The 144,179-nt window shown below is 39.1% G+C and overlaps 9 protein-coding genes and 1 pseudogene across 9 annotated transcripts; 1 reads left to right on the forward strand and 9 right to left on the reverse strand.

Annotated features, from left to right (window-relative positions):
- Window positions 1-10,857: 10,857 nt before the first annotated feature.
- LOC105086548 (olfactory receptor 10X1-like) lies at window positions 10,858-11,828 on the reverse strand (annotated as a pseudogene).
- Window positions 11,829-18,480: 6,652 nt separating this feature from the next.
- LOC105086551 (olfactory receptor 10X1) lies at window positions 18,481-19,434 on the reverse strand. The gene has a single exon (XM_010977072.3). It carries the CDS (start codon window positions 19,411-19,413, stop codon window positions 18,481-18,483), a length of 933 nt encoding a protein of 310 aa, XP_010975374.2. The 5' UTR covers window positions 19,414-19,434.
- A 6,519-nt stretch (window positions 19,435-25,953) lies between these two features.
- On the reverse strand, window positions 25,954-26,919 carry LOC105086552 (olfactory receptor 10X1-like). Its single transcript, XM_010977073.3, has one exon. The coding sequence runs from the start codon at window positions 26,890-26,892 to the stop codon at window positions 25,954-25,956; it is 939 nt and encodes a 312-aa protein (XP_010975375.3). The 5' UTR covers window positions 26,893-26,919.
- A 9,492-nt stretch (window positions 26,920-36,411) lies between these two features.
- Window positions 36,412-37,405, forward strand: LOC105086515 (olfactory receptor 10Z1). The gene has a single exon (XM_010977037.2). It carries the CDS (start codon window positions 36,464-36,466, stop codon window positions 37,403-37,405), a length of 942 nt encoding a protein of 313 aa, XP_010975339.1. The 5' UTR covers window positions 36,412-36,463.
- Window positions 37,406-40,627: 3,222 nt separating this feature from the next.
- SPTA1 (spectrin alpha, erythrocytic 1) lies at window positions 40,628-96,111 on the reverse strand. Its single transcript, XM_010977038.3, has 51 exons — window positions 95,875-96,111; window positions 94,674-94,799; window positions 92,748-92,888; window positions 91,831-91,974; window positions 89,849-89,982; window positions 89,153-89,297; window positions 86,840-86,994; window positions 85,734-85,869; window positions 85,551-85,652; window positions 83,563-83,700; window positions 82,848-82,958; window positions 81,471-81,548; window positions 81,166-81,324; window positions 79,596-79,800; window positions 78,033-78,214; window positions 75,352-75,595; window positions 73,926-74,048; window positions 71,702-71,919; window positions 70,793-70,885; window positions 68,986-69,123; window positions 67,575-67,726; window positions 66,775-66,961; window positions 65,574-65,675; window positions 64,497-64,588; window positions 63,453-63,597; window positions 62,497-62,678; window positions 61,861-61,960; window positions 61,549-61,746; window positions 60,619-60,762; window positions 59,972-60,075; window positions 59,357-59,519; window positions 58,957-59,088; window positions 58,164-58,301; window positions 57,876-57,980; window positions 56,643-56,851; window positions 55,327-55,447; window positions 54,591-54,712; window positions 53,145-53,277; window positions 52,497-52,599; window positions 51,601-51,768; window positions 50,934-51,010; window positions 50,339-50,548; window positions 48,060-48,356; window positions 47,130-47,242; window positions 45,934-45,951; window positions 45,406-45,457; window positions 44,057-44,244; window positions 43,117-43,170; window positions 42,580-42,726; window positions 41,659-41,803; window positions 40,628-40,859 (listed from the first exon to the last, which is right to left on the reverse strand). The coding sequence occupies exons 1-51, from the start codon at window positions 96,109-96,111 to the stop codon at window positions 40,734-40,736; spliced, it is 7,236 nt and encodes a 2,411-aa protein (XP_010975340.3). The 3' UTR covers window positions 40,628-40,733.
- Window positions 96,112-101,442: 5,331 nt separating this feature from the next.
- LOC105086517 (olfactory receptor 6K2) lies at window positions 101,443-102,411 on the reverse strand. Its single transcript, XM_010977039.3, has one exon. The coding sequence runs from the start codon at window positions 102,409-102,411 to the stop codon at window positions 101,443-101,445; it is 969 nt and encodes a 322-aa protein (XP_010975341.1).
- Window positions 102,412-107,263: 4,852 nt separating this feature from the next.
- LOC105086553 (olfactory receptor 6K3) lies at window positions 107,264-108,228 on the reverse strand. The gene has a single exon (XM_010977074.3). The coding sequence runs from the start codon at window positions 108,209-108,211 to the stop codon at window positions 107,264-107,266; it is 948 nt and encodes a 315-aa protein (XP_010975376.3). The 5' UTR covers window positions 108,212-108,228.
- An 8,891-nt stretch (window positions 108,229-117,119) lies between these two features.
- On the reverse strand, window positions 117,120-118,070 carry LOC105086554 (olfactory receptor 6K3). The gene has a single exon (XM_010977076.3). It carries the CDS (start codon window positions 118,068-118,070, stop codon window positions 117,120-117,122), a length of 951 nt encoding a protein of 316 aa, XP_010975378.1.
- A 9,733-nt stretch (window positions 118,071-127,803) lies between these two features.
- LOC105086555 (olfactory receptor 6N1) lies at window positions 127,804-128,897 on the reverse strand. Its single transcript, XM_010977077.3, has one exon. The coding sequence runs from the start codon at window positions 128,740-128,742 to the stop codon at window positions 127,804-127,806; it is 939 nt and encodes a 312-aa protein (XP_010975379.2). The 5' UTR covers window positions 128,743-128,897.
- An 8,424-nt stretch (window positions 128,898-137,321) lies between these two features.
- LOC105086518 (olfactory receptor 6N2) lies at window positions 137,322-141,184 on the reverse strand. The gene is made up of 2 exons (XM_010977040.1): window positions 141,134-141,184; window positions 137,322-138,281 (listed from the first exon to the last, which is right to left on the reverse strand). The coding sequence occupies exon 2, from the start codon at window positions 138,273-138,275 to the stop codon at window positions 137,322-137,324; it is 954 nt and encodes a 317-aa protein (XP_010975342.1). The 5' UTR covers window positions 138,276-138,281; window positions 141,134-141,184.
- Between the last annotated feature and the right edge of the window lie 2,995 nt (window positions 141,185-144,179).

A 144,179-nucleotide genomic window follows, 5' to 3' on the forward strand; every position in this document is an offset into this window, starting at 1 on the left:
TTGAATTTGGCCAAGTGATACTGATTTCAGACTTCTGGTCTCCAGAACTGTAGGAGAATAAATCTCTACTGTTTCCAGCCATCAAATTTGTGATAACTTGTTACAGAAAACCGATACTGTTGGCAAGGCATTCAAGTGGAAGAGGCAGTCATATGCCCCCCAATCATCCTTCTGTGACTTCCCAGTCTCCTATCAATAGTGCCATTGGCCAGGCATCTCCAGAGGGCATCTGGCAAAATTATAAATCTGATTTGAAATTGGATCACATGTTAGATATCACCAAGCATTTTCATTTTTGGTAGAACTTAGGCTCTTGTCTTCACACTTTTTTTTTTTACCCTTTCAGCAACTTAAAAATATATATATCAGCTTGCCTATTTTAAACTTGACATCTATTTTTTATCATACATTTAAATAGTTGCAAGGAATTTAATTTCCTCTACATTGTAAGTGTTGACGTTTTAAATGAAACTCTTAACATCACTCCTTTATATGTACAGTGAAATCTAAATGTTGATGCTATGATAACCCACTAATACTTATTTTAAAAATTTGGTGATGCTTGTTTCTTTTAAAACGGAAATTTTATATTATTTTTCTTACTGAACTCATAATTCATGGTATTATATTTTTATAATTGCAAGCCTTTTATTGATTTTTCCATCTCTATCTATCTACCTACCTATCTGCATAGGTTTTGTTTCTTTGTTTCCTGTACTCTTGGGGCTATAAATATTTTTTAAAAGATTTTCTTCTAGACATTGTTATTATAATTAGCATACATTTCACCAAAGCAACAGAAATATAATAATAAATTTTTAAAAATACATTAGATAACATTAAAAAATTTATTAGAATATCATTTTGTAATAATGTTGAGTGTACTTTTTTCAATTCTTGTGTGCATTCATAAAGACTACTTATTACCATAATGAGAAAGCTTTCAGCATCAATTTCATTCTTACTTTTCATTTTGGAGATATAGACACTGAGGAAACTAGTTCATATAAATAAATGACATTGATATACCAAAGCTCAGGGAATGGAATTTGTTTTGTTATAGTAATAACACTAAATTATTTGAACTTTCTATTAGTTATATGCCAGAAATTACACGGCGATATATCATCAAAATGGCTTTTATTGATCTATTAGCTGACAACTCAATTAGCTTCCATTTCAATTACGTTGAAAGAAAAAGATTGGAAACCACTGACTTGCAAAAGGATGTGTTAGCCAGTTTTCAGTCATTCACTTTCTCAGCACCGACAGTGGTACTGTCTCTAACTTACACTCTGGGGCACTTCCACACAGTAAGATTCAGTTATGCCTTCCCTTGGAAGGGGCTAAAAAGTTTTGACAAGGAAAGTGGAAAAGGAGAAGAAGTACTTTCTCAAGCAGATCAGTTTTAAGAAGAGCCGGTAAGGGAGTTGAAGATCAGGGAATGAATCGTTTGGAACAATTCATACCTGAATCTTGGAAAGCCTTTTGCACCTTCCAGTGCACGTAAGCCCAGGTTTGGAAAACTGATTTAATGTATCAGGTACTTTTCTGAGAGAGAGTTTGGGGAGGAGGGTGGGGTGGTAAGGTTGGGGGCAGGAGAGGAAGGAAGCACAACATGCCTTGGGGCTAGGTAATTTCCTACAAGATAGGAAAACATTCAAAAAATGGTGGCTAGAAACCCACCATCTATGGTAAGGGAATTCTGATGCCTGAAGTAAACCGAGCAATAACAAAGTTTGAAGAGGGAACCTGTCTTCATCCCTCTATTCTCAGTAGACAGAGCCGTGCTTAGAACACAGTAGAGACTCAAAAAATATTAGTGGAATGAATTTCAGTCTTGACTTGTATAATTTTGAATAATTTACTTCCTTCAGATACTTGCTTTTTTTAAATCATACAAACTGAAAACAAACTAGAGTTCTTTCTACTTGCAGCACTGCTTGGAATTTGGTTGAAATTCCAACTTGGTCCAGGAACAGTCCTGAGGGACAGAGGAGAGAAATTGTTAGAAAATGGGGTGGAGAGAGAGAAGCACCCTGGGAAGCTCATTGTCTGGTTCACAAGTTTTTTTGAAGCTAGTCTTGCTCTGCAGCCCATAAGCAGCTTAGCTAGCCTGCTGATTCCAATGCAAGCCTGTAAGTAGGGTTCCTTATGCCCAGCGGTGCCCCTGACCCCAACTCCTGCCCAGTCCTCAGTATCACTTCACATCATTATCTTCATAGGTTTTGAGCTCAGTTATTAAAAACAGAATACTATTTGTCATTCAGGCTGGACTGCTATTGCCAAAGACTTTCTTTTCTAGTCACAGCAACTCTGGCCCCTATTCCCTGCCAGATATTATCTCTCTCCATTTTCTAAACCCTGCTCCAAATCTGCCTTCCCTCCTCGCAGTACTCAGATCTCAGGTATCTCCAGATATATCAGGGAACACAGAGCACTGAACTCTTGTATTATTTGTTCCTTTTTTTTTTTTTTCCTGTTTGCTCTCACTTCTGGTCTACGTCTTTTCTCCTCTGTCAGTCCTAGAACAACAGTCCTCTTCTACAGGCACTTGAAGATGTTTGTGATATCAAGGTAGCATCCTACCGTCAGCCTAGCACAGGGCAGATGGGCCTAAAGTTTCAACATTCATACAGAGATAAGCTCTTTAATCACACCCTCCTCATTTCACAGCTTAAGTTCCAAAAAATAATTAATAAGGAAGATCGCAAGAACTTCTCCCATTGCACTTCGCTTTAGCGCCAAGAGCGGCGTTCTATCCACAGATCTTCTCAGGACTAAATGATACTGATGGTGTTGTACAATTTATCTTTGGCTTGCTCTCAAATGCTCCCTTTCATGGTCACTCTCCCTTCCATGTCTATCACCCATCACTCTTGTTTAACCCTCCAGTCACATCAAAGTTCTTTAAGACACCACTCTGGTTCCTGCCTCTGGTCTTTTGCACATGATAAACATCATAAACATTAGTTCTCCTGTGAAGACTTTGCCCAGTGGCTCCCTTACACCTGCTGTTATGATTATGACTCTATTAACAGACCTAGGAGGTAATTATGTATTTACCAGGATTTTTCCTCCTCAAGAGTGGAAAAAAACAGTCATTTCTCTACCCTTACTAAGTGCTTTGCACATTAATAGGTAACCAGTAAGTATTTATTGAATGAGTTAATAAATAAATGAAGTAATAATTTAGGATTTAGGGAAATTAAGTTTCCTTCTTACAGAGGTAGAAAGTTGAACCTGTTTTGTTTTGGGTTTTGTTTTTAATCTATAACCTAGGGGTGCTGCTACTTCTGATGATGTTGGTCACTCTTACTTCATTAGGCTGTGTGACAATCAAAGAGACCATTTAGGTGAGAATGACTTGCCCAGAGTGTGAAGCATCCTCAATATTTTCAAATACAAGGACGATTCCATAGCCTTGTGGGCCTGAAACCCACACTTCTCCCCAACTGGATGGGGTGATTTGCGTCACCTCAGATGTCTATTTATACCAGCAAAATTGCCTTGATTTCTGTCCAGCCTCTACCTCCTAGATGTTACAAAAAATTGAAGCAGAACAGTGCATGGCCTCACTCCCAATGACCTGTTTCCGGAAGCCATACACACCTTTGTCCAGAGACATACTGGGAGGGGCTCTATACACAGGCATATCCCATTATCAGAGAAAATTAAGTTCTTTTTTTCCCTTGAATTCTTCATTTGATCATCACAAATTGAATACTCATAACTCATTAAGCAAAGAACTTGGTAACTCAACAACTGAAGATTGTCTGGAATCATTATAATGACTAATGTGGTCTGTGTCCATATGGCATTTAGAGAAGACACAATAAAAAAACGGATCATTATATTCAAGGCACTGAGTACTTTGTATGTGCTGGCTTAATCCTCATAAGAGCCCAATGAGTTTAAGCATTTTTTCTCTATAAATGACACAGAAGGCTGAGTGATTTTTTTTCCCCAAGATCATATATGCAGGAAATTTGGAGTTGGGGTAAAGTCAGATAATTTAGTCCTGCTGGTATCGGAACAAGCTTAATCATTATCCCATATGTCCTCCATGGAAATAAGTAGATGTTCATGAGTATAGCTGGACGAACTCACTCGTTCACATAAAAACAAAAGGTTTTTTGTTCTGTTTTGTTGTGCTGTGTTCCAGCTCATCTGTGAAGAGCAGTCCAATTCAATCCATAGCTCTTTAAAATCTCATTTAAATCTGAGCTGTATGGAGATGGACTACATATGGTAGGTATGGCTTTGGGCCCGGTCTGAGGGCAGAGGGGGGGCCGCCTCTCTAAACATACCGAGGGTGGCCTCTGATGCTCCTACCGTCAACCTCTGCTCTTTGATCCCCCTTCCTGTACATAATTTCCTGTCCTTTCCATCATGTTCACAATCTCTAGCCCCTCACCGCAGTGTAGCTTAGCAACATTCTTACACTTGTGAACATTTCAAATGTTTTTCTCAGGTTCCAAATTGATAATTATAGACCCTTGTATATGAGTTAAAGAGCAGGGTGCTCAGTATGAGATGTTGGAATAAATGAGCTTTTTGAGATTTTAAGCCAATTGGCCATCTGAAGAAATTCAATATATTTTGAGAGTTCAGGAAACTGAAAAGAATGAATGAAGGATCTGAGGGTATTGAACCTGAATAAGGAAAACATTTTCATAGAGGTTCCTCTAGAATTTTTGCTTGCCAGTCTTCTGTATTCACTCACGTATCCATCTTTGGATGTTTGCCAATAGGCTGGTTACCTTTTGCTTCTGGGCAGGTGTGCTCAGTCCCAGCCACTCTTCAACACAGCTGGATGTTCCATACTTGTCTCTGAGTAATTTGTGGAATGGCAGGGAAAGGGTTTTGCAGATGGTGCCCTTAAGCAAGCAAGAGCAGCCTAGCCAGCCCTTATCCCTTAATCATTAAGACACAGCCCCTTAGGACACATTGTCATGGTGACCTACCTCTCCCCAACAAGACTGTGTCCAAGTCACCTCAGGGACCATTTGTTCTAGGGCATACATGATACAATGAAAGAACAAAGCCTGGAGGGACATAGCCCTGGAGGGAAGTAGAATAAAGTCCTTGCCTTGAGTACATTGCCAGAGTGTCATCCATGTGGTGCTTCTGCAAACTCCATTTTCAGAGGTGAAGCTGTTAGTCTGCATTAGTACATAGATATAAAGATAATTCAAGTCTAAAATTCTGTTAAGGAAATAAAAAAATAAAGCAACAGAGTTATGGACAAATTAATTCTGGCAGACTCTTTAGATTATTAAATATCATGGAGAAAATATTATTTGTCAAACTCCACTCACCTTTGCATTTATATCACTTATCTGTGTATATGTGTGAGGAAGAGATTCTTTATTTCCCATCCATAAGTCTACAGGCTTCAATGAGGAAAGCATCCTCTCTTGTTCGCCGCTTTTTACATCATCTCAGGGAGCATACAGAAAAGACCTCAGGATAATTGGATGAGGATAGGCAGAGGAGTAATTTCAGATTCCTGATTCCTGATGCAAATCTGAATCCATTTTTGAAAATGACATCCGTCATTTTTCCTCATAAACCTGTGTTTCCTGACTGCAATTTATGTACAGTTAGCCCCTTTATTTCTCAATCTACTAGAGTTGTCATAAATGGAGTAGGTTGTCTCCCAGGGTATGTGTTAATATCCTTATCATGGGACGTGTTGAAGAGGCCAACAGCATCCTGCTCAGGATGCAATACAGGGCAGGTAGCACACTGCAACAGAAGTAAGTTTCACTCCTCTCTGCGATAACATTCAGTGTTCCCACGGTATAATCGGGTTAGAAACAATCGTCTTTACAACAGATTAAATGATGCTATAAGCAGTAGGAGAATTACAGTGATCTTTGAAATTTTAGCCTGAAGCAGTGAGCAGATGCTAACCCACAAGGAGGGACAACATGAGAACACCAGTGATGAGTTTAGTCCTGACATACTAAGCCCAAAGAGGGAGATATATGCAGCAATAAATTTTAAATGTTGCCCTGGGTTTTACGTCTGTCTTGAGATTGTCAACCTTGAAGTAATACAAATTAGTAAATATAACCAGAACAGATTTTATAGACTTAACCAGAGGAACAGAATCTATGAAAAGGGAGGAAGATGAACAAGGACGTTAGAAATGGCCATTGGTGACCAAAGAAGGGAAAATAAGATTGCTTATTTGAAATCTTTCTTCTTTTTAAATATAGGTATTTTTATCTATAAATTTCCTCCTAAGGACTGCTTTAGCTAAATCACATAAATATTATTATGCTGTGTCCTTATTTTTATTCCTCTCAAACTGTTTTCTAATTTCTCCTATCATTTTTTTTTAGACATTGATCATTTAGAAGTGTGTCGTCTAATATCCACATACTTGTGAATTTCCCTACTTCCTTCTATTATTGATTTCTAATTTCATTCTATTGTGAACATATATACTTTATAGGATTTGTAGCTTATTAATTTTAGACAAGAATGTCTACTCTGATGTTGCTGGATGTCTGTTTATACATACTTACATTTACTTTTCTTGAGTTTGTTGAGCTTCCTGATGGGTAGATTTTTTTTTTCAGTAAATCTGGGCAATTTTCAGCCATTATTTGCTCAAGTAATTTTTTCTTCTCCTTTCTCTTGCTTTCTTTTTCTGATACTCTCATCATACCTATACTGGTATGTTTACCAGTGTCCCACATTTCTCTGAGAGTCCCTACATATGTCTTCATCCTTTTTTCTCTCTAATCTTTGGATTGCATAATCTCTATCAGTCTAACTTCAGGTTCACTAAATTTTTCTTCAACCAGTTCAAATCTATTGTTGAGCATGTATAAATATACATGTATTTTTAATTTCAGTCATTGTACTTTTCAAGTCCGGCATTTCCATTTGGTTCTTTTTGGTTCTTTTTGTTTCTTTATTGATATTCTATATTTAATCAATATTGTCATGATATTTTGCTTGCTTCTCTAATTATGTGGGGTTTGGTTATTTAAATATATTTACAATGTCTACTTGGAATTTTTTTTAATATAGTCACACTCACAGGCAGTTTATGTTGCCTGATACTTTTTCTGGTAATGGGTAATATCTTCCTGTTTCTTTACATTCTCATTTTTTTGTTGTTGTTGGTGATGAAAACTGTATATTTTAGATAATATATCAAAGAAACTCTGGTTATTAATCCTCACCCTTCAAGCACACACACTTGGCCTTTTTTCTCTTATTTGCTTTTATATTGGTTTAGTGATTGACTTGATTATTTTATTGAACTCTATTCTTCCCACCCTCCTACAGTGTAAGGTCTCTGATGTTTCTCAGGGACAAATATTGGACATGCACACAAATGCCTGGGATGACAGTTGTTTTGATAAGACTCACTTTGGATGTTCTTTTTCTAACCACATCTACCTACTAGCCTGCTGACTGCTCTATGTTTTTCAACCCTACCCCAGAGTATAAATTGCTCCCTAGAAGAATAAATGAAACAAAATTCAGGCTCCTTTGAAAGAATATTTCCAGATATCAGTATTTAAGATTTGTTCTGACCCAGGGAGGACTTCTGGCTATCTCTTTCTTCTGTGTAGAGATCTTTTTTTTAAATTGAAGTATAGTCAGTTTACAGTGTTGTGTTAATTTCTGGTGTTAATTTCTGAATCATAGTGATTCAGTTATGCTTCTGTATGTATACATTCCTTTTCATATTCTTTTTTCATTATAGTCTATTACAAGATATTGAATATAGCTTTCTGTGCTGTACACTGGGACTTTGTTGTTTATCTGTAGAAGCAACCTAAATGTTGATTGACTGATGATTGGATAAAGAAGTTGTGGAAATAAACACACACACACACACATATAATGAAATATTATTCAGCTACAAAAAAAGAATTAAATAATGCCATCTGCAGCAACATAGATGAACCTGGAGATTGTCATACTAAATGACATAAGCCAAAAAAAGAGAGAAAAATACCATATGATACCACTTACATGTGGAATCTAAAAAAGATGACAAAATGAATATTTACAAAACAAAAACAAACTCACAGACATAGAAATCTTCTAAAATGAGGCTGACACATTGAGGTAGAGCAATCTTATCTGAGGACACTGACAAACAATATTACTGAAACTTCAAGCAATATTTTATGTGTCCTTTGTCTCCTGAGTGCTCCCATAAAGCTCTGTGAAAACCATAATGTATGTTATATCATAATTGTCTCTACACAAGAAGAAAGTGTGTTTCTTGAGAATATGAAATAGATATTTTATATTTTTGTTTTTACCATGGTGTAGCACATTCTTGAAGAGAGTATATTCTAAATATATAGGAGGAAAGAGATGGACACATTTCACATTTAGGTGAACAGAAGCCCCAGTCTCTTATTTTATATCTTCCTTGATTCCTTATTTAAATTATTGACAGAAGAATATGTCTAACTTCTTTCCATTAAGGGACTTTCCCGGTAAGAAAATTTTGAAAAATCTAATTAGAAATCAGTCCAGAGACAAAACCCTTCAATGGTAAACTATCTCTTAGATGGATGAAGAAACATACGGTCCAAAGGGGAAAAAAGGAGTTTATCATGTACACCGAGGTATGTAGCTGTAGTTAATCACTTTCTCTGCGTGCTAATACACTGTATGAATATGCTACAATTTACTGTCTATTTTACTATTTGTGCATATTTGAGTAATTCTCAGCTTTGATCTATTGCAAATACAGCTTCTGTGAACACTATTATATATGTCTCATGGTGCACATGTGCATAAAATTATCTAGATTGTATACCTAAGAGCAGAGAAGCTGAACCATGAGGTTTGAGTAAGTGTATAACTAAACTATTTTCTAAAGTGACTGAATCAACATACACTCTCACTAGGAGCACACAAGAGTTCTTGTTACTCAACACTTTCATCAATACTTGTTAACCTATCCTTTTAATTTAACCATGTGGTAAATGTGTTGTGGTATCTAATTGGGGCTTCAATGTTCCTTATCAAGCTTACTGATTAGATCAAGCACCTTTTCACAGGTTTATTGGACATTTGAATATTTCCTTTTATGGAAGATCTGTTCATATCTCTTGAACATTTTTGCTATTGATTGGATTGTCTACTTTTTTAGGTTTTTCTTTTAATTTTTGGAAGAGATTTTGTGTATACTATATAAATCTTTTGCCAATGACAGATGTGGCGTATATTTCCTCTCACTCCTCATTTAATTTTTGTGTTGTAAAACAAAATATAGATACAGAAAATCAGCCACCCAAATGCATAGCTTAGTGAATTTCTGTGTGTGTGTGAAGCAAACACCCCCATAAATACAATTTACGATGAAGAAAAAGAGCTTTCCCAGCCAGGTATCCCTCCACGTGTCAGTGTATCAGCCTCCAGCCTCCAAATGTGATCAGTATCATACATTTTATATTAAACAGTTTCTTAAATTTCCTTTTAGTTTTATGTGGCTTACCTATCCATTTACTGACTAATGCTTTTTAGATGGGCAGCATTTCTTAAATTCAATTAAATAGATATTTTTATTTCTACTTAAGACTTTTTGGTCCAGTTTAAGCAATCTTTTCTTAACCTAATGACATTGGTAAGATTTTTTTTTATGTCACCATGTAAAAGTTTTATTGTTTTGCCTTTCAAATTTAGGTTTTGATATCCAGAATTTGATTTTTTGTTGTTGTTGCTTACAGAGGTAGGTTGTTTTTCCTATGTCAATATGCAGTATTTCCCAGGATGAGTTTTTGAAAAATCTGTTGTGTTCTCACTTCTCTTCAAAGCCATATCTGTTCAAAGCAAGTGCCCACGTGTGCACGAGAATGTGGGGGCTCTGTGTTCTACTCTCTTGCTGTATTTGTCACCTGTGTCAATGCTGTACTGTAGTTTCATTATGAGTCTTGATATTTGGTAAGACAAACCATGTTAAATTGTTCTTCAAAAATGTCTTAGTAATTGTAAAGCTATATAGAATTTAAATAACCTCATAATTCTTCTGGGTAACATAGAGATTTGACATGCTCATCTAGTTTCCTTGATCACACATTGTATGGTTGCCAAAATTATTCCAAAACATCTTTTATTTTCAAGCCACTCAATACTGTGGGATTTTGTTAAATGTTAGCTATTTAATGCCTTCGTCTTAAAGAAAACAGAGGTTATAGTCAGCCTTCATCCAAAGATTCCCCCAGGCATGGAACATGTAAGCTCTACTGTCCTATTTACTTATTTATTCAATGTTCCAAAATATCCTGAGCATTCAGAAGCAAGCATGTGACAGGCACTGGAAGGACACCATCATGTACGATGCTATTAAAAAACATTAATAATCAGCATGGCATGGACCTTAACAAATGTAAATATCAATCGAGATATAAACAGACAGACAGTTGATGATTTCTACATAGTTTATTTCCTCTTGGAAATGACTCATCTCCTGGTGGGCACAGCACAGTACCTCACAATACTAACTAGAAAAATTCTTCAATTTTTACCTCAACAGGTATTTTTGAATATTTCTTAGTATAGTGGTCATAGGCGGTGTTTTTCCTCCCATAATTTTTCTTTTCCCACTTCATCAAAAGTGCAGAACCCAGAAGCTGACTGGTAGAAGACTAAAATCTTCAGGGACAAATAGCAGTAGAAGTAGGCACACAATTTCTTTAACACGCTAAGTAAATATCTGTCAGGGCTTAGGGCCAAGACTCGGTCAGCTGATCCCCATATGCCAACCGCTGGGAAAAGACAAATAGTGCTGAATTCTCCAGATACCACAGGGTAAATGCCTCTCTGATTTTTGGAGATGTTCAATCATGCAGCAACAATCCAAGATTATTTATTCAACAAAATTGTCTTTCCAAGTACCTTTCTAAAAGCACCCTTCATGTCCTTATTCCTGAGGCTGAATATGAGAGGGCTGAGGAAAGGAGTAATGACAGTGTAAGGGACTGCTATGAGTGTGTCATCTCCCCCCGATGCTTCTGGCTTCAGATAAACAATAGATGCAAAGCCAAAGTGGACGATGACCACCGTGAGGTGGGAGGCACAGGTAGAAAATGCCTACTGCTCGCCCTCAGCTGAAGGGATCCTCAAGACAGTGGAAAGAATGAAGACGTAAGTGAGGATGATGAGCAGGAAGGTGCCCATCAGGCCTGACACTGAGATCAGTGTAACAGTGAATTCTGTGAGGTCACTGTGTAGACAGGACAGCCTCACAACTGCCCGCATATGACAGAAGTGTTTGACCAGGTTGGGGCTGCAGAAAGAGCCCCTGAATATCAGTGCAGTCTCTGTCACAGAGATAAAGAAACCCACAGCCCAAGCAGAGGCCACCAGTTGTCCACATACCATGTTGGTCATAAGCAATGGATACCTGAGGGGGTTGCAGATGGCCAGGAAGCGGTCATATCCCATCACAGTGAGAATGATTGTATGAGTGCCACCAAGTGCCAAGAAGAAATACATCTGCAAGCCACAACCTATGATTGAAATGCTTCTGTTCTTGGCCAGGAGATCTGTCAGCATCCTGGGGATAATGGTGAGTGTGTAGCAGGTCTCAGAGAAAGAGAGTGCACTAAGGAAGAGGTACATGGGGGTGTGGAGGGATCTGTCTACCCAAGTTAGACCCATGATGGCCAGGTTACCTGTGAGGGTGAGAAGGTAGAGGCCAAAGAAAACCACAAAGAGGAATGTCTGTACATGTGGGTAAACAGAAAAGCCAACAAGAGTGAATTCCTTCAGGATTGTCTGGTTGATCTTCATTGTTGGAATATTTGAAATCTAAAAGAAATAGCAAATGAAGATTCAACTTTCTATTATCTTTGCAATTTTGATGTGAATAAGGCAAATCATCAAATTTATAATTACCAATTGATTCTTCATTTAAGTTAATTTGGCAAAACACCAGGTGTCAGAGATGACATTTTTTCTAGTGCACTGTTCATTTGTTTCTGTAACCAAGTACTGATTACTCACTATGGCTTTTTCTGGCCTGTTTTGTAAAGGAATTTACTGTCTGTAATACAAAAGACAGAAAACACTCAATTTGTATCCAGATGAAGGAAATTCAGATGAATTTTATGATTTAGATTTGGATACACTCCTGAACCCTGAAAAAAACTACCAAGTAGTTAATTAACAGAGTAATGGTTTGACACAGCAACTTCTACGTATAACATTGTCTGTAAATATCTAATGAAAGTTGACAGTTGACTTCCTAGGAATTTGGGGACTATATATGGACTATGGTTCACAATTATAAGAGAAGCCCAATGTCATTGTGTCTTCTTGGGGAAGATGGTTAGGACCTGAAATATGAAGGTAGAGAACATGTCCCTCTGTTTATCCCTGAGCCATTGTGAAAAACTCCTGCCAACAGTAGAGCAATTTATACACTTAAGGTTCTTAAATTCTCATGATTTGTCACAGTAACTCTATAAGAAAGTCAATTATATGGATTTTGTAACTAAAAAGTTAACTAAGTTCTCCAAAGTAAAAAAAAAAAAATGTATTGGCAAAATAAGAACTTGTTTTAGTAGCTGGTTCCTGGTGCAAAAATCTCGGCCCTTTCTAACATATTACCTGCAGAACAGCCCAATTTCACACAATAGGCCATATCCCCTCCAAGGCAGCCCAGAAAGGTTGTTTTCAAAGCCATAGTTAAATTCAGAAGCATTTTTTAAAATTCAAACTATCAGTTAATACAAATTCCAAGGCAGGTCCTTCCTTATCTAGTTCTTACCCAATTGTATACTAAATACCTACTTTTGAATCATCAGTACTAGTTATGAGTATCAGGCTCTCCCCAGTCTTCTGACACATTCTGAATGTGTGTGTGTGTGTGTGTGTGTGTAGAGGGGATGAGGGTACTATGCCCCACCCTACTCTCAGCTGTCTCCAAAGTTGTCTCTACATCAATTAGTCTCCAATTTAATGTGCGATATGGATCCACTGACAAAAGAAATACACACCCTTTCCACAAAGAGAAATGATAATTTGGAGAAAGTTGTAGTGACAATTAGTCACGAAGAAAGGAGGGTCAGACCATCAAGAATGGTTTCCTACCTTGAGAATTTTATCAAGGCTCCAACGTCAATTCAATGTTACAGTTCTGCTCTTTCAAGATAGTCTTCACATTGTTGGACGCAGGCTTCTTCTTCACTCAAAAGAGGTAATGAGCGACTTAACACGAGAATCACTTGTCAAAGTGTGTGGATTCTTAATTTTATCACTGCTAGTTTAGTAACCTTGGGAAAACCCCTGTTCCTTCTAGGTCCAAGTTTCCGCAGCTGGGAAGTGAGGAAAGATTTTTGTGCAGTTCAGATTTCTATGGCTCTAAAATTTTTTTGACCTGAGTTGTGAGACTAGACCGTGTGTGCCATGATCAGTCCCAACACTTACTAAATTACAGTGGCTTAGAGTCTTCCCTTCTACCGTGTTAGAGATGCTGTCTGATTATTGTCAGGGCTTGAAGTTCCTCAGCTCTAGAGGTTTGGTTCTGGCTAGGAGACCCTCAGGGATTTCTCTCTTCTTTCATCAGAGGAGGAAGAGAACTTTCTCACTCAACTTTGGAATTTGCTCTCATTAGTTACAGAGCTTTGTGTAACATGTGACTCATAAAAATCATCTGGGGATCTCTGGAGATTTAAAACTTGCAGAGGTCATATTTTGCCCACAAACAAGGCTTCAAGCTACTTCATAAGTTTTATTTTGGCAGAAAAGGGAGTGAATTGCATCCCTAATGCCCTTTTGATTCACTTTTCCACACACCATAGACAGGCTCTTTCCCTCTGCTCCCCAACAGCCTTCCTGGTATAGACAAAAACTGTTGCCTGCCTTTTCAGTAAATAAAGAATATTGTCAGCCATTCCAATAAACAAGGAATGTTGCCCACCTTCAAACCATAAAGGCATCAGCCATTGATCCCCATCTCCCCAGTGGTGTGCACGGAAAGGGAATTCAAAACGGAGAAACACAGGACCCTAGCCCTAGACAGCTAAGATGAATACCAAAAGAATATTTTCAGTGACCCCAGACTCTTGCATCTTCCCACAGATAGAAAGGCACTAAAATCACCAATTTGTGATGTTTGGGGTTTTTTGTGATTAGCAGTATTCTTTTATGTTTGACTACTTTTTTTTTTCCTAGCAAAAGCTCCTATAAATCGTGGCTCCTCCCTTCCCACTTCAGAACAGTATCTCAGAGCTATCTGAGTGAGACGCTGTATCCCCGGCTATGTTCCTAGGAAAGGCCACCAAATAAAAGATAATTCTCAGCTCTTCAGTTCTGCTTTTTGTTTGTTTGTTTGTTTTCAGTCAACGCTGGGTATTTAAGAAGGGCTTAAAGATTGTACTATGAGAGGACACAGAAAAGTATGAGGAATAGTAGATTCTCTCAGGGATTTGTATTCTGGTGGAGGAGAGAAGACAGTGTTTATAAAAAGTGAATTTACACTGTAGTGTGCTGAGGACCCAAACATTGAACAGGCAAGATAGAGGAACTGGACCAGGGAGGTCAGAGAAGTTTCCACGGAAGAGAGGTGTCCAACCATCTAAGTGGACGTGTTGTGGTATCTAACTGGGGTTTTAATGCTCAGTATCCTGCTTACTAATGAAACTAAGCACCTTTTCACATATTTATTGGATTTTTGGATATTTTCTTTTGTGAAGGATCTGTTCGTATCTCCTGAACATTTTTACTATTGGTTAGATTATCTATCTTTTTATTTGTATGTTTGGAAGAGATTTTATTTGTACTATGGAAGAGCTTTTTGCCAATGACAGATGTGGCATATATCTTCTTCCACTCTGTGGATTTCCTTGTTTAATCTTTATGTTATAGAATAAAATACAGATAGAGAAAATCAGCCAAACAAATGCATAGCTTAGTGAATACTTTTGTGAGGCAAACACCTCCATAATTACTACTCAAAATTAAAAAAAAAAAAAAAAAAAGAAAGAAAAGAGCTTTCCCAGCCAGGTATCCCTTCACATATCAGTGTGTATCAGCTCCCAGCCTCCAAAAGTGATCACCAGCCTAGACTTTAAATTAATCGGTTTCTTTTATTTCTTTGTTCAAAGCAAGTGCCCATGTGTGCATGGGAACTTGGGGCTCTCTCTTCTACTCTCCTGCTGTGTTTGTCACCTCGGCCAATACTGTCCTGCAGTTGCATTATGAGTCTTGATATTTGGTAAAACAAATCATGTTAAGTTGTTCTTCAGGAATGTCTTGGCAATTGTAAAACCATATAAATTTTATATTACTTCATAATTTTCACATACGAAAAAGAAAATACTGGAATTTCCATTGAGATTTCTTTGAAATACGTATTTGTATGGGAAGAATGGACATCTGTACAACAGAGTCTTCTAACCCTGAAATTACATATCTCATCATTTACATAGTTCTTTAAAATATAGTTTAGTGCTGCTTTAGAGTTTTTCACTGTAGAGGCTTTGCATGTCTTTTATTAATTTTATTCCTAGGTTCTGATATTTTTGAAACTTCTCTCTCTATACATATTTTTAATTGTATTCATTTTTGCTAATTTAATGTCCTGCATTTGTTTATGTTCATGTATCCAGCAATATATTGATTATTAAATCTAATAATTTATATGAATTTTATATTTTGTAACCCACTATATTATATAACTGATGAAAAATGCCATTTGTCTTTCTTTATAATCTCTATGTCTTTTTCTTTTTTTCTCTTCTTACTATACTGCCTAGAAGAATATGGAATAGAATTGATGACAGAAGGTTTTCTTGTCTTGTTCCTGATTCAACCTGGGAAGATTTAAATGTTTCACCATAAAGAAGTTTGATAACCTTCATTAGTTTAAGAAACTTCTTTTTCATTCCTGTTATACTGTAAATGCTTTATTTATTATTTAAATGGATGCTAAATTTTATCAAAATATTTTTCTTCGTTGATTAATAAATCACATCATTAATATTTCCTCTTCTGTTAATGACGTAAATTACACTGAATGATTTCAAATGTGTCAATGTGAGTTTATGAACTAAATCAAACCTTAGTATATATATTTGGCTTGGTAATATGTTACTTGAGAGTTTTACCTTTATGTTCCTGAGAGAGATTTCAAGATTTAGTTTATTCCAACTGAAAAAAAAATGAGTTGGGGAATGTTTACTTTTTTCTATTCCCTGGAATATTTTGTGCAGCTTTGAAATAATTCCCACTTTAAAAGTTTGGCAGAATCTAAATGTGAAGCTAAAGGATCCAGATGTTTTTTAATGTGAAGTATATTAATTTAAATTAAATTTCTTGAGAATTAAATAACTGTTTCTCCTTTATGTCAGTTTTGGTATATGTTTTATAGGAATTTTCCCACTTTGTTTAAATTCTCAAATTTATGTTCATGAAGTCATTTACAGGATTCTCTCGTCTTTAATGTCTGAATGGCCTCAGAAACTTTCAGATTTCCATTCCCAAGATGTTTGTGTTTTGGGTCTTTATTTCTTCATCAATCTTATCAAAGAATAACATTATTTATTAATATTTTCAATATTCCAGCCTTTGACTTTTTTGAATTACTCTATTGCACACTATTATTTAATTTCTGCTCGTACCTTTTTTATTTTTTTCACAATCTTTTTGTGTTTAGTTATTCCTTTACTAAATTCTTGTGATGAATGATTATTTTATAAATTTGTAACTGATGAACTTCTCAAATATGTTTTCAAAGCTATATACTTCCATCCAAACACTGAAAAGCTGTATCCACAAGCTTTGACCTATAGTGTTTTCGTTTCCTCCAGTTCAAATGATTGTCTTTTAAATCCACGAGGTATCTTATTGACACATTGTTTATTTAGAAGCATGTTTCTTGACTTCTGAACACTTGGATATTTCCAGCTTTCATTTACTCCCAGTACTTATTTCTAGTTTAACGGTGGACATTAAGTAGGCAACAAGCAGTCCTTGCCTCAACCATCCTATCAGATATATGCAAGTTTATTGGTCCAAATTCAAGTTGAGGAACTTGAGTCTAGAATTCACATCTTCTACCCTCACAAGAGTGAGTAAATTGTTAATATTTATGTCCAGGATCTTATGGCTTCCCTGGATTGAATGGCCAGTTCTCAGGGTGGAACAAAAGTGGAAGAAACACGCTTGTCACTAAGGCAGTGACCACAGATGTGGTGGGTAGAGATTTTGCCTGTACATGTGCCACCAAAATGGTCCCAGAGAAGAAAATAGAGTCATGGTCAGAGGTAACTTTAATCAGGGTAAGTACATATTAATTTTCAACCATTAACTTACTCATTTTATAACATCCCCATAAATTATGGAGTTCAGAAATTATTCCAACCCTCTTCATGTATTTTGTATATACCAACCCTCAGTACTGTAGTTGTGTCCTTCGTGGGAAAACATGTTGGCAGCAGAACTGAGAAAAGGATTCAGGAAAGTCCCTAGGCTTGTATGTGGGAACTTTCAGTAAGATGACTTGCGGTGTATCTGTGATATACAACCTCCACAGTATCTCTTATTTTCTTCTGAGTAACATAGAGATTTAATGCTATGCTTATCTGGTTTCCTTGATTGCATGTTGTATAGCTGCCAAAATTATTCCAAAACAACTTTTATTTTCAAACCACTCCATCCTGGGGGACTTTTTAAAACTGTTTAGTGCCTTCATCTTAAAGAAAACAGAGGTTATATTCGGCCCTCATTCACAGATTTCCTCAAGTCATGGAACATGTAAGCTCTACTGGCCTCTTTCCTTATTTGAATCAATTTTCTAAAATATCCTATATATTCAGAAACTAGCATCTGACTGTCATTGAAGAACACCATCATGAGTAGTGTTATTAAAAAATTTTTAAATCACTATTTCATGAGACTTAACAAATACAGATATCAGTTCAAATATGCACAAATAAACAGTTGTGTGTATCATTACTACATAGTGAACCTCCTATTGAAATGTCTTATCTCCTGGGAGGCACAACCCAGTGCCTCACAACGTTTTCCAGTAAATTTTTCAACCTTCACCTCTCTAGATGTTTTACAACATTTCATGGTATAGTGGTCACAGGTGGTTTTGCTTCCACAATCTTTCTTATCCTACTTAATCAAAGGTGCAGGAAACCCAGAGATTTATTGCTAGAAGCCTAATATTTGCAGGGGCTGATACAGAAGCAGATGTAGTTTTAAAACTGACAGTACTAGTAAGAGTAGATAGAGTTGGACAGTAGTGGAAGCAGAAGAAGTAGAATTAGAAGAGATGGACAGCATGTTTAACATGCTTACTTACTTACTTTTAACCTTACTTACTAATACCTTACGTAGGTCAAAGACTCAGTCACTTGATCCCCATATGCCAATCGCTGGGAAAAGACAAACGGTGCAGGATTCTCCAGATACCACAGGGTAAATTCCTCTCTGATTTTTGGAGATGTTCAATCATGCAGCAATAATCCAAGATTATTTATTCAACAAAATTGTCTTTCCAAGTACCTTTCTAAAAGCACCCTTCATGTCCTTATTCCTGAGGCTGAATATGAGAGGGCTGAGGAAAGGAGTAATGACAGTATAAGGGACTGCTATGAGTGTGTCATCTCCCCCCGATGCTTCTGGCTTCAGATAAACAATAGATGCAAAGCCAAAGTGGACGATGACCACCGTGAGGTGGGAGGCACAGGTAGAAAATGCCTTCTGCTTGCCCTCAGCTGAAGGGATCCTCAAGACGGTGGAAAGAATGAAGACGTAAGTGAGGACGATGAACAGGAAGGTGCCCATCAGGCCTGACACTGAGATCGCCATTACAATGAATTCTGTGAGGTCACTGTCTAGACAGGACAGCCTCACAACTGCCCGCATATGACAGAAGAAGTGTTTGACCAGGTTGGGGCTGCAGAAAGAGCCCCTGAATATCAGTGCAGTCTCTGTCACAGAGATAAAGAAACCCACAGCCCAAGCAGAGGCCACCAGTTGTCCACATACCATGTTGGTCATAAGCAATGGATACCTGAGGGGGTTGCAGATGGCCAGGAAGCGGTCATATCCCATCATAGTGAGAAGGAAACAATTAGTGGCACCAAGTGCCAAGAAGAAACACATCTGCAAGCTACATCCTATGACTGAAATGCTTCTGTTCTTGGCCAGGAGATCTGTCAGCATCCTGGGGATAATGGTCAATGTGTAGCAGGTCTCAGAGAAAGAGAGTGCGCTCAGGAAGAGGTACATGGGGGTGTGGAGGGATCTGTCTACCCAAGTTAGACCCATGATGGCTAGGTTACCTGTGAGGGTGAGAAGGTAGAGGCCAAAGAAAACCACAAAGAGGAATGTCTGTAGATGTGGGTAAACAGAAAAGCCCACAAGAATGAATTCCTTCAGGATTGTCTGGTTGATTTTCATTGTTGGAACATCTGAAATCTAAAAGAATATATTAGAATGTATTAGAATATATTCTTTTCATTTATCCATGTTGTCTCCTTGAGGAAAGTGACTGTAAGTCATATATGTCTGTATTTCTCAGGGTGAAAATATAGCGCATTTTAGGAAGATAATAATTTACAGTAATCATTGAGTGAATAGGTGATTTTTTTTTAAGTGCCTGAATCTATGCAAAGTTCTATTCTACTTTGTTACTCAGCAATGTGTAGAATGTGATTTGGGGCATGGTAATGAACAGGCTTTTCACTGTCTGTTATATTTGGTTCAGGCTAAGATTAAGCATTCTCAGGGTAGAATCTAGTTGGTCCCTGAGAGTCAGAAGAGGCAGTAGAAAAATGGTCTAAATTACAAATGGTTCCAGAAATAATTCACAACCTATGGAGCCTCCTCTATAGTTCCCTTTGATTCTTTTGTCCTCTTAGACCTGACAAGTCCTTTATTCTTTCATGTTTACACATGGATTATGTGACCTAATCTTTCTTATCAACTCTTTCTCCTTTTCTGTTTCCAACTCTCACTTTATCCACACCTTCTTATCTGTGAGTAATTATCTCCCAAAGAGAATAAAGTATTCCTCTGACTTCTTTCCTAACCATATATTACATAGGACAGTGTCGAACTGATTCTCGGGGTTCATCAATAAGGTCTTGTAGGTCAGCCTCCCAATATCCAAATTTAGCATGAGTCTCCTTGGTATTTAAATCCACACTTGCAGATTATTGTTTCACTTTCACCTATAAACAACTTTCTGAAGCATTCTGGACTGCTTCAAAAGACTAGATCCCAATATGCCCCTGTGTTTATCCCTAAGCCCTTGCGAAAAATTCCATCAGTAGAGCAATTTACACACTAAGGTTCCTGAATTCTCGTGACTCCTCATAGTAAATCTGTAAGAGTGTGATCATATGGATTATGACACTAAAGAATTAACTAAGTACCCCAAAGTAGGAAAATATGTGCATTTTACATATTTGTATTTATTACATATGAATATAGACAATATTTATATTTATTATATTATTTATATATTATCTCTAATGTATATTATGTACATATATATAATATATATTAACTATATGTTTGCATATATGCAGACAATACCTAGCATCCTGGATGAAAAAATGCAAGCTCTTTCTAATATACTACTTACAGAGCAAGGCAACCCAGAAAGGTTGTTTTCAAAGTCATAGCTAAATTCAGAAGCATTTTGAAATTCAAAGAATCAGCTATACAATTTTCAATTCAGGTTCAAGCTAAAGAGCCATTTCCTCCCTAAATCATTAGCAGTAGAATATGAATGTCAGAATCTCCTTCTGCTTCCAGCATATTCTGAATGTGTGTTTGTTTGTAGCGGGCGGGGATGAGGGTACTATACCCCACCCTGGTCTCAGCTGTCTCCAAAGTTGTCTCTATGTCAATTAGTCTCCAATTTAATTTGAGATATGGATCCATTGACAAAAGAAACACACACCCTTTCCACGGTCAAAGAGAAATGGTAATTTGGAGAAAATGTAGCGACATTAATCATGAAGAAAAGAGACTCAAGCCATCAAGAATAATTTCCTACCTTGAGAATTTTATCGCGGCTTCAATGCCAATTCAATGTTACAGTTATATTCTTCCAAGGTAGTCTTCACATTGTTGAAAGCATGCTTTGTTCTTCACTCAAAACAGACAAAGATCGATTTCATATGAAAATCACTTGTCGAAGTATCTGAATTCTTAACCTTCTCACTGCTAGTTTAGTAACCTTGGGAAAGTCCGTGTTCCTTCTAGGTCCAAGTTCCCCTAGCTGAGAAGTAAGGAAGGAGGTTCTGATTTTGTGCACCTCAGATTTCTGTGGCTCTAGAGTTTTTGATCTGAATTGTAAGGCTAGGTCGTATGTGCTAAGTTCCCAACATTAAGTAAATTGCAATGGTTTGGAGACTTTCTACTACTTTAGAGACATGGTCTGATTATCATCAGGGTTTGGTTCTGGTTAGGAGACCCTCTGGGATTTCTCTCCTTTTTCATCAGAGGGAGCAAGAGAACTTTCTCGCTCAACTTTGTAATTTGCTCTCATTAGTTACAGGGCTTTGTGTAGCAATAACTTGTAAAGCTCTATGAAAATCTCTGGAGATTTAAAACTTGCAGTTCATATTCTGTCCATAATCAAAGCTTCCTGCTATTTCATGAGTTTTCTTTTGGCAGGGAGGGGAGTGAATCACATCACTAATCCAATTGAGTTTACTCTTCCACTCATTATAAATACTTGCCCTGTAATCACTGGCTCCTTCCCTGAGTATGGTCTAAGGGCTTACAGTGTTTAAAGACTGCACTATGGGAGAACTCATAAGAAGCAATGGTATTCTAGTTCATGGTGGGTTAAAATACCTTGCTGAAGTCCAATAAGTCCAATAAAGTAATGACTGTATAAAACTCATTAAATAAATATATTTCAAAAGTGGTATAGATACACAGATAGTTACAATGACATTAAATGTTTAAAACACTTAAAAATATATATGGTTGGGTAATAAGCACCTTGATAGATGCTAAACATTTTAAGTAACTGGGAAGTACAATTTAAAAATACAATGTGAAGGGCAAGGAGGGATAAATGAGGATTTGGGGATTAACAGACACACATTACTATATATAAAATACATAAACACAAGGACCTCCTGTACGGCACAGGGTACTATATTCAATTTCTTATCATAACATATCTAATAAATGATCTAAATTCCAACTCAAGAAACTAGAAAAAGAACAAAATTGATCCCCAACTTTATTTGATATACAGGTTTAATGCAATGCCTTTCAAAGTTCCAGAAAGATTTTGTTTGTTTTTGTAGAGAAAGGCAAGATTATTTTATAATTTATATGGAAAATCACAAGCCCCTGAATATCTACAATAATCTTGAAAAAGAAAAAGAAAGTGAAAGTAATCACTCTGTACAATATTAACACCGACTATTTAGCTACATTAATCAAGACAGTGTCATATTAGCAGAATTTTTTAAAAATATTTTGATTTTCTGACAGTTTATAAACTTTTACATTCCTTCCTCTTTCCCTTCTGCCACACTTCTGGGCAACCTGATAAAAAAAAAGTCCAGTCCAACCATGAAAGCTTCTGCATGAGAAATCTCACTCTGTGTTTACTCTCTAATCATCATAAAAATGCCAAGCTAGTCTCCTTTTCTGACTGTCTCAAGTCATTTAAGATCTGTTTGGGAAATGCCCTTTATATTAGGAGCTGCCCAATATTTCCATACATTGCATATATTGATATTTTAACATAGTCCGGTAGCTCATTTTTAAAAAATGTACTTAATGGAATTTAAATGCAACAGAAATTTGCTGTCTTATATCTGTCATTTAAAATATATCTTTTATTTTCTCTATGAACTTTGATGATATATGTACATGTATTTATTTATTTATAACTTTTCAAGTGACCATCTTATCAAACTTCTCTGCAAAAATATTTATACTTTAATTTTTTAATATATTTTTGCAAAATTGTTAAAAGAGAAAATCTGAATAAATGAAAAAGTTAAAATTTTGATGTAAAATTATCCTTAGTGAAAGTGATGCTTTAAAAAATTACTTAATATATTGATGAACAATGTTTCCTTTTGTTCATACAAGATTGATCTTGATCATTTTTATTCCAATTTTTAAAAATAAATGCAACTCATTTATTTGAATTCCTTCTAAGTGTATTTCATTAGTAATCTAATGGTCTATCATTAAATGTCACTTTTAATAAGTTGTTGGAGAGTAATCTTATTACTTTCTTTTAATGCTTTTTCCAAAAAAAAATGATGTGAGGCCGGTGGGAATAGTTCAGTGGTAGAGCATATGCTTAGCATGTGCGAGGTACTCGATTCAATCCCCAGTACCTCCATCAAAAACAAACAAACAAAAACAACAAAAACAACAGCAACCAGAAAAACAAAAACAAAAAACAAACAAAATGATGTGAAATTTACTGGACTTGCAAAAAAAATCATTGCCTATCAATATCAAACTTTTCAGTTTTTAAAAAGTTAATCATGATAGGATTTTCCAGTTATTATCAAATAATTGTCAGTTATGATTGCTTATCTATTACTTATAAACAGTTTTTAACAACTTCATATATTCAGAAGTTGAGGGGAAAGAAAAATACTATGGATTTTAATCACCTTGTTCAGTAGATTTTTTATTAAAATCCTCTTAGCCTATAGCATGCTTTAGCTACCTGTATATCAATCCTTATATATCTCTAATTTTGAAAAGTTTTCAGTTACAGATTTCACTCATTCTGTTTGTGAAATTCTCTGTGATAAAATCAATCTGACAAAAATGGACGTCTGCTTTCAGAAGACAAAGTAGAAATCTTTCTCTATTCCTCTCACTTAGCGCAACTGAAAACTGAGCATTGTGCATAAAACACACAGAAGAAGTCTCTGAAATCAGCACAGACCCTCTCCCGACAAAAACCAAGCAAGAACCAAAAGCCCTATTCCCTCTCATCAAAGGACCAGAAAGGGGCAGCCTATCAGGGCAGCAGAAGAACTACCGTTGGAGAATTACCACTTTACTAGAGCCAAACACTGTAGCGAGTACTCTGAACCCACGGGCACTTTTACTTAAAAGGGCCAAGTGTGGAGCTTGGACTCCCACCCTTATGAGGCTGCAGCAAGGTACCCTAACGTCTTTTCTAGGACGATGTCAGAGAAGGGTGAGTCGCGAGCTAGGATCCCTAACGGCTGGTAATGAGCTCCTGTCTTTGCTGACTCAACACTGAACAGGAAAAACCCAAGGAAATCCACACCAATGCACAAACAGTCAAAATTCTGAAAATGGAAGACAGAGAAAAATCTTGAAATCGCTGAGGGAAAAAAATGACATTTTACCTAGGCAGGGGAAACAACTTGGACAACAATGTTTGTGTTCTTTTTGATGATAGCCATTCTGATAGGTGTGAGGTGACATCTCACTGTGGCTTTGATTTGCATTTCCATGATGATTAGTCATTGAGCATCCTTTCATGTGCCTGTTGCCCATCTGTTATGACCTCTTTGGAGAACTGGACAGCTATATGTAAAAGAACGAAATTAGAACAGTGTCTGACACCGTATAAAAAATAAACTCAAAATGGATTAAAGACCTAAATGTAAGACTGGAAACCATTAAACTCCTTGGAGAAAACATAGGCAGAATACACATAAATTACAGCAATATTTCCTAGGATCTGTCTCCTTAAGCAAAAGATATAAAAGCAAAAATTAACAAATGGGCCCTAATTAAACTTAAAAACTTTTGCACATCGATGGAAACCACTGACCAAATGAAAAGAGAACCTAATGAATGGGAGAAAATATTTGCAAATGAGATAACTGATAAGGGATTGATATCAAAATATAGAAATGGCTCATACAACTCAACATCAAAAAAGCAAACAACCCGATTAAAAAATGGGCAGAAAACTTTTAATGTATTTTATATAACCAAACCCCAGTACAGTAATGTCCTTCATAAGAGGACATATTAACAGCAAAACTAGAAAAAGATTCAGAAAGGTCCCTAGGCTTGTATGTTGAAATTCTCAGAAAGATCACTTGCTGCTTGTGATATATAACTTCCACAGTACATCTTATTTTCTTCATGGCAACATAAAGATTTGATGCTATATTTATCCAGTTTTCTTCTTTATGCATTGTTAAGTTTGCCAAAATTATTCCAAAACACTTTCTATTCTCAAACCACTCAATACTGTGACTTCTTAAAAAAATTAGGTGTTTAATGCCTTCATGATAAAGAAAATGGAAGTTATTAACAGCCCTCATCCTCAGATTCCCTCAGTCATAGAATATGTAGTCTCTACTGTCCTGTTTACTTATTTGATTCAGTATTCCAGAATATCCTGTGTATTCAGAAGCGAGCATCTGACAGTCATTGAAAAGACACCATCATATACAGTGTTATGAAAAGTCTTTAATAGTCGGTATAGCATTAGAGTCAACAACAACATCCATCTATCTATATATAGATCTATATATATAGATACATTCAATCCAGAAACATACAAATAGACAGTTGGTGATTTCTACATAGTGTATCTCCTACCCCAAATGGTTTATCTTCTTGGTGCCACAACCCAGTGCCTCACAAAATTACCTAGAAAAATTCTTCAACCCCTCTAGATATTTTAAACATCTTACTGTAGTGGTCACAGGTGTTACTTTTTCCTTCCACAGTCTTTCTTTTCCCACTTTATCAAAGGTGCAAAACACCCAGAGGTTGATGGGCAGAAGCCTAGAACATGCAGGGGAAGATAACAGAAGTAGAAGCAGTTGGATAACTTCCTTTACAAGCTAAGCAAATGCTTGTCAAGCCTTAGGTCCAAGAGTCAGTCACTTGATTTACATATGTCAAACTCTGGAAAAAAAGAAACTGATACAGTCTTCTCCAGATGTCACAGTGTAGATGCCTGACATTGGGGATATTCAATCATGCACTAATAATTCAAGATGTTTTATCCAAGGAACTTGTCTTTCCAAGTACCTTTCTAAAAGCACCCTTCATGTCCTTATTCCTGAGGCTGAATATGAGAGGGCTGAGGAAAGGAGTAATGACAGTGTAAGGGACTGCTATGAGTGTGTCATCTCCCCCCGATGCTTCTGGCTTCAGATAAACAATAGATGCAAAGCCGAAGTGGACGATGACCACCGTGAGGTGGGAGGCACAGGTAGAAAATGCCTTCTGCTTGCCCTCAGCTGAAGGGATCCTCAAGACAGTGGAAAGAATGAAGACGTAAGTGAGGACGATGAGCAGGAAGGTGCCCATCAGGCCTGACACTGAGATCAGTGTAACAGTGAATTCTGTGAGGTCACTGTGTAGACAGGACAGCCTCACAACTGCCCGCATATGACAGAAGAAGTGTTTGACCAGGTTGGGGCTGCAGAAAGAGCCCCTGAATATCAGTGCGGTCTCTATTACAGATATGAAAAATCCTACAGCCCAAGCAGAGGCCACCAGTTGTCCACATACCATGCTGGTCATAAGCAATGGATACCTGAGGGGGTTGCAGATGGCCAGGAAGCGGTCATATCCCATCACAGTGAGTATGACACAATTAGTGGCACCAAGTGCCAAGAAGAAACACATCTGCAAGCTACATCCTATGACTGAAATGCTTCTGTTCTTGGCCAGGAGATCTGTCAGCATCCTGGGGATAATGGACAATGTGTAGCAGGTCTCAGAGAAAGAGAGTGCACTAAGGAAGAGGTACATGGGGGTGTGGAGGGATCTGTCTACCCAAGTTAGACCCATGATGGCTAGGTTACCTGTGAGGGTGAGAAGGTAGAGGCCAAAGAAAACCACAAAGAGGAACGTCTGTACCTGTGGGTAAACAGAAAAGCCAACAAGAGTGAATTCCTTCAGGATTGTCTGGTTGATCTTCATTGTTTGAACATCTAAAATCCAAAAGAAACAACAAATAAATAGTAAATTCTCCATTTTTCTCTGTGATTTAGGTGTAAATAATACAAATGATCAAAGTTACAATCACCAATGAATTATTTATTTAGTTTGGCAAAACACCATGTGTATGTTGGTTATGTGTCCCCGAATTTTTCATTTATGTCTTGTTTATTGAACAACCAGTTACTGGTTACTAATTATAGCTTTTTTCTGTCCTATTATTTAAAGGAATTTATGGGCTGGTAATACAGAGAGAACAGAAAATACTTTAATTCATGTCCAGATGAAGAAATTCAAGTATAGAAGATGATTTAGATTTGAATCTGATTCTGCACCCTGAAAAAAAAAAACTACCATGTAGTTAGTTAATAGACAGAATCATGGCCTGACATAGTAACTTCCACTTATAATATTATCTGTAAATATCTAATGAGTAGAGCTCAATAGGTGACTGACTCCATAGGAATTGGGGACCATATTTGAACAATGGCTTACAAGTATAAAGGAAGCTCAAAGTCATTGTCTCTTCTTGGAGAAGACAATCAGGTCTTGAAATATTAAAGGAAAGTAGAGAACATGCTCCCTTCCCTCAACTCTGAAGAGAGGGAGGGAAGTTAGGACCCTTAGGAGAAATCGTGATTAATTAGCATTTGTGGATAGTGTTAAAAAGCAGACGTTGTATGCAAGTACACATGAGGTGACATCTGAAATTTTGCCCATTTCTTCAGTGCCACGCTCAGCACATATAAAAGATAAATGCTTGTGACTGTATGTATTCTTCGATAATTCTACATATGATTTAATCTCATCCTCCTCTGACTTCCACAATATGTTGATTTTCCTTATATTTAAAACTTTCCCTCATTGTGTATTTCACTGAGCTAAGACTTACCTAAAATCTAAGTCTTAGCCACATATCAATATATTTAATAATTCATTTATAGAGCCTACATTTTGCCAAATTCTTTCAAATGTTTATTCACAGCATAAAAGTGAAGTCCACAGGACAACAATGAAAAGTGTAGGACAGTAGTGACTATTTTACTTATTTTAGAAATAAGATAATTATATCTTTGAGTGTCATATTTGAAACTCGAATCAAACTGTTTTGACTACTTTAATCTTACATTCTTTTCATTTATCAATGTTTTTCCCTTGATGAACGAGACTATGAGTCATATATGTCTATAGTCCTCAGGGTGATAATATGGAGCATTTTAAGAAATTATAAAACCTGACTATACTTCAATAAAAAAAAAAGAAGAAATGATGAATAGTAATTGTTGGATGGATAGGTTAATTATCAAAAAAGTGCTAAATCTATAAGCGATTTTTGTTTTACTTTATTATTCAGCAGTGTACAGCATGTGATCTGGGGCAGACGGATGAACAGACTTTTTACTATTCCTTAGATTTAATTCAGGCTAAGATTAAGCATTCTTGGGGCAGATTCTTGCTGGTCACAGACTATCAGAAAAAGCAGTAGGTAAAAGGTCTAAATTATAAATGGTTCCAGAAATAATTCACAGCCCTATTGACTCCAACTTTAAGGTCCTTTTCATCCTTTTGTCTTCTTAGACCTAACAAGACCTTTAGTCTTTCTTAGAATCGAACACAAATCTTATGACCTAATTTTTTCTATGAACCCTTTCTCATTCCTGTTTCCTTCTCTCACTGTATCCATACCTTCTTATCTGTGAGTAACTATCTCCAAAAGAAGACTAGAATATTCTTCTGTCTCCTTGCTTAAGGATATGCTACAAGGGACAGTGTCTAAATGACCACTGGTATTCCTCATGAGGCCTTTCGGTAAGCCTCCTAGTATCCAAACTCAGTGTGAATCTCCTGGGTGTCCAGTTTCACACTTGCAGATTTTTTTTTTTTTCTTTTCCCTCTATATAGAGCTTTCTGAAGCTTTCTGGACTGTTTCAAAGACTTTCTCTCCCTGTAAGAGAATGCTAGGTTCCAATATGCCCCTCTGTTTATCCCTAAGCCAATTTGAAAAATTCCTTCCATCAGAAGAGTTATTTACACACTAGGGTTCTTAAATTTCCATTATCTACAGTAACTCTATGGGAAAGGCAATTATATGGATTGTGGAACTAAAAGATTAAGTTCCCCAAAGAGAAAAAAAGAATATATTAGCAAAATAAGAAGTTGTTTTAGTAGCTGGTCTGCTTGGTGCAAAACCCAAGCTCATTCCAGGACACTATCTGCAGAATAGCCTGATTTCACTCAACAGGCCATGTTCCGTCAAAGACAGCCCAGAAAGATTGTTTTCAAAGCCTTAGTTAAATTTTCTGATCTCAGAAGCTAAGCAGGGTCGGGCCTGGTTAGTACTTGGATGGGAGAAGCATTTTTAAAATGCAAAGAATCAGTAATACAAATCCCACGGTAGGTCCTTCCTTATCTAGTTCTCACCTTGTTGTGTGCTAAATACCTACTTGGTGAATTGTCAGCAGTAGAATATGAACGTCAGAATCTCCTTCTATTTTCTGTATGTTCTGAATGTGTATGTGTGTGGAAGGACTGAAGGTACCTCACCCTACCCTCAGTTCTCTCTAAAGTTGTTGCTAAATCAACTTGTATCAAATTTAATTTGAGATGTAGATCCACTGAGAGAAGAAATACACACCATTTCCATACTCAAAGAGCAACGGTAGATTGGAGAAAATGGAGTGGTCATTAATCACAAAGAAAAGAGTCAAGCCGTCAAGAATAATCTCCTACCTTGTGTGTCAGGGCTCCACGGCCAATTCAGTGCTACAGGTATATTCTTCCAAGATAGTCTTCACATCGTTGGCAGTTTGCTTTGCTCTTCACTCAAAAAAGACAAAGATCAGCTTAGTATGAAAATCACTGGCCAAAGAGACTGGATTAACTTTATCACTGCTAGTTCAGTGACCTTGGGAAACTCCCTGTACTTTCTGGGTCTAAATTTCCTCAGGTGGAAAGTGAGGTTAAAAGGTTCTGATTTAGTGCACTTCAGCTTTCTATGGCTCTAGAGTTTTTGACATGAGATGCGAGGCCAGGCCATAGGTGCTATGATCAGTCTTTAACACTCAATAATTGTAGTGGTTTAGAGTCTTTCCTTCTACCCCTTTAGAGATGCTGTCTGATAACCGTCAGAGTTCAAAGTTCCTCAGCTCTAGAGGTTTCCTTCTAGTTAGGAGACCCTCAGGGATTTCTCTGTTCTTTCATCAGAGGGAGCGAGAGAACTTTCTCATTCAACCTTGGAATTTGCTCTCATTAGTAACAGGGCTTTGTGTAACCTGTGACTTGTAAAACTCTTCTGGGGATCTCTGGGGATATAAAACTTGTATAGTTCACATTCTGCCAGACAAGCCTTCCTGCTACTTCATAAATTTTGTTTTTGCGGAGAGGGGAGTGACTTGCATCCCTAATGCTCATTCGGTTTACTTTCCCTCACACCATAATAAACAGGCTCTTCCCCTCTAGTAACCGAGTTCCTTCCTGGTGTGGACAAAAACTGTTGCCTGCCATTTCAGTAGACAAAGAATGTTGCTTTCCATTCCAATAAACAAGGAATGTTGCCCACCTTCAAACCATCAAGGCATCAGCCACTGAACCCCCCTTCCCCAATGGTGCTCGCTGACAGAGAATTCAAAAAGTAGAAAAACAGGATACTGGCCCTAGATAGTTAAGAAGAATACGAAAGGAATAATTTCAATGATCCCAGACTCTTGCATCTTCCCACAGATAGAAAGGCACTAAAATCATTAACTTGAGATGTCTGGAATTTTTGTGATTGGCTGTAATCTTTTGATGTTTGACTATATGTTTTTTTTCTGTGGAAACTCCTATGTATCTTGGCTCCTCCCTGACCTCCTGGGAACATTTCCACAGAGCCGTCTGAGAAGCTGTACCCTGGGCTATCATTTTCAGAAAGGCCACTGAATTAAAAAATGAAAGTATTTAAATTAGACAGACTTTATTTCTCTCTCAGATAACAGTACTGTGATAAGTGATACAGGATTGGCAGGGCTGGAACGGTGGCTTAGCTTCATAAGGTTATATAAGCCACAAGTGGGTGAACTCATTCTGCCATGCTCAAGATAAAGCTTCCTTTGCTGTGTCCAAAATACCTGGTCTTGCATTCCCAACTGTCTGAAAATCAGAAAAGAGAGACGTTCTTAAAAGATGAACATAGAGGTTTCACCCATCATTTAAGCTTACATCTCATTGATAAGAACTTAGTTATTTTGCCAAACTTGGATGCAGAGGAAGCTAAAGAAATATAGTAACTACTGTAATTAGCCATCTGTATGCCCTGCTAAAATTCCAGAAGGTTCTGTTACTAAAAATATTCAGAGATAAGATACTCTCAGTCACTTGCTGTCCATATGACTGTTTTTGTGCCAGGACCATGATTACTGTGGCTCTGTAGTGTATTTGTTCACTTTTGATGAACAGCTGTCCTGAGAGGTGTGAGGTAACATCTCACTGTGGTTTTGATTTGTATTTCCCTGTTGATTAGTGATGCTGATCATCCTTTCATATTTGTTGGCCATTTGTGTCTTCTTTGGAAAAATGTCAAGTCTTTTTTGCCCATTTAAAAAATTGGATTCTTCTTTTTATTTTGTTTTGCTTTTGCTATAAGTCTATTATATATTTTGGATATTAATTCCTTATCAGATATAAGGTTTGCAAATATTTTCTTTTCATATACCTGTTCTCTTCTTTGGAAAAATGTCTATTCAGATTCCTTGGCCATCTTAATATCAGATTATTTGGTTATTTTTGCTGCTGAGTTCTGTAAGTTCCTTATATATTTTGGATATTAAGCCCTTAGCAAATGTATGATCTGCAAATATTATCTCCCAGTTTTTCAGTTGCCTTTTAATTATTTTGCTCTTTTATTTACTATGTAGAAGTTTTTAGTTTGATGTCATCACACTTGTTTGTTTTTCAATTTGTTGCTTGTTTTTTTGGTGTCATATCCAAAAAAATCATCGTCAGGCACATTGTGAAGGAACTTTTCCTCATGTTCTCTTCTAGAAGTTTTACGGTTTCAGTTCTTAAAGTTAAGTCTTTAGTTCATTTAGAGTTCATTTTTGTGAGTGGTGGGGTTCCAGTCTATTTCTTTCTTTCCAATTCTTATACCTTTTATATCTTTTTCTTGCCTGATTGCTCTGGCTAGAACTCCTGTTCTGTGCTGAAAAGGAGTGATGAGAGTGGGCACCTTTGTTTTATTCCTAATCTTAGAGCAGAAGCTTTCAGTCTTTCATCATTGAGTATGATGTTAACTGTTGGCTTATCATATATGGCCTTCATTATGTTGAAGTACATATTTTCTAACCAAATTTATTGTTGAATTTTATCAAATAGTTTTCTGTATCTATTCAGATTATCATATTATTTTTATCTTTCATTTCATTAATATGATGTATCATATTTATTGATTTGCATATGTTAAGTTATTCTTACATCTCAGGAATAAACTCCACTTGATCATGGTATGTGATTCTTTGAAAAAAAATTTTTATAATACTTTATTGAGGATTTTTGCTTCCAAAATAATCAGGGATATTGGCCTGTGGTTTTCTTTCTTGTAGTGTCTTTATCTGACTTGGTATCAAGGTAATGCTGGTCTCATAAATGAGCTTGGGAGTGTTCCCTCCTTTTCAATGTTCCAGGAGACTTTGACAAGGATTGGCATCAATTCCTCTTTAAATTTTGGTAGAATTCACTTGTGAAACCATCTGGTCCTTGGTTTTTCTTTGTGGAGAGATTTTTGATTACTGATTAAGTCTCTACATGTTTGTCTATTCATATTTTTTTCATTTCTTATGATTCAGTATTGGTAGGTGTCAATGATCTTGAGATGAGTTAAGGCCTTGGGACCCAAGGCCATGATTACAGCATGTCTGTAGTATGCAGTAAATAATGATTGTACACACGTGTCAATTATATAAGATTTAGAACAAAGGAAATAGAAGTATGCATGCGCTAGAGATACTCTGTAAGCCTCGCGAACAAGAAATTCACTGTACTGGCAGAAACTAGATAAAAAGCAGGGCGCACGCCCCACCTTGTGGAAATAGAACAAAGTGCCGTAAACTCCATGTTCGCTCCGGGCGAAGTCTGTTTTGCTGCGTGGCAGCTCCTCGTGCATTTGTTCGGTTGGGCTGCTCACCTCCTAGAATCACACTTCAGCCTCCCTCAGCTGACAGTAGGTTGTGTATTTAACTCCAAGTGAACCCACAATTTGGATTTTGCAGTAGTATTTACATCCATTACTGTAAGTATATTCAAAAAATGAAAGAGAAGTATTGTATTAAATTGTGAATTGATGGAAAACATTAGTGGGAAAAGGGAAGTTATAAAAAGGAAATAACTGGAAATCTAAGATTTAAAGACATAACAGTTGCAATGAAAAATTCATGAAATAGGCTTAACAGTGTTTTGGGGTTTATATAATAAAGGATCATTGAATTCGAAAATAAATCAGTAGAAATTATTTGACCTGAAGAGGAAAAAATAAAGATGAAATGAACAAATTCTTTGAGATTTTTGAGACAGTATCACGTGGTCTAAGATATGTGCCATTGGAATGTCAGAAGGAAACAAAAAGATAAAGAGGAAGAATATATTTGAAAAAATGATAGTTAAAAACTTCCTGAATTTGATAGAAGACGATAACTTACAAACTAAAAATGTTCAACAAACCACAAGTAAGAAAGACACAAAAAGCACACAGAGGTACCTCATAATCACATTGCTGATAGCTGAAGGTAAAGAGCAAATATTGAAACAGCAAGAGAAATTCTGACACATTACTTAGTGCAAAATGATGAGGCAGCTAATTGTAACATTTTCATCAGAAATTAGGGGGGACAGATACATTAAATGGCATATGGAAACATCAAAAAAAAAAAGACCCTGTTGATCAAGAATTTTTTATAATCCAGCAAAACTACATTTCATGAATAAAGACAAAATGAAGACCTTTTCAGATGAGAATGTAAATAATTTGTTGCTAGCAAACACGCAGTATAAGAGTACTTCAGAATGAGGAAAAGTGAAACCCATGATACCTTAGTTACACAGAAAAGAAGGAAAAAAACTGAAAGTGGAAAATGTACGGTTAAATATAAAGGATTATAAACAGAAGCATATGCCTATTTTAAAATTATAACAATGTGTTGGGATTTAAGTAAATGGAAGTATGCTATTGCAAATTTTCTATATTTTACTGGAGGTAATTCATTATTAAATTTACGTAGATTATGGTGAGTTAAAGATGCATGCTATAATCTTTAGACCAACAAATAAAATTTAGTGCAGTGGAAATTGCTTTAAAGTCAGTAGTTTTATCCTAGTTTCCTCAACTTACTACTCTTTTGGATCCTTCTAATCAATGAAGAGTACCAGGGATTATATGGTAGTTAAGAGAATGGTTTCTTGAGTCTACTTGCCACTGGGTTACCAAAAGGCAGACTTATATTCAGTAAATTATTTAATTTTTCCATGTCTCAGTTTTTTAATGTGAAAAAATGAGGGCATTAGTAATTAGTTAATTTAGTAATTAGTAATTAATTAAATTATTAATTTAAATACTGAGAGTGTTAAACTCATATAATGAGGTTAGTAAAAAGCCTGGCATGGAATATATGTTAACGCTTATCATTATTGTTTCTGTTGAATCAGTGAATGGGTGACAATGTATATTGGAGGGGCCAATATTCACAGCATTAGCATACTAGAGAAAAATGCATGTTGAGAGTGAAAGGTTAGATAAAACGACTAATCTGGGTAGACTTTCTGGACATTTTCAGGTTTCAGAATGATCTGAGTGATAGATTGGAAATCTGGGTGCAGATGTTGCAGTGTTGTGGAAAGAAAGAAAAAGAAGATGCAAATAAGGTAAAGTTACCTTTAAAAATGTGTCTGAAGGAAGTGGGATAGACAGTTGAGGACACAAGAAGAAATAGAACTAGGGGAGTTTGGAGTATTCTCGGTACGTGAGTGCGAGTGTGTATATAACTTCAAAACTAGAAGAGCATCAGGAGTGATCATCTCAAGCTCTTGAGATGACAGTGAGAGAAGATTAATACCTGTTTTCTTTCTGCACCACTTACAGTAAATTTAAAAGTATGAACTTTAAGTTTTGTGATCTTGGACTGATCGCTTAAAGTCTGTCAGGTTCGTTTTCTTTTTCCATAAAATGCAACTATTAACACTTTCTTACTAAGTCCTTGTAAATTTTAAAATAGATTTAACATGTGAAAATGATACAAAATTTAGCACAAAATAGATATATAAATTATTGTTTGAGTCACATCCTAGCATCCCTTTCTTCACATTTCCTTGTCTGCTATTCCCAGAAGAGTATTTCTAGTTAATGACAAGCACAAGTAGATCGCTTCCTGAAACAGCGCCCACTGGGACTGGGGAACCTTCAGAGAGAGGAGCTGTTAGGGTGAAAACAGATATGATTCACCACCTGGGGACAGGGGTAGGGGTGTTTCCCTGATACCACTTGGAACGTCAGTCTTTGCTCAGAATAGGAGTTTCTGAGATGCATCTCAGGTCCTATCTCCTACAGGCAGGCCTGCTGTGGGTCAGTCTAGTACACAGCTGCTGAAAGGCAGGGCTTGCCCACTGTGAGCCTTTTCAGGTGAGTGGAGAATCCTCCCTTGGCTAACCTCCAAAAGACAGTGGAGCCTGACAGCTGATCTTTGGGCTGAGGGATATGCAACTTGCCCTGAGCCCTGATTCTTCCTTCAGTGTTCTGCATAGACTCACATGAAAAAGGGCCGTGGGAAGGATGTTACAGACACAAGGGCTATTGTTGCGCAAACCATTTCTTATTCCTATTCATGTTAGTGAGTGTCCCACAATGTCTAAAAAGAGTCATCCTTGTTTGGGTAAAACGTTAGATTAGAACTCAAAGCACTTTTTCTCTTGCCTTGGCTTTTTGTGACTTCAAGAAAGTCACTTCACCCTCTTGGTTCTGTTGCTTGATCTATAAAATAATATCCATCAAGGCACCCAACGTCAAGTTTTGACAGGTACTGTGTATGTGTCCACATGTGTATTGTGCGGCAGTGTATGTATGATGTTGATATAAATATATGCGGTGTACATATCTACATATGTGTGTGCTATCTAAATATATATATGCATTTATAATGTACCTGCATGCCTGATATATTTGTGGATTTGGTTGTTAATGGGCATACTTTTGAACATGTAAAATGTGCATAATTATGAGTGAGTGCTTTGCATGTGGTGTGTATATACATCTGTGCCTGCATATGTATAGTAATGTATGTGTGTGCACATACGTGCATATTGTGTATCTTTGTATTTGTGAATGCACATAACGCATGTGAGAATGGATCCATACGTCTGTATGTCTAAGGTAGTAAGTATTTTTCTGAAGTTTGTTGCTTCCTAAATCAGAGCTTTCTTTTTGAGTTACAACAGGTACAAAGAAACAAGAACCCGCATCATCCTGCCTTCTAAAGAAGCTAGGCGTCCGCAGGCAAGGGAGAAGGAATCGAACCCATCAGGGGTACCACTCAGAATGGGGCAGACCAATGCAACCTCCTGGAGAGGCTTTGTCTTTACCGGCTTCTCTCGCTTTGGGGAATTGCAACTCCTGCTCTTTGCATTGTTCCTCTCCCTGTATCTTGTCACCCTGACCAGCAATGTCTTCATTATTGTACTCATCAGGTTGGACAGCCATCTGCACACCCCCATGTACCTCTTCCTTTCTTTCTTATCTTTCTCTGAGACCTGCTATACCTTGGGCATCATCCCTAGGATGCTCTCCAGCCTGGTCAGAGGTGGGCAGGACATCTCCTTCATGGGCTGTGCTGTTCAAATGTTCTTCTCTGCTTCGTGGGCCTGTACCAACTGCTTCCTCCTGGCTGTCATGGGTTTTGACAGGTATGTGGCCATCTGCACCCCACTGCGCTATGCCAGCCGCATGGTTCCTACCCTCTGTGCCCAGCTGGTTGGCACCTCCTTTTTGAGTGGGTACCTCTTTGGGCTGGGAATGACCCTGGTCATTTTCCGCCTCCCATTCTGCAGCTCCCATGAGATCCAGCACTTTTTTTGTGACACGCCGCCAGTGCTGAGCCTGGCCTGTGGAGATATAGGCCTGAGTGAGCTGGGGGTCCTCATCCTCAGCCTGCTGGTCCTCGTGGTCTCCTTCTCCTTCATCATTGTCTCCTACACCTGCATCCTGGCAGCAATTCTGAGGATCCCCTCCACTGAGGGGCAGAAGAAGGCCTTCCCCACCTGCGCCTCACGCCTCGCGGCGGTCGTCGTTCACTATGGCTGTGCCTCTTCCATGAACTTGAGGCCCAAAGCCAGTTACTCTCTTGAGCGGGACCAGCTTATTGCTGTCACCGACACTGTGGTGACACCTCTCCTTAATCCCATCATTTATAGCCTAAGAAATCGGGCTGTGCAGACAGCCCTGAGAAATGCTTTCCGAGGGCAACTGCTGGGTAAAGGGTGAAAACTGCCCTAATGGGACAGTCTCCTCTACATAGGCTAGACACAGCAGAAGCCAAGGTCAACCGGCCCGATCTTCAGGGTCTTAGGCCACAGCTGCCCCATCCCCTGTTCCCTGCGAGCGCCTCATCCTGTCTTTGCGTTCCTCCCAGGGCTGCTCTGGAGCGCGCAGGCAGAGCTTCCTGCTCTGTTCACTGTGCTGAACTCACACTGAGCTCAGAATCTGAATTTTCACCTTCAGCCTCACACAGGCCACACCCCTAGTGCCTGAAACCCAATTCATTAAGAATTTTCTAACTGAGCTGAAGAAGATGAGAGGAGCTTGGAGTGCCCAAGTTCAAAGCAGGGCTGGCTGGGGCCCTGCCAGGAATACTGTGGACATTTCTAAAATCATTACATAATTAGGCTATCTCACCAAAAATGTTCTTCCAAGATCTGAAGCTCAGTGACTATCAGGTTGGCAAATCAGTTGGAGTGCTTTGCTAAATGGAAAGGTCAGTTGTTCTGTTCTTCCTCCCACTGAGTATCTTTCATCTTTTGATGCTGTTGTCTTCTTTGTCTCTGGCTCATTTTCACTTCTCCCTCTTCTTTTTAATTGGCTCTCCCAGTTGGGTGGATTCTATCTCAGAAGAGATGTTTGTTTCCTATTTTCCTTGACAATTGGCATTGCTCTCCAACGGCCCCCTCATCTTGGGCGCCCAGGACCTCAGCACTTGGGTCACTCTCTAGCATGGACACCATTCTTCGGGTTCTGTGGTGGGGACACTCTATCCTGCCTATTTCACTTCCCACCTACAGTATGTCATGTGTGGTACCAGGAATTCTTAGGGATCCGTGAAGGTGGAATGTATTCTCACAGCCTTCAGGTAGGAGTTTGAATACACGTTTTTGCCACTTACAGTGTGACTCTGGGTAATTTATTTAACCTTTCTCAGCTTCAAAGTCCTCATCTGTGAAATGGTTGTAACTTCACAGTTTTGCACTGTTGACTAAACAGGGTCATGCATGTAAAGAATTTAGTGCAATACGTGGATCATAATGACCTTCCAATAAATGTCAGCTGCTACTATTGAGAATGTGTTATGCAAAGAGACCTTGGCTCTTGTTTAGGGAGATGTCATTCTCCATGGACATTCAGAGGAGGCTTCATGGCTAAGGTAGTACTTGAACTTGTTCCTAAAGAATGGGTGAATTTTGAATGCAGTAAGCAGAAGGAAAGTAAGTATATTCTAAGAAGACAGAACAGAATAACTAAATTCTCAGTGGCAAGAGAACATAGGCCTATTACAGAGTTTGGTGAGTTGTCCAGAGGGACTGAAAATGTCTCACAGATGATGAGGGAAGCTAACTTGCATTAAGACTTCTTTGTGGACAGCATGGTGAATACCTTACTTCAGACTTGATGCTTTTGGCAGTGAAAGATAGGACACGGTAAACCTTTGAGCAGAGAGTGGAGTCAAATCCAGGAAGTGATTTAAGAAGATTGACCCAGTAACAAAGAGGATGCTAAATCTCAGCAGGAAGAAGACAGAGACAAGGAGAACGATAAGGAATCCATTGTCATTATCCTAAAGAAAGGCAAAGAGACCTGAACATGGATAGAGGCATTGGAAACTGAAGGAAATTGCAAACATGAGAAATCTTGAAAATGTAGCATTCATGTCATTCATCAATGAATTAGAAGTGGAACAAGACTTAAGAGAGAGGGAAGAACTTATATTGGGGGGGATATTTTTTCAGATAGGAATCAATATTATTCCATGTTCTCAGGGAAGAAACACATCCTTTAGTTAGAATTTGGTGGAAATCAAATTTGGAGGGAAGAAAGCAAGTACAAGAGAAAAGACTGGGTTGTAGAGAAGTAGAAGTTAGTCAGATTACAGAAAGGACTAGAATTATGGGAGAAAAGCTATTTACTCTAGGATCCTTTTCACTAAGTCTGAAGGTAATCCCCTCATTGCACTGAGGCTTTTTGAGCAAATTCAATTCCAAAATTCATGCAGTTCTTCTAGATAAGCAATACTCAAAGTTCTAGCTACCTTCCAAACATAGTAATCTTAAGTCTGAACTGGTATAAAAATCACACGGGGATCTTTCAGAATATGTTCCTGGGAGCCATCTCTATAGACCTTGACACAGTTGGTCTGGGGTAGGGGCAGGCAGAAATCATTTACAAAGTCTCCCTCGGTGATTCAAATCTCCTCCCTTGGTTAAGAATGTGACTGTGTGTTTAAAAAGAACAAATCCTCCTCCCAGGTACCTACACACATATACCCATAACAAACCAGGGGTCCCTCTGATGTCAACATGACCGCATAAGCCCGACTCAATGTCCTTTAAAGAGCCGAGACGCTCTGGAGTCACACTTGCTGGGTTTAAAGCCTAGCTTTGCCATGTTTTAGATGTGTGAACTAGAGGAAGTTCCTCAACACTTCTGTGCCTCTATTTTCTCAATTGCAAAATGGAATTTTAGTAGTGTCTATTTAATAGTGCCTGTTTTTGTGATGACTAAGATAAAGTTTTTAGATCCTGCCATACAAGAAATACACAATATAACCATCTATTATTTGGAGTTTCTAGGCAGTATCACTTCAACCTACCATATTTGTTACCTAGTGCATGGTGGCACGCACTCTAATGGGAATGGGTGAAGAATGGACAGATTAAGAAGAAAATGGGTGTTATGCTGGGCTTCTCTGTGTGGTTTCATTTTACAGAAGAAAATACTGGGGTTTCCCAAAATATCAAATATCTTCATTTTTAAATGTAAGAATTTAAATACATTCCAAGCTCAGGGAACACTGTTTGTAAATTATCTTGGATCGTATATGTGTAGTCTACCATGGCTTGTATTTACAGTATATTTAGCTGCCTGTATTTAGATGACGGTATATTTCTCAGAAATATAGAAACCCAATTGAGTCAGTAACATTTGACTTCACATTGCCCTATTAAAAAAGAAGAATGTCAAAAATTCGTTTTTAAAAAAGGAAATACTTTATTCTACAATCAGAACAAAACAAAATAATAAAGATGTGTAGAACCCAACAAATAAAAATCAAGACCTTGCTTAACACTCCTCAGCAGTGATGAGTTACATACAAAGTAAACCCATCTTCTCCAACTCTGTTAATGCCTTTATCTCCCAAGCTTGCAATTTTTTCAGGTCCTGCAATAAATGCAACACACACACACACACACACACACACACACACACTCACACACACACACACACAAGACTGTCTTCCCACCCTCCATACTTGCCTGTCTCCTTCATCCCCCGGTACTTCCCACAACACCAAGATTCTCTACGACCCAAGAAAAGCTGCTTATCAGTTGCCAAAATAAGAATTGGTGAAGCCAATATAATCGTAGCCATCAGGGTAGCTTTGGCCCTGTGGGTCCACATACTGCTGCATATGTGAGGTACAGAATGACACTTGTTCTGGGGTTAGGGCCTGAAACATGAAAAAAAAAAAAAAAAGATGCAGTAAAAAGATGTAGTAATAGGGATTCAAGATAGCTGGCTCCAACAGGGGCTTCCAATATGCCCTAAACCCAGGAAGTGGAGAGACTCTGGAAGAAGAAGACAGCCCTGGTCCTATCATGTGTTTTTCTCATGAATCTATAATAATGTCTTTTTGCAGGGAGGGGGAGAGGATTAGCAGATACAAACTGCCATACATAAAATAGATAAACAACAAGATCCTACTATATAGCACAGGGAACCATATTCAATACCCTGTAATAAACTGTAATGGAAAAGAAAAGAATATCTATATGTATGTATAATTGAATCGCTTTGCTGTACACTAGAAACTAACACAGCATTGTGAATCAACTATACTTCAATAAAATTTTTTTCTAAATCTACCATTTCTAATGTATAAGACCGACTCATCTCTTCAACTCAGTTCTTACTGAAGAGTCCCCTCTTACACTGACTGCACAATTTATCCCATCCCCTAAATTTGGTTTATTAAATAAACAGGATAAAATAATGGCCTTAAAACCCAAGTAGCATGTGTGGGGTTAACACTGATAGTCATCAGAGATTGACTGCGGATTTTAGCGCTGGGTCCAGACAACATGAGGTAGCGACCAAAACAAATGATATCTAGTGCATGACAACATCTGAGGGACACAAAAAATGGTGGCGGGGAGGATAGTTGCCTGCAGGAGGCAGCCAGGCCTGAGATGAGCAAAATCTAGATTGCGATGAGAGCATAATGAGGTTGGAGGCAACGGGGATCTGACCTGCTCCATGTCCTCTTCGGTGATATAGGCCTTGTCCTCTGCCAGGGCTTGGAAAGCATCCTCTATTTCATCCCTGGACTTGATGTTCTCTGACTCCTTGTTGATCAGGAAGTCTCTGTAGTCCTTCCAGAAGACATAGCCCTTCCTGTAGGAGAAATAGATCAGGAACTGTGTCCTCTTGAGACAAAGAGGAAGGCAGGCTTCTTTCCCACCCTACTCAGTATCTCAGAGACAGAGGGAAGCTGGGTTCTCCAAGTGCTCTTCTGTCTCAGCTCTCTGAGCCTACGGGCTGTGAGCTCTCTTTGGCCCTCCTCCTCATGCCCTCACAGCCAAATAAAAGGTTTCTTAAGTTCCAGTTTCTGTTTCCACACGGGTCATCCAGCCTGACTCTCTGCGTAGGATTTGGGAATTTCCCACTAGCCGCAGTCTCTAGGTATCTCAAGCTCTTCAAACCGAACTGAAGACCTCTGTTTCTGGTCGTCTTTGGTCCCTGGTACTAGAGAAGATTAGTGCCTTATAGTAACCTAGTCCCTCTATGACTGCTGCAGCCTCACAGGCGCACAGCGGCCCCATCCGGGGAGCTGGCCTCCGAATGATCCACGTCTCCTTAGGACCTCCCACAAGGGAAGGAGTTCTTCTCTCAAGTTCCATTCTCAGAACCAGCTGAAATTCACAGGTCAAAATAAAACAGGAATTGAACAAAAGGCAGAGCTGGTGCCTGAGTTGGAGTTAGTGCCATGGACTTCTGAGCTAATCCTAAAAGGGCACCAGAAGCTGCCCGATTCATTTGCGGTAGTCTGTATCTTCCCACTCTCCAGATGAGTTAATTTCATGTTCTATGCATCATTTTACTTCCTGTGCTTGTCGCCGCCACCCAAGCCCCATTCCCTGCTGTGGTCTGGCTCTTGGTCTTCCTCCTACCTCCAAGGATCAACGGCATCCAGAAATTTCTCAAACTGGGGCTCAGGTTCACCCTCCTCCACCATGGGCAAGAAGTAATTGAGCCCTCTCAGGCAGGACCGGAAATCTTTGTGGCTCAAGCGACCTGTCAGATTCTCATCAAAGTGCCTAAAGAGAAAACAACATTTTCCCAAGTTCGATAGGAATCAGATTAAAAAGGAAGAGAATAGCTTTTGTTGTATCAGCTGGGGCTTTAGTAACATGTCATAACATTATCAGAGGACAGAGTGGGGAGGTGGCCTGTGTTTCTGCACCTTTTTTTTTAACCTAACGATTGGAGGGAAAAGCATAAAATGTAGAATATGAAATAAATGTATTTCTTAAGGTTCAGGAATCTCATAGACCTACTAAAAGCCATAGCTTGAAGCTAAATAACATATTTAGATCTTTATTTAAGATCCTACTAAGCCACATTGAGGGAAAAAATGTGGTTATTTGGAGATTCCTTCTGAATTGTCTTGAAAACAAACACCTGATCAATTATGAAGTTATACTCACTCAAAGGTTGTTCTAAACTCCTCTAGTGTCTCCTCACTCACACCACTGGTGTATCTGAAAGGAAAAACAAAAATTAACCAATGAAATAAAACAGAGAAATAGCAGAAGATATGCCACTTGAAGCAGAAATTTTAGTGACTATTATGCTAGTCAAGTCATCTAAATCAGGGGTTGGCAAACTGTGGCCCATGGGCCAAAACCAGTCAATCACTCACTTTTTTATAAGCAACAAACTGAGAATGGTTTTTACATTTTTAGATGATTGAAAATAATAATAAGAATGTTTCCTTAAATATTAAAAATTACATGAAATTCAAATTTCCATGCCCATAAATACATTTGGGGGGATATGTCTGTGCTCATTCATTTATAAATTATCAATAGCTGCTTTCTCTTCACAACAGCAGAGCTGGGTAGTGAAACCAGAGGCTCCATGGCTCACAAAGTCTACAATATTTACCACAAGGATCTTTACATTAAAAAATTTGCCAATCTCTGATCTAGATAATTAAGGATGCCAAAAACTATGGCTACCAAGGCTACTTTTGATGTAATTAATTTACTTAGGAAAAAAAGAAGTCTTCTCTTCTGCTCTATATTGAATATTTCTTGCATTCTAGACATCTCAGAGGGAATTTGACAAAAGGGAATGCTTTCTGAAGAGATCACATAAGATGATGAATAGACTGAGAAATGGGAGATGAGTAGACTCAGGGATGGGAGCACTGTCTCTCAGTTTACAATAGACTCCCAAATAAAGAGAAATAGTCATTCTGAGGGTCAGTAAAGAGAGAGAATGTTGGTTCTGGAGATGGAGAGATACTCTATCATTGAAGCAACTCTTGTATCCAGTGCCCCAAACTTTAGCCCTTGGAGTCACGTTCCTAACGCCTGACACCACCCACACCTTTCCCCAGCCCTGGCTGCAGATTCTCAATACTTGGCTTGGATCTGTTCTTCCAGATTGTGTTGCATTTGCATTCCGAGCTGGTAGAGCTGTTCCCATTGCTGAGCTAGCTCAATGGTGCTGTATTTAATGTCCAAGACCAGAGCCTCTTCTAAGTTGTCCCTCAGTTCCTCAATCGTGGTCAGCTGATGCTTCCTTGCCTCGATCTCCTCCTGCTTCCTCTGAAAAAGGACAGAGAAGAGAGGCAGTCACCCAGAGTCCCAGAGCCAAGCCTAGGGATGATACAGAAGATGAGAAGCTGATGGGTTCATATTTCCTTTAATTGCTCCTTTTCAATTACTTTCAGGAATTTTCCTGCCCTCTATAAAAAATGAACTACTCAGGAAAACAGGAGCGGAAGAAGAAGTGTCATCTCTGTGTTCCTCATTTACGAAGTGGTGGGAAGGTTAAGTGATACGGCCTCTGCCACTCTGGTAACCTGCAACATGTGAATCTAAGGGTTAGCAGTTATATGCAGCAAATGGGGAGGATCCATGCATCATCAGCTCCCAGTGATCTACATCGTGAATTAGCTACACTATTGATTGTGGGTGAGTTTCTCAGGCCCACTTAAATCTCCCAGCATTCCCTCTTTGGTCTCCTTCATCGGGTTGGACAGACTTCCACAAGAAGCTTCTGTCACCCAGGCACACTGTACGCCGAACGCCAGCATTTAGGCCGTGCTTTTTCAACGGGGGAGTATTTTTCCTTAGAAAGGGGAGCAGTGAATTGGTTGTGATGATGGAGGTGGGTGTGAAAACATATTAGATACCACAACGGCTTATGGCCCTTCAAAAATCAATCCTACCTGACAACATCTTTTTAGCGTTCAGTTCTCTCACTTGGAAGAAATTAAATTGAATTAATTAAATTTTTCTCCTGGGTGGTGGTGGTGGGGGGGGGGCGACAATGAAAATAAGGTGAAGAAAACTTGTTTGAGCCCACTGCTTCACTCAATTGTTAAGAGACAATCTAAATTCAGTTTTATTATCTTACTGCATCAAACAACAGAAATCTGACAATGTTGCATGTGGTGCGTCAGGAGCTTTTGCGTTTGTTCCCTGACTTAATCATTACAATAACTCTATAATGTAGATATTATTGATTCCATTGTAAAGATACAGAAATTGAAGTTGAGATTTAAGCAATCACCCATGTCCATGAAGTCGTGGCCGATGGTTAGAATGCAAACTGTTGCCAGGGCTGGCACCAAAACCTGAGGTTTTTTAATTTCAGGCCAGAGAATTTACCTAAATGTATCACCAGAGTTTCTGTGAGGTGGCTTTTCTTGCATTCCTTGTAATTCTGGCAATATTCAGAGCTAATGAGGAAACATTACTTACTATATTTTCTTCCAGTTGGGATTCCAGAGTTTCTGTTTCTTTCAGCAAAGATCTACTTAAGAACCAGAGGAAAACATTACTCATAGTATCAGAGGTCGATATTCTACACTCACAGACCAGCTCAAAGCCTGACCAGCTCAAAGCCTCTACACTTCTAAGTTCTTCTTCCAAGTTATACGGCCTTTCAGAAATGAATTTTCACAACATCCAATTTTCACAAAACCAAACCCTTCTGTTTACTGGCAGCCTTGCTGGACAGATGAGAAAGAAAGTAAGGCTGCCCGGTTCTTTTCCACCTACAAGAAGATTTCCATACTCCCCTCAAATATACCCTTAACCTAATGTAGGCAAGACTCCGCCTAGCGGGCAGAGAGCCAGAATGATACACACATTGCTTCCCCTCCTACCCCACATTTTATTTAGGCACCATCAGATTGCAATGGGATACAGATGCTCAGTGCTAAGTCCCCCTTAACTAAATCTTCCAGAATGTATAACAAAACAAACAGGACAACACAAAATACTGACCTATCCAGAAAATAAGCCCTGAACATGGACATCCGACACATGAAGCAGAAGAGAAAAGGGAAATCACGTGTTAGGATGGATTACTTCAATGATCTTCTTTTGTTAGATTTATGATACATTCTAAATTCTCTATAGCCAGAAAGTATGAACCTGTTCCACCCACTGTTCCCAAAGTGACCCCCACACCGTGAAGCGCAGAGTCTTCTGTGCAGCTCTTTGCTTTAAGATGAAGAGTTCAGGGGTTGGGTGATAAGCTCAGTGTTGGGCACCTGCTGCCAGTGGATGAGGGACCAACACCAGAGGCAGAGGACAATGAACTGTGTGTCCTCCACCTTCTGCCAGATGGGCTTTTATTTTAAGCCATGATACAAGGTTTCCTTTTGTTCATTGTCTGATTTATCCTTGTCAATGGGTTTGTAGGAACAATATGGATCATGGATTGTCTAAACCAACACTGTAACTCTCAAAACTCCATCATTTTGACTGACCTGCTGAATAGTCTCCCAACTTTAACCATTTATTCATTTATTACACCCTCTAAGTCTCTTCTTTTCCAGGTCATTTGCCCCAGAAGATGTGACAATGTGATTTTCAGGTATAGAATATTTTGCACTTAATAAAAGCAATTAGCATACATTATCTCACTTGATTCTCATCACAGCTTTAGGAGTCAGGAAACATAATAGTCTGCTGTGAGGTATTCACAGAGTACTCTGCCCTGGTTGTGCCAATAAATACACATGTGACCTTGAGCAATTCAATTTATGTACTGAATTTCTTTCCACGCCTGGAAACAGAGGTAATAAGATCAGCTCTGTGCACTTTTCAAGGTTGCTTTGAAAGTTAAGTGAGGTAATGGATATAGAACTACTTTGTAAAGGACAAAGGGGAATGCGAACATAAGGGGTTGTTATTTGGGGGCTGTAATTATGGACTAGAGGAAAAGAAACTGAGAGTATCAAGGAGAGAATACAGAATGGGCAATGGGATGAAATTCTCATTTTTCAATTTGCAATGATTGATTTAGAGTACAGTCAATTCCAAATGTAGGGCACAGGCAGGATATGGTGATTTCAGGAGAGCACAAATACCGTGAGTTCTCCCCGCTCCCCTCGGATATGTATCTCTTCCCTATAGTGAAAGGGATGTGGGGTTGTGGGGCTTAGGAATCAGAGTTTGGGGGCATCACAGCACACCTGGTCTCCAAGATCCAATCATGGAAGGCACTGGCATTCTGTTCAAATTCCTGGCACATCTCAAAGTTCTTGACCTGTCTTTCCTCTTCCTTTTGCAGCTCCTGCTCCCTTTCCTAAAATCCCAAATCACAGATAGTAGGGTGCACACTGAAGATCTTTCTTTGCAGAAAAACAACTAGTTCCTAAGGTCACCTGCACATCTCCCCTCTCCCAAATCTAACGTATCTTCCAGAAGTATTGCCTGTGTGTTCATGTTTCTTCCAGCCCACCTCTCCTCATCTCCCAAAGGTGAAGGAAGCTCATGCAACCTGCCTTAAGTACTTGCAGGTATTACCAAGCCCCGTACCAAACAAGCTAGCAATAAAGACAAACCGTTCCTCTTCTCAATTATTTTTCCAGGTGAAATTTCATTTAAATGAACATAAAAGTAGCTTTAAAGGAAAAGGTAATAAGAGTTGCTATCTAAAACTGGTGATTTTATAGTGAAATTTTTCTTTGTAAACTTTTTAATATTTTCCATGAGCATTATTATAGACAGATAGAAATTAAATACACACACATTAAAAGGCACTTTTGGAGGTGTGTATAAAATAGAGAATGCCTTGGAGTATACAGACTGTAAAGATTTGTACAAGCTTCATGAACTTTTCATAATCCATTTTTAGAGCCACCTCCTGGAGCTTGTGTTCGAGTCCCTGAATCACACTCAACATCCAGAAGCATCAGACTGTCTAAACGATGGGGCTGGGGGGTATACCTATTATGAAAATACTTTCAAATTTTTCTTAGATTGTCCTGGTTCATGACTGCTGTCGCAATATAATTATTAATAGAGATGCTTTACTTCTGAAAAGCCCCCAAACTTGGGTAATAAATGACATGATCATGCTCACTATAGCCAAAGGAAATCTCTGCTCTGCCCCGAGTTACCTTGACAACATCAGATAGGCGCTTCCAGATCCTTTCTAGCACCTCCATCCTTAACCAGGTATAGGGGCTGGAGGGCACATTTAAGGCCTTAATCTGCTGGTCTAGATCGAGTAAATAGTTGAAGTCTGCTTGGGCCCTTGCCAAGGAGTCCAAGAAGGCCTCATGGTCCATCTGCAGCTGCCGAATCTCAATCAGGGAGACACAGTGCACAGGCTCCGACAGGTCCTCTTCGGCGTTCTCGCACCAGTTGTTGAAAGCTGAAGCCTTGTTTGCAAATTCCATGAATAGATCCTCCACCTATAGATTTGGGGGAAAAAAAAGGCACCTCCATCTTTCTTGATAAAGCTTATCAGCAGAAAGAAAGACTGAGGATTAAAAAAATGACTGTCTTCAAATATTTTCAGGGTCAACACTCCAGGAAAGCAGAACTAAAATAAATGGAGATGGATACACATGTGAGTTCAAGGTACGGTGTGATCCTAGCATTTTCTCTTTTTGTACCATTGGTCAAGGCTCCCATCATCCTACAAATGAGGAGGTGGGACGGCGTCTAGGATTATTTTAGCTGTAAGATTCTAAACACGGCAGGGGTAGTTTTCAATGATACGATTTCAAGACTTCTTGTTCTGTAGTCTGCGCTCCAAGTCTACTTGGCACATGTTATACATGTAAGAAAAAGTTTCAAATGAATGAATGGATAAACGATTGAATAAAAAAAAATCATTTGTAGGACAGGCATTTTTTTCTATCTCTCCTGTGATTTTCTGCAGACCACACCTCTCTGATGTCTCTTTGTATATACTGAGTTCGCTTCCTACCCTCCTTCTAAACCTCGATCAGGGCTCATCTCATGCTTGAAGCTCCTGCTTAAACCCATTTCTTCCCCTCTAACCTGTACCCTTATCCCTGCGATACTCCCCGGAGTTATTCATATGCTCTGAATGGCTCTGAATGTTTGAATGAGAGAAACAGCATGGATGGCTCCAAACAGTAGGTAGTGAAAAACTGGTTTGGATTTAAAACACATCATACATTTTGGGTCAGCAGATTTTATTTTCAAAGACATTTACATTATACAAATATGAAGATCGGCTTTCCTCACCAAACATAAGGGCTACAGAGGAGAAAACTGACCCAAATGAAAGGGAGATTACAAAGGCAGCACACCATTACATCGTCCCTGCACTCACACCAGCGATCTATACACTCAAATAGACCAGCACAGAGGAAGCTAATAGGGAAGGCATGAAAACTGATAAATCACTTCATATTATTTTCATAATATTATGGATCGACTGAATAGTTTCTGAAGATTTCATAATCAGAAAATAAAGTGAAATTCTTTGCAGTTTGAAAGTTAAGCAAAATAAAATCAGAAAGTGTAGTATCTTCCTATGGAGAATGTGTGTGTATATGTGCATATAAAGTTGCCCATTAATTGCTCTAATTTTTCACTTAAGGTTCATTTTCTGTAGGTTCCATGTCTTCCAGTAGAGTAGAAATTAATTAAGGGTCCAGACTGGTTTTCATTTGTGTGTTTCCTAGTTCACCTAACTCCCTACCTTAACCTGTTGCCAGGCACGACACTTCCAATAGTCTTAAAAGTATTCAGTAATTTCACTGACTATCCTGACTTCCTTTATTTTTAATATTTTCATCATCAATATCATAGCAGCCACCACTAGAAAGAACCTTTTAATAACTTATATCCATATAGAACATAGTGGTTTATATTCCATTTTCAGATCCATTATCTTTTAATAGTAATAAGATAGAGCAAGAGATGGTGGTGATATTCCCCTATTTCATGAATGGAGAAAGCAAGGTTCAGAGATGTGAAGTTTCATATACAAGCTCTCCCAATGAGGAAAGATGAGAACATCAGTTATACTTGTCTAATGTTCCCTTTACTGGGTTAGAAAAAAAAAAAAAAAAAACCAACACAAGGTCATCCTTGACTCCTAATGCCAGTACTAGTTCTTCCAAACTCTAAGACCATCTATCCCTCATCTCACCTGCCTCTCTCCATTATATATGCCTGGCTTCCATCATCAGTCAGCAGGATTACTGACAAATCAGTCAAAAGAGAAAAAAAAACCAAACACTTCCTATCAATCTAAAAAATGAATTATTTCATGCTTAAGAATGTCTTCCTGATCCTTTGCAATGTCCTCACTCAAATGTCTACAGCTAAACACGGTTTCTAGTATCTATTTCTGGATTTCATGGCTGAGGTACAGATAATTGAGAGCTGATTGTGGTTCATTTTTTTTTTTTACCTTCTGTAGGAGCCGCTGTTTCTCCAGCAATTTCTGCCTGTGGGCTGCACAGGCTTCCAGCAGCTGTTCCCAGCGCCTCTGCAGGGCAGCATGACGCTCCTCGATGGCTTTGGCCTGGCTGTGCTCAGCAGCCACCAGCTGGTCCTTTAGGTCAGTTATCTCAGAAAGTCTCTCTTGCTGGAAACTCTGCAGACTGGCATGCAGTGTGTCCTGAGAAAGACCCACAGAGAAGCTGTGAACAGAAACATAGCGCAGATTCCAAGGGCTCCTTCACACCTGGGTTCCACTAGTCTTTCATCATGGACAAGGTAAGATCTCGGTAAGAGTTTAGAATGATGACCAAGGAAAAGGAAATAAGACTTAGAGACTTCAGTGAACATTTGGGATTGGGATTATGGTTAAATTCCAGTGAGTGTATGTTTTAAAATTGGATTTTAGACTAGGTGCAAAATTAATGTTAAGGGAATACTAGAGCATGACATGATATTCCAAATCAAAACTAAATCCTTCTTACAGTTCACATCCTTTCTAAGACTCTTTTACATCACTTATTAGACCCCACAGGTGCCTATCAACAAGGCAACCCTGCTCTCACCTGCTTTGCCAGGAGCTTGAGGAAGGCAGCGAGGTCTTCACCATTACCATTGGTCTTCAGGCTTGTTTCTTTCTCAGCTGGAGAGCAAAGATAATTAATAAGAAGGAGAAGATAGTTGGTCTTGCATCAGGCTTGGTAAGGAGAAAAGGAATATATACTAGAGGACGCAAGAGAGCCTCCTGACTCACAAAGTCGGTGATTCATTGGAAAACAGGGGCAGTGGGGACCAATGAATTGTCTTCCTAGATTTATGCAGGATAAAACTGACTGAAACAGATCTGGAGCCAAGAGGACTTCTGAGTGCTTCACAGAGCGAAGAAAAACTTCAGATTGGACGTAAATTATAAGTAAATCAAACACACAGCTTATGTCCTAGAATGTTTTGCCATCATGGCCCAATCTTTCTGAATAACACATGTAAAATCACCAATCCGCTCTCTACCCCAGAAGATGTCTTCTGGAATTACAGTACTTAGACATCCCCTCAGCATGTTTGCACACGCATGGGTGTAATTATAATTGTGTCCAGACAGGGGTACAGTGCATGATGAAGGGATGTCTTTTCCTCCCATGGTAAGCGACAGAGCCCCAGGATCCATTCTAAAAATGGAATTTACCAGCATTTCTCAAACTCAAAGACCAAGACACTGGCCCTCCCATGTCATACCTATCCATGCCTCAACCAGGTCAGCCTTCCAGTTGAACTGCTGAAAGTCATAATCATCTTTCAGTTGTAACTTCCAAGCAGCTATTGCCTTGGCCAGAGAAGCGATCTTGTCATTCAGAGCCTCTATCTTAGTTGAAATCTCCTCCTTGTGCTGACTTTCCTCCTGCGACACCACGGTTGAAAGGAGGAGAGAGAAAGATACACTAAGGAGGGTCCAGAGCCAGAAATGTAAATTTTTAAGTACTATTAAAAAGCTCTCATCTCTCTCATTCCAAAAAAATAGCTACTCCCTTCTATGTCTAGTGAAATTATTCTATTATTCATCTATGCCTCAGATGACTATTTCCACCCCAGCGTTTGGACAATCTTCTCATGTTTGTCCACATAAGTGTGATCTTCTTGGTTGGCATAAGATATAAAAGGTAGAGTCATCTCTGGTTAGGGTTCCTTGTATAGCATTTAGATCACTGAGGCTTTGTTAAAACAAGCATTTATTTTTTAAAAAAAGAATGATTCTCAAATTACAAAGAGGTTTCCTTGTGGTCTTCATCTCTAGAGGCTTACAAAGAAATTTCTTCACATTCTTACAATACTCTAGGACCAAAGCAAGTCATTTATAAGATATTTTAAAATCCCATATTATTCATAGGATGAGATTTAGTGTCAATAAATGATTTTTTAATCTGAAAAGTGTACCTATAAGAATTTGAACAAAACACTTCCAGAAAACAGCAATTAAATAGATAATTATTTGCTGAGAATGATAACAATAACCAAAAGACAGCTGAGAAGAGGTTATTAAAGTTCCATGTATGATTTTAGCACTACCCATGATTCTATATTCAGGCTAATCCCTTTATGAAAATACTTTTTTGACCTGGAGTTCCTAGAGAAGCTCACCTTACTCAAGATGTCTCTTCCTTGAGCACAGACATTTTGCACTCGGATCTCATGGACAGCAAAGTCATTTTCCAAAGCTTGGAGCTTCTTTAGAGAGCTCTGTGTAAATGAGTCAAGCTCTGTGTAAATGAATCAAAAGATTCAAGACAAGACAACCTGTCCCACACACATTCTGATTCCCTTTGATGCCATTCACTAGGGATGATTCAAAGAAATGGGCAGACTCGATGAGTGTTCATTTCTCCCTGCACAGCTCTACCAAATTCCTCCCCCCAAACTGGCCACTTGCCAGAAAGGCAAAATCACCAGAAAAAGAACCAAAGGAAGACAAGTGACATTGTTTGTAACTTATCATGTGACTTTAAACTTTTCTGGATTTTGGAATGAGTATTGATCAAGGTAATACATAAGAATTTCTCCATATTGAAATTTATATAATTCTAGGAAACATTCCATCTAGCAGAAAAATATTAAGTATCAAGAACATTTTATACTAAGAACTGACCTGAACATCTTTTTCCACCAGGAAAAAGATTCTAATTCTAATTTTACAGGTGAAAATGCTGAGAAACATTTCTCTACTTCAGAAAAGATTTCAAAGTTAAAGAGAAAAAAAAAGTTGATCCATTCAGCCTGTGACTCACCTGAACAGCAGCCAAAGTGTCTACAGAATCCCCTCGGGCAACCATAGCTTCCTTTTCACTGATCCAAGCTTCCTCCTCCTCAGCAGTCACCATAAATTCCAAGTACTCTAAGGACTCTCCCAACCGAAGTCCTCTGTAACAGGAAAGTAAACCCCAAAAAAGATAGCAGTGGGAGTGTGGGAGGGTAGCACAGCCTTACAAGGCAGCCACAGTTCATCTGGACCAGAGAACAATCTGATATGTGCCTACTGGTCAGCAAGGATAATCTCCTGTGAAAAGGAAAAGAGCTTGAAACCAAGCAGGACCCCGTGGGGCCTTCCCAGGGACAGATGCCTTCACCCTCACCCCGTGTCCCCTGCCTGTTGATAGTAGAGAAAATTTAGCCTCCTAAGCCTTCCCCAAGTTCCAAAGGGCAAATTTCACCAGAGAAGTGAGAAAATGCAGAGACAAAGGAAAGCAATCAAGCAAGACAAAATAATAATAGTTTACCCATAAAATTAAGTCAAGAATCTTAGTTCCTGCTCAAGGGCTACAGATAACATCCTAAGCCACATCCTTGAGTTGTTTTTACAGAGACCAGACTCCCAGACTGGTTGGAGGCAGAAAACGGATCATTCCAAAATGCCACCCTCTTAGCTCACTATCAACCAATCAGAAGAATGTCCACGAGCTGATCAGGCACCCTGCCACACTCTCCCTCACCTCGCCTTGGCCCTGTCATAAACACTGTGCTTTCCTTCACCAGAACCTGATGTGAATAGAATGACTTTGCCACACATCAGGTGACTGGAAACCAAAGTTTGGTTCAGTAACAACATTTGCCCCAGAAGTTCAGTTTTGTGGCATCATCTGCTGTTTGGAAGGGGAGGGGAAACTTGTGCAAACAGAAGTACCAAGACCTCAGAGATGGAGGATAACAGCCAGGAAGCAGAGTCTCTTTCTGCTCTGAGCATTGCAGAGTGCTCCACCACACCACAAAGTGCTAAAGTTCCCTGGAATAAAGTCCCAGGAGGAAATGCCTTCCTTCTGCCACCAAGTACGGAATTATAGGCAGAAATTATTCTATTCCTTATATTACTATATGGTTTTAATTGGATACGTGGCTATATAGGAAAAATATTTCTTCATTCTTTTATTACTAAACGATGCACATAATGTTAAAACTGGGGAGATGTATAAAGTAAAACATGTGGGGAACAAGCTAGTTTAAAGGATAACATATGTAGGGCAACCATGATAGAAGACAGCTGCAAGTAAATGCCAGACTAGAAGTGTACTCGGAACACAGAGGCAGTGGTCATTTCTGCCTGGGGCAAGTGGTTTCCCCATGGAAAGTCTTCATGGAAGACTTGAGAGAAATGCTAAGAAAGCACTTAAGTATCTTCTCAATACCAACCCAATACCTGCAATCCAAGAAGAGAATTGGATCTCTTATCCCCAACTCACCGAGCCTTGGCCAACTCTTTGAGCTGCTTCCAGTGTTGAATCAACTGATCCTGCCGCTCCTGGATCTCCTCTCGCCCCACAACATCCTTGTCTCTCAGCCTCTCTGCCATATCCAGCACATTCTGAAGAACACACCCACTCTGTATCACATTACCCCACAATCTCTCCCCAATTATCCATAGCTCCCTTGCAAAGCATCTATCCCTTCCCAGCCTCCAGATCATTTGTAAACTCCATGGTACTTGAGGTGGTCCTGACACTCCTGGGAGAATGAAGAAAGCTGCAACAAGACCTAGCATGCTAAACTTCCCCAAGTATTTGAACAAATACCTCGGCACTTGCATAAGGCTACACTCCGTGACCCGCATTATGCATTATTCATGGTCACAGGGTGACTCTATTCCCAAGCCAGGCTCAGGGTTGTCATCTTTCCATATGGCTCAGCTCACGTGCAGCTTTTCCAGATGTCCCAACCTGCATCCTAACTGTCAACGACTGGGCCTTGGACTGTTAAAAGTGCTCCTTCCAGGGAAGTGCCTGGGTTTCTATGCAGAATTCTTCTATTCATAGGGAACAAAGTGTGGAGGAGAACACTAGTGAACTCTGTGACAAACTCTCCATGCGATCTTGGCGTGACACCTTCACATCTTGTAGCCCCCACCTGTTTATCCATAACATGAAAGAGTGCTATTAGATGATCTCTGTCTCTTCAGGTTTCATGTTCTACTGTTCCCACCTGGATGGCAGGTTCATGTGCCACCAACTCCCCTTCTACGTGTTTGTGCTTCTTCAGTAAATTCTGAGCCCGCTGTAGATCGCTCCCATAGTCCTGGGATCCCGCTTGTAACAACTTCTCCCTGCGACCAAGGAGGAGAGCAGAAAATTTAGACTTTAGACATCTGAAGTCATCCTAAAACAATGTTTTTTTTAAAGAGTGTACGTGTGGCTGGGGGTGGGGTGGTGGTAAATTCTGGAACACTCTGTGTCAGTAATCACAAAGTTAATTAGCGGGAGAGGATTCCAGCAAAATACTTGACTTATGCCAATGTAAATGAAAATAACATACTGAGCTCCACCATACACACAGCTGTAACAACCTCCCCATTAGTCCCTTTGCCTGTCTCCCTGTGTATCTTCACTTTGCTCAAGAACTTACAATAAATGTGAACTTTCAAAAAATGTGAAAATTACACACACACACACACACATACATATACAAACATATATACATATACAACCTTCACGGCTTTTGTTATTTTTGCCTGTGAACGTCAGTAGTGAATTTAGGTAGCATGGGTAAAAAGAGCTGATATTACAGGAGTCATGGCAGTTGGATTGGCTCTGCGCGTAAAATGTTTAAACATCACCACGAGGCGTGGTAAGGGACTGTGCAGACAAGATTACATCATCTTGCTATTTCTAAAAAAGTCATACTTGTTGCCCTTTGCACATTTCTTTCCTGAAATTCATTAATTACTAGTAAGAATCAGCAGGTTTGTAGAAGAGGACCATGATGAGGCAGGGTAAATAGGAAACAGGACGAATCATTTAATTTGCTAAGATTTTCCTAATCATATTTTTTACAACAAAAGTAGAATTAGTAATAATACCATAGCAGGTACTGTGTAACATTTCCGGCCAGTGTCAAGGTCAGTGGCATGTTAGAAACACTGGTTACAGAAAGAATCATGGCAACGATCTCATCAGTCCAGAAGCTGTAAGCGCTCGGCTGTCTTATTCAGAATGAGTATTAACACATTCTGCGCACTATCTAAAACAAACATACATGGTTTCTTGATTTTCTTTCCAGAGTGTATGTGAACTCCTCCCCACTCCCCCCATGCCTGTCTCCCTCTGTCTGCATACAGTGGAAAAATTGGGGAAAAAAATAAAACCCATGTTCATTTTAGGATAAGGCAGATATGATTAAGAAGAAATACAAACTGCAAGAAACAGATACATATTGAACTTCAGCATCAAATGAGAACATGTTTGGTGGTGTTCTGTCTGTTTTCCTGGATTATCCATGTGCGGCGAGCTGGCAGCACGTACTCTATCCAGGCTTTCTCATCGTCTAGGTCCTGGAAGAGCTGAGACAAGGCTTGGGCCTCTTTCAGTTTCTCATGGTGTCCCGCTGCCAATTTCTGGACCGCCAGGAAGCGCTCGTTGACATTGTCCCTTTTCTCCACAATCTGGTCAGTATTGAAAGTCCCGCTAGAGATCAGATCAGCAGCCAACGCGTTCAGGTCCTCCAGTGCATCCTGGAAAGCCCAAGTGTTCTCCGTGAATATCACAGTACAGGTGTTAAGTAGACCCTGGACTTTAACCACCACTGGTTTAGGTTCAAAGATGGGGTTTTGAAGACAATGAATTTGACTTTTAACTGAGTTTGGATAAGAGCAAGACCGGAGGCAATCTGGACAGCATGGCTATATTATTCCAACTATACATTTAGCCTTCTGATGGTTTTGCCTATATTTTCTTTTCCTTCCCATCTAGAAAATAAGACCTTGGTGAACAAACACTGTGCCTCTAAACAGAACTATCTTCTTCACCGTGCTGAACTTGACACAGTTTGACTGATACTGAAATATTCAAGAGAAGCTACTCTATTGGTCACGTTCTTCGGCTGGTCACATCCAGAACACATCCAGCCTCTTCTGTGTCTATTTTCATTCTAACTCTGCCCCCTAGTGATGTGACAGGGAATACCATCAAGTCCTGAAACTGAATTTAGAAAGCCTTTGACTTCTTACTCTTTCTGAGGGTATCTATGTTGCCAAATAAAAGTGACAATATAAAATTCTCCAGTGTGGAGTTAACACCTGTCTGAATGTCTATCACAGTTTCCGGGACACATCTGCTTGATACTAGGATACAGCAGGAATTCTCCATAGAATTGTCAGCGTGTATATATAATTCAATTCCATTGCACGTGTCCTCATTTGATTTTTTTTTCAGTAGTTCTGTAAAATAAACTTCCATGTTCTTTCAAAGACCGGATCAAATATTTATATGCATATATGCATGGATCATAAGAAAGTTGTTAAGTCAGTTTTTAGGATCCACTTCCTGGAGTCTTAGAATCTATAGTTTAATGCTAATTGGTTAACAATGACTGTTGTAACAACTCTGCAGCCAGCGCATTTGACCTGGTTATGATGCCTTCTGGCTGAGAACGCTACGTTCAGTTCTGCAACGCTGTGTTCTCAAATGGAGTCCTAAGACAGGAGAGAGACAAGTCACAGACATTTCCATCCATCCTGGGAGTCCAGCGCCGCTTACCTTTCGGGCCGACATCTCTGTTTCCAATAGCTGGTGCTGATTGAGTAAGTTTCCTACCAAAGCCAAATCCCTAACCTGATCCCTCAGGGACAGCAGTCTCTCTACCTGAAAATGGGAGGGATAAACAATAAAACTGCAGGTGAAAACTGTCTTTAAGGAGAACAAGATTAGCAACTATGCCCCCAAACTTTTCCAAAGAAGAGTCAGGAAATTGTTGATGCAAAACTATCTTTATCTGATAAGTATGTATTAGTGTCCCCCTCCTCCACCATTTCCAGGTGTAATTACCTCTGAGAGCCAGAACTCAAGGTCCCGCACGCCTGTGTTAAACCTCTGCTGGCGACTAGCTTCACCGAGCTTCTGTCCTTTGTCCGCTGTCTTCTCAAGCAAATCATTCCAGTGTTTCTTCAACTCTTCTACTTGACCCTAACCCCCCCCAAATCGAGGGACTGTTATGGTGTTTAGGGTCCTGTGACAACTTAAAAAGATAACGTAAGGAGGCTCTGGAGTCAGGAACTAGTAGTCAAAATCCGCCAGTACTCGAACGTCATACATTTAATTTTTATTTTTTATCGGAGGAGGTGATTAGGTTCATTTATTTATTTATTTTAATGGAGGTGCTGGGATCAAACCCAGGACCTCACGTATGCTAAGCATGTGCTCTACCACTATGCCCTCCCCCACCCCTGAATGCCATACATTTTAAACTAGTTATGCTTAATCTGGGAAAGCAGCAGGAGGTGTTAGAAGAAAAGTGTGACAAAAGGACCCTGGGCTGATTCCAGAAGCTGATGCCTAAATGCCAAAACTGCTGGCAGCAGGGATAGAAAATATAAAGCAATGCTGATAACACATAAGGATTAAGTCTAAAGTTTTCTGGGAGTTCTAGGCGCTGAGTATGATGGGAGTGATGAGGTCTGAGCATCACTGGTTTCCTCCTCCTTTGTGCAAAAATCAAGGGGAAGACTATTAACCACAGAGCACAGTCCACATCCCTTTACATGGAAACACTGAAAGAGGGTAAAAGATTTCTTTTCATGTGCCTCTGTAGCCCGAAGCCCATCCTAAGCAGAACCCCTACCTTCACGGTCTCTTCATTGCCATCGCATGCCCTCCTCTCAATCAGAGCGTTCCCCGAGTTGATGACTCTTTCCACCTGTTCTTCTTGGCCGTGGACCTCTTTTTCAAAGGTCTGGTGCTTCAGATATTTTATCTGAAGGGAAAGCAGAAACTAAATTACCACCTAATTTAGGAAGCCAGATAAGATAAATTCTACTTAAAAGGAAGAATTACTGTTTCTGTCATAACCAAGTGACGATGACTTCTGAAGAACCCTACTCCTTCACAGACTCAGAAGTCCCTGAAGGCAGGGACAGTGGTCTGAACGGTAAGGGAGTGTTCCGTGTTGCGAGACAACCATTCACCCAACAATCTGGGTACGCTGCAGCTGCAGTTTCCCAACATTCTTGTTTTGAGCTTGCCTGAATGTTGGTGGGGTCTTTGTAGGATTCATCACAGGCTATGGGCAGCATCTCCTGGATCCATTCTTCCTGGTCCTCAAGGTCACAGTAGAATTGTTTTAGGTCAGCACAGTCTTTAAGTTTCATTTGCTCAGCAATCAGCAGTTCTTTCAGAGCCTTCCATCTGGAAAATGGGGCTAGATCACTCTCTGCACTCTACCCTTCCACCAACCCCTGACGCCATCTCCCCAAATCTTCCCATCTGCCAACTTGAGATTTCTCCTCAAATTATTTATGTATTTATAAGTCATATATACAAACATAGTTATATATTATTTAGTTATGTATTTTATTATATATTACATATTGTATATTATTATATATTTATATGTTTTATAACATTGTCTCATTATTTTCAGATATGAAAATACAGTGATTAAGCCAGATCATGGGTAAGGTACCTTACAAGTGTTTCATTCTGTGAATCTAGATCAGAACATTTCCCAAGTTGTCAAGATAGTTTTAAGCATTTAGAAATGAGAAGAACTCAGAATGTTACCCCCACCCTCAATGCTAGCAAAGAGGTCACTTTGCTATGTCTTCCTAGAGCTCCCCAAATGATTGCTCAGGCCTGACCTGTCCAGTACGCGCTGGAGTCGAGCAGCAATCTCTTCCTTGGCATAGTGGTCATTATCTAGGAGCCGTTCAGCAAAAAGTTCTAGTCCAGTGATCTTGTTTTCCTAGACAAAGGAAAGAGGAGAAGCCCAGATGCCCGGGAAATTAGCCCCTTGGTGCCATCCCAGACTCCCTCCTAGAAAAGGACAGTGGTATCCTTTGTGACTTCAAAAGGAGAACAAAACCAAGGCCAAAAGGTAAATGCCTTAAAGGAAGGTGGGTCTTAACCCGACAAGAGGAGAAACGCCAATGGCGATATGAGGATGGTCTACTTGGGTGGTACCGAGCTTCCGGTGGAACGGACACTTCCCACGGCCACTGTAGAGAGTGATTCCCGCATCGGATGGGACGTTGGACAGGATATAAAATAGTTTCTATTTCTAAAAGTCAGGTTTTAAAAGCTGGATTTAAGGTAAAAAAGCCCAGTGTCACGTGTGACTTGGCTAAGACTGAGCCACAGTCCTACCTCAGAGTTTTCTGTAAAAAGCAAATGGAAATTAAAATACTTACATATCACAAAACCACATACATGTGTAGAATTTCTGTTAATAGTATTAATAATCAGTATTAATAGTTATTGTTGGAACTGTTGTATTAGTTGTTATTACCTGGGTAGTAACTGCTTTGTCCAAATCATCACGTTTCTTTATCAACGCCTCCAAAGTGTCTAAGGAACTGTTGTCACCTGACCTCAGGTCATCCTCACGTGCCGCCATCCAGCTCTCAGCCTGATCACAGCTCCTTCGGAACAACTATGGGGAATAAAGTTCAATGTATGTGGTGTACTCATTCCAGGTAAACAGGGGGAAGCTCTCACCCCGTCCTATGACATTGCTGTAAGGGATCCTATCAAGGGTGCTAATATTCTTCCAAGAAACATCCATGCCATGAATCTTAGCTATGCTGGAACGTCTACTCTCCCTTGAAAACACGTTTTACATTTTCATATAAGCTATACTCCATTCTTTGGGCACCGTTTACCATATCCTTTACATGGTGAATACTGACCAGTTATTTCTTTAATACTCTGGTAAACACTGCCTTTCAGAGTAGCCTGTGATCCTCATTCCCTTCCCTCAAAAGCATTAATCACTCCCTTTTCTATAGCCTCAAAACACTTGTACGTTTCATTTTATTAATAATCATCTTATTGTACTAGAATGATCTGCCTACATGTCTAATTTCACTACAGGAAAAAGGACACTATCATATTAACTTCTGTTTTCCCAGGGCTGTGCACCCAAGTAGCTTCTCAATAAACAATCGGTCAAATTCTCTATTAGTAAATAAGTTATAATCACCCCCATTTCATACTCCCATGCTCTGGGATTGACCCTCATTTTGTTTGGCTTTTTTAACAAAGGTTAGAGCAAAGAACATCACCATGATCAGTCTACAAAGCAGACAACACAATGTCAGATACTCAAGAGATGCCCTCAGGCTTACTGCATGGAAGTCTCGTGAAGCGGACACCTGTATGAACCATGTAAAATTGCACAGAAGAACCAGAATGTCTAACAACCGGGAATTTTCAGCACCTGCAACTCCAGACATTGATCTAGCATCTTCTTGCGTTGTTCCCAAGCTTCCTCCAACTCATCTCTCCCTAGTATGACAGCTTGAAGCTTTTCTTTAATTTCAGGGCTGCCACGGTGCCCACTGCTTATAAGTTCTCTACCTAAGTCTGCTAGGGCCTGGAACGTGGGAACCTTGGCGTCCAGGTCAGCACGATGGGCCTGTGGGAAAAAGGGGGACAAGACTGGTGAGGCCAATGACATCTCACCAAAGTTGCAAAATCTGGGAAGGCTGTGAGGTCATGTGATCGGTGGCTATGGCTTTTATAGCCATACCTGGTGTTGCTCTATCAAGATCTCTGTGCCAGTTAAATCCTCGGCCAGCTCCTGTGATAATATCATGTCGCGAATGTCACTGATCCAATTTTCTAGGTCCCTGGAGAAATAGGCATATTGAGATTGAGACCAAAACTGTGCAGCTTGCAGTGGTCTATCCTTGGGCTTTGTCCTCTCTAGAAAACATTTCAGATCAACACTTTCTATCTGGTTTACACGCTTTACAGATCTTAGGTTTGTGGTGCGCACTGTCTAACTTAATAATACCAGCCCCTTGCATTTGAAAATTTCTTCACATATATTATCTCTTTCAATTCTTGCAATAATTCTGTGTAGAATCCTCAGAATTCTTTCCTTTCCATTAGGAGTTAAGGAAGTTGGTCTAGAGAATGCAAGTGATTAGCCCATGTGTCAAACCTACAAGCAGACCCTGGAACTAGACCCTGGAATCCTGAACTGGTACATAGTCCACGACCTGAAAATGTTGTGCTTTACTGAAGGTACAATCTGGATGTAGAGGTACCCTCCAAAGCCAGCAGTGAAGAGCACACGTACCCAGATTTCCCCTACAAGTTCCGCTCATGGGCTGGACATGGAAATTGCCCACCTGGTAGAAGTCTGCCTTTAGAGCTTTACCTGGCCTGGCTGAGGAACTGGTAGAATTTTTGGGCCTCCTGTAGGTTCTCCTTACGACCCTCTAAACGCGCCAACAAGTTGTCCCAGGCTTCGTTCAGCTCCATCCGCTGCCTCTGCAGGTCATCAGCAGCATCTGGGTGGTACTCACTGAGCTGCTCTGCTCTCTCCTCGAGTGTGGCCACCTGGGGAGGCGCAAGCGCTCTGACAATTAGCCGAGAGTCACACTTGAATCCTAGCAAAGGAAGCGTTCTGAGCCCTGGTGATGCTTCTTCCTGACACAGACATGGGTGAGGTACAAGAGCATCTTTCTACTTTATAAAATAATGCCAACCCTTTGGTACACATAAGTCCCTGAAGTAGTCAGACTTGACACAACCATGCATCTTTTTGAGGGTGGTTAGTGACTCTGTTGGTTGGTGGCAAGCATCTGCTTTTTAATGTGAAGGTCTTCCCAGTATAAACATTTCTTTGCTGCTTTTTGCTCCGCATGATCATGCAAAATGTATGATGCCTCTGATTTATTCCAGAGTGTCACCCGGCAAGCTCTAGAGTTCATTTGTTGGTCAGAGTAGGATTAAGCTCCTTCAGTTCCTTGCTAAGGAAGCTCTGCACCATACTCAGGCACGGGCCTGGCTGTCCTAAATGGGGCCACTTCCGAGTTATCTTAGGCTGCTGGCCTCCGACTAACTTCTGTAAGTTCTGGTCACTTGGAACCCACTAAAGAGGTACTTGGCTAGTAAGAGGCTTACTTCTAACATGTTTTCCTTCCATGTTATTGGCCCTGGGACATGACTTTTTAGTGGACTTGCCTTAGGGACAGAGTTAAAGAGCAGGATGGATGGAGCAAGATAAAGAGAACTGTAAGAATAAGGGCCTGGAAAGTAAAACCAAAGGGGTTATTAATAAGTATATACGTGAAGAGGGAAGCATTGGAAAAGCTTGAGAGCCCGTCTCACCTTCTCCCCCAGGGGTATAAGGCCTCTCGTAAAGCCCTCATGCTGTCGCAGAAGGGCCTGCACACTGAACAGGTCCGAGCCAGGATCAGCAGCCCTGAGCGCCTGGCACTTCTCCTCAATCTGCTCCTTTGCGTCATCTGCATCCCTGGTGCAAGGGAAGCCAGAGTTTAGGGACAATAATGTATGCTGGAGGCAGACTGGCTGGGCGCACAGGAAGCCCTCAGAACCCGTCACCATCACCATCCTCCTTTGTAAGATGTTAGAACTTAGGCTCGTTGAATCTTTACAACAATACTTGAGGCCTGGTTACTATTAGCAGTCCCACTTCACATATGCGACAACTGAAGTTTAGAGACGCTAAGTATTTCCCCAAAAAAAGGAAGTTTAGTATTTTACTACTGTCAAATGGTGAAACCTAGATTTGAAGCAGGTGGTCTGATGGCAAAGCCATGTGCTTAACTGTTCTATTTCACGGCTTTCCATCATCAGCCGTTCTAAATGACCAGACCTGTCTGCATGTCAGGGTCCCCTTCTCTGAATATTCAAAGATACATTTATGCACAGGAAAGGTATACAATTTTCATTCTGTTTGTTCATTTGTTCCTTTTGCTGACTTTTGTTTTGTTCAGTTGTGTGTGTGTGTTTCTTAGTATAGACACAGATTTAGAAATCAGACAAAAATTGTTGAGTCAACAGTTAAGAGTCAATGTGATGTCCCTGGCCCTCTACCATCTACTTCTAGTTCAGAAATATATTGGCTTATACCTCTCATTTCAACTTCAAGCTTCATTATTTACTGGCAAAACATATGTAGCCTGTTAATTATGGACCAGGGCCCAAGGCTAGGCACTAAAAAATTGAAGCTGGCTGTCTGGGAGTAGCCATGAGCCAAGCAAGGCCTCTACTACTGAAACACCTGATTTCCTCTTATCTCTATCCCAGGAAGAAGGGTTAAACTAAATAGCTCTAGCAGTTAGAATTGGCAGAATTGAGGTTTTGATTGGTTTCTAGAGCAGCACTGCTTCTTAGGGTTAAAATTCTCACCTGTGAAATAGCTGGACGGCACGGTTCTTGTCCAGCTCCTCGCCCTGTTCCTCTGCCAGCCTCTGCAGGGACCCCCAGCGGGTATTCAACTCCTACAAGAGGCAGATGTAGACTTAGCAAGGGAGCTAACTCAGTGGTGTCTGAAGACTAGACGGGGCTTACATCATGGCTGTTTTCACATTATCTCCTTTAGAAATTGCACAAGGTTCTTTCTGTCTTGGATAGCTTGAGCTTGGGCCTCATTTATGCTAACGCAGTTAAGAAAAGAGTTGCTTTCCTTCCCAAACTGAGGGTCCAGAGTAAAATCATCAACCCTAGAGCAACAACTGATGTTGGCCACCATGGAGATTACGTAACAGCCCCTGGAAAATAAGTGGAAAATGTTGCCTTGGTAGTTAGAAGCTATTACCTTTCTCAGTAAGAAATATACCTTTCTACATCCTGAAATGACGAAACCAAGTAGTCTCTTAGAGCCCTATTTTCTGTAGGGAAGACTGTTCCTGTGGGCGTTCCTTCTCACTCTTACCCCATGGCGATCATCGCACAAAGAGGCAGAGAATTCACCCTCACTGGTTTATGACAATCCAGAGAGCTGGACTAGACTTTCCATTAATGTTCATGAGAACTTTTAGGGAAACACAGGTCCAAATCTGAATCAGGTCTAGAATACCTACCCACCCCCCAAGCTCTACTTACCTATATTCTTCCTTCATCAGATTTTATCAGAGCCTATCTCTTCCAGTAAGCCTTCTTGACTGACCACTTCCCCATTATCATATCTCCATTATCTGCATTTTCTTTGTATTTGTGTATTTGAGCACTGAATTTCTTGTGGTGCTGGGGAAGAGGGAGGTGAGTATGTGTGCCAATCAAGGATTTCGAATCAGTTAAAATGCATACATGGATGGACAGTTTGGACCCTTGCCTTTGACCTCTCCTGTCGCCAGCTCCACACTGCTATTAACTTCTGCATGTTCTAGCTGATCTGCAGAATATGAAGTTTAATATTTTTAAATGAAATGAAGGCTCCCAAAACTCAACCTGGTAGTGAGAAGGAATGGAAGGAGCCTTAGTTACCTGATGCATTTGAGCACCTCTTGGTGTCAGAAGCTCTTCAGATAGAAGATCATCAGCCATCTTGTTGATATCCCTCAGCCAAGGCTCATTGGTCTTCAAATCCTGGGTGATGAAACGTATCCAAAGCAGTATAAATCCCCTTCTTAAGAATCTTTCACCCTTTCCTGCTCAGCTCTGCCCCGACTTGGCTACAGATTAAAATACATTGCAAACCACGCTTGTAATACACAGTAAGCAGCCCTCCTCCCATCTGCCACAGAAAAGAGTACATTTAGTCTCCTCGACACCCAGAGGCTATCAAAAATTTTGTCAGGAAAGCTGTTATTTATCTGTAATATGGAACACATTAATTTTCTTGGATTTCTCAAAAATCTCTCCCTGGATTAAATTACACCATCAGAGAGGTCTATCCCTGAGCCATATAATAGTCTTTACTACCCATACAAACTTCTCCACCTTATGTAGAATTTCATTGAGTTGCAATCTGTTTACATATGTTGTAAGAAACAGGGAACGCATCACCATGTCTTTGGTGACGTTACTGTTTATTTCACTATATGGTGGGCTTTCAATGATATAGACTTATATATGTCTCTATATACTTACACATATATATATATACACACATACATACACACCTATTTATCTGTCTACTATAGCTTTGAATTCAATGTGTAAGGAAGATATCATATGAAAAAGAAAGGAAGGAAAGAAGGAGTTTATATTCATTGCTAGTCAAGGTAAGAGAATGAATCTGAGAGAATAAAGGAGAATGGAAAGGTTTCAGGTAGGAGAAACTTTTAGAAATTGTCAACTGCAAAGTCATGTTGTTCTTCCCACCTTTTTGCCCCAACTTCTGCCCCATAATTAGTCCTTACACAGAGTCCCACAGCACCCCATGTCAGCCTGGGCATCAGGCATACAGGACAGTACAGGATAACTTGTGAAGATTCAGGGAGACCAACAGGACGTGGGAGTGGCAGGGACTGACTGCAGCCTGCAAAGTTAGGGGGACGAGTTTCTCTGCGTTTCTCTTTCACCTACAATACCCGGAGAAAGATTTGAAATGTGGAACTCTCACTAGCTTTGGGGAGGATATTTAGCAAACATGGAATTAAGGAGTCAGGAGGAGATATGAGATAAAAGGAAACAATGATGACCCTCAAAAACCTGTCGAGAGGAGAAGGTTCCTCTTTCTCACCGTTTGGAACTCTTCAAACTTTTTCTGCAGCTCCAAAACATCATCCCATTCCACCCCGGTGTTTTCTGCTTTTTTCTCTCGGATCCAGCCCAGCATGTCTCCTGCCTCATAGGCCAGCAAAAACTCATTGTAACATTGCAATAAACGACGTCTGCGTTCTTCTGCCCGATCAAGGAGGGACCGGTACCTGGGTGGAGAGATGAAGAGAATGGGAAATGTGGAATAAGAAGAGTAGAGGGAGGGTGATAAAGGGAGAGAACGAAAGGGACAAGGAGGAGAGGGAGGGAAAATCCAAAGAACAGTAAAGGAGAGGAGGGAGTAAAGATGGAAAGAAGACAGCATTGAGAGCAGAGAGACAAACGCACTGTTGCATTTAAAAACAATAAAAATGTCAATGCTCCAGTAGTGGGACTGACAGCATCCCTTCCTCATCCTATAGAAGTGAAAATTTCTACACTCCTGTGGACAACTGGATATGAAATAACCTGGTAAAGTAAACAAAATTCACGTGGAAGTCTGAAGACCTTTTGATAACCTTGAAAGAGTGCTGGGTAGGGAGTCAAAAGACGTGGCTCTAATAAGTGTCTGACCTCCGGCAATTGACTTAATTGTTCTGGGGTTCCCTTTCCTTATTTAAAAAGTAAATGGTTTTAATTACCCTAAATTTACTTTCAGCTCTTCAAATCTGTGAATTTTCAAATCATCCCTAGTACAGCAGATGGAGAATCATGAGACGTGACTTTGGCCGATGGGAAATGTTTGGCCAAACACTGTTCAGTTTTCCAGGCTCCAGAACTTACTGGTTCTCTATCTGTTCCTGGCGCTGGGTGATGTTGCCTGGTTCTTCTCGCTTCCGCTGCGGGAGCGTGGGAAACTCATCGTGGGCAAGTTTCCTGACGTAGACAGCTGGCACAAAGCCCTGGTGATCATCAGCTTCCACTTTCCACCAGTCCTAGAGGGAGACCAAATCCCCATTCCTTAGTTCTTGGAAAAGCCACAGATAGAAGTTTTAACCCTCATAACTTAGTCTCTAGGCACAGACACAGGCTGATGGCCAAAAGAAGCAAACCATTGCTTACAGATGGCATATAATATGTGGGTGGCATACAATTTGTGGGTGGCATATAACATGTGAGTGGCGTATATTACAAAGAAGATAAATCAAGAGTTCCAAGAACTGCAGAACTAGACCTCTGAAATCAAGGGATCTGACATTTGATGTTAGACCCTTAGCTTTGATGAAGTTTTCAAACATCAAAGGCCATTCTCCTAATGAGGGGGTCCTTTGTCCACTAGGAATTCACCAAAGATCCATGGGGTCAGAGCTGAACTGAGCCTCTCGTGGGTGGAGCATCTATGTATGACAATAGTGTACAGGGACTTCTCCTCCCCATCCCTCTCCCAGAGCCCTTAACAATTACGTGTTGCCTCAAAATTCATGTATGTGAATCCTTTACACTCAAGTTATCACCCTGATCTCCACAGAGTAATTTAGGAGTGTTGTTATACCGTCCACTCTGGAATTAGTATCCTCAGAGAATCATGTGTTGAAATGGAGAAGACTGAGCAAAGAGAAAAGGGGACTGGCACACAGCTGATTTGATAATGAAAAATTTCGCTTCTCTAAAAAAATTACTTGCCCTCAGAGTAACAGTTTCCCAAGCTCTCTTTTTTTTCTTCCCAATCATTTTTGGAGATTAATTATTAGAATATTTAAAAAATTACTTGAGCTCTTATTAAAATATATATTTAAAGTCCTAGACAATATTCTGCCACTATTCTCACAGTCATTCAGGTCTAAAGAAAACCAACTTGACAAAAGTCTTCTCTTTGATCAGTCTCCACCTAACCCCAGCTATTGTTGTTCCATTAGTAGAAACATGGGCACAGGAGAGGAAGAAGCAAAGAGACGAGAAGGAAGAGATAGTTTAACCCTGTAAATATATATAGAATTGCCTTTCATGGCTTACATGTCTTGGGGCTAATTAGTTAAGCACTTTGAGCCCTCCCTTTGTTAGCTGTAAAATTGGTATTATCATCTCAAAAGATACAACCGGAGAAAAGAAACTACCCAATAAATTATGGTGATTTAAGAGAGACAGCAATAGAAAAATACCAGCTGGTTAAAATAAGGGCGTCTGGCAGGGTTGGGAGAGTTGACTGGGTCAGCGCCATCTTGGTGATGGGAAGAAAGGTAGGAGGGAAAGTCACCTTATTCACGGAACTGAGCAGCGTTAAGACGTCATTTTTCTTCATGGTAACTTCTTGGGGGAAGCGGGCCTGGAAGTCATAGAGAGCCACAACCCTCTCTTCTCCAGCAGCTCCCTCCACCAGTGCAGCTAGCTGTTGCTGAACGAAAACAGGAAGCAGAACGTGCCCGTCACCCATGGGGAGCATCTCCCTGGAGAGCCCACCAGTGGTGGGCTGGCCCTGGAGCCTCTGGCTGGAACCTCTTCCGTGGCTGCCAGGAACAGAGCTATCACAATACATTATCGTCGGAGACACTGCTCCACCCCTCCGCTTCTCAGGGAGCAGGCAGGCTGGCAAACATGAACGCAGAGTGAGCAAGTAAGAATGCGCTCTGTCAGAAACACATTCAGTGCTCGAAGCCATCAGTTCTTAAGCAGGTCATAAAGGCTTGAATGCATCAATGTTTCAGAATATCGTTTGAGAAAAACCCACTGTCTCTCATCACCTTCTCCTTTCCCTGGGCCTCCACTGACAACGCTTCCAACCCCTAGGCCTTTAAAGCATTTTGTCGGGGAACCATGGACTTCCTCTTTTAGAGATGAGCGAACTACAGCACCAGAAATGCCACCGAAATTTTAAAAATTGGGAACATAAATTGAGATCAAATAACTCTTTTGCAAGCAATCTGCCCTCCAAGGTAAGAGTCTTCTTTGATTTTCACTTTCTCCAAATATCACACCTCACAGAGAACAAACCAAATGTAACGCCCCTTCATAAGTAATGACCTCAGCGCCTCAGACTGGAGTTGAAGATGCCCTTCCCCTGACAGATCTCTCTGATTTTATATCCTTCATGAGTTACAACGCACAAGCCCACCTGTTTTTGTGCAGACCCCCGCCATGCAGAGCTGGTTGAAGGCACAGCGCAGCTCTGTAAATACGTGCTGACTTGACATAGTGAGTCTGTCTGTCCTGCTCCCAGTGCGTGGATTCAGAGCCTCTCAGATGGGAGAATTTCTTGAATGTGAGAAGGGCCCCTCTTTTCCTTCCATCACATACAGGAAACACACCGCTCAGCTGACTCCAGCCTCCATCACTCTTCAGGACAATTACTTTCACTTTGCAGTCTAGCCATTGTCGCATCCTCAGCCCTCCGCGTTTCCCATTTCCCAAATACACTTGATTGTTTTGTGCTTCAGTGCAATTGCTCCCATAGTTTATCCACTAGAAAAGCCCTTCTCTGCATAGTAAACCACTCTTTTCAAAAAAAAAAAAAACTCAGGTAAACTGGCTTGCCTCAGCTCTGAAGATTTTTCTACCTTCCAGCGCTCTTATTTCAAGAGATCGGAATGCTCTCTTCTTCGAGACCCTTTTTCCTGTTCATATATCTGTTATATGCAGTTATTTGTCAAAATTTCTGACCTAAGGGACTGTAATTTTCCTTCAGGTCAGGATTGTTTTCATTCATGTTGCACATGGTAGGCATTTAATAAGTGTTGGTATTAAAAAAAAAAGAGAGGAAGGGGAAAAATCAGGAATGAATATAAGAATATAAGAATAAAAGAAGTAAGAAAAAAGGAGACTGGAAATATAAAAGAAAGGAAAAAGACAGCAAAAATAATGCATCAATGAACCAATTCTTGTAAACTGAATCTCTGTAGACGCTACAAAGATGCTGCAGTGCCTGCCTATAAGCACCACAGAACTTAGTATTTCCTTCGCAGTTGTTCTCTGGAAGATGCAAGGTAAAAACCAGCAACAAAGGGGATTCCCCGATTCCCTTTCCTCTGTGGTGGAGAATGTGATTCCTGTCACACCCGAGTCCTTACCTGGCAGGCTTCTGCCTGATCGCGAAGGGCTTGCATACTCTTTCCAAATGCCTTGAGGTCCACCAGAAAGCTCTCGTGCTTCTTTAGAAGAGCCTGGATTTGTTGATGGGAAGATCATCAAATCCAAATACAGGAAGAGCATTAAGCATCCCTGGGGAATTTTTCAGCTAATGTTTTGTGTTACACTGATGGTCCCAATTCCTGGTAAGAGACACTCTCCATCTTCAATAATTTTTTTTTAACTCTAAATGTGCAAGTTTCAGGAAATAGGAGTTAAATAAACAATAATTTTTAATACATTTGCTTTGATCAAGAGGAAGTCAAAATTGCATAAGCATTTTATCCACACACATCACAACTGAAAGAGGGCGCTGCTGATGGCACTGCTTTGTAGGATAAACATTAGCCCAAACTTTGAGGCTCATTTCGAGTATTTCTATGGCCCAGGGTTTGTGAAATACTATGCTGGCTGACCATGGGACAATGAAAAAAACAAAGAAGTGGACATAAAGGGTAATGATGACCTTTGGGGTTCTTCTTGTCCCAAAAGGTCTGCCAGATTTTTCTTATAATAAAAGAATTAAGGTATATATTTTTAAATGATAGTTGGTTTGTGAAATCCCGAGGTTAAACCACGGAATTTAGGATGGGACCAAAACAAGCATGAATGTCTGGTCACGCCTTTGGGTTTAGATAATCTCTAAGGAATATGGGTCTCTGTGGTGTTAGGGAAATATGGTGTGTCTTTTGGGGTTTCTGTCAACTCTGAGGTTATCCCAGCAGACCTAGGCTAAAGGTTGTCACTCTGGAACCCCCAAATAATCTAACAAAACCTGCAGCTGTTGCACAGTCTAATTTGGTACCAATTTGGTGTGGACTAGACAATGTCCATCCCTGTGCCCACCTTACCCCAGCTGTTTCTTCATCAGCCCCATAGTTAGTGTTGTCTACAATGGGTTCCTTCTCTCTCATCCACGCTTCTGCTTCACACAGATCAGCTAAGTACTGCTGGAACTGGATGTTGGCTTCAAGATCCCTTAGCCGTCTAGCAGCTCGAGCCTGGAGAGATTCCATATTCTCATTCAAACTCTCGACCCTGGAGGCCACAGCCTCTGCAGCAAAATGCCCTATGGAGTAGTTACAGAAAAGGGGAGTGTTACCCTCATTAATGTCCCTTGTACTTCAAGCCTCTTGGTGACTCGGGAGAGAGAAAGGGAGGCATGAGGGTGATGCTGCATGTAGTCAATGTGACATTTTACCTAAGTTCCTGGGAGTTGGAATGTCATAAGTGAGTTTAAGCATGAATAGGAGCTAATGGGGGGTAGGCATTATGCATGGTAGTGCACTGGATGGTACCGTCTGTGATGTACAGATGGAAAACAAAGTACCTAGGTGTGGGTACTGGTCAGAGTTCCAAAAACATGCATTCTCTAGCCTGAGCAGAAAATTCAGCAGATGCTCATTTCTGTCCATGAAAGATTTACGACTTTAGGAATTGTTCTCTCATGCTAAACAGCTGGAATACGGGACAGACGGTAAGATACAGTAATTTTCAGATAACAGGGAGAAGGTTGTGACTCCTGAGAGAAGGGAAAGAAATAAAATATGCCTTATGATTGCCACAGCTTATGCCTGGGGCAGCTTCTATACTGTAGTGGTGGGAGGGCTAACCCAGATAGAAGAACTAGCAATCACAGTGCATTGAGGAGACAGAAATCAGAGCTGAGGGAAGACAAGACAGCTGTAGTTTGTGGAGCAGAATACTGCAAAGGAGGATGCTTCACCCTGATGGCATTTTGGAGATATGCAGAGAGGTCCCCTGGAGTATTTGATGGATTGCTCCTTTGCACACATGTGTAAGCAAACTCCTCAAGGGTAAGGAAAAGAAGACTGGAATGCAATAGACCAAAACAATTCCTAAGGCTCATATGGGGCTGTGAATAATAAAATGGTCACCCACCAAAGAGGAAAGATAGAATACATGAGGTACTGTTCTCAGAGGGTTATACCTTAGTAGTGGACTAGTCTCTAAATTAGTTCCAGAATGAAGGCTTCCCCGGAAGAATCAGAAGAAAGCAGATCCAAGAAGCTGAATGATTGCAAAGCTGAAGAAGCAAACAAAACTACACCAAGTTATATCATAATCAAAGTGGTGAAAACCAGTGGTGAAAAAGCTTTAAAAGATTCAGAGGGGTGGAAAAGTTATTACATACAAAGGAGCAAAGATAGTAAAGAGAGCAGCCTTCTCATCAGAAATGCTGCAAGTCAGAGGACAATGCAGCCGCAGCTTTAAAATACTCAAAGAAAGACACTGTCAACCAAGAATTTTATATTTAGGGAAGAAGTGTTTCAAAAAGGAAGGCAAAAGAAGTCTTTTAGACCAACAGAAGCCCAGAGAATTTATGGTGAGCAGACCTTCATTACAGGAAATGTTAGAGAAACTTAATGTGGAAGGAAACTTATGCAGTAGACAAAGGAATGAAGAACACAAGTATGTAAGTAAACCAAAAAGGCTTTTTAACCCTCATTTCCTAGTCCTCTTCAAAGCTAATTGACTATTAAAGCAAAATTAATAGCAGTGCATGGGTGGGTTTATAATATATGTAAAATTTAAGTGTGTGACACCAATAGACAAAAGATGAAGGGAGAGAAATGGAAATATACTGCTTAAGGATCTTATTTTACACATGAAATGGTATGAATTTACGTAAGCATAGACTGTGGTAAGTTAATGATCCGTTCTTTGAGTCCTAGAACAGTGAGTGTTAAATTTTTGCTCCCAGAATCCCTTCACAATTTTAAAAGTTATTGAGGACCCCCTAAAAACTTTTGCTTTTATGGTGATATCTATTTAGTTGCCATATCAGAAATCAAAACAGACAACTTTAAAAGAATGCACAATTATGTGTTCCATTAACCATTAGAGGAATGGCATTATCATATATCATGTAAACTCCAGAACACTTCATTTGCACTCATGAAAAAGGCAAATGATTGTCTAAGGATCATTATGAAAATCACGTTGGATGGAAAGGTGGATCAGATACTTTTCATGAAGCCCTTAAATTAAAGAAACTTCTCCCCACAAGTCTGTCATAGTGATGATTGCTCAGTTAATCCAAATCATACATACCTTCCTCTACCATTTTGTTTCCCCTCTCTGTTATCACTCGGATGCACGGTGCATGGCTGGCAATATCAGCCTGGATGACTTGATGTCTGTTCAGAAGCTTCTTGGAGGCAATCAGATCCTTGCCTACAGAGAAAAATAACATCAAGGTCACTGTTCTAGTGGACAGAATAAGAAGAGGCTACTCTACTTCTTTTTAACTCATGGACCTACAAAGTCTTCCCTTTGAGGTAATAATCATTAAGTGGGCTTCCTGAAATTTACCCTGTTTGTCTGAATTAACTCTGCTCAGCTTTGTTCTAAGAAAATCCAGCTCATTATTCTCCAAAAAAAAAAAAAAAAAAAGCAATGAATGAAGCACTATTCCCTTTGGATGATAGGCAGAAGAGTAAGTAAATTTTCAGCTCAAACTTCCAATATCATGCAACCAATTTTGTTTCAATGTACTATGGTGTAAAAAGCAGAATCTTCCACTTGCTAATTTCCATGAGTATCAGAAAGCTATTAAATTCTCTAAATCTAGATTTTTTTTTCCACCATAAAGTGGCCCAATGTTCCTTATTTTATAGTTTTCTTTGTAAGGATTAGAAATAACTTATTTAAAAGTGCCTCACTCACTGATTAACATTAATGAGCACATAATGAATACTGTGCAATGTTAATTTTTTCTTCTTTGAAGGTCCTCAGTTTCATCTGTTCACTTCATCCTGCCTGTCACCCATCCATGGTTCACCTCTCTTTCCTCCAAAATTTTCTTCCCTATACTTCACACTAAATGTCTCTCCAGAAACTCTCTAAGCCCATCTATCCTTCAAAGAGATCTTTTCTCTTCTAGAGGTTTTCCCAGACTAGCCCCTCCACTGTCATCATTGTCCAGCCCCTCATAGATACAGCCAATACATGTATGTTAAGTTTACATCACATTTATGTGCACTTTTTCCTTTATTTCAGTGCAAGTTTCCTGGCACTAATGATGGTGAACCGGTAACTTTCAAAGGAAAGGAAACTATGTATTTTTATCTGCTTACTTCAACCCTTTATTCCTGGTAATAGCTCACATGCATCTTTGCAAAAGCTCCCTTTATAAAAGGAAGCCACTGACAATACAGACAAAAACACTCACACACTAACCACAATTGCTCAGCCAAGGACCTTGGCAATAACCTAAGTTAGAGCAAATAGCGAAAAGCTGATCTCTTTAGCTCTTCCCAGAGGCCTTAAACTCACGGCACTGTTTGTGTCTGGTTTTAGGAGGTATGAATTTTTTTAAAAAATCTTCTTTTTGAAATCTGGAAAAATTCTCATGAGTCTAAGGGGGAAGATCTGAGGACAAACTTTGCACCCCCTCACCGATGAATCCCAGATCTTTCAAGCGATCTGCAGAACTTGGTCTTCTCCCTGTGGCTCCGCCTCTCAGGAATGTACTAACCAAGGTACGTGGAAGCTGCTGCGGGTTTAGTCTCTTGGATCCAGGCCTCCTCATCCTCTGTGTCTCTGCAGATCTGGTGCAGGCGGAGATGGTCAGTGAGCTCATCCTTCCGTAAGGCCAGCGGCTCTTTCAAGGCTTCAAACCGGGACACCAGGTACTCCCGCCTTGCCCGTATGTCCCCAGCATACGGATGGCCTATTTCTTCAAAATATGCCGCCAAGTCTGTGAGGGTGTCCACCTGATTCTGAAGGAGAAATAGAATGGGCATTAGAAAATTCCATCATTTCGTTAAAGAAGATGAGAGTTTGGTTTTTGGGGTGGGGCATGGGGAGAATCAGCTTCCGTACATACTGGGTTTAAGCCTCTAATCAAATCAGTGAAATAGAGTGGGAGGGGTCACTCCACGGAGAACCAATTCCTCAGGCCAAAAGCTGTTTACAGGGAAGTAGTTCTGAAGCCACGTTTTGGAAAGGACCAAATGTTTAGTGGGTTTGCCAAAGAAATCAGAGAACCCAGAGCCTTTAGCCTTCTAAAGCCTTAATTGTTCAGGAGTGCGGATGAATTGAGGTCCTGAGGAAAACAGCAGGAGGCCTTTTCCATGTCAGTTCCCCTTCCAACCTCTTCCTCATCCTTTCCAATGAGCTATAATTGTAACTAGCATGGACACCACTGAAGTTTGAGTTTGTCGCGTAGCAGGAACAATGCCTATGAGATGAAATCTGATGTGGCAAAAACCAACATCAGAACCTCTGAAAGAGAAACCCAAAGGCCTTTCTTTGGCCATTACCCAGTTGTGTTTGTTTGAGTAAATCACTGTCCCCGTTTGGGGTGTATCTGAGGAAGGAGGAATACAGAAACAAGAGTTTGAATGATCTTCCTAGAAATAAAATTTTAATGGTGTTACTATACGGTAAAATAGAGGCAAGAGATTAACTTCATCTTTATTAGTAAGGTCAACTCTAACTGGCCTGGCAGTAGAACAGAGCATAGGATCTTTGTTTGTCTGTCGTTTGCTTTTCGGGGTGAGGGATGGTGGTATATGAGAAGTGCTTCAAGAAATGGGTGAGCCACAGGTGTTGGTTTTGCTTATTCTCTTTTGCAGTCCAGTGCTCAGCTGATACAGAGTTCGATCTGTCTCTTCTCAATCTGGAACAAACCGTTGACCCTCAACAGCTTCTTAAAACATACACTCACTCCTGCATGAGGAATTAAAGACTCCATAAAGAGTTGAAATTAAAGTCTCCTACTAGCCAGCTGCTCTCATCTCTTAGGACATTTTAACTTTGGAAAACACCGCTGTGTAATAATAGAGTGATTTTAAAGCATCACAGTTGTCATCAGGGTGATGGACCCCCTGTGCTATTTGAGAACTAATATAGTGCATGATGCCTCCAGCCTGAGACACAGAAGATTTGGCTGCTGGCCAACTGCCATTTTATCCTGGGAAAATTCTTCACCTCTTTCAATCTTAGTTTCCTCATCTATATAAAGAGAACTTTGGACCAGAGGATGTTTATGATCTTTTTCAAGTTCAATATTCCGTATCAAAAAAATTTTTTGCAAGCACGATATTTTGGCCACTACTCCAACCAGAAGAACCAATCCCTAATGATCAGATGTCCCGGCTTTCCCAGACAGGGGCACATACCCTTGTTTATGAACACATGCTGTTCCTCTTCTTTGTACTTTTTAATTTACTTTTCACTAAATCCTACATTTTTACTCCTTTGAAAATCTGTTCCACACTCTCCTCCTCCATCTAGATTTCAAAGCTAACCTTATATGATTTTCCTAACTCCAGTCTTTTGCTTAAAACTCCATCAACGCATACCTAGAGCTACGTAAGTTATTGGATTTGTTTTATTTTGGGGTTTTTTCCCCCGTTTTCTGTAGATTATTCTGTCTTTTCCATTTAACTAAGAGTGACCAAAGAACAGACATCATGGAAGTATATTTTAACAGGACAGATCAGTGGGACTTTCTAGGGAACAGCTTTAAATTCTAGGGAAAAGTTTTAAATACAAGCTAGGATTTCTGGGATAAGAAATGAGTCAATCGAAAGTAGATTTCCACTGAGTCCTCCAGAAATTCACATACAGTATCTATACTCTAGAAACCTGTTGGATAAATTTACTTAAAGTAACAGTCTAGTGGGATTTCAGGGGGATAACCCTGAAACTAAGAGCCGAGACACCTGCCTCACAGTCCTGGTCCTGCTGTGAATTTTTCTTTGACGTTGGGAAAGTCACTTTACTTCTATGGTAGGATTTAAAATATTTTCAAGCTTTGAATTGCAGAATGCCAGAACAGAAAGAGGCAACTTTTTTCATAGGTGAGGATACAGAGGTGTAAAAAGGTCAAAAGATACACCAAAGATCACATCACTAGTAAGCGATAAGGCTGTGTATAAAACCCAGGTTTATGGATTGAAAGTGCAATGTTATATTTAGAGAAGTCCATACAGTCTTATATCAGCCGTGGGGTTCTGACAGGACACCAGGTACCCAGGAGAATGGCTGGATGAAAGGAGATATTGGAAAAAGGCAGTTGCCCAACTAAAATTTTTGATTTTATCTTTAGTTTCCTGCTCTCTTTGTCTTTTAATAGTAATTACTTATGAGTGTGTTCAGAGCATAAGCAGGTGTGTTGGCCTCCAACTGGCCAAAAAGCAGACCACAAACCTGATGAGCAGCCATGTCAGACTCGAGGAGGGCGAGTTTCCTGAGTAGGTTCTGTACGCCCTTCAGGTCTTTCCCGTAATCCTCAGAGACAGCCTGCCTTTCCACCTCCTGCAGCCAGTGTTTCAGGTCTTCTGCATTATTTTCAAATTGCAGCAGCTTGCTAGCTTCATACAGCAGGATCCCTGCGAGAAGACCCAAGGTATAAGGCAGGTGTCATAACGGATCCTTGTGACGCACTAACACACGTTACAACAACTTCAGGAAGCAATATAATATTTTGATATTCCAATGGGGAAAAATAGAGCTGTCTCACATGATTATACAAGAAATCACCATCAATGTGTAGAATTCGGATGGTATTTGTTTTTGAACACAGCAGGGCTCTCAAAACAAAGATAATATGTTCACTCCCTGCTAAGGGGCAGTGTTGCTGTTAGATTTTAACTGTCTTGGGAATTTTCATGCCATTTGTTACTCTCTGTTGAGACCTCCTTTCCAAAGGGACTCAAACACAAGCACCGCATTTTCCAAGAGACGTCTAAAACTTGGGGTTGTCGCAGTTCGAAATTTTGAAGTGTCTTTTCATAACTATCTTTCTCAGAACTTGGCCAAACCCCCTCTTAGTGCCTGTCCTTCATCACAAACCATGCCTGACAATTTTCTCTTCCAGAAGATATCTTGATTATTCACGCTGTTCTCAGCTAAATTCTTTATTCTATGACCTTATAGGAATTATCTGTATTATTTCTGTGAAGCAATTACTGTATTTCTTAATGCTGTAGAGTAGCAGCAACTTACTGTTACAATCAAGTTGGATTTTTTTTCCTAAACCAAAACTCAGGGTGCCATCCACAAAATCCATACGACGTCTGTCTTCTATAACCAGGGCAGAGTCGTGTCTACAGGTGGTTTATGACAAAGGGGATATTGACAGAGGAACTTCATTATTTGTGTTAATTGTGACAATCGATTAATTTTCCACAGTAAGAGGTGAAGTTAAATGTAAGTAGAGGCTATTCAGGCAGACATGTGAGAGTTTTTTAAGACCTTACAGCAGAGCCTGAACATGCTCGGACAAGTGAAAACTAGCAGCAAATCATCAAGCCCTGTTTATAAGAATAAAATATCGTGGGAATGTCACATGTGGCATTACTATCTAATTTAATGACCTAGGTCTTAATATCTTGTCTCATTTATAGAACCAAAATATGTAAAATCTAGCTTAAGGACACTAGTTTTAAGTGCAAAACCAATACTGAATTCATGGTACCTGAATACATATTCAAGATAAAGGGAAAACGTGGGAGAAAAGTGAAGGAAACAAAAGTAACTTCAGTTGAAAAAACCTACACCCATGAAGAAAACACAAAATTGTGTGAGTATACAGTGCGATAAATCTCGATTGGATTTTAAAAATTTCTCAACCAATAAAGGAAGACGCAGGAAAGCAAATGAGTAGCGTCCCTTCTCAGAGAGGTCACCAGGGAAATTCAAGGTGATAAGACGAAAAAGGTTGGTTTCAGAATTTGGGAGTTCATTTTCGCACAAAGCTCTGCTCCGAACCTTTCTGCTCTGTAGCCTCCAGCAACTCCTTCCAAAGTCTGTCAACCTCCCTCAGACGAGCAGCCGCACTTTCAGAGGCATAGTGATTGCTCTCAATCATCTCCTGACCAGTTTTCTTTAGATCATTGAGCAGGGTCTTCTTAGCTACCAATTCCTCTTCAAAGACTTGCTGCTTTTGAACCTGGATCCTCAAGGTCTGTATATCCTGAGACAAAATGGAAAAACAGAACAAAACAAAACAAACCATTACTTGACGAATAAAGGGGCGTACATTTTGAGGACGAGGATTTCTTTTCACCACAAATCTAACTGAACTGCGAAGAGGATGTAAGGGAGGACTGTCCTAGTCCAAGCATAGAGCCAGAGGATGTTTAGGAGACTATGCAACCAATCCCTCCTTCCACACAAGTGGCAGACATGGCTAATCAATCCCTGAATTTGTTTCTACTGAGTCTGGGTATGGTCGGAAGATCATTTAAAATATGACACTCCATGCAAGCATTAATAACCAATCAGAGCTGTCATAAAGGATGAAGATTACCTTTCATTCCTATCCTAGTATACGAAGCATCCATCCTTCTGCCCCATATAGAGAAGATCTGTTTACCCTACATACACTGGAACCATAACTCCTCTAGACAACACAAGCATGTAATGCTGAGTTTTACAGAGTGAAAGGCATTGGTAAGATGCTCAAAGTTCTATAAAAACGTAAGAACAAAAGGATCAGAGGTATACATTTAAGACTAAATTATGTCTAGAAAGGTGAGTACTGGGAATAGATATTGGCCTAGAAATCAAGAGACTAATTCTAGCCCTGACTGTAAATGTGAAAATTTGTGAGTCTGTAGGTGTGTGTGCATGTATCATAGTTTATTTTGTGAGTGAAAGATACGTGTTTTACACAACCCCAAGGCAAAGAAACCTATGGCTCAGAGATAATTCTGGAATTTTTCAACGTCACACAAACTAAAACAGGACAGGGAGAGAATTTAAGCCCAGTTTTTACCTTCTCCAGAAAGAATTCATGCTTCTAACCCTTAGGTTAACCTGCTTCCTAAATACTTGGCCGACCTTGGGCAACTCACTTCACAGTTCAGATCCCTGGCTTCCCCATCTATAAAATAAAAACGTGTTCCTCTCCAGCTACAAAACTGTGTCAGTCTACGTTACACCAAAACCTTGGATTACTTTTGAGTTCCAAATAGCTTGAATGTACATTATGATTAGACCCAATATTTTCCTACTGTTAAGGGTGGAGAGGGAAGCAGAAGGGGGCATAAGCAACTAAATAAGGAGCAGTTCCTCCTTTCCCCCATTCTGTTCAGGACCACTGGAAATTGTGCCAGAGAAAAGGGGTGATGAGCAACTGGGTACAGGAAAACTGGAAACTAGATTCTTCGCTAGATATATAGTCCTGGAGGAGTCATTGCCCTGCTCTGAGACTCTGTCTTCTCATCTACAAAGTGAGGTTTGCCAGCTGAACGTCACTGTCCTTCCAGTTCCAAGACTCTAATTCCATGAAATTCAGTCCCAAAGGGTGTGTCCAGGGTCTGCAAATCCTGCCTACCTTGCAATCTTTATCATCATCTGCCAGTTTTTTCTTCTTGTTGATCCAGTTCTTTAGGTCATCTGTGTCCCGAAACAGTTTCTGCAGAAGCAATGAGTCTTCCAGCAACTTGCGTCGAGTGGCAGCCCTTTCACGTAAAGCACGCTGTCGGGCCAACAGCTGCAAAAACCATACACAGACTCACTGTCAGCAAAATCGAACATGGATACATGTGATTCACCGCCCACCACAGTCATCACGCTCCAACACCTCCCCTGACCCCAGTGCACGGGCAGGTGGAGGCACATCTGGGACCTTGAAAGTACCTTATCCCGGATAGCAGCGATGTTCTCTGAATCATAGTGGTTGTTGTCAATCAGTTTGGTTGCAGTCTTGTCTAAGGTCTGGGGAAAAAAAAAAAAAAGGAGTGCTTTCCCCTCAGTGGTCATGAGTAAGTGGCCACAGTTTGACTAGTTTAAAGAGGAAACATGACAATGTGGGGAAAAGACAAGTTCCAAAGTCAGACCTAGGTCCCACTTCTGATTTATTTTATAAATTACATTTCAAAATGTATATTTCAGGCAAGTTAATTACCCTCTCTATGCCACAATGTTTTATAAATCTAGGTTACAGTCAGTGAATGCTGATGTCACTACCAAGTGAATATCTGACCTATTCTTTAATTTTTAAGAGGAATTACTATTGATATAGCCATGTCCAGGCTCTATTTGTGTATCTATCTATCCATCCATAGTCTGTCATATAAACTTATATCTACATCTAATCTCTAACTACATGAGGAATGAAGTGAGAAATCACAGATGTGAATTTTTACTCATAATTCATTCATGAACTCCCAAAATCACTAGAGCCCAGGATGGATTAATTGATTGAGAATAGGAAAATGACCTGAAATAAACGATAGCCTTTTACAAATCCTAATTTACTTCATGCTGTTAGCTTTTACCAATGAGAACCAACAGAATAAGCATATGGATTTGTAAGGGACCATATTACGTGCCATACTGACTGAAGATTAACAGAGAAGACTTGGAATTTTGTTGTTATTGTTGGTGGTGGTGGTGGTTGTGGTATAAATACACGTGTGTGCATTTAAAACCAGCCCCATCCTAGGAGATGGCCAAAGATATACAATATATTGGGCAAATAAAGTCCAGTCCTCATACTTCTTGCTTATATATTGACCAGTTTCTGTGACATTGTAACTTAAAGTTCATAGAAAAACCATAGTAGCATTAAATGAGAAACACATAGATGAAAAGACATAGGGAGAAATAGATACTACTTAGATATCTAGATACGAATCCAGAAAACTAAAGGGCGATATTACTGGAGAGGAGAAAAACTCAAAAAGTAAATAATACATTTCAAACTTTTAAGTGATGATTCTATGTTGGACATGGATCCAATCATCTCTCCTTATACTGCAGAAAAAAGAAGACAATCGTGCACTTCATCAGAAATATAAATGGCTTGAAATCTTTAAAAACTTTCTAAATTTGCTTTGCAGGGTGAGAAATGTGTTGATAAAAATGGGTATGATTATTTTTCTGGGTATTTTCTCTTTTAAGAACAACCTTCATATTCCGTCTGACAGTTATGAGTGGTTTTGAAGATTGGCGTTGTATGGGATGATATACACAAACATGAAGCCTGAGCCCGAACCAGGGCCCATTGCTTACTGTGATCTTCTCCTCCTGGGCGGTAAAGGCTTCCTCAAAGTCACCGTGGCTCTGAAGAAGGGCTTTTACGCTGCCCAGGGAGTCTCCCAGGTCCTCATTTTTCAGGAAGGCCTATAGTAGACGGAAAGCTACATCTTAGCTGTGCCTCATTGGTAAGAAACATTCCCTTTGGAATACTTCTGAGAAAGGAGTGAGGAAGGAGGTGAGGGGATGGAGGCAAGGTGGGAATTAGCACAGAGGAGGAGAGGGGGTAGAGACTAACTTAAACAGCAGGAGCTCCAGACTCCCTTCCCAATCCTCTACACAACTTCATCACCTTTGTCTCTGTGTCTGTCCCAGCCCATCTAGACACTATTCTGAGATCACAAAGCTGCCTCAAGAGGACCACTCACTCATCTCCTCCAGGAAATCTCTGGTTAACCCTGCCTCACTCATCCCATTTTCTCTTCCTGACCCCTTGACAATTGGATATTCATTTTTGTCTCATGTTCATTTGGGCTTCAAACTTCTCTGCTTTGTATTCAGGTATTTTTCTGTGCATTTGTCCATGAGGGAATTGCAAGAGCCTCATAGACAGTGCCAATCTTTTCTCCTTCTTGAGGCTCACCCTCCATTCCCAGGTGAACAGAAGGGGTTGTGAAGGTGCTGACAGTAGTAAATGAGGAGTGGGACAAGTGGCTTCCAGACACTTGCTGAGCCCCCCACCCCTTGTTACCTCCTGTCTACTCATCCAGCTGTCCACTTGCTCACTGTCACGGTAGAAGATGTGCAGCTCCAAGCACTGCTCGTACTGATTCTGACGCCTGTCCCACAGTTCCAGCAGGGTGGACCAGGTGTGGTCGAGTGTTGCCATCTTTTGAAAGGAGGAGATAATGTACCAGACTAAGTGATGTAAGTCAGACAAAGACACAAATGGTATGATACCACTTATAAGTGGAATCTAAAAACAATGACACAAGTGAACTTATTTACAAAACAGAAAGAGACTCACAGATGTAGAAAACAAACTTATGGCTACCAAAGGGGAAAGGGGGAAAGGTGGAGAGGGCTAAACTGGGAGTTTGGGATTAGCAGACACAAACTACTATATATAAAATCTGCAAACAACAAGGTCCTACTGTATAGCACTATATTCAATAGCTTATAATAACCTATAATGAAAAAGAATATATGTATATATGTATATGTAACTGAATCACTATGTTCTGCAGCAGAAAGCAACACAATATTGTAAATCAGCTATACTTCAATTCTAAAAAGAGAAAGAATGTACCGGAAGATACTTCATTTATTTTATCCTACATTTACTGAGCATCTAATACATGCAAAGCCTCTTGAAGGATCCAAAAATGAATAGGCAACAGGCTTTTCTCCTAAGGCTCTATCATCTAAGTGAGTAACTGTAGTATAGGTCAAACGAGATAAATACTGTAACAGAAGTACAACACACTTGATATGTATAAATAAAGAAGAAAAGATTAATTCTGATTTGATGAACCAGGGAGTAGAAGTGTGGAAAGTATTGTATCAAACAGAGATTCAAAGAGCAGGGCAGTGAGGAATCAAGATTGTAGGAGGACATAACTCCACAAGCAAGTAATTCCTCCAAGTAATCATTAGATCATGCAACGTGCTCCGGAGAAAAGGGCGGTGTCTGAAAATGGTAGACGTTTCATGAAATTCAAGTTCATAGAGCACTTAAATTATCAGATTGAGAAGTTTGCACTCTACTCCAAAAGCAGATGAGGAAAGAGAAAAGTGACATTCTGAAACTCTTAAAAACCTTTGTTTCTGCCCAAGAATTTGCCCAAGAAACTCCAGCTTATCAAAACAACTGCTGTGTTAACTTTATCCAAAAAAGCACAAATTATCAGCATCCCAGGATAATAGGTAAGCTTCCAAGGATTTGGGTCCTGCTATTCTTTCGGCATAAAATTGTTAAAAATAAAAATCCATATTATAATGTTCCCATAGAGTTTTTGGCAAATTCAAAATATGATCATCTCAACCTTCGCCATATAGCACTGGGGACTGTGCTTGGAATCTAATGAGATGCAAAGAGCCTGCAAATCTTATTTCAGTTATCATTCCAACGAATTCCTGTCTGCGGTGTCTGTGACTGAAGCAAAATTTCTCAGGGGTCAGGGGGTTGAAGTGAGCCCCTGGGATCCAAGCGGTTAGGACGATGTCAAACCTGCTTCTTCATTCAGTGTAATTCTGAGTGTTTAAAGCTCTCCTGTTGTTTAATATAGATGGAGACACAGATATAGGAAAATCAGTTTGATTTGAGGCAGTATAGAAGAGAGAAGAAATATAGCCATATGTTAGGCACCATGCTAGGTACCTTAAAGAATCCAAGATGGCTACAGTCCTCAAAGAATTCACAACCTGGGGATGAGCGTGTGAAAGGGATACAACAGAGCACATGCGACAAGGCAAGATGGGATGCAGGTTTCAAATTAGGGAGAAGGTAGGTTGATGAAATTAGGCTGGTGAAGTAAAGTCTCAGCGGTGAAGAATGGTTTTTCAATTGGCTCAGTTCTGCTAAAGCAACATGTGAAGGAAGCAGTGTGAAATTTGGGCCCATATTAAGATGTTAATAAGCCTTCTATCCTCTTCCCATTCAGAGATGATCATATTAGTATGAGATTAAGTGAAGGCTAAATAAATAGAGAAATTTCACAGACTGTTAAACGAGATTACCTTTTCCCGAATTTCATCAGAGGCTTCATGATGGGCATCCAGCAGGGCTTTTCCAGTCTCATCAACCAATTGACGTCGGTTATGGTAAGAGTCAATGTTATTCTGTGGCCACAAGACAAAATGTCTTAAAGTGCAGCTAGAAACTTTGTGGCAGTCTTGGCACCTCCCTCGTCCCTCTCTAACCTTATGTTGCTGGTGCTTGTCCAGCAGGGCTTCTGCACCCGTGACATCTATGGGCAGCTCATCGGCACTGATCAGAGCAATCTTCTCCTTCATCCAGCGTAAGAGCTCATCATAGTCGGATAAGAACCGCTGGTACCTGTGGAAAAGATAAGGGAAAAGGCTAGAAGGAGAAACCAGGTGCAAATGGACTTTGAACAAAGAGCTTGGGTTGGGCTAAGATGTGCAACATGCTTCTAGCTCTAACCCTCCACCTCCCCTTCCTCTGATGTGCTTCCTGTTCCTTTAGGGCTGCAGGCTGTGAGTCCTTCACGCCAGGTTGAATACTCCCAGGGTAGATGTGTCATTGTGGGATAAGGCACTTGGGCATTACCTCTCCAAAATCACAAAGTCAGACCTGCCCCAAGTGGAGTAAAGTACTCCCAAGGAAGCCAATAAAGAAGCACACAACATGAAGAACAGGAGACACCTTGTGAGAAGGAGCGACTAGCGTTAGGGTTAGGAGCGCTTGTGTATATTAGCTCACCCTTAACCACAGCAGTAAAAAAACAAACAAACAAAACACACACACACACACACACACACACACACAAAAGGGTTACCTATTTGAAAAAATTAGAAGCTCACCATTTGATTTTAAATCATAACAAGAAGGTAAATACTATTTTCTGGTGATTGAATATCAGAAAAATCAATTGCGGAATTGATGCTCAAGTCCTTTTTGTAAGCTAACCTACATTCAGGAAATAATTCTAGATTTATTTTATGCACTTCAACTTGGAAACTAATTCCAGTTCCTTAGCCAGGGCCAGGATTTTGACATGTTTCTTCAGCTACTTTTCAGCTCTGTGGGCCACTTCGTAGCTTCCTACAACTATACAAATAGAGGAAGACAGAAACAGTACAGGCGAAAGACGGCGTCATGCTGAGTGTTATATCAGCCTGCAAAGGACTTCTGCTGGCAAATTAAAACTTCTCTTGCCTCTGCTGAGCAGGGAGGAGGGCCGGCTCACTCACTATCTTACTCCTTTCCCTCTTACCTCTGCTTTCGATATTATTCCTGAATCCCATAGAGAGCGATAAAGCAAGAGAGAAGAAGGGTTTCTCACTGATAAGAAGCCTGTAGCTTTTCATATCTGCTGGCAGCCAAGGTGCAGAAGTGCTCCCAGTTGGAGACCAGATCCTCTTTTATCTGCTGGATCTGAGCTGCATCTGAAGGATGGGAAAGCTTCAGGCTGTCTGCTTTCTCACGTAACTTCTCCACCTTTGGGATGAAAAAGAAACCTAGTGGATGAAGGTGGGTTAACTGGCTGGTGACGAGTGGCAACTTTGTTGTATGCACAGATGTCTAATTATAATGCTGTACACTGGCAATTTCTATAATTTAAGAAGAAAAAAGAAAAAAAAACACCTAGTGGGAAATCCAGGCCCACTCTGGTCCTCCCAACAAAGTTTTATGGGAGCGATATAACAAAATAATCATGTGAATAAGAATAATTTATTAGTGCATTTATGTTGATCTATTTATATTAACATATTCATGTAACAATATTAACAATAATTACTGACCACTTTTTGTCTCTCATTGTGCTAAGCATGTCACGCGAATTTTCTTGTTTTATACTCTTCTTTTAATATTACTAGGAGGCAGAAACTATTCTCATTCCCCTTTTATGTGAAAACTGAGAGGTAGAATGTTTTATTTGCTCAAGGTCACTCAGCTAGACATGGTCAGAAGCCAGGTTTAGACATCACCTGTCCTTCATTATGCTCTATACTATTTCCATAAATATGGTTGTGGGAATCAGAAAGACATTTCTGCTCAGGAAAATTTCTGCCAGGACAACTCCAGTAATGCCAGATCATTCTGAGCACAATTCCTGAGGAGTGGGGTTCCTGGGGCAAATTCCACATGCTGTTGTTAGTCTTTCTGTCGTACTCAACTATAATTAGATATTATCTAGGATTTGACATTTTATTATCATTATTCATCAAATCATGATATTTTATTATTCATTATTAGGAAAAAAAAAAAGACCAAGGGCAAAAAATAAGCAAGAACAAAAGAAGCAGAATGGTGAGGCAGTTTTCAGAAAGTTGACACAGGGGCAGAGTGATGATTACAGCCGAGCAAGTGGGAATCTCCCTGTGGGCTGACTCCGCTGCATATGCAGGAGTGACTGGTTTAAGTTATGGGTCAAGTTGTGAGGGGAAGAAGTAAGGGTGGGAGTCGTTCAAAAACACAGGCTTGCTCAAAGTTCTAGTATGCCTATGTCTACCGTAGGGATAGAAACTGCGATTTTCCAGCTCCCAGAAGAAAACTCAAAGGTGGGTTTAATAATGTGCTTTAAGTGTCTGAGTTTATTAAAAAGGGGAAAGAAGAAAAGTCTTTCCTTTTCTACTGAGTGAAGGACAAAAAGAAACAAGACTCAATCAGTCAAACCCATACCAAAGGATATTCTAAAAAATAAATGGCCTGTAATCTTTAAAAATGTCAAGATCATTAAAATCAAGGAAAAACTGAGGAACTTTTCCAGGTTTAAGGAGTCTAAAGAGACTTGATATCTAAATGCAACTTGTGATTCTGAATTGGATCTTTTTTGGTACAAACGTCACTGTTGGGACAGTTGGTGAAATTTGCATGGGGTCTCTGGATTAGATGTTCATTTCCTGACTTTTATGGTTTTAATGTGGTTATATGAGGACATGTCTGCATTTATGGGAAATACATACTTAGTATTTGAGGGTGGTGCATCAGACTGGCAATTTATTCTCAAATGGTTCAGGAAAAAAAGCTGCGAGTGGTGTGACGGAGTTCATTGTGCTTATATCTGTCCAACTCTGCATTCAGTAACGTCTTGAAATTGACTGTGATGGGAGTATTTATACCACGGAAATTAACAAATGTTACAATTCAGACCTTTTTTGCCCTGGAGAACCAACTGTTGAACATGTATCCGCACACCATTCTTTGTAGCATCTTTCCACTTTTTTTTGTAAATTTCTTATTGTTTCAAAAAATTATTAAATAGAAAAAAGATTGAATAAGAAGTTACTGTTTCAACCTCTCCTTTGAACAAGACTTGCAATAAATACATAAAGAGCAAGAAGAAAAGAAAGATTCAGCCACAACAGCAGAAAGCATGGTTAGATAAATGAAAAGACTCTCTGGGCACAGGCTACTGAGTAAGATTAGGAAACCATTCTTGAAGCTATCTTTTTTTTTTTTTTAATATATTACAAAAAGCATGAGGCTACATAAAACATATACATATATTTAAATTAAAACAATTTAGATAAAATTAAGGGATATCAATATTCACATACAAGTTATAAGGGGAGATATATTCAAGGGCCACAGAATTTGAACACTAAATGACTCTTCTAGCTCAAGAGGTTAGCCGTTCCTTCAACGGGCTTACCTTGTCATGCATGCCTTTAAGGTTCCCCTCAAGCCCTTTGTGACTGTGCAACAGCGCCTCAGAGCTAGCAAGGTTTTCGCCATAATCCTCAGAGGTGAGCTGAGGCTCCTTCTCCGTAATCCACTGGATGATTTCGGTCACATCCCTGCCAGACATCCACATGAACTCCAACGAAGGAAGAAGGCGGGTATTCCAGGGCAAAGAGCACACAGCAAAGACCACCCTAGTTCGCCCAGCCAGCAGTTACCCTACCATCCCACGCTCTAGCGAGAAAGTAAAGTAAAGAGTTCTTGCTTTGAACGATTTTCATTGAGATGTAGAGACCTGGGCATCCTGACAATTGAGCCTCCAAATACACTTCTCACATTGGAGTCAGCTCTTCACGAACGTCCCTCTCAGCATCACCTTCCTCCCTCTTCCAGTTCTTAATCTGCTTTCCTCGCCCCTGCAGAGCTTCCTTCGCTAACTCACCGGTGCCATTTTTATTGCCTTACGTGACATTGGACACAAACTTGGCTAGGGAGTGGGTCACAATTCTCATAACTACTCTTTCCCTTGTTGTCTCTAAGGTGAGCACATGATTTTCTTTGGTTTGAGGTACTGGTCACTAACTGCTAAGGGCAGGCAGAGGCTAACACAAATAACAAACATGGTGCTACTGCGGAGTTTCCTGTAATTCAGTGGGCAGACTCCTACCTTTTGAATCGGTAGAGGTCTGCAGCCCTGGACAGTGTTTCCTGTCGCTGGAGAACCAGACTCTGGAGATGCTCCCAGGCTGTATTCACTTCATTCTGCTTTGACTGAATTGAGGGCAGCTCAGGATGCTTTTCCTGTGGGAGGAAACCAGTGCTGGACTTCGGCAAAAATCATTTAAACATTTCTTGTTTCATACTGGTTCATACTTTCCCAGAAGTGGAGAACAGCCACTTAGCCAGATACTACACTTCACTTAGCTCTGCTCCCTGACTCTTACTTGATCCACATTACCCAAATCTAGGGGGAAAAAAACCTGCCAGATAGTCTATCTTTTACCCACAGCAATGGACTAGCCTATGAACACAGGTTGCCCAAACACGTTATGTTCAGAACTCCACCACGTTGACGCCTGCTCAATACCCTTGAGAAATCCCAGAAACCAAGGAAAAGGAGAGGAAATTCCCTTTGCAAAATATGGCTACATTCTTCAAAACTTCAATAGTGTGATTCTTAGCACTTTGGGGGTCCTGACACTTCCGATATTCTTATGAGAGCTATTTCCCTCTTCCCAGAATTATACATACACACAGATAAATTTAATTTTGCAGAAAATTTCATACAATTTTTCTAACTGTCCAAAGCAATGAAGTTTACAAATATTAGATTAAGCTAGCAGCACCAGCCCATTTTGATACTTGGCAATTCTGAGTAGTTCCCCAAAGCCCATGTCTCCCTAATCCCCCCATCCCTGTTTATTCCCATTTTGAAGCCTGTTCAGACAAAATTGTCCACTTCTCCTTCCTTGCTTATGAGTAGAAATGATATTCTCTGAGCTCCAGTACCCAGGCCCCGAAAGGCCTTTCAGCTTCTGCTCTTACCTTCTTGGAATAGTAACACATAAGAAAGCATGATTGACTGAAAGATGAGAGATCGTATGGAGGAAGCCTTCATTGTCTTTGCCAAAACCCCGGACGTGGGGGCAAAGTCATTCTACATCTTCCACCCCAACTGAGCCACCTGATAACTGCAGCCACTTAAGAATACCAGGTAGGGTCAGGAGAACAGCCCAGGTGAGCAGCTGAATCACTAAATCATGAATCAGTGAATCTAACTCACTGAATCATGAAAAACACAAGACATCTGTTGTCTTAATTTTTGTGGTAGTTTGGTAGGTGGTAAGAGATAACTGAAAAATCTCCACAATGAGAAAAAGATGGTAGAGGGAAAGAATTTAGGGACTGGTGGAAATGTGTCCTGGAAAAAAATTGATAAATAAGTTATTTTTCCTACTCTAGGATCCATTCATCCTGAAATCTTGGTTCTGTTAACACAGAAATATCATTCCCATTATAGAGCTGCAGTGATAATGAACCCTTAAGTGGAAATTCTAATAGCCAACTGTTGGAGTTTCTAGTTCCTTCATGTGCATATAAAATCAGACTGACTTCCCAGTTCTTACATATGCTAGGGTTGTTTATTCACACAATGAGCGCTTATCTGCTCAGACATTAAACACTTATTCAAGCATTTTTGTAAGTAAGTGAAGGTAAATCTGCCTCTTTTTCCCTTCCCCCACACGTGGAAAGATTCAGTTTAATGATTTCATGTGTATTATGAAAGCTCACCATTATTTTATATTCTTTGCTACTTTATTTAGGTTCTTCCTCATGAAGAAAGAGTGCTTCAGAAACTTGAGAACTCCAGGTACTGCACAGTGCAAGAATAATCTCATTGTGGACTTAATTCCTTTGCATACACACATACACACACAGACACACTCACGCACACCTCCATTTCCATGGAGTGGCAAGGGATAAATTCAGAAAGAAGAAACTTCTCTGGGAATGTTATTCCAGGCACAGGCACACCTCTGTTTTCTGGCAAGGTCCTATCTTTTTCCCGTCCCACCTACTAACGGCTAGATGTTCTTCTTGAAGATCAGAGCGCTTGCCCTGGACTGGCTCTGTTGCTCCCCACCTCACCTTGGCACACTCATTGGCATACTGGTTCACTCCATCCACTCTCTTCTTTCTAGCTTCCAGATCCACCTGGAACTCTTCAAACTTATGCAGAACCTCTGTGTGCTCCCATTCCTTATCTGGCTTCTCTGATGTCACTATAGCAATCTGTAGGCACAGAAAATCTAGTAAGTCACCAGCAAATGTTTAGGAACCCCCGCAGGTCAAATGCCCCCAAACCTTTTCACATTCCCAGGATAACTCAGGAGGAGATACTGGTGGAACCTGGGCGAACCCCTTCAGGGGTTCAGAAGCAGGACTGAATTTCCTGATGTAGCACCCTGGCCCAAGAGACAATGGTCTTCGGGGTAATTCTTCAGAGAGACCAGACACATTGTTGGCAAAAGCTTCTGCAGGCATCTTTTTGTGTTTTGGAGCATAGAAAATAAATCCATCTTGGTTCTACTCATTTCAACATACTGAGTGTTTACGAAAGCATTGTGCTAAGCACTTGCTTGTGTAAATTTTCAGTCCTGACCATATGATTATTCTTTAAGTATTTAGAAAAATAGAATTCTCCACAGTTGTTGGATTAGGGAAGGAGCTGGCAGTGCTCTCAGCCTGAACCCAGAGTAAGAGCAAAAATCTGGGAAGAGTGAAGGCTCATGGAAGGCAGAAGGGGAACCAGCCTAGATCATCTTCCAATGCACACTTTTTGTGTAAGTCTCACCTTCTTCATATTGAGATTCATACATTTAGACTTATCCCCCAGCACCCTCCAGAATACCCCTAAATCTTTGCCAACGTTCCTCTTCCTTCCAAGGAACCAAGCCCAGGAACAGATACCCAGACTTCTTTATGGATGGCCTGCATTAAACTGCTATGGGATGTCCAGGGCAGAGGGACGCAAAGTCCAATACGCATACAATTTTGTCCTATACCTTGTCTCTGATCCACTCCAAGAGGTCAGCGCAGTCCTGTGAGTACTGCTGGAGCTTCAGGGCTTGCTGCAGCTGAGCGCTCTTCTCCCAGGTCAGCCTTAGCAGCTCGTCCCACAGGACGTACAGCTCTTCCAGACGGCCCTTTGGGAGGAGAGGCAAAGCCACTCAGGCACAACGCCTGCCGCGGAGCAGGTGAAGACCCAGAGAACTGCGCAGAGACGGACCTGGGTAATATTTCCTCCTCCCAATCACTCATGCATTAATTGTTCAACAAATATGGAAAGGAGAAAATAGGGTATGTATGGGAACAGCTATTAAACCAAGCCAGAGAAAAAAAAATTAATAATGCTTTCAGATTTTACAGGATGAAATGATTACAGATAATAAGACAATATGGAATAAGGATTCTTGAAAGACTGCTCATTTGAATTGGGCCCTGAGGGACAGAATACTGACAGGTAGATGATGGGCAGAGGGTGTTCAAAGCACTGGCAAAAACTTAGCGAGGACTGTTAGAAAGGATGAGATGCAATTTTTCTGACTTGTAAAGAAAATTAGTGGCATCAAAGCAATAAGAGAATTTTGAGACTATATAGTTGAGGGTTAACTTAGAAGAGCAGGTTTTATATATATTGTAGAATTGGGTAGCATCTGTATTATGTCTTCAAGAATCTTGTATTTTTCAACTGCTTCATGTCTCAAGGTAGCATGGAGGATGCAGACCACATTTCTCTCTAAATCCTGTCGTGGTACCGTCTGACATAGCCCCAATGATGCTGAGAGATGTAAAGATGTTTCGAACTTTTCTCAAATATTTTAATTACTGTAGAGGGATTGATGGCACACAAAGCTGTAAATAACACAAGTATGACTTCTATTTTATAACAATAAATAAGTTTTTTGAGATTTTCTTTTTACAGAGTCTTTTTTCTAATAAGGTTTATTCTGGTTAAATTCTGTATCCCCTGACCATGTTTTGTTGACAGTAAAACAAGCTAGCATTTGCATACTAAATATGAAAAGAAAGTCCCAATTTTTAAGTATGTAACACAAATTTGTCTTGACAGTTTTAAAAATACTTAAACAGTAAAAAAAAAATTGCTTGTACAGAAAGGAATGTGAATTGACTGTATCAACACAAACATGTTGGGAGAGTATATGAATTAATTTAGAAAAAGCTCGGGGAGGGGGTGGTATAGCTTAAGCAGTAGAGTGCATGCTTAGCATGCACAAGGTCTTGGGTTCAATCCCCGGTACCTCCTCTAGAAATAAATAAATAACCTTAATTACCTATCCCCACCAAAAAAATAAAAAAAATAAAAGTTAGAAAAAGCTTATACATTAATAATGGTTCCATAGTGGTAGTGATCTTCAGTCTTCAAGGCTCAGGGAAGACAAGGGGATTTTGGGAGATTTTTTTTTTTTCCCTAAAATGAACAGAAGAGAGGGTTTAGAGAACTACAGTAATAGTCATAGCATGTAGGCTATGAAGAGAGAGAGATGCTTCATAGACAAAGGGAGAAAGATTTCAGAGAAGATTCAAAGAAAGAGCATCCTTTGTTTAGAGAGTTTAAGCAACAAGGACCCTGAGGTTAGAAGAATTCATTAGAAAGGACATTTGGGAAACCCAATTCATATGGGAAATGTGGAACTAGGCTGAAGTGGGCTTGATCTTGAGCCAAGTTATCCTGCAGTGACATAAGGAGGAATGTGCTATCTAATGACAGTTTTGTATCATCTAGCCCTTCTCCCTACTCCAAGGAACACTAGAACATCCCATCCTTTTTTCCTGCCCCAACCCAAGTAGAAGATAATAGGCAGAACCATGGTTACGTCAAGGTTTGCACCTGGTATAACCAATTAAAACTTTGATAACATAATCAACAATTTAGAACCATCTCTGACAGAGCCCCACCATACTTTTACCTTGGTGTCCTCATGGGCAAAATGCCCCTCAGCAATGTGGACTTTCCAGATATTTCCCAGCTCAGGAAGGACCTCTGATTTTGCTTGCACATCTGCTTTGAAGGATTTATGCTTCTCATATTCCTCCTGAAGTTTAGAAATCAGAGTTTATGGCTAATGAAGCCTAGTCTCCCTGGACCATAAGAAGGTCCTTTTGTTCCTCTTCTTTCTTTCAGGCAAAACTACTTATTTCCCGACTTAGATGGGGATAGTGATAATTTATGACTATAGCTGGAGAAGTCATATCCTAAAAGAAGTGGTCTTGGCAGACTACCACACATAGGTTTTCAAAGGGTCCCATGTTCAAAGTCAGGGGCCAAAGAGGAAATTTTTCCCAGTTTCCATTGCCTTTGGAATTTCCAGTAAATATTATTTTAAAGTCTAAATTGCCTTCTGTGGGAATGAAATCATGTAACACAGAGTTTTTCCTCTTCAGAAGAAAGAAGCCAAGTGCTGTTGAAAGTAGAGCACAATAAGGAAGCTGATCACTACAATAATGGCTTTTTTTTTTTAATTGAGAGGTTTTCTTATGCCAGATTATGCTCTTGTTGTCTTATATAAACTGATCCATGTAATAATGCTTTGTTCTTGCTCCAGACGCTTCTCCTCCAATATCGACTGCACCTTTTGGGCTTGCCACCCTCTCTTCTGATCACGACTATAATTTCCGCAAGCAGAAGTGGGAGTTCCCAGCAGCCCTGTCTGCCTGAGACCTCTCATTTGAACTTAAGAAGAGGCCTGAATACCCATTTGGGAAAAATGCTGGTTAACTCAAATCTTTCTGAGGAAAGTAAAGACCAGTTATTTCAGAAGTGTTAATGTCTCTTCACCCCAGTTTCATCCTTAATGTCACAGAATATCGAAATCACATAGTGTATCATAAATTCATTGAATTCTCAGAGTTTTGCCCATAGCTTGACTTCAAATCAATGTTACATTTATAGAATGTTATCTAGAGTGGGTTTCCTTTGTAAATAAGATACTGAGGCTTAGGGAGATGAAGCCATGGGCAATTTAGGGACAGAATTACAGTCCCTAAATTCTGATCCTTCTGTTACATCATCCTTCTATGGTTAATCAGATGTACACTTACATTATTAGAATGTTTCCCTCCCTAGAGATCTTAGAGTCTACTCTGGGGAAGTCAGTGGAGTTGAGTGACCTGTTTGTTAGCTGAATCTTCATAGCTTTTATCGTCTACAATCTTGAGTTTCTCCAAGATCCATTTCTCCAGGTCATCTGCATCCCGTCTGAAAACGTTGTAGTAAAACTGGTCTTTAAGCTTCTGAGACCTCTCAGCAACCTGTTCCTTGAACCTCTGGTACCGAGTCAACACCTCCTGACGCCTCTCTTGGATCTCTTCTGCTGTTTCCAGCACCTTTGGCCAATCACTGTCCATAGCCTGCAAGTTAAAAGGCTTCTATCTATGCAGGTTCTCAAATCTCTAGCACGCCGTCCTTTTACACGTCCCAAGGCACTTACTCATGTTGGACTTATGTTCACATATCTTTAAGCTTATAAAAGCCTGTTGTTAGAAAGGCTATAATATATTTATATAATTTTAACCATATACAGTGCTCACTTCGGCAGCACATATGCTAAAAATTTAACCGTATGCAGCTGCAGCTTAGGCTAATAATTCTTGGTCATTCAAAATACATTTCCAACTTTTCACATAAATTTGTGCCAACATGTATTAATTTCCGTAAACAGAATTAATTTGGACTAATAATGGAAAACAAGTTGAAATTTATAAAATCACAGAGTTTCAGACAGATAAAGAAGATGTATAATTGTGTTGCTTTCAAAGGCCCAAAAGGCATTAACATGTGCCGAGCATGGCGAATTTCACTTAATGAATAAATAAAAATCACTTTCAATTAATTAGATGAATGATACACCGAGAAGTTTGAAAAGATTTCCTTCTAACTTAAAAATATAACATATTGTTTACTCTTTTATTTGCTTTATTCATAAACATTACAAATCAAAAGTTCAGCACATCTGCTACCCAATTATCACAAATATCGAATTATTAGCATCTCAGTAATCGGCTTTTGCAATGTAAAACATTATACTCTCTAACAACACAAAATATTATTTTCATACAGTGGAATCCAACCTATTTGTGACAACATCCAGCAAAATTTCCACTGGGTCCACCTTCACTCATCTGGATATAAGCGCAGTTTTTCCTACCTTATCTCATCCAAAACATTTAATATACAGTTCAAATTTTAGTCTTCTTCTCCTGTATATAATTGCTACTCTGTGGATGGTCTGTACTGGTTCAGCTATAGAATTAAATCATTCTGTGGCTACAGAATTAAATCTTCAGTGTGTGTTATTTCGCTTCACGTTACCCAACTGGTCTCCAGGCGAACCCAAATAAGTCAGTGTTTGCTGGATTTTGGTGCCGCACAGCCACAACCTCAAGGCTGCCGATTAAAGTGAGACATTGATAAAAAAGACAGTTAAAATTAAACTTCTCTCCTTCTTAAAAACCAAGAACAGTTCTTGATGATTCGGTCAAAGATAGTACAGAAAGTTCAGAGGAGACAGCCTGCCTAATTATATTGGTGATCAACTGTACTGTAAAGAATTCTGTACTCACAGCTTCCTTTGGAAATGGTTCCACGTTTCCCAGAAGTGAGGAATCTGGTGAAACAAAATGTATCCAAAAGAGAGAGAGAAAGAGAGACAACTCACATGGAATTATCCAGTCTAACTCAGATAGAGATGAAAGAAGCGTTACATTTGTGGCAAAGACAAAAAAAAAAAAAAAAAAAAAATAGCATCTTACTTGGGCCAGAATCCCGCCAGCTACAACTTACGTTATCTTCAGAAGACAGAACCAGCTGAGGCAGCTGCTAACTTTTCACAGATGGTGGGTGACTCAGCGATTTAGGGAAACAATGGCTCTCAAATTTTCTCAATATGACTTCAGAAAAAATAAAAGCAAGGTTTTTAGATGAAAAGTTAGAAAGGAAAAACACGGTTATAGATATAAGATAAAGAGGCTGTGTTAAAACTTTGCTTTGTTTCTTTGATTAGCTTTAGATTTTATGTCTGAGAATTGTAAATTAGGAAGGAATTCTGAGTTGCCCATTCTTTGTTCTCTATCTAGAATTACAAGAAGAATTACAACTCAGGGCATCCATAGGTTCTTGTTCCAATGTATCTCTAGGAAAAACAATTCAACAACTTCATCAAAATCCAACTACAGATTTTTAACAGCCTTTAAGTCAATGAGATATTCTAATTCTTGCTGTAAAGCCTTTGTCAGAGGAGGAAGGAAATTTTATTCCTGGCCTCACAGATTGGGTTTTTAAAATCTGACTTACACTTAATCATTTAAAATGGAAAGAACAAAGCAATTGATATATGTGTGTTTACTTGTATTTCATGAAACAAAAAAATATGCTACCTCATTGGATAAACTAATGAAGCCACAAAACATATGAAAATGGGACAGAATTCTAAGTTGTGGGATAAAAGTCATCCTATTTTATGGAGAGAAAATAAGCAGAAGTTCTTCTCTAAACATATAGTTCTTTTAGACAAATTTACAAAAAATGAAAGAAACAAACCAAAGGAAAATAGTGGGACGTTTTTCAGACCCTCCCACAAAGCGGTGGGTCTATCCACGCCAAACTTCATTCAGTATAAATACAACTTGAACCATCTAGCTTTCGTGGTCTACCGGAGTAGATAAAGGTTTTACATTTCCAGTTTCTCTTCTTCCAGGATCATCTCACCCAAAGAAACAGAAAGAGCTTTAAATTACTTTCTTGAAAGTATAATATAGTTTTTCATATAGTTTCATTATATTCAAATTTGGTTGCTAAAGGCACGAAAACACACATCTTAGAGAAGGCATTATATCACATTCACCAAGGAACCTCTGACAGGAGTTGAGTCGGGAGGGAATATTTTAAAAATCTTTATCCAAGAGATGAAATCCAGCCTTAATTAGAACCTACCATATCTTAATTTAGATATTGACATGATTAATTTACATCAATTTCTAATCTTTGAAAGATTCTGTGTAGCAGGCATTATCATCCTCATTTTTGTTTGAGAAAACAAAGCTGGTCTCATCCCATGGATGTTTGGTTTGTAAGTATTTTTAAAAAGGGTAAAAATCATACATGTATGACCATCATGGCACTCTGCTCCTCATCTATTTAAGTCAGTCTTCTCTTAGTTCATCAATATTTCTGGTTGTCCTTTTCCAGGATCTCCTCACCAAGAGTGCCAACCTGCCAACCATGTGATAACCTTGTACTCAAAGAAACAATTGGGCCCCATTAGCAGGACTGTTCATCATGAAATAACAGTGAGCAAGAGCAACAGTCTTTAGAGCAGGTAGCGATCTGAAGCGCACAGGAGACAGTCGGGGAAGAGGATGTATTCATCAAAACAGAAGAAGTGTCCATTGGGTTTTCAGTCATCGCAGCCGGGAGAGATTCATGGTAGCAGTTTCCATGACAGCACCTTGGCTGTTACTCTGGTCACTGCTGACTTTAAGTTCAGTCCCACCCTATCTCTCACTCCCTTTAGATTGAGTCTCTCCAGTCTCTGAGCATGTTAGCTATTATTCACACACGTATCAGGGTGCCTCCTTGGGATTGATGGAAGGGCATGATGAGAAACCCTGAAACCCTGGTAGTTTAACACTTGGACCTCTGACCTTCTTGCCACTATCATAGTTTACCAAGAATGCTTATTGATTCTCATGGCAAAGAGGCCCTGATTACAGGTGACTCAGGTTAAGAATGTGTGACAGAGACCACGGAGGTTTAGAACCATGTGCAGCCTTTAAACTCCATGTAGCCCTGTATGTAAATGAGTGCTGAGAGGTTACAGGGCAAAGCTGCTGGGAAAGCTTGAGTTCCTCACAGACAGCTTCATTAAAGAGAAACTCATACTCAGTTTGACAAGGGCGGGAGTACTTTGGAGAGCTGCTGTGTCTGATCGTGTTTATCAGCTCTGGGCAGATCTGTTCTTCACACACTAGTTTAATCAGCCCTGCCCAGCTTGCCTGAGTCTCTTCTCAGTTATCAGATCTTCTCTTCCTGGACTCAGAAGCTCCAAGAGATGCTTTATATTCAAAAATTCTAAAGTCTTCCCAATTTGCAACACTCAAATTCATATTCTTACTGTGAATTTTTTTGGAGTTCAACTCTCTCGGCTCATTTACCAACAAGGAAAAATATGCTACCTTTAATGTAAAATTAATTTTACCCATAGCATAGAGGTCAACATTATTTTATTATTTTTACATTTTTATTTTTGTTTCTCCAGAATTAGTTCTCATTTTAAAACATCCCCAATTTATTTCTCCTAAATGAGTTAAAATACTAAGTATTATCATTTAAAAAAAATAGAAAGACTTTTTGGCAGTGAACTGTATCCACTTTAACTCTTATCACTTCAGATCCTCTAAAGTTATTTGTCCCTTAACGCTATTAGGAAAATAATAAAAAATAAATTTTTTCCCTTACCATTATGTTCTCTCACTCTTCCTTATTTATTTTACTATTTTTGTTTTATTTATTTATTATTACTGCACTAAATAAAGAAAAGATGAAACCCATGTGATTTTCTTTATACAGTTAACTATGTAATTAAAATTGGAAAAGAGCTTGGGATAATGGAAACTTTACTGGATTTGAAACTAAATCATCTAAACTGAAGGCTTGATGTTACCATTTAATAATGAGATGAGCACTGGAAATTTGCTTAAATTTTATTCAGTATATAATGGGGATAATAATGACTAATCTACCTATTCCAGGGAATTGTTATATGACTTAACTTAGGCAATTGATTAAAAAGCAATTTGTATTTAAATACACACACAAAAGAATTGTTATCATTAACTTACGTGAATAATGCCAACCACGTATATTTCAATCACTTCAAGTCAGACATTTTCTTCACTTTTTTTAGAGTCAAGGTTTTTGTTTGTTCATTCATTGCATTCAAAATATTCTTCAATGACTTCCTTGACCTGAGATTCTTTGCCATGGTTTTTAACAACCATGCAGCTGCAACCAACTCCTTTATGAGCTTTTCATCTCTGTCGATTTTACACAGGCCTATCCATTCTCCTAGGTTCTAGTGATCACTGGTATTAATAAAGTTGATTTGGTGTTCAGCACAACAGCCTCCACTAACTTGACATGTACAGACTCATTACAGTTGGATGCAGGCCTTAGCCCCATCCAGTCAAGAAATTAATATTCTGCAGTATTGCCAAGATGTGAACTGTACAAGGGATTCATAATAGAACATGCTGAAATATGACTAGATTTCTGTTTATCAATACATGAGTACTCAATTAGAAATCATAGTTAACCCCCAGCCATATCCATGGGAAGTACCATGGAGAGAAGTCAGTCTTACGAAGATGATTTTTCAATTACCATATCTTACAAACAGATGTTTTGACTGTGTTAAAGTCGAAGTAAGTGTTTACCCAGATTATTTCCACAAATTAAGTTTATCTTGAATAAATTGAGTGGAAAACTTAACCAACAAAGTCAGATCCAAAAGTATATCAAATTGGATAAAGACTGAAAGAAACTATTGAATTTGGTTATTGGTGTATTTTTTTTTTTTACTGATGACCTTTAGCAGGCTAAAAGGCTGATGGGGAAAGACAGTTTGCATAGAGTAGAGTTGAGGATGAAAAGGCACCAACATCTATATAGACTTCCAACTATTAGATCTTACGTGAGGACCCTGGTCTTACCAAAAAAAGACTAGCTTGCCCCATGTGCTTTTTTATAGCTTCCTTTATCTCTTTATTCCTCAGACTATAGATAATGGGGTTGAAGAAGGGGGACAAAGCTGCAAAGGCCAGAGCGATGGCTGTATCCCAGAATAAGGAGTAGGTGGCAGAGAAACGTAGGTACATGAGAGCCACGCTGCCAAAGAAGAGCAGAAAGACTGTGAGGTGGGAGACACACGTGGAAAATGCCTTCCGACAGCCTTCAGCTGAACGAATGCGTAGAATCACAGCCACGATACCAATGTAGGACATGAAAATGAGCACCACAGCTGTCATAATCTTCACTGCGTGGACAGCGTCCACCACCTGAATCATGACGATGGCGTGTGTGTCTGTGCAGGCCAGGCGGAGCACTGGGAGGAAGTCACAAAAGATATGCTCAAGGTGATTAGAGCCGCAAAATGGCAGTGTGGAAATCCAGGCAATCTCAGGGAGGGGCGTGAAAAAGCCACAAACACAGCAACTTAAAGTCAGTTGGACACATAGCTTGGGGGTCATGATAGTGGGATAATGAAGAGGGCTGCAGATGGCCAGGTAGCGGTCAAAGGCCATAGCTGTCAAGAGACATACCTCACTGATGCCTGTGGAATGGAAGACATACATCTGCAGGAGACAACCATTTAAGGAAATACTCTTCTCACCAAGCAGGCAAGAGAGCATCTTTGGCATGGTAGCTGTGGTATACCAGATCTCCAGGAAAGAAAGGGCACTGATGAAAAAGTACATGGGAGTGTGGAGGTGAATATTCAACTGGACCACTGTGATGATGACCAGGTTTCCAACAACAATGAAAGTATAAACGAAGAGCAGTGGAACAAAACAGATGACAGAATATCCCCAGGAATAAGGAAAAGCAGAGAAGATAAACTCCTGAGCAGTGGTTTGATTGGGGCTCTCCATCTCCAGGTTTGATGTTTCCCCATCAAACACCCCTCTGCCTTTATTCAAAACTTAGTAATATTAAGTCTGGTGCAAATGTCAATGACACTAATGCCGATAGGGAACTGGAAATCTCCCTTGATTCTTGAAACAGTGATTTCTGGAACATTTTAGAAATCAATCACAATTCTCATTTGTTATTTTAAAGCGATCCCATGAGCTTTGGCCTCATTTGTATCTCACTCATTTCCTGGGAAATTTAATAACCGAAACCTTTATGCTTTGCACTAACTTGCCCTATAACAATCTTTCCTAATTCCTCCTTGTCCAACCTCCCCAACAGTTACTCACAGTATCCACATGCACACTGGGGCTATCTGTTGTTACACATGAGTGTTTTTCTTTCTCTGGATATCTCCTATTCTCCCAAATTAGGTAATTCACTGACCTTGCTGCTGTTGGGTTCCAAAGTTTGAATAAACATGGGTAAAGACTCTATCTGTCCCTACCCTGATGTGGACAACCTTACGGAGCTACTGAGACGAGCTTCCTTTGCTCTTCTGCTACGTTCCTACCCTGAGTTCTCCATTTAAAGTCTACTTCCTTCATCAGTCATTGATACGTAGATCTGACTCCCTGTAGAGCTCTCTCCCTCTCCCCCACCACTTTGTGTGTACATGTGTATCTTTTCCTAAGCATAGCTAGAATGGGGAGATGGTCTCTCTTGGGAATTCTACACAGGTGAATTGAGATAAGTAGGAAAAAAATCATTCTTATAATGGTTCCAATTAGGAAAAAAGTTTAGGCTGGTAATTAGGGGAACTTCAATCCCAGGTAACTCTAACCCAGGACAAATGACATCATCCTGGAGCTTGAGGCATTGGAATAAATGTATTTTTTCATCTCCTTTTTTGTGGCATTTCTGGTTGGATTAGCTTTTTGTTTTTTTAATTGAAGCATAGTCAGTTACAATGTGTCAGTTTCTGGTGTACAGCATAGTGTTTCAGTCCTACATATACACACACATATTCGTTTTCATCGTCTTTTTCAGTACAGGTTGATTATCAATTAAATGAATCAAAAAGCTGAAATTCCAAGAGTCAGATTTGAAGAATGATAATGCAATAGAGGGAAGATTAATGGAAAAATAAAAAGAGGGATCTGGTCTTACATCTTGCTTACTTATTTCTATCCATTCAGCCAAATTTAGGAAAAACAATTGACCTTCCATATGCTCCAACTACTAGTTCCACATTGAAATTTGGAGCCAGTGTTTTAGTTAATGATGTTGATTTCTCTCCCTGTTTTGCCTTTTTTTTTTTTTTTTTTTTCTGAGCATAGAGTTCAGGAAAGAGAAATGGCAGGCAGAACAGTGTCTCAAAGGTTAAAACAAATTAATAGTTTTGTATGTTATTTTTATCAAGATTGTTTCCATTTTCTTTCATTTATACACTAAAATTTCTGAGAATAAAAAAATTAAAATGTAATTCATTTTCTTCATTCCATTTCTTTAAATATGATGACTTTTTTTACTCAAAATAAGCTAAATAAATATAATAAGAAATGGTATAATAATTTTGGACAAAGATATACTCACCGATTTTCCTAAAACAGCAGTTTCCAGTCAGAGACTATCACACAGAATCAGTATAAATTTTGTACCACATTTAGACTAATCTAAAACATTGTGCTTATGTTCATATGACAAGCAAACAAGAATAAGAAAGTAGAATAGTCTCCAATTCTTTAATTTATCGTGCATATTTCTTACTTCCACCTGGTTTGAAGAGATTTTGTATTTAGCTTTAATTTTACTTTGAAATATTTTTAATTCCTTAACTTTATTTTCAAGCACAGATTAAGTGCAAGCTGACTCTAAGCCACAAACACAATGAAGAAAAAGAGTAGGAAGGAGAATGTAACTTCCAAAGAATGACTCCCTTGCATCTCTTTACTTTCCACTACTCAACCCCTGCCCTATTTCTAAATGATCTCAAATCCCTTTAATGTGTAAAAGTTCTTTAACATGCAAAAGAACAAGCAGCATGGTTAAATAACTACACGTTTGATGTAAGTAATCTTCCTGGAAATGATAGAATTATTTTGAAACATAATTAATAATACAATTCTGAAATATTTATAACCCAAAAGAATACCTTGAGATTCAGATAATTAGCACTAGTTATTAAATTCCTTGTATCTCAAGATAGTACAATGTCAGACAAAGCCCACACACAGCAGAGCATAGTGACTTATTAAGTGCTTCACACATGGGTATTAAAACAGTAATCATTTATCCTCAGACTCATGAGTCTATTAGTAAGCTACACAGGATGAGCTAGGCTTGACTTCAGGCTCTGGACTCTGGGTTCCAATCTCCAGGCACCAGGCTTCAGGCAGGTTGGGTTCAAGTCAGCTCCACATGTCTCTCATTCTCTGAACCAGTGACTCCCAGGGCCATGGCCTCTTATGGGTCCAATGCTGAAAAGGAAGCAGCTACCTGTGGCAAACCCAACTACAAAGGCACATATTCAATATCTACAATATCTACTGATATCCCAATAGTGAATTAAAGGAAAAGGCCAATCCAAATTTGTGGGGCAGGAAAGCATATACTACTCACCATGAATCCGCTCATTGCAAAGTTATAGATTTGTTAATCTGTTACAGAGATGTGAACTGGGACCAACCGCTCAATTTATCACAGTCCCTTATTACAGACAGTTGTCATAATTTCAACTTGCCAGTGATAGAATATGATATGCTACACAGAATAACTAGACTTTTAATTTAATCTACACATCAGTTGCCATGCTATTGAAGTTGTACTGAAAGTGTTCCATTAATTCATTATTTGTGCAACCATTTAAAAAGAAATATTTTTACAAAGAGCTATAAACATATTTGCACATTTGCTTTTTTTTAACATTTTTTATTGATTTATAATCATTTTACAATGGTGTGTCAAATTCCAGTGTAGAGCACAATTATTCAGTTATATATGAACATATATACATTCATTGTCACGTTTTTTTCTCTGTGAGCTACCATAAGATCTTGTGTATATTCCCCTGTGCTTTAGAGTATAATCTTGTTTATCTATTCTACAATTTTGAAATCCCAGTCTATCCCTTCCCACTGCACATTTTCTTTTAATAAGTCAGCTTCTTGAAATTTATATTGAAACAGAAGTTTTTAAAAATGGAAAAGACTTTATGCAAGAATATGATAATTGCCATAATTATGAGAATGATGATAGTCAAAAAACAACCTAAATGTCCATTGACAGATGACTGGATAAAGACATTGTGGTATGTATGTGTTTGTGTATATGCAGCCATAAAAAAGTATAAAATAATGCCATTTGTAGCAACGTCATGAACCTGGAGATTGTCATTCTAAGTGAAGTAAGCCAGAAGGAGAAAGAAAAATACCATATGATATCAATAATATGTGGAATTTTTAAAAAAAAAACCCACAAATGAACTTATTTACAAAACAGAGACAAACTCACAGACATAGAAAACAAACAGACTCAAAGACATAGAAAACAAACTTACGGTTATCAGGGGAGGAAGGGAGTGGAAAGGGAGTCCGAGATTTGCAGATACTAACTACTATGTATAAAATAGATAAACAACAAGTTCATACTGTATAGCACAGGGAACTATGTTTGATATCTTACAGTAACCTGTAATAAAAATGGAAAAGAATATGAAAAGGAATATATGTATGTATATGTATGACTGAAACATTACACCAATATACCAGAAATTGGCATAACATTGTAAACTGACTATACTTCAACTAAAAAAAAACCTCTGAAATTAAAAAAACAAATATAAATAAAATAAAAATTTAAAGAACAATATACAGAAATAAAATGGAGAAATAATTTGTACATCCAACCAGTGAAATATTTTATCATAATTAAACTGATGATTATAAATTCATTGCAGAAACATGAATAAAGTTTAGTACACAATTTTGAGTTTTAACGTATTTATCAAATTACACATGTATTATGTTGAAACTATTATACAAATTCTATATATTTTTAGCAGTAATATGGAAGGGAAAATAGACAATTTTTTAAAGAGATGGGTTAAATTGTTACTAAATTTGATTGGCTATAGTACATATATGCATTTATTGCATCTTAACACTCTTTTACATTGATTCTATGTATGATAGCAAGTTTCCATGGGTAGGAATCAGGTCTTCTCAACTGCTCTTTATAGAAGTTGACACAATAGCAAATACAGTCCATGATGTCCCTGTTCATAACAGCAGTACTTGCCGACCACGCCAGTACGTGTCTTAAAATGTCAGCAAGGCTGACTGGAAAAGAAACAAAAATAGGGAGGTAAAGCCTATGGCCTGGGTGCCAGGAATTCTTGCTTCTTCTTCATGTGCAGTTAGCTTACTGAAAGGGCTTGGAGAAACCCCCTTAGTCATGGAGAGTTAGCACGTCCTCTCAGTGAACTGCATGGGCTTTGTAAGGACACTAAGAGTATAGTAAAGACAGATTAGATAGCAAAGAAAAACATTGAGTAGTAAAGGTGATAGCTATTAGCATAATTAATGTTTGTACAATTAACCATTTTTAAGTGAAAGAGTAAATTAAAATCAAATAAGCAAAACTATAGATTCAGGGAAAAAATAAAAACCATTCTGCTGATCCTTGAAAGGAAGCAGCAGCATTGTTATTTTTGTCATCTGTGTGAAACCTCAGAAAACTTTCCTTACCAGTCTGTTCACCAGCTCATGAGGAAGCAAGTTGGGCTAATTGTATAGTTTTTTGAAATTCTAGTCTCTTTGGGGTCAATATTTTATGAAGAAGTTCCATTTGTATAGAGGACTGCAGCCTAAATTACATGCTAAATATATTAAACACCTTTGGGGAGCAAAGGAGCTTCTTAATAGCATCTTCCATATCCTTATTTCTCAGGCTATATATAATGGGATTGAAAAAAGGAGCGAGCACAGAGAACGTTAGGGCAATGGTGTTGTCCCAGAGTGGTGTATAAGTAGCAGAGAATCTAAGATACATGAGGGCCACACTGCCAAAAAACAGCAGGAAGACAGCAATGTGGGCAGCACAGGTGGAAAAGGCCTTTTTACGACCCTCAGCTGAAGGGATGCCCAGGATAACAACAATGATTCTGATGTAAGAAAGAGAAATAATGAGACCAGTTATTAGAATACCGAGAGCATGAACCACATCTTGCACCAAGATCACAGATGTATCGGTACAAGCTAAATTTAGTAAGGGAGTGAAATCGCAGAAGATCTGATGGATTTGGTTGGGACCACAGAAGGGCAGAGTAGAAATCCACACAATCTCAGGTAAGAAGATGAGGAAACCATAGATACAAGAGCCTGCAGAGAGCTGAGTGCATAGCCGGGGAGTCATGGTGATCAGGTAGTGGAGGGGGTTGCAGATGGCAATATACCTGTCAATGGCCATGACAGTCAGCAAGGCTCCTTCAGTGTTTCCAAGTGAATGGAAGAAGTACATCTGCAGGAGGCAGCCAGTGAAGGAGATGGTCTTTTGACTGCTGATCAGATTGGAGAGCATCTTAGGAATGGTGGCTGTGGTGTACCACATCTCAAGGAATGAGAAGATACTGATGAAATTGTACATGGGATTGTGAAGACGAGTGTCCAGCCTTACAGCAAAGAAGATCATCAGGTTCCCAATCACAATAAAGGTGTAGATGAAAAGTAAGGGGAAAAAGTACAGGAGGCCACCTTCCCGGGGTCGGGGGAAGCCAATGAAGATAAACCCAGTCACTGCAGACAGATTTTCACTCTCCATATCCCCAGAACAGCTACCTGTGAGTGAGGAAGGGGGCACGCTCAACCAACAGAGAAAGAAATCAATGCACTATAAATGCAAATGGTACTTTGGTTACCGGTGTTTTTGTGTTTTGACAATTCCCAGATCCAAAATAACCAACAATTTGCCTATATCTCTAATTTTCTTTTTATCTGGGAGACAAGATAGCATGATGATTAGCAGTGTGGGTTCAAATCAAACATTCTGAGCCTGAATTCTCATTCTGCCACTTATTAGTTGAGTAAAGAGGCAAGTTACATAATGTCTCTGAGTCTCAGAATCTCCTTCTGTAATTGAAAAATATCAGTGCAGAGTTATGAGTATTAAAGGAATTAATGTATCAAAGTCCCTAGTATTAATAATAATGCTCAATATGTTAGCTATTTCCTATTTGAACAGCTTCCTGAAAGAATAATACTAACATCTCACTTGTCTTATTTGCTCTTCAGTCACTTGCTGTGTGACTTCTTTCTCTACTACCGTACAGAAGCCATCTGTCCTACGCGTCAGTGGCATGATAACTGGGAAACAATGGGAAAGCTTGGTGTTATGTTATGACTACACTTTTGCATCAGGAACTATTGAGTACTATGACTTGAAGATTTTCTCCCTCGGCTGTCATGAAACCACCCTCTCCAGGTTGGCCTCCTTCCTGAACGGAAGGTGCTTTGTTATAACACTCTTTTCCTATTTATGTGCTCTAACCTCATCCTCTTTACCCGTTCTTCAGATGGCTGTGTACTCCAAGTTCCTGCTGTGGTCCCTAAGATCACGCCTTTCCTTATTGCTGATGAACGCACAGTCTCCATAGTTTTCAGGTCTTCCAAATATCTATCTCCAGAACACGTTATGTTTCCTGAACTTCAGATGCACATAGCCAACAGTCCCCATCTGCCACACTGTCAGGCTGCACGGTGGCCATTGTCAGAGTTCACTGTGACTTCTCCTGGATCATTGCTTTTTGAATGTTAACCTTCTTCTTAGAGGGCCTTCGTACTCTTCTTCACTTAAGTGACTCCTAGGCTTTCTTTAAGCTTCAGCTCAGCCATTGCCTCTTACCCCCAGCCCTACAATTGTTGCTGTGGTCTCCTCTCCTCTCCTGCATTCACACACACACACACACACACACACACATCTGGGTTTATGCCCCCCTAGTGTGCTACAGAGGGCTTCTACTCTAACCCTGACTATATCTTACTGTGACTTGTTTAACTTCACTAAATTATGAGCTTCTATTAAGGCAAGATCAACCTTCAGTTTTTCACAACCCCTGGCACGTATTAAGCACCTGAAAGTAGCTTATTTTTTAACAAGTAGATTTGGATCAGACTTACAAATATAATTAAAGCCAGAAAAATCCGGAAGTAACACTGGCAGGAAGGAAATGTGTAAATAAACATTTATGTCTTAGACAGTTGTAAAGTCTGAATAACTGGCTATTTCTTATTGTACATATCCAGAGCCCAGAGCTCCAAAGATGGAGCTTTCTCATGCACTCTAGTCCAATGCCAAAATTCAAGCCTCCCTAAATCTTCATGAATTGAATCTTTAGAGTGGGTCTCATCCCAAACAGAGGAAATGAATACTTTCTCCCCAGACCTCAGTGACCCTCAGCTCGCCTCTGCCAGATGCAGAAGAGCTCTTCCTTTTCCCTGGGTCTCTGCATTCTGAAATGTTCTGTCAACTTCTCTGGAAGGGTTGTCATAGCCATCTTAAGAAAAATGCTAAGGGGGAAATGAGTGCCACTGAGGCTTCATCCCTTGGTAATAAAAAGAAAGCAATCTTTTCCCCCATGAGGTCAATTAGCAGAGCATCTCTGCATTTTTTTTTCTCATTAGATCTCCACAGCAAAGAGGAATCAGTGCTCCATGGAAGACTTACAGATTCTGGTGGCCCCTTTCTTGTCATCATTATGATTTAATCAGACAGTCTCCATTTAGCTATGGAACTGAAAGTATGCCATATAAAAAAGAACCTTAATAGGTCCTCATCCTTACAAAGACACAAGAAATTGGACAATACTGAAGGCAATTTACTGGCATGTTAAATACTGTGAATAAATTAATGAATAGTAAATAGAATAATTTCTATGAAAACATGTAATTTAGAAGTGTGTCATACTAAAGAAGGTGGAAGAATGCCAAGTCTTTTTCTCCAACAACATACATAGGGTTTTCCTTCAAATTGTTTCTGTTGATGCTGCTGAACTCTTTAAATTTCCCATTTTACCGCAAAATATGTCAAAGATTTGTTATCAGCTCTAGCAGTTTTTGCGTGGAGCCTTTAGGGTTTTCTACATATAGTATCATGTCATCTACATATAGTAAGAGTTTTACCTCTTCTCTTCCAATTTGAATCCCTTTCTTTCTTCTTCTAGCCTGATTGCTATGACTAGGACTTCCAAAACTATTTTGAATAAAAGTAGTGAGAGTGGGCATCCTTGTCTTGTTCCAGATTTTAGCAGGAAGGCTTTCAATTTTTCACCATTGAGTATTATGTTGGCTGTGAGTTTGTCATAAATAATTTATTATGTTGAGATATATTCCCTCTATACCCATCTTGGTAACAGTTTTTTTTTTAATCATGAATGGATGTTAAATTTTATCAGATACTTTTCTGCATCTATTGAGATCATTATGTGATTTTTGTCCTTTCTTTTGTTGTGTGGTGTATCACCTTCATTGATTTGTGTATGTTGAACCATCCTTGTGTCCCTAGAATGAACCCTCCTAGAAGAAAACATAGGCAAAACATTCTCTGACATAAATCTTAGCAATGTTCTCCGAGGGTAATCTGCCAAGGCAATATAAATAAAAGCAAAAATAAACAAATGGAACCTAATTAAATTTATAAGGTTTTGCACAGCAAAAGAAACCATAAATGAAATGAAGAGAAAACCTACAGAGTGGGAAAAAATATTTGCAAGTAATGCAACTGACAAGGGATTAATTTCCAGAATATACTAACAGCTCATACAACTCAATAACAAACAAACAAACAAAAAAATCCAAAAATGGGCAGAAAACCTAAACAAATACGTCTCCAATGAAGAGATACAAATGGCCAATAGGCACATGAAAAAATGTCCAGTATCGTTAATTATCAGAGAAATGCAAATCAAAACTACAATGAGGTATCACCTCATGCCAGTCAGAATGGCCATCATTCAAAAGTCCACAAATGATAAATGCTGGAGAAGGTGTGGAGAAAAGGGAACCCTCCTACACTGTTGGTGGGAATGTAGTTTGGTGCAGCCATTATGGAAAACAGTATGGAGATTCCTTAAAAAACTAAAAATGGACTTACCATATGATCCAGCAATCCCACTCCTGGGCATATATCCTGAGGAAACTAATGTGAAAAGATACATGCACCCCAGTGTTCATAGCAGCACTTTTTACAATAGCCAAGACATGGAAGCAACCTAAATGTCCATCAACAGAATATTAGATGAAAAGTTGTGGCACACACACAATGGAATACTACTCAGCCACAAGAAAGAATAAAATAATGCCATTTGCAGCAACACAGATGGACCTAGAGCTTATCATACTATATGAAGTAAGCCAGGAAGAAATACAGATACCATATGATGTCACTTATATGTGGAATCTAAACAGATGACACAAATGAACTTCTTTACAAAGCAGAAACAGACTCACAGACATAGAAAAAACAAACTCATGGTTACCAGGAGGGAAAGGGTAGGGGGTGGAGGGATAAATTGGGAGCTCAAGATGTGCAGATACTATTAAATATACAATAGATAAACAACAGGTTCACAGTCAAGCACAGGGAACTATATTTAATAACTTGTAATAGCCTATAATGAAAAAGAATATGAAAAGGAGTATGTATACCTGAAACACTATGCTGTACACCAGAAATTAATATATTGTAAACCAACTAACTCTATTTCTTTTTTTATGTAAACAATTTTTATTGAATATTTATGAGGGTTTTTTGGCAATGAATTAGAAATGCCCTCCTTATTAAATTCTACATTCCCCTCTTATTTTGGTCTATTTCTGTACTGTGCAGTCTCATTCCTATGCCACCACCACTCTTTTTAAATTATTGTAGCTTTACCATTCCTTTTTGTATGTAGTAAGGCAAGTCCTCCTTTATTATTCTTCTTTTAAGGAATTTGCCTGGTTGTTCTCCCATGTTCATTCTAACTGAACAATCTTTGTCTCGAGGTATTTTCTGATTTTGTCTTTGATTTCACTGTTGGCCCATTGGTTTTTTTGTGGCATTTTTTTTTTAATTGAAGTATAGTCAGTTACAATGTGTCAATTTCTGGTGTACAGCATAATGTCCTGGTCATGCATATATATACATATATTCATTTTAATATTCTTTTTCATGGAAGATTATTAAAATATATTGACTATAGTTCCCTATGCTATACAATAGAAATCCGTTTTTTATCTATTTTTTATATAGTGATTGATATTTGCAAATCTCGAACTCCCAAATTTATCCCTTCCCACCCCTTTTCTCCCGGTAACCATAAGATTGTTTACATCTGTGAGTCTGTTTCTGTTTTGTAGATGAGTTCATATTGTCCTTTTTTTTCAGACTCCACATATGAGTGATGTTATATGGCATTATTCTTTCTCTTTCTAGCTTACTTCACTTAGAATGACAATCTCCAGCTGACTCAAAGACCCATTATTTTGTAATAACTGACGTAGTTCCTGGAAGTCAAAGTAATTGTGATACATAGTGCGAAGCACTATGTCACGATATGCCTATATAATCATATGTGAATGGAATTTCTCCTTTACCACATAGATTTATGCTACAGAATTTGACTCATCAAAAAACATCTTCTTGGGGAAGAGGCCTGCCAAATGGAAGATATCAGATGGGCAGATGAATGGCTTGACCATTAATGGCTTTCTTGTCATGTGTCTACACAGTAGGTTCACATAAAACTCCAAGACCAGACTATGGAGAGACCTGTCAGTGTGTGGAAATGTATCCGCTTGTATAAAACCAAATTAGCTCAGCAGAGAGGAAAACCATTGAAAATAATGAAGATTTTTTCCTTAATGTTTCTCTTGAATGTACTACTATAACAGGAATTCAATACTAAAAAACAATTTATATGTTCCTTTGAGTATGCAATTTAATCTAGATTATCTGTTTTTATTCTATGATAACTAATCTTTTTAGGATCAGCAACATTTGGTAAGTTTATTTTTCAGACATTCTTGTTCATCTGTTCACTATTTCTAGAAATAAAATTATTTCTATAAGAAAAGCATAAATTAAAAGGAGGGAGAGTGATAATTTGCTGTTAGAAAAAGAAATAATTAATTAACCTGTATTTGTCCTTATCCAGGTGTTAGGAAATCTAGAGATATGAAGGTTTGAATGACGACAGTGCCCCCTTTTGTTAACCCTGCAGACTAGTTTTAACTGTGGACTTGAATCCTGAAGAGAATTGCCACAGTGAAACTCAAGTAAATGGTTGGCAGGTGGGCATCAGTGACAGTGGCGTGGAAGGACATACTTGCACAATCTGTTTATTCTCTAATTCCAGTAAATTCATTGCTTTCGGAAGTAAGAAAAAGTTTCTTCTGACTGTTTCTTTTTTTAAAAATGCACAATAAAAGTAGAAACAGTTGCACTATATCAAATCCATTGCGACACTTGTAGAAATCAATACACTTGTAGATTAGATAGAATCATATTTAACTTTTTGTTTTCCTTTAGTTTGAAAAATTGTATAATACCTAACTGATAATAGCAAATTTTGGGGGGCTGGGGTAGCATAACTTTATGTATTACGCATACTCCATGAACTCTTGGTGGATTCTTCTGCTCCTGTGGTCCATTTTCTTTTCCAACACGTGCTGCTGAAAACAGGAATGCTAACATACCAGTTTTGAATTCTGGTTGCCAGGGGGATAAGAATACAGATTTCCTGGGGAGGCTACCGTACACCTGTGCTTTGGATGTTACATGCAAGGAGTCATTGCCAAAACCAATGTCAAGAAGATTTCCCTCTGTTTTCTTCTAGGAGTTTTAGTTACAGGTCTTATGTGAAACAGTTTCTTTTGATCTGATGATTCAAGTATCCCTTATCACAGGAATAATTTTCCTTTAATTATGGTTTTCCTCTGCTTTGTTTCTTTCTGGAATTTCTGTAATCACATATATGGTTTGTAGAATAAGTGAATATATTCGCTATATATTTCTTTCTTTTCATTTAATCTTTGTTTTTTCATGTGACTCCTTTTTTTCTGGGATATTTCCTCCAGGCTTTCTTCTAAGTCATTATTTTCATTTTCTGCAGTATTCAATCTAGCTTCAATGTTTCCATTTATTTTATTTTTGTATTTCTTATTTGCCAGTATTTTTACTAAGAGACACTATCTTCACAAATCTTGTTGAACATTTAAATAAGAAATATTTTAATTATTTTTTTTTAATTAGAGTTAGTCTGTTTCATGAAAGAGCATTTGCTTCCAATCCCCAAATCTCTCTAACTCTGTCTCTCTTTAATTATAGTAACTCTTCAAGTTATTTGGGGGACATGAATTAAGCACAGTTAATGGTCTTAAAGCACACATTGTAGGGGAAGACTAAAGTGTATTTAAAAAAAAGACATTGTGTGTGTGAGAGAAAGAAGCTACATTTATGGATACAAAAACTGACTACAGAGGAATGTGTCCGTGATCTAATTGCTCAGAGGGAATATGGAGGCATTTTCCGTAAGTCTAATATCAGCTCTAGGTGATCGCTGTTTTGCCAAGAAGTGGTACTTTAGTAGCCTGGGGTTACCTGGGTATTTCATCACTTCTCTAGCTTGTGTATTTCAGATTTGCTTTTCATGCACTTCCCTGAACACAGCTCAAGGGACAGCTCCACTGTGATTCTGTTACGGAAATGACAGGCCAGAACAGGACAAGAAACAAGCACCACTCAGAGGGTTGGAGTGCTCAGATTTATTACGCTGGCCGGCGGGCTCAGAGGGGCTTCTGCTCCGAAGCTCTGAGCACCTCCAAGACGTGTGCATGAGGTTTTATAGGGTTAATTACAAGCTTGGGGTATTCAGCCAATAGGCATGGAACAGCTTTAGCAGCATCATTATCACAAAAGTAGAGGCAGGGAGGCAGCAAACCAACATTTCAAGGCCAGATATGTCTCTTTGAAAATCCAACTGGTTAGCAAAAAAAAAAAAAACATGAACAGGGAATCAGCAAACCAACACTAATTAACTTAGATTTACGAGTTAGCCCAGCAGAACTCAGATCAGCAATCCGACACTTGTTACACTTAGATTTGTGAGTTAGCTTGTTAGCCCAGCCCAGCCCAGCTTCTCCTTCACAATTCCACTGATTTATTTCCTCCATCCAGAGTTCCCAAGTGGATTGTGGTTTCTCAGCATCTGCTTTTCTAAACTATGACTATTTTTCCAAAGCTTATACGTAGCATTACATCCATTTAATCCTTAGGTTATTTTATTCTGTTTCCTTGTCCAGTGTCTGGCAGATATGTATTGTCTTCAGCTGGATTTCATATGCATGCATATGAGGAAATAGTCAAGTCTGGGGATCAATTGAGAGCACTCTTATTTCCAGTACTTAGAATATTTTGGTTTTATTCTATTTTACCTTTTGTATGTCCTGATATTGCTGCTAGTTTTTGAATGTACATCTCTGATAATTTCTGGACTACCCAACAGACAGGCTCAACTGGTGCTTTAGATACTTTAGCCAATAAAACACATTATTCCTTATTTTTTGAAAGGAATGTGATATACGGTATTTCAAGGTATTAAAATAACCATCATGAATGTCTTGGCAACTGTATACACATAATCTTTATTATTATATTCTTCATATTTTTCAGTGCTTAGGGCATCTAACAATTTACCTAGTCTCAACTTTGTTTAGTTCTATAGAATTTTTGGTGAAAGAAAATTTAAACATGAAAATAAGGAAAATTTAAAACTGCCATATTAAGACAGAAATAAACTTTCATTTTAGAAAGGTAATTTCTGGTGGGAATAATGCACAGAACACATTTCAAAGGGAACAAAAACGAAAGCAAGAGAAGTAGCTCAAAAACGTCTACATCTTTATCTATGGCCATCTGTCATTCTCTGTCATCTATTTACCCATCACTGCAGAGTATGTTTCAAATTACTTTCAACCAAATAGTCTAAGTCAGTCAAATGGAATTTTTTTTTAATAGATCACTCTTGACTATAGCATTCTTTAAAGCATCCATAACAAATGCTAGTAATTATTTGCAAATAATAATAGCTGACACTTATGTTTGCAGTTGCTAATGTTATGCAATATTCTAAATACTTGTGTGGAGTAACTCAATTTTTATAATAACTATATGAAGTTCTACTTTTAATATCTATTACTTTTACATCCATTTCACAGATGATGAAACTAAGATGCAGAGCAATTACTTCATAACTTGTTCAAGGTCACAAAGCTAATATGTGGAACCAGTGAAACATGAACCTCAGCCTCTTCTATAGATCTTATGCTTTTAACCACTATATTTTGCAATCTTCGGTTGTTACTAATGCTTATACAATGATACTTTTAAAGCTTATACTTAACAATAAAGTTAATGTTCAATAAAACAAAAACAATAAAAATTAATGCTCAAATATATTTTGATGGCTTAAACATCCTATTTCCTTTCTATTATTTATCCATCTTACAAGTCTAATCAGGTAGCTATTGATATCTTAATTGAATATGAAAAAAGGAATAAACATGTACATGGTGACAAGAACAGGAATAAGTAAACAGAAAACATCAGTGTGATAATAAATGAGTTGTAAGTTAATTTTATGGTCTAGTATGTTAGAGTAACATCCAGAGTGAGAGGTGCCTATGAACTAACATTAACTTGCAGATGCATTAAACACCTTCTGAAGACAGAGAAGCTTCTTAATTGCAATCTTCATATCCTTATTTCTCAAGCTATAGATAATAGGGTTGAAAAAGGGAGCAAGAACTGCAAACATCAGGGCAATGACTGTGTCCAAAATCGGTGGGAAAGTGGCAGAGAAACGCAGGTACATAAGGGCTACGCTACCATAGAACATCAGAAAGACACTGAGATGAGATGCACAGGTAGAAAAGGCCTTCCGGCGGCCTTCAGCAGAGGGAATCCTCAGGATCACAGTGATGATTCTGATATACGACAAGGCAATAACCAGGACAGAGAAGAGGATGGCAACAGCATGGATCACGTCCTCAATCAGAATCATGGATGTGTCTGCACAGGCCAAGCGCAGCACAGGTTCAAAGTCACAAAAGATCTGATGGATTTGGTTGGGCCCACAGAAGGGCAGTGTGGAAATCCATGCAATCTCTGGGAGCAACACAAGAAAGCCAAAGATGCAGGAGCCTGCGGAGATCTGAGCACACAGCCGGGGGGTCATAATGGTCGGGTAGCGGAGAGGGTTACAGATGGCAACATACCTGTCAATGGCCATGGTGGTCAACAAAATCCCCTCGGAATTTCCCAGTGAGTGGAAGAAGTACATCTGCAAGAGGCAACCAATTATGGAGATGGTCCTCTTCTTACTGATGAGATTGGAGAGCATTTTGGGAATGGTGGCTGTGGTGTACCAGATCTCCAGAAATGAGAAAATGCTAATGAAGTTATACATGGGGTTGTGAAGACGAGCATCCATCCTGACTGCAAAAAATACAATGAGATTCCCAACAACAATGAACACATAGATGAAGAACAAAGGAATAAAGAAGAGGAGGCTACCATCTTCAAACTGGGGAAATCCAGAGAAGAGAAACTCTGTCACTGTAGAAGACTGGTTACTTCTCACCATGATCTCAGCAGCCTTAATTGTTATGGGTAGAAAGACACAGATCACTCCCTCGATGAAATGTGAAGAATCAGATCTATTGGCTCATATAAGAATCAAAGAAAGAAATGCTTTAAGTAGATAATTTAAGTCTATCATTCTTGGATTCATTAAACAAACATTCATTTAGTACCTACTATGTTCTAAGCACAACTATAGGTTTGTTGAACTCAGTAGTGAAGAAAATAGTTTCATGAAGCTTATATTCTAATGAAGGAGACAAGTAATAAGCAAATAAGATATTAATAATGTTGGGTTTATAATTTATATTAACTAAAACAAAGTAGGATTTTATGGGTACTAATAATAACCAAATTTTGTAAGAACTCCCCAAGTCATTTTTTAATCACATGCCAGATAAATTCTCCAATGATTCTTGGCTATAGATTAGACAATCAAAATTTTGATTCTTTGCTTCATATGTATAATTATTGTAAATTTATATTTTGCATTTTCTGGAACATCCCCAGTTTCTAAAATTCTGCTCCTTTATCAGACCACAGAGCTGCTTTGAGTGTGGTTAAAGAGGATAAGGTTTTCAGGGATACGTAACAACATGAAGCCTTGGTAGGAAACTGTAGTCCCAGAAGCAGAAAAGATAAAACTAGCAGAAATTGGCCATCACAGAAAGACAGGACTTGTGAGAAACTGAACAGTAGAAGATTTTGGAAGCTTGAAGAAGGCTCAGTAGATGAACTATGAGTTCTTTCTTTGGAATTTGGCTCTCAAAATTTTTTCAGTCAGGCTCCTAAAATATCAATCCATTCAAAATATTGAAAAGAAGCAGAGATTCTTAATTAATATCTAAGTCTCCCTATTCAAGTTTCTCAATTGAATTACAGAGGAGGTAATTTTGAGAATAAGAATCTAAAAAATTAAAGACTTAGGGGAAATGGCTGAAATGCCTCAAGAGAAAAATGAGCAAATTAATATATTCAATGATTTCCATGATATACCCATGACCTTCCTGACGCTGGAGATCATGCCTTTGTCTTTCCCTTCAGCAGCATTCAAGAGTCTAGTTGTAGTGTCTAAAATGTTAAACAGTGGCATCCAAAAGGCATTTGATAGGGCAAGGAAGATTTTTGTCCAAAAGAGTAAAGAAAATCAAAGATAATGGGATAAGATGTTTAGATGTATGGATTTGGGGGTTTAAGATTGACGGATAAGAATGTGAAGACCATTGTGCTAAATAAAATAGAGGTCAAATTTCAATGAGACTAGAGAATTGTAACAGAAATAACCTAATTAATGAGCTGAAAGGAAATACCACATTCTTAGAAAGCAATATATTAGAGTTTAAAATATTTAAAATGGAATACTTACTATATTTGTAAAGTCTAAATATGGTAGAAAATTGGTGATATGAATTCAAGGTCATTTTGTAGAAGTTTATAAGAAAAGTTGTTAGATGAGTCATTCCTATGGACTATAATGTCTTTGGATGAGCCAATTAGAGTTGAAGGTATCAAACAAGATAACAAAGAAATATTTTTTAGGTTACAGAAATATAAAGAAAAAGAGAATACTAATAAAACATGATCTCTGGACCTTTTCTCAGCCCAGAGGCACATGGGAAGTGGAAGAAGAGGCAACTTTCCTCTAAACAAGTTTTTTTTTTTTAGAAGAGAGATTGATTTCAACTAAGGAAGGAAATAAAGAATCATTATAGACACAGAGAAGGTTATTTGCCAAAGGAAAAACGTTGTTGGAGATCCCTAGGAAAAAAATAGGCAGGAATAATATTAGTTGGGATTAATAAGAACAGAGCTATATTGGGATGACAAATGACAAAAGCTATTATGTTAGAAAATAGCCAAATATGTTAGGACTGAAAAAGATGTCCAAATGCCACCTGGAAATCCAGTTTAAAGATATTTCCATCTTGGTTGGGATGGTAACTTCCCAGGATAGAGGGTGTTTCTCATTGGTAGCTTAATTAACAAGTCTTTGCTCAAACTTCCAAGTACAAAATCTAAGAGAAAGTACTTTGTGCCTAATAGAACCTCAGCTCCAGGTAAATAAAATGTTGTAGTGACCCACATCTTTAGGAAGACTATCAGCATAACGTTGACTCATCACCCTTCCAAAATCCAACACCAAGTAGAAAAGGAGAGTCGTGCAAGCCTGCAGAAGTCCAATGAAATAGACTTACCCTTCTTGATCTTCTGGACCCTGCAAAGCTTAGAAGAGGTGAATAGAAGGGCTTGGAAAAAACCAAGAAAGAAGGTGAGAAATAGGATTGACGTCAAATTCACAGAACCATTAGACTGGCCCAACATCCAAAGAGAAAGAATCAGAAAGGAAAGAATTATGGTTGACACTTGACTGAAAGAAAAAGGGAAGAGATTTTGGTTATGTAGTAGTTTCGAATAAAAGAAGTAGATTTAAGAGTTTGATGCATAAGAAAGAATAAAATAACAAGGGAGTAAAAGATCCCTCTTACTCTACCCTCCACCTCAAAAATACATACACCCTGAGGAATCTGGCCCCTGGTGAAAAACCTGTGTGATTTTTCAGGTCTGATCATAGGCAATTACAAGGTCTTTCCCAGGCCGGCCTCCCAGGGGAAAGCTGTCCTCTCTACTCCAGATTTGGTGCACAGCCAGTAAGTACATCACAGTCTCTGTTAGGATTTGCAAAGACTCAGGCTCCCCTGGCCAGTCGTGCTCTTTGCACGTTTACATTCACCCCAGCATCTTCATTCCTAGGTCTGTTTAGCCGAAGCCTTGGTCCAAGGTCCTCCTCAGGCCTCCTTATGGGAGGAGAAGGAAAAACCTTGAAGACAATTTTCCCCACCCTGACTTAGTCCACTCCTTGTCCTTCCCTCTATTTCAGGGTCCATGAAACGTTGGAGCCTTTTGTTCAGAGATCCTTCAACAGTGAAATGACCTCCATGTCTGTGCTGATCCAGCCAACTTTGATTGGTGCTCAGTTTCATGGGAGATATGAAATGGTGAGGGCGGCATGGGGAGCCACACTGTCTCTAGTCACAGGACCACCGTAAATGGTTCCAAGCTTCACTGTCACTTTCATTTGTTTCAACTGTTGCTTTAATCCACTCCTCTGACACCTGAGAAAGGGCAGGAGGGGAGGGAATAGCTCAAGTGGTAAGGTGCGTGCTTAGCATGCATGAGGTCCTGGGTTCAATCCCCAGTACCTCCTCTAAAAATAAATAAACAAACCTAATTAACCCCCGAAAATTAAAAACATAAGTAAAACTTTTTAAAAACAGAAAAAGGGCAAGGAAGATTTATACTATCTTCATTTACACATCAGTGTAGAGACGGCTACTACGAATTCCTTAGAACTGAGACATTTTGGACCTCTAAATCAGTCATGGCTGTGGGCTTTCTGTGCTTCCAGCACCTCTTTTCCCCTAAGTGACTGGGGTTAATCCTTTTAGTAAAGTCTAGGTGCTTGTGTTTTAGTACAATCAGTGTTATATTCTAGAGAATGTAATAGGAAGTTTATCCGTTGGAGACTGGGAGAAGAGAAGTGAACTGACCCAGTCCCACTGGTGAAAGGAAGATGTGCATAAAAAACTGATCTGAGGGTACGGACTGTTCAACTTGAGCCAGTACACTGGGATTTGACTTTTGGTAATAGGCTCCTGACATCCTCAACCTCTCTTTACTCAAATTGTCATTTCATTTACATTTATTTGACTGGAAACAGAGACCAGTGTGTAAAATGATGTCCTCCTGGGTCAAAATTAATTTAGAAACTCTGAAGGTGTAAAAACAGAGGAACATTATCATCACTAGGGAAAACTTCTTTATTATTCAATCCATCATGCCTCAGGTGAAACAACATTATCACTGATTTTTAATCCTGTAGGCATATCTCTTCCCCTCTGAGCTGAATTCCATTTAGCCGTTCATGCAGTCTCAAATATACCCCCAAATATTGGTGTTTAAGTCAACAGAAGGAGATGTGTCCTATCCTTCCATTTACTTTCTTCTTGACCTCGGACAAACCTGCATCTGGGACCCATGTGCATTCTCCTCTTACCTCTGGCAGAGACAGGGAGATCCATTCCCCTTCCAGCATTTATGCAGTTCAAGTCCTTTCAATATCTCAGGAAAGACTGTTATACCTGTTTCTAAAGCCTTCTTGGGAAGATTTCTCTAGTGGAGGATTTCCCCTGATGACGGGAGGAATTCTATCTCCCCGTGGGTTAATTAGTGGAAACCTCCTCCTCTGATCTTTTCTCATTAGTTCTCCTTTGTGTTAGGAACTCCAAGAATCTTCCTAAAATATGGGCCTCTTTTGATAGATTTGCCCAGAATCAATATGTATGAATACACATTCTTATGAAGAATTGTTTTTGATAGGATTAGGGATTTTTTTTGAACTTCACTACCCTCTGAAAGGATGATGGCACTTTTCAAGGCTTGCTGAGTTTCCCTGAGAAAGATAACAATACCCATCATGATGACACTGTTGGCTGTGAGACACCATGCTATGATAAACGTGTTTACTTTGCTGAAGACACTCCTTTACCACAAGCTCTAACTATAGACCACTGCCCCGCAATCTGAGCCCACACATACAGAATTCGTTCCAGTAGTTCCAATGAAGATTTTAGCATAATGTGGGGATACCAATAATCTCTATATGGCAAAGAAAATGGCACGATCTTAGCTGTTCCCAGTATCCGTGCCCTTTGCAAGGTAATGTGGCAGCTCTTTCCCTCCTCTGAGCCCCCCTCGTGACGTGATTTGGCTATAGATTGCAAGAAAAAAACATTGTGTGTCAGTTCTGAGCCTCATCTCAAGAAATCCGTGCACTTAGGCTCTATGTCAACACTCCAATCAGCCATTACGTGAACAACAGAGACTAGCTAGTCTTCTGCGATGAAAAGCATGGGGGAGAGTGCAACTGTCTTAGTGGTGATGGTCCAAATCCAGCCAGCTCTAGCCAAAGAGGTGCTGACCCTGGATGCTTGAGTGAACCAGGACTTGAAGATTCACCTATCTGATTCCAGCCAAAATTCATCCGCAAATTTGTGAGATAAACAGATAGCTTCTGTTTTAAGCTGTAATTTTGGGAGCAGTCTGTTTTGTAGCAGAAGTGTCTCAAGTCATCTTTTCCACATTTGCTCCCGTCCAGTCTGTATTCATACAACAATAGGGATGTTATTCTACGAATGTGATATCTTACTTCAATCTTTTCAGTGTCTTCATTTGGCAATTGGATTAAATTCCAATAGCTCATAACACAGCCTGTAAGTTTCTGCATATTTTGCCTCTAGCCTTCATCTCCGGACTCTTACTGTGTTCTGCCTGCACAAATGCATTTTGTTCCTATAATGGGTTTCCTAGGAACCCAGGTTTTCTAACTTCAAGATGTTTGCACAATTGATTTATCTTATATAATTTCCTGGCTGATTCCTTCTCAGTCTTCAAGTGTCAGCTTAAATGCTACTTGATCAAAGAAGCTTTCTCTGCCCCTCCTTCTAAATAGATATCTATGCTTATTAATTATTTTGATGCATATTGCTAAATTGCCCTAGAAAAGATTATATACCATTTTGACATCCTGTCAGTACCCTGAGAGTATATATTTATTTTCTTCATCACATTTAAATTGTCATCATTTTTAAAAGTAAAACTTGGTTTTTAATAACATTTTATTATAAACAAATTGGAAAACTATAGATTAACATGAGTTAAAATAGAAACCACCTATTAAATGTGGATCCAAAGGTAATCAGAGTTAAAGACCTAAATTCACTTTGTTTTTCAAATGAGGGCCAAACGATTAGGAAGCGGTGAAATCAGTCAAAAACATTTTTAACAAAACAGAATAGAGGGGGAAAAAAAGAAAAAAGAAGCACCAATGGACCAAGTATAAACATTGTTTTATAAAAATATCATTTTAGTTATAAATATGGTTATGAATATGTAAATTTATGTATATATGTGTCCTATATTATGATTTAAAATACATTGTGAATCACAGTTAACAAAAGGTATGTTCCCACTTGCTTCTTATTACCTCATTTCTCTGCTTTCATTGGTAATAAAACTCCATGAAAGAGTTGTCTGTACCTGAAACTTCTTATTTTTCTTTGATTCTTCTCTATTCAACTACTCAAGTCAAGCTCTTACTTCCACTAGTTCTTGCATACTTCTCTTACTACATTTAACAATGACCTCCAAGTGTCTAAATCCAAAGTCAATTTTCAGTCCTTATCTTACTTGACTACTTGCAGGATTTGACAAAGTCAATCACTTCTTCTTCCTTGATGTATTTTATTCATGTGGCTTTCAGGACTCATCCATCACTCCTTCTGAGTCACATTTTCACTAGCTTTTACTGCTGCCTGGATTATTCGTTATTCTCTCTCCATATATCCACTTGACTAACTCCTCCATTTTCTTCAAGTCTTTGTTCAAATGTGACCTTCTAATGAGGTCCATTTATGACCATTTATTTAAAATTATGATCTCCCTACTCACACCAGACCCTCTTATCCTGCAAAGATATTTTTTCTATTTTAAACAGAACACAATTTCATATAATTTGTTATTTTTTTCTTATTTTAGTGTGTATTTTTAATATCTCCCCTTATCACGGTGTAAACTACATAAGGGCAGGGAATTTCTTTCAGTTGTATCACAGGCAACTGAAATAGTGCCTGGCATAGTACCCTTACAGGTGCTACATGAATAAAGAGATAGGTCATATAAGTAGGGGGCTAGTGCCTTTTAAATTCAGCAATGTTTTACAGCTAACTATAGAAATGTTTAATAGAATCAAAATTTATTATTTATATTTTGCACTAAGCAATTCATATATGTTTAGTATTTTATGTATTTGCATTATTTAAGATAATTGACCTGCTAGAATGCCAAATTTATGTTAAAATTCTTTTTTTTTTTTCAATTAGTGGTGATTGTGCTTATAATTAAACTCTTGAGATGTGATAGATTACAGAACACAAAATAATGTTCTTTTGAAAACTTGGAAAAGTGATTTGTATTTCTTTAAAGTTAAAATACTTGGTACTTTCTTTTTATTTTTTTAATTTTTTAATTTTTTTCCTCCTTTTTCAGTTTTATTAGGTAGAATTATTACAGTTCGACTGCACATACACACTATATTGCATGTAAATACACATATACAGTATACATTTTTTTAGTTTTCATATATGTACTAATTATTATTTCTAAGAACAGATTAGATCTTTGGCTTTTTAAACTTACATAGTTATCAAAGGAATAAAGCCAACTACAAAATAAGAATCAACAGAATGTGGTGATCCAGTCATAAAGGACAGATGTGCTTATACATATTCAAGAAATCAATCTTAGTTATAAATGATAAGTAGTTCATTTTTGTTCTTCTTCTTATTATTATTATTGCTTTTAGATTCCTCATATAAGTGATGTCATATGGCATTTTTCTTTCTCTTTCTGGCCCACTTCACTTAGAATGACAATCTTCAGGTCCATCCATATTGCTGCAAATGGCATTATTTTATTCTTTTTTATTGTCTGAGTAGTGTTCCATTGTATATATGTACCACATCTTCTTTATCCAGTCATCTGTTGATGGACATTTGGGTTGTTTCCAAGTCTTGACTATCATAAATAGTGCTGCTATTGTGGTGCATGTGTCTTTTTGAATTTTATTTTTCTCTGGATATATGTTCCTTATCAGATAAATGATTTGCAATTTTTTTTTTCCTCTTCTGTGGGTTGTCCTTTCACTTTCTTGAAGGTGGGACCCACTTTTCACACCTGTCTCTGCAAGTCCTCAGGAGCCAACCTCCTGGCTGCCATTGCCTGTTTGTTACCAGACCCATAGCCTAGTTATCATGCTTTTTACTGTTACTTTCATCTCTTTCTCCTTTTCCCTTACTTCCTTGGACCTTTTGAAGACTACAGGGACATATCCTGGAAGGCTGAAAACTTTGTTTTCATATGCAGATTCCCTGACTCTGACTCGCTCTACATCTTTGGCAAGTGTTTTATCTATCTAGGTCTAAATTTCCAATTTTGTAAAATAAATCTCATTATTGCAATTATTGTTTTCATAAAAATGGCCAGTTATGATTTATCCTGTAGTTTTCAGTTTAAATATAACTTACTCGAGTAGAGAGTCTATGTGTATTTTCCTACTAGTTGCCACATTTTAAATTATTAATTATTATTAATTATAAATTAATAGCAATTTTAATGTCTATAATTCTCAACTCTTTTAAAACATCCTAAGCACAGGAACTTAAAAAAATAGGAGAGTATCTGGTTTTTTTCTTTAAAATTTTTTTTCTTTTTTTATTTATATATATATTTTTTTAATATTTTAAAATGTGTTTCTAGTATCTGTTTGGCTCACCATTTTATGTAGGGCTTAGCACAGCATCTGATATACAGTAAGACCTAAATAAACATGTGCTGAACTGACTGAATGGATAGATGGATGGATGGATGGATGGATGGATGGATGGATGGATATCTATTACATGGCAGAAATACAACTTCTGTGGTATCTTATTATGTAGATCTATGTAATTCTGTATAGAATTAAAAGTTTCTTTATAATCAACACTTGATCATCTATTAACAGTAGATATTTAGATGCATTAATAATCTCTAACACCAACTAATAATTAAACCCTCACATTTCTCATATGCTAAACTATAGCATTATTTTCACTTATTTTTTATATATTTAAGGAAATAATTAGCTTAAAGTGAAATAAAGAAGTAGTCCAACATAAAAAGTAATCCTATTTTCTGCCATTGACTCGCCCTCTGCCCTTCACACTTTATACTGGGAATAGATTTTAAGACCACTAAGATATGAAGACCAACGCATCTCACAAGTACTCCCTCTAGTCAGTTTACTTCTTTCTCTTTAGAAAATTATCTGGAGAGTGTTTTTGCTTAATTATATTTTCCTGGATATTGTTCTAATGCTCAGAGTAATGATGAGAGTTCTAGGCAAAGTAAAAGAAATAAAAATCAATGTAACCCTTTTTTTTTACTATCAATGATTTGCCAAACTCTTTGTACTGTGGTTCACATGTCATCACTAATTCTCAAAACAACCTTTGAGAATATATTTTTAACACATGATGAAATTGATTGATCAATTAAGAAAGTCCAAACGCTTCACAGAGATCATGTAATTCACAAGTGACTAAGTGAACTAGGATTTAAACCCAGATCTACATGATGTCAAAAGCATGCTTTTCTCTATTTTATCCGAGTTCTCCATTTTAATACATAAATGATCAGTCTACATGAAATGATTGTAAACGGTACATGAAAAAACATTCATTTTTGGTTCTAAAATTTATTTAGCAAGTATTATTATTTGCAACATGAATAAATGTATTTGTATTAAATTGAGTAAATTTGAAAAAATTATATATTGTAGGTAAGACATAGCTTTGACCAAAATTCTAAATATGATATACAAACGTCCGAGATTTGAAAATCGCTGCACTGCATCGTATTGCTGGAGAGAAAGTGTGCTTTTCCTGTCTCCGGTTTCAAGTTGCACGTGGCTGCAGCAGATAGTATAATGGTTGCATTAACACTGAAAACTAGGTAGCATTTGCCCCAGTTCAGTATCCAGTGTAGAAAAGCCCTGAATGCTTGACACTTCAGCAGTGGCTACTGAAGATCCCCAAGGTCACCGTATCCTCAGCCGCGCACTTGGCCTGCCCCCTCCCCCTTCACTCCAGGATTCCTGTCCTCTTCAACTGCCTCCTCACAGCCTCTTTGATATCCTTGTTGCGCAAGCTGTAGATAAAGGGGTTTAGGAAGGGTGTGAGCACTGAGTAGACCACTGCCAGGGCCCGGTCGTGGTCCAGCGAGTAGCTCTTCTTTAGCCGCACATACATGAAGAGGATGCTCCCATAGAAGATGAGAACCACAGTGAGGTGGGAGGCACACGTGGAGAAGGCCTTCCTCTTACCTGCAGCTGAAGGAATTCTGAGCACTGTGCGGATGATCTGCACATAGGAGCTAAAGACCAACAGAAAGGTGGCCAGGATCTTGCAGGAGTTGATGACAAAGTCCACTAGGACATTGACAGAGGTGTCAGTACAAGCTAAGCTCAGCACAGGAGGGAAATCACAAAAGATGTGCTGAATGCGATTGGGGCCACAGAAAGGGAGGCGGGAGACCAAGGAAATTTCAGCCACTGGTCCAGCCAAGCCTCCTAACCAACAGCCAATAGCAATCTTGACACAGAGTGCCGGCGTCATGCGAGTAGGGTAGCGGAGAGGCTGGCAGATGGCTAAGTACCTGTCGTAAGCCATAGCTGTGAGGAGATAGCACTCTGTAGCCCCAAGAGAGTGAAAGAAATAGATCTGCAGAAGGCATCCAGAGAAAGAAATGGTCTTCTTCTCACTGAGCAAGTTCCACAGCATCTTGGGGATGGTGGCAGCTGTGTAGCCAAGCTCCAGGAAGGAGAGAATGCTGATGAAGCGGTACATAGGTGTGTGGAGTCGGGAGTCCAGGCAGACCAGCAGGAATATCAGCAGGTTCCCCAGGACAGTAGTGAGGTAGATTAGAAGTAGCAAGAGAAAGAGATAAGCCTGAACACCCTGAAGATGGGGAAAGCCCAAGATGATGAACTCTGTTACCTGGCTCCAATTCCCGGGGTTCATTGCTCACCATTCATATCCTGGAACGTAAGTATGGAAGGATGAGAAAGACAATCGAGACAAAGGAATCCTAAGAAGAAGGCAACCCTCAAAGTACTTTTGACCCACTGCTCCACCTCCAGAGTAAAGCTGTCTCAGTATATGCATTAAGAAGTCAATCCTTCCCCACAGTCACTGTCACCAGCCTCCTTCAGAGCATCCACTCTTATCATTAGGCTTAAAACGTCTTCTCTGATGACACTACCTGTTTTTAACCCCCACCCTGTAACCAATTTATCTTGCTTAGTGGAATCTATATAGGTTTTAGAAATGTGAATATTCCTCACTCAAGTTCTATATTATCATTCATGTATATTCTTTATCTAAGATATAAATTATCATTTATACTGATAAAATATTGGTAGTGTACCTGGACCAAGATTACATCATTTGAACTACATATTTTTTTATTTCTAATTTTAATTTATTTTCTTTTTCAACTTTCTGGATATCAAAGACTCAATCCTTTCACTCTTGGCTCCCTCCCATTTCCTTACGGAGACACAGATCTAACAGCATCTTTCAGGGGCGTGTAGATCAGAGTTTCACTTCTTTTGACACTGGTGAGAATCCCAGTGAAGGCTAAAGGGGGTTTAGGTAAATAAAAGAGCCACAGGAAACCAGGAGCCAAGTCTATCTCTCTGCATTTCTACTCCAAACTGTGGCCACATTCCTCCTCCACCAACCTCAAGTGCGCTTTTCTGAATGATTGCTTCACAGATGGTAAATATTTATATTCCATTGTGTTGAGGTCAATGTAACAAAAGTTTATTGAGCATTTTCTCTCTTACAAGCATTATACCTAGAGCAAGGGCTAAAACAATACATAAGATACGGCAGCTGAAGTCAAGAGACTAATATTCTAGTAGAGAAAATAGAGAAGCAACTAATTGTGATACAGATCTTCATCGGAACAGTCCATCATCGTAGTCATATGCTATTATTCTCAAAAACAAGCCTCCAAAATTCTTTCCCTTGATTCACTCATCACACAGGCGCTGCTCCATTTCCGTCTCAGTCCTAGCAATGAAACTCCCCCCCCAGAGCTGCCTCTAGTCGTTGCCGTGAATCCCTCCTGTTCCCTCTTAAACCCATTCTGATTAGACCTTCACACATACCTCTCCATCAAAACTTCCCTCCTCATAGCCACCCACTATCTAAGGTTTGCTAAATCCAGTTGTCCTCTCTCGCCCCTTCGCTTACTTGGACCATCAGCAGTTCTCGACACAGGTGACTTTTCCTGTCTCTAGACACCCTTTTCTTCACTTGGTCCTCAGGGTGCTATACTTCAGATTTCTTCTACCTTAGTGGCAGTTTTTTTCTTTTCCTCTTTGCCTTTCCTTTTTAACGTCACAGTTCACAGAGGTCAGTGTTCGTTCTTCTCTCCTTTCTTTGCACACTCGCTGCTTTGTTAATGTCATCCAGCGCAATGGCTTAGAACACCATGTATGCACTGAAGACTTCTGAATGAATTTCCAACCCACATTTCTCTCCCTGCCTCCAGACTTATGTATTCGGCTGCCTATTCACATCTCCTGTTGGGCATCTGGTAACCATCTCAAACGGAACTCCTGTGGGCACTACCTGTAGTCTTCCCCATCTCAAAAGATGGCCGTTATAATCCTTCAGCTGACGGGTCAAAATCCTCACAGTCATCATTGTGTCTACCTTTCCCTCATATATTCAGGACCCATTTTTCACTTGGTTCAAGCCACTGTTTTCTCTCACCTCTGTTACTGTAATTGACTCCTAAGAGATCTTCTTCCTTGTATTTGTCCATCAATAGCCTAATCTTGATGCAGCAACCAGAACTTTCCTTTTAAATTATTAAATCAGGTCTTGCTTTCCCACTGCTCAAACCTCCTCAGCAACTTGACATTTTGCAGCCTTTCTTGCCATTGTTTTCTTTTCCTAGAATTTTTTTCCCACCAAATACACACTTGGATATCTCTTTCATTTATTCCAAGCTTTTGCTCAGATCTCTCTGTCCCAGCTGGCCCTTCCTGGACCACCCTAAATAGGGCTGCAGTCTGCCTCCTTCCCCACATCCGCATCCTACACTGACATCACCTTCCCTTACTCTACTTATAAAATTTCCATGCTATTTATCATCTTTTAACACATTATAAAATAAGGCACTTATTTATTATCCCAATTATTTATTGTTTCTCTCCTCTGTGAGAATGTAAACTCCATGAGAGCAGGGAACTTTTTTATTATAGTTTGGTTCACTGATGTATTTCAAGTCCCAAAGGTTGTGTCTGGAGCATGATAACAATTCAATAAATATCTGTCAAATGAATAAGCAAATTCAGTAAGGTAAATGCTAATTTGCACACATGGTAGGAATTAGAAGAGCAGTAAATGAGCCATGGGCTGGAAGTGGAGATCAGGAAGACACAGAAGACATAATTTTTATTTGAAGTGAAAAAAAAAGTACCAGAATTTTTGAGGCAGAAGAAGTAAAAACAAGTATTCTAGGCACAAGGGAATATTTGTGTAAAAGCAAAGTGTTATAAAAGGCATCCACAGTCTCTTCATTCTGCCCTTCAAACTTCTTATAATTTCTTCCCTCTCAGGCCCCTCTAATTCCATCCAAATTAATAGTATTTACTCTGCCTGTTTCAGCTACACTTTTGTCTAAACCCAGGCAGCATGACCACCTCATATCAAAATCTTTCTCATTCCAAGAATTAACATAGGCTGCTTCTCTACTAAGATGCTCAAGGACTACTTCTGGGTGGAGCTCTTCAGCAGTGATGCTGTGGTGCTTCAGCAGAATGATTTTAATAGCAGAGATTTCCCCTTTGACTTTGTTTTCCTCATTTCAAATCTATGCTTGTCCACTGCCCAATTCTGCCTTCTACCTCCCTGAAATCTTGGGTGCAGGTGTGCCTCCTATAAAAGATTACCTCAGAATTGTTATCCAACTCAGATCCTTTTTTCCCCTAAATGTTTTACAATACTTCTCTAAATATAAATACAAAGCACCCTTCCTGGAGCTGCCGCTCTCCATCCCTGGTCTCCCAACCCACTCACAGTTGAGTTTTCTAGAGACCTTTAACTCAACTTTCAGATATACACAGGGTGGCTGGCCTCAAGGCTGAATGTCAGAAGCCAATATCTTGTCCTTTCTTTTCTTGGAAGGTAAGGTTTCCACGTGACTCAAAGACTTACTCTTGAGTTATACATCGTGTCATTGCCCACGGATGACAGGCTGTTAATCACTCCCTGGAGACCCTCTGCCTGGGAAATCAAAGTCACTATGACCAGGTCAACCATTATTTCCCACTGAAAACTAGCACCTCTGAACTTTCTTAACTCCCCAGTTCACAATTCTCAGAGATTGTGACCATTTCCTTCACATCCCACTCAGTAAGGCAAAAAACACTCATGCTTTTCCCCTTACGTTGTTGTTCATTTCCTTTCATCAATTCAAATTATTATTGCAGTTAAGTTTCCAGCACCGAGACATGCTGAGTCAGTGTTGGAAGAAGCATTAGGAACTACCACCCCCTCTAGGGACCTCCATAATTTTGGATTTCATTGGATTACTAAGGATATTTTTAATATATTGGAGATCCCCATCAATTTATAAAAATGAAAGCTCTTTTAACAACAACCAAAAAAGGAAAACTGAAATGTCAAAATAAAAAGAAACAGTCTGCACCAAACTTTACATTGTCCTTATGTTTTTCATTTTGATTCAAACCCATGACAACTCAGATCTTCCCATCCATGAAGGAGTCCATGCCATGGGCACCGCCACCCCCACCAGTGGGCATCAAGCCTCTGCTTGGACTGAGGGCGCCAGAAGGCCCCTGCCCCTGCACCACACTTCCTTCCCTTTGTTAAGATACTTCAGTTTGTTAAACAACTTCCTTCCATTGACCTGGAATCTGAGTGTTGCCCACTATTCTTAGTTTTGCTGTATGGAAAAACCCCATTTATCTAGTACAGATTCATAATTTTAAACATTATTTTTGTTGTCACTTATCACTGTCAAAAGATCCTTGACTCTGTTGTTGGCAGCGTACATCCTCTCTAGAATACACTTTATCCGAAGTCAGTCCACAGATACATAAATCATTTTCTGGCTCAAGTCCCCTCCTTTTTTGCCTCCACCATTCAGGTGAACACCGACCATTCCTGCCTCTAAATTCCCAGTAGTACTTCCTCACTTTTCCTCTAGTTATGTCCTGTCTACAATGGTTTTTCATGCATATATGTTATCATCCCAAAGCAACTCTCTGTGAGATTTCTGAAATTAAAGAAATCTCCTATAATACCCTGTCCTCCAGGTGCTCAGCACAATGCCTGATGCAGTGTAGCTGTGGTGGCTAATGAAAAATTATGATAATTAAGAAGACCTGTACAGCTCCTTAGCTTCCCAGTTACTCATTCCCTCCAATTGGTCTCCTGATGTTGGAGTCAGAGCTCTTACAAAACCTACCACATGCATAAATTAGCATCTATCTTACTTCAGTCCTTTGCAATCATATTTTATTCCCCTTACTCTAAAAAAAAAAAAAAAAAAAGAAAAAGCTTTTAGAACAAATCCATTGCATTCTATTTTCTTTCCCACAGTTTCATTATCCATAGCCCCAAAGTATTTAGGCATAGGACCAAAGAGCTGGGAGTTAGGAGGGCGATGAATTATAGAGATCACCTTGTTCTATGTCTGCATTTTGCAAAGGAAAAAGCTGGAATCCAGAAAGGAAAGATGACTTTCTCAAGATCACACAAATCAAAACATAGCCAGTTTGTTAATTCTGAGCCCAGACTCTTTCCTGTAACATTTGGAAAGCAGAATATCCATGTGTGTGTTTTAATAGTTTTTTGCATTTTGAATATGTCCTATGAACCCCAATTACTCTCCACCTCTCCCTATTTCTGAATGCCCTAAGTTTCTTCCCAGGGCTCAGACTAGAAAGTAACATAATGATAGAAGTGCCTTATTGATGAAGTTCTTACCCAGAGCTTGATGGTGGGAAGGCTCTGCAGGGCCTGACTTTGACAGCTCAGCCACTGCTCAGAGTCTGGACTTGGGAAAAAACTCTCTGCTCACTTCCTACATCTTACTTACTATGTTACATCCACATACTGCTGGGGCCTGGAAGACTTGGAGTTCAGTATTTGATGGAACCTGTGGGAGTAAGTCAAACCATGCAAGATTCCTCTCCCCTGACCTATGTTCCTGATAGGGTCCTTATAGAGACAGAAGCCCCTGGGCCTCGGAGCAGACCTCCTGGGGTTGTTAAAGTGCTCTCTCAGGACGGGAAGCTCTCATACAAGAAGTTCATTAGCCAATGGTCCTTCATCACCCGTTAGTTCACTACAGTCATAACTATAATCCAAATTAAGACAGATCATCTCTCAGGGCAATGATTGTGTTTAGCAAAAAACAGCTGGTGTGGGAGCTCTAGGTTCAAATGGGTTCCTAAGCCGTGAGACCTGGGAGAAAGCATACACCTTCCAGTTATGAGAGCATGTTTCTAAACTGTGACTAGCCTTTCTGGAGCCTGAGAGAGTTGGGACAGAGTCAGGCTGGGGACCGAGATGCTGTCAAGGCTCCTAACCCTGCCTGCTGCTCGTGTCTACGGCAGTTTTGTTTCCCTTCCACACAGAGCTTCCTCTTTACTCTCCTGTTATCCTGCTCTGAGAAGAGCCCGGTCACAGGCTCTTGGATTTCCATCCCAACTGCTCCTCCAGCCATTTGTTGACATTGGCCACCTAACTGAGTGTTTGAGTTCCCATGTTTCGCATGAAGAAGACACTGCTTTCCTCATAGGAACGTAACAATGATGAAATGTGATGAGAATGCAAAACATGTGTTTATAAATTATATCCCCTTTGAAAATCTTTAATAATTCTTCGCTTTCCCAGTCCCATTCATGCCTTCAAGATTGTTGATACAAATGTTTCCTTCTCTCCCTCCTAATGTATTCCTTGAAGATTTTCCTTTCTATGAAACTGAGTTGTGAGAGTATTTTTTTCCTTGTTTACTGTGGGTAGATTTTAAGTGATAATTTAATTTTTGACTCTAAGTGTTATTTTATTCCTTGGTTGTTATGGATAGATTTTTAACTAGGAATTTTATTTATTTAATCAGAGTAGATTTATTCAGGTTTCTAAACCTTCATATGTTACCAGAGAGTAGGTTCTTGTCTCATTGCAGAAAGAATTTAGGGATGAGACAAAGAGATCAGGAAAGTAGTTGAGAATTTATTAAGTAATGGGACCCTCTCAAGGGGGGAGTGGGCAGACTCATGTATGGCTGCACTGAGTTTCTTTGGCAAGCTGGTTATATGGGGTGTGAAAATAAGTAGGAAGAATATTCAGTGGGGAGTGTTGTACATTTATGTTTTGTATAATTCTCTGTGTGTATTAAAAATCGATTAAATTGGCAGTCTATCATCTAGCATGTACATTTTGCATTCCTTTACCCAGTTGTAGGTTTTGCATAATAAAAGGGTCGTGGGGCCAAGGACACACACACACACATAGTACATTATTTACTTGGAGTGTAGTCGATTTTTTACAGGATCAAATAGTTTTGTTTTTAAACTACAAATCAGGCTCAAAGAATGTTGAGTTTTTCCTTCTATAATTTCTAACTCCTTTTGCTTCCTGTTTCCAATGAACATTTACATTAAATATGTTAAATGGAGGATCTGTAAGAGAGAGAAGGAAGATGTTACCTTTCTCAGCCATTAGTAAATAGGAAGAGAGAGAGCTCCCCTAGTGATTGCAATCAGGACGGAATCACTAAAGATCAAAATACGTCAGTGATAAGAGTGGGTAAACTTCATTGTATTTTCTCATTTATTACATTTTTATTGAATGTCACCATGTTTAGATACTTGCCAGATTCTGGAGGTACATATATCAAGTAACAAAACTGACATGATTTTAGACTAAACATATTTTATAGACTAGTAGGAAAAAAATGACAGATTGTACCTATATCTACCCATACATACATATACACAAATGTGCATACACCTATAAATTTTGATACACATTTTGAAAGAAAACTAATAATTCAAAAGAAAAAAATAAGTAGCATAAAGTAGGCTGGATATTCAGAAGTCCTTTAAAAGATAATGTCATTTGAAAGTGACACTTGAACAGAAAGTCATCCAATGAGAAGGAGTGAGCCAACTGAACTACTGAAGGTGTTGGGAGGAGCAATGCAAGGTTCCTGGAGCCATACAGATCTCAATACAGATCTTAATGCATTGGGAGAACTCAAAAAGCGATAACGCGGTTAGACACGAGTGAGCTGATGGAGAAAGGTGGGAGTCAGCGTTAGAGAGGAAGGTGTGATGTGGCTTTGGGTTTCATCTTAAGTGCAATTGGGAATCTTTCGTGCTTTTAGAGGATGGCACATTCAATTTAGTTTAAAAATATATCACTTTGGTTTTAGGTGAAAAGTATATTAGAATGGAACAAGAGTAGAGGCAAAGAGAGTGAATATATATTAATGTATCTATCCATTGAGAAATGTTGGAGGTGTACACCAAGACAGTAACACTAAAGGGAAAAAGGGAAAAACAGATTTGAGAATAGACTTTGAATAAGGATTGGCATGTTAATAATGAATTAGTCGTAGGGGTGGAAGAACAAGAAGTGAAGTAAATTATTTGAAATTTTCTGGCTCAAGCACAGGGAACCAAAAGCATCAAGCTTTCAAGATAGGAAAACTGCAGATTTACTGTGAGCTTTATCAAACATTCAAAGAACAGAAAATTACAACCTCAAAAGAACTCTTGCAGGGCCTGGGAAGAAAATATATCTTCATTTTTGACATCTTAAGTTTTAAATCCCTAGGATACACCCCGGTAGGATTGTGAAGAGGCATCTAGGTGTACAATTCTAAAGCTCAGAAAAGGGTTCTGGTTTGGAGATATAAATTCAAGAGTTGTTGGCATAGGTAGGAATGGAATTTAGATCCATAAGAATAACTCTGAGCATCTAGGAAGATCCTGCTACAGGACAAAGAAGACTAATAAAGACCAATTAGAAAAATAAGAGAAAAATTAAGAGATAGGAGTTCAAGAAAGAGGAAAGACAAGAAGGGTCTAGTGTTTTTGGCACTATGGAAGTCATTAATGACATTGGCAAAATATTGGTTGGAAGGTCTGAGCCAAAGCCAGACAGATGGATTAAAAAGTGAGTAGGAAGTGAAGAACAGGAAATAGATTGTGCCATTAATCATATTGAGAAGTTTGATATGTAAAAGGAACAGAGAAATCTCTAGCTGGCTGGAAATGTGTGACCAAGGAAATGTGTATGTTTGTTTTAAGAATGGAGATACTAAAGTTTTCTCAAATGCTGAAAGCACTGTTCAAGTAAAAAAAAAAATGCATAAAGATGTAGGAAATAGAAGAAAACCTAAAGAAATAAAGTCTTTGAGAAGGTAAGAGGAGATGGGATTCATCGCATGTGTGATGATGGGAAGATTATTCAAGATTAGGACAAAGGTACCTAGAATTTTTATGAGATCAACATTGACATGGAGGAAGGACCTTGGTAGAAAGTTAGTGGTGAGTGGAGCTAGCTCTCTCTCCCTTCCGAAAGATGGTTCTCTTAATGGCCTTAATGAGTTCCTTGTTACGAAGACTGTAGATGACTGGGTTGACCAGTGGTGTTAGTACAGAGTAGACTACAGCAAGCGTCCGATCAAGGTTCAGTGAGTAGCTCTTCTTTAGCCGCACATACATGAAAATGATGCTCCCAAAGAAGATGAGGACCACAGTAAGATGGGAGGCACATGTGGAGAAGGCCTTCTTTCTTCCTGCTGTTGTTTTTATCTTCAGTACAGCCCCGATGATTCTCCCATAAGACACCATGATAAAGAGGAAGGTGACAAGGATGATGAAGGCATTGATGGCAAAGTCCACCAGGACATTAGTGGATGTGTCCTTGCAGGCTAGGCTCAGAAGTGGTGGAAAGTCACAGAAGATGTGTTGGATTTCATTGTAACCACAGAAAGGGAGCTGGGACACCAGGATGACTTCAGAAATGGGACACAGGAAGCCACAAGTCCAACAACCAGCAGCCATCCTGGCACAGAGCATGGGCGTCATAATTGCAGGATAGTGGAGGGGCCGGCAGATGGCCAGGTATCGGTCATAGGCCATTGCTGTAAGAAGGTAGCATTCAGAGGCCCCTAGGGAGTGGAAGAAGTAGGTCTGAAGGAGGCATCCTGAAAAAGAAATGGTCTTCTTATCACTGAGAAGATTAGCTAGCATCTTGGGGATGGTGGTGGCTGTATACCACAGCTCCAGGAAGGAGAGAATACTGACAAAGCGGTACATGGGTGTGTGTAGGGCTGCGTCCAGCCTTATGACTAAGAAGATGAGCATGTTGCCACAGACAGTGAACAGGTAGGCCAACAGCAGCAGGACCAAAAGCCAGCCCCTGGCACGCCCCACGCTGGGGAAGCCAAGGAGCACAAATTCAGCCAGGCTTGAATGGTTGTGTGTGTCCATGGGAGGCTGAGGTGGGGAAGGAAAGCAGAAAAAAACTGGACTGAGGCAACTGCAAAATTCAATTCAAACCTTTACTTCTCTTTACTGTCTTTTTTTTTTTTTTAATTCAAAGACAGAAATTATTTACTACTACCTACTTCTACTATTTATACTACCCTAAGAATACTAATAGCTAATTCTTATTAGCACTCACCATGCAGCGAGCATTTTTACAAATGTTTTGCATTCAATATTGTACTTAATTTTCACACATCCAATGAGATAAGAACCTATTATTATTCTACCTGTTGTATCTATGTTACAGAAGATAAAATTTAGAAACAGAGAGAAAAGAGAGATTATAAAGCTTTTCTATCTCATGTAGACACCATGACGAAGAAACAGAATGTGACCTTATGCACTCTAACTCCCTGCTTTTTCTCTCTCTACTATGTCACCTTCCCCAAGCATTCTATTCCCCCTCAGTAGGTCATCGTTTTTCCTTCAGTCAAGTCTCAAAGGGCAAATTCTGTCCATGAGATCAATTCAGTGGCCAGACTTTTCTACTTGCTCAGTTAAGCTCTGTAAACATTTATTAGATCCACATGTGCCAGACATAAGGAATGCAGAATTAAACAAGGTATAACCCCTGCCACCAGAAAATGTTCAACCTCCTGGGGAAACAGACACAACAATCTGCTCTATCTTGATCCTGTGAGGTACAGAGCACTCGAGTGCTAAGGAAGAGGCCGTTTCTCAGACCAGGATGACTGAGAAAGGCTTCTTAGGGGAGCAAGCCCTCGAGTATGTTCCTCTGTGTGGTCAGGCAACTGGAAAAGCTCGCCCAGTGATTTGGGCTCTTATCCCAATGACATAATCAGATGCAGATTTTTAATACATCACTGATACTTAACTCTTCTAACCTCAGGCTCAGAGATGAAGGTGTGAATTGGCCTTGTGGATGTTGCTGATAGAAAGATGAGTGGTGAGAGAATGTAGACTGAAAAATGGACATGATAAAGTGGCAATTCATGTAAATCCTGCATTTTCAGAAAAGACAATTATAGGTGAGAAATATACAGTGGGGCTGGTGATATTTCATAGAAAAAAAGTACCAGACATTCTAATTGTTCTCAAGCACGAAGTGAAGCAGGTGCAAAAAGAAAAGAAAGAGAAAGAAAAGAAACCGTCACAACAACGACCAAAAACCCTAAACAATGTGATTTTAAATTCATAAAAATATTAGGCAGTGTCAGTCACACCATACCCTGTGTAGGTCACACTGCATTTGGAGAGGACTGTCCAAATTCTAGCCACCAAGTACTGACAAGCTACAGTCTCTCACTTATTTTTGCAACCCTAATATTTGGCATAATGGCTGTTACATTAAAGGTGTTCAATAAAAACCAATTGTTTAATCAAAATAATTAACAGTTATTTAAAAATTAGTTGGCCTCCACCTCAGTACTCTCCCTTCAACTCATACCACACATCCAAATCCAAGCATGGCTCCCAAACACAAATGTCTTGTAATGGAAATTAACTTCTGTGTTTGATATTTTTAAATGGTAAATTAATTCAAAGCAATTAGTGTTTAAGGCATTCTTCTTGAATCTCTTCTATTCTAAAGGAATTGTATGCTCACATCTCTAATTACAGGGGACAAACATGCTAAAACAGAAATCTTTGCTTGATTGGCATCTGGTACCTTTGCTCTTCCTAACCATTTGCTTCCAGTTTATCTCTCATCCTCTTTTCTCCACCTGGTCACTGCTTCTCATCCTTCAAAATGAGGTCAAATGTTGGCTCTTTGGTGAAGCCTTTCCTGAATCCCCCAGAAAATGTTATTTACTCCTTTTCCTATGTCCTCAGAATGTTTACAGTGTCCACTTAACATACTATAATACCATGATAATGAGTCTGTCTTCCCCATAAACTGGTAAGATCTTTGAGAGTAAATGTAGCATTTTATTGTTGTATATCCCTCTACCAATGCCTAGAAAAATAAGCATCACGTTGTGAATTCAATTAATGTTTCTTGAATATACTTGAATTTTTTATAGACTAAATTTGTCATACTTTTTAACTGCATCTGAACACATCCTTTTTGTCCTCTTGGCATCTCAAGCCTAATATCTCTAAATAAACTTAGCATCTCACATTTTGTCTTGCCTCCCTTGCTCTAACCCTATTGAAGAATTGATCATTACTTTCACTCACTCAGAAGAATTAAATGATCAAAATGTTTTTGTTCATTTTGATCTTTTATGTATTGGTAATTGTTACTGATAATGTTTTATCTTTCAAAAAATTAGCTTTTTTGGCATTAACTGTATGTGTAAGTCAAGTGAGTTCTTAGAAAATGGAATAATTTTAGGACAACTCAGGACCTCAGATCTTACGCTGTTACATCACCAAGTGTCTTTAACCCCCCTAATTTGACAGCCTGTTTCAGCTTTCTCTAGGTGAAGCTTTTCACATACAGCTGTTCCTGTGTTGATACAATATCTCATTAGATCTTCTTAGTTACAGTTCCTGTGTCATGAATGATTCTCTGAGAAACTCTATTCCATCCAAGCCAGGACACAGCTGGTCTGGGGCAGCACACAGGGCGACTTCCTGACTCTTAACATTTTCAAAGTAGCCATTAGCCAACCTCTTGTTTGTAGAGTGAATTTAAGTATCACATGGGCAGACAGTGTACAAGGTAAACTTTAAAGTTCCTTCTAAACCTGATACTTTATGATTCTGAAAATTGGACATTCCAAGTTCTAGTTATTTAAGTCATCTTTCCACTAAACCAACTCTCTAACTTCAAAATATTATGTATTCAAATCCTTTATCGTAGGTCCCACCGTTCAGATCCCCAGATCACGTACCAGCCACTGCACATCATTCAGTCCCTGCTTTTGTCTTGCTTGGCTCAGATATATGTGGGTGATGGAGACTGGGTCTAGGAGACTTTTCTCCTCTTCAGCAGGTTCTAGCCCCATGGGACAGAATCCCCAGGTCTAACCTTGACTGTTTCAGGCCACGAGGGGCACAGGCAAGGGAGAGACCTACAGCCCCAGGAGCAGAAGAGAATCAAGCGTAGGCTAGGCTTCTGAGAGCGCACTTGGATAGGGACCAAGTCTGTCTTCTGTCAGGTGGGCTCGGAGAGTCTTTTCCCAAATGCTTGCTATTTTATCACTCCTTCCTCAGCATCCACCCCTCTCCCCACCCCCAGTGACTTCTTAACACAGACTCTTGGACTCTGGCTCCGAAAACATGACATTTCTCTGACTCTGATGTTTTGAAACTACTTCCGTTTCTTGTGATCCCTGAAAAGATTTCTTTTCCTATCTCAGAAAGTATTCATCTTGCAAAAAAATCTCAGGTGAATGTAGAACTGAGAGATGTTCTTCTATAAATTTTCTCTTACGTGGGCTTCAACAATCAACAAATACAGGCTTTTAGAAAGCCATGTCCACCGTGTACCCTCTCACTCCGAAATGGAAGGCAGTGCCCTTTATAGGACTTGTTGATGGCAGAGGTAACGTTGACAAACCGTGATGGGAGCAGTGATTACAGTGGAAATGCCTTCCAAGCCCCCTTTTGAGGAAGGAAAATAAAAACAGCAGAACAGCCAGCCTATTAAGAAGGAAGTAAACTATAATTGAAAGGAAACTGTAAAGCCATCACTTGGACCTCAAAATTCGTTTAGAAACTCTTTTATAAATCCCTTGATTATCTTTAATAGAAGAAACATAAGAATACAACTTTATGAGCCCTTAGAAACTAGACAATTGTGCATACTTATCAAATTGAAGCAAAGTCCTTTGATAAGATTAATGCTGACTCTGCCTGGGAGACCCCCGTAAGCACAGATCACAGCTGTTTTGTTTCTACGAATTGAGGGAAAGAAACAGGACTGCATTGCTGTTCATTTTCATTATGTACATAAAACATAAACTTCCATCTTTGTCATGAGCTATAAAAGATTACATGGTAGAGTCTGGGATGTCAGAAAGCATACCCAGTACGAAAAGGGGTCATAACTTGTCTTTGTAGTTAGTCATTTTGGATTTATCTGATCCCCCTACACACACAAGGAGCTTAAATTTTGTTTTCCTAAAGGAAAATTATAAAACTTCAGAGCAGCTTTTAATTTCTAAAGCAATAATCACATTGACTTTCTCCCTCCCTTCTGTCCAAGTTTGCAGGAATCTAAAAAAGAATTTTTTTTTTCATTCTTTAGGCAATTTTTAAGCAGAGCATGATGTGGAAATTTCTATAAGCTGTGACAGGCAGGCCCCCTATAAGCTTCTGTTTGGGATTCCAAACTTTGAATATTTTTCAGCTTCTCATGTGGATAATACACTCCCTCGTGGCCCATTTTAGTTCTGTTTCTAAAAGGCCAGTAGAGAAAAGCGTTACATTCAAAATAATTCTTTAGCATATAAATCAAGGCTTAAATGATAATTTCTTCTATTATTGTCACCTTCATAGGCCACTGAGTATAACTAAATTATTTTATAAGTATGACTCACTTGATACCTGGTGGAAACCCCAATCACCCTAATATGCCGCATAAAATCTCTTTCTTTTTCTTAAATGTCATGGCTATTCTTGACCTTGGGAAAGATGGTCAAATTCCATGAACACCACTTTTTGAATTTTGTATGAGATTTTATTTTATTACTCGGTCAAGTCAAGGAGAAGACACATTTTTCTAATATTCACATCCCATCCATGAATGTGTTTTATCTCATCATTTATATGAAAGTGCTGTTTAATGACTTTAAATATAAATTTATCAGAATTTCCCAAAAAAGTCTTGAACATCTTTTGTTAAGTGTTTTATTGTCTCTTTAATTATATTTTATGATTATTATTGTTATACAATAATAACAATTTTTTTACAGAGTAGTATCTAGCAAGCTGGTCAACCATATTAATTCTAATAATTTATCTGTGGTTATCTATGTCCCAATATAAATAAGAATGTCATCTAAAAATAATTATAATTTTTTTCTAGCATTTATAAGTTTAACTTCTTTGTTGGTTTTGTTTTTTGTTTGTTTGTTTGTTTTCTTTTTTTTTCTTATCTGCTGCAATAGCCAGTAGTACCTCCTATAAAGTGTTGACTAGAAGTTGTTATTATCCACTAATCTTGTTTTGTTCTTGATCTTAAAAGAACTACTTTTCACACATCACTATTAGGTCTGCTGCATGATTTTAAAGAGTGTCCTTTATCAGGATAAGGAAGTCTTTTTTAATTTGTAATTTTATTGTTGTTTCATTCCAGTAAAATAAGTTAAAATAAACACCAAGTCATCCTCACAATAGAAACAAAGTATTTCAACATCGTTAGGCAAAAACAGGAAACCCAAAACTTGTTTACTCTATCATTTAAAACAATGCTGCCCAGAAGAATTCTTTTTTAAAGGAATTTTCTTTTTGTATTTTCAATATAGCTGTGGCCATGTTACCCTGAGATGAGGAATCTCCAAGGGGGACACTGCAGTTTCATGTCTGATTGGAAGAGAACTTCCAGAAAAGTGCCACCTGAGGGCCCAGGTTATTAGGATTCTAAAATCTGAGGCTCAGGGAAAATGTCAGAATAAACTTCCATGAAATTTTTGCTTTTCTCATTCCCTTTGTGCCAATCCTTCCCTCCTCTTCCCATGACCTCCCACCACCAAGATATACATAAAGTAAAGTGGAAAAGTCTATTTCTTGATATTAATAAATTTGTTTCTGCTGGTGTGTGTGTGGGGGGGTGTGTGTTTGAAAGAGAAAGAGGGAGAGAAGACAAATGACTCCTCAAAACAAAACTGTAAGTTCTTGAAAAACAAACATTGTGTCTCTTTGTGTATCTCCCCCTTGGTTCCCAGAGCTAGTTTTACACTCAGGGGACCTGGCTGACTAACTGATGGTTTCAAA

Source organism: Camelus dromedarius, chromosome 23, assembly GCF_036321535.1.
Source record: "Camelus dromedarius isolate mCamDro1 chromosome 23, mCamDro1.pat, whole genome shotgun sequence".
Classification (NCBI taxonomy): Eukaryota; Metazoa; Chordata; class Mammalia; order Artiodactyla; family Camelidae; genus Camelus; species Camelus dromedarius.

Coding starts and splice junctions, on each gene's coding strand:
- LOC105086518 (XM_010977040.1), bottom strand. CDS start 138,275: ATGGACACACACAACCATTCAAGCCTGGCTGAATTTGTGCTCCTTGGC.
- LOC105086555 (XM_010977077.3), bottom strand. CDS start 128,742: ATGAACCCCGGGAATTGGAGCCAGGTAACAGAGTTCATCATCTTGGGC.
- LOC105086552 (XM_010977073.3), bottom strand. CDS start 26,892: ATGAAGATCAACCAGACAATCCTGAAGGAATTCACTCTTGTTGGCTTT.
- LOC105086515 (XM_010977037.2), top strand. CDS start 36,464: ATGGGGCAGACCAATGCAACCTCCTGGAGAGGCTTTGTCTTTACCGGC.
- SPTA1 (XM_010977038.3), bottom strand. CDS start 96,111: ATGGACAGTGATTGGCCAAAGGTGCTGGAAACAGCAGAAGAGATCCAA. Junction 86,995..89,152: donor TTAAAGGCATGCATGACAAG/GTAAGCCCGTTG, acceptor TTCATCCCAAAG/GTGGAGAAGTTACGTGAGAA. Junction 62,679..63,452: donor TTATACCCCTGGGGGAGAAG/GTGAGACGGGCT, acceptor GCGCCTCCCCAG/GTGGCCACACTCGAGGAGAG.
- LOC105086517 (XM_010977039.3), bottom strand. CDS start 102,411: ATGGAGAGCCCCAATCAAACCACTGCTCAGGAGTTTATCTTCTCTGCT.
- LOC105086551 (XM_010977072.3), bottom strand. CDS start 19,413: ATGAAAATCAACCAGACAATCCTGAAGGAATTCATTCTTGTGGGCTTT.
- LOC105086554 (XM_010977076.3), bottom strand. CDS start 118,070: ATGGTGAGAAGTAACCAGTCTTCTACAGTGACAGAGTTTCTCTTCTCT.
- LOC105086553 (XM_010977074.3), bottom strand. CDS start 108,211: ATGGAGAGTGAAAATCTGTCTGCAGTGACTGGGTTTATCTTCATTGGC.